The 124734-nt window shown below is 38.3% G+C and overlaps 1 protein-coding gene and 1 long non-coding RNA gene across 4 annotated transcripts; one reads left to right on the forward strand and one right to left on the reverse strand.

Moving 5' to 3' along the window:
- The first annotated feature begins 27971 nt into the window (after positions 1-27971).
- LOC146768663 (uncharacterized) lies at positions 27972-70219 on the forward strand. 2 transcript variants are annotated; one of them, XR_014954225.1, is made up of 3 exons: positions 27972-34211; positions 34575-34808; positions 35032-70219. It is a non-coding gene; the product is annotated as an uncharacterized LOC146768663 (long non-coding RNA). The 2 variants fall into 2 exon arrangements; XR_014954224.1 differs by having other exon boundaries at positions 34575-70219.
- NDFIP2 (Nedd4 family interacting protein 2) lies at positions 62382-107263 on the reverse strand. 2 transcript variants are annotated; one of them, XM_031504915.3, is made up of 9 exons: positions 107128-107263; positions 89062-89218; positions 87492-87619; positions 83773-83832; positions 80673-80760; positions 72239-72363; positions 69139-69205; positions 65760-65865; positions 62382-63911 (listed from the first exon to the last, which is right to left on the reverse strand). In XM_031504915.3, the coding sequence occupies exons 1-8, from the start codon at positions 107161-107163 to the stop codon at positions 65762-65764; spliced, it is 765 nt and encodes a 254-aa protein (XP_031360775.1). In that variant the 5' UTR covers positions 107164-107263; the 3' UTR covers positions 62382-63911; positions 65760-65761. The 2 variants fall into 2 exon arrangements, with proteins under 2 accessions (XP_031360775.1, XP_021385057.1); XM_021529382.3 differs by lacking the exon at positions 83773-83832.
- Between the last annotated feature and the right edge of the window lie 17471 nt (positions 107264-124734).

Here is a 124734-nt window from a genome sequence, read left to right on the forward strand (position 1 = left end):
CAATGGGTTATGACTCATAATCAATTATTTGCAAGATTCGTCTTAAAGGAGGGAAGATCTCATGGATGGAAAGAACAGTTTCTTGTGGTTTTAATATCCTATGGTAAAAACTGTTGAACAGATAATCTCCAGAGAAATTATTTACTCACAAGACAGAGAATGCAATTGCTGATTAATTGTTTTAAGGCATTTACAGTGATTAGTCCTGATTTAGAGAGACTATATATAGTGGGAAAATATTTCAGATTTCATAGATTTCATTCCACACAATTATAAACGTAGTAATAATATAAGCATGCATAGTCATATAAACACAAACATATATAAAAGCTAATTAAGCATTTATGTACACAGTAACAACACTTTCACATAAATGCAATGCTTCCTAGCTCCCATCCTTTGCAAGAAGGCATTAGCTTCCCCAAATGATTTATACCCTGCCAGCACTAAGTTTGAAACCTCATTCAGCAGCTAGTTACCCCATTTGGTAGTGGTGGTATTTTTCTGCACCTTACAACTGGAGAGGCACATTTGCAAAAGCTGTTTTCAGCCTATTGTCCCTGAAAAAGACAGAGCAGGTATCATCTGCAGGGTTGCTGAAAATTGATTCTGTTTCTGAAAGTTTAGTTAGTGACACTGACTTCTATCTGCCGTCTCACCTGTAGTTCTAGTGTCACTCAAGTGGGGACAGGACACACAACTGCTTAGCACCTACATCCCGACTGTACCTTCACATTCAGAACTTTGGACTCTGAGAAATGCAAAAAGAAATACTGAAAATTAAATTACTTTTCAGCCACATCTCCTTCAATATGTGTCAGGCAGATGTGCTGTGTGTGTGTGTTTATGCTTGCACATTGACCTAATTAAATGTATTAAATGTTTACCATTAATATGCTACACCTGAACCTCTTTTAGGCATCAGAAGGAACCTGATGGAAGACACTTGGGCATCTCATGTGACAACAGATACCCACTCTCAGGTAATTAAATCCTGTTCCAGCTCTTCACTTCTCCACTGACAGGAAAAGAAGCTTAGTTCTCCAGCTTACATGCAGAAACTTTTAATTAGGTACCCAAAATTATGTGTCTTAATTTGAGGGTGAGCCCTAGTCAGCCAGTATGGTTTCAGCCCTCACTGGATTTTGATGACTAAATTTGAAACCTGTCTCTGCCAGTGACTGAGTGAGCTTAGAAGGAGAGTCAGTGATTGAAGGAATTGCAGATGCCAAATATGATTAGCAGACATTTTTGCCATTGTGTAAATAGGACATAAAACACATTTTCACATGTAAAATAAAACTTTAAAACTCAAAAATATCTTTGAGTTCTTTCATCTCTCTTTGAATGCCTTTTCTTCCCCCCGCCCCCCCCGCCCAAGGTTCATTTCTCATAAACATATTAAAACACCACAAGAAAACAAATAAGATAACTCACTGATGAAATGACTTGCCCATAAGCACCCTCACTCTGCAGGAAACCTCACCATGACTTTGCCGTGTCTACACATTAATGAAAAAATCTTGTGTTTTGTAAATAAGCTCTGCAAAGTCTGGTGGAAAAGTGCTTTCTTCCTTGTTTCGTCAATAAAGTTACTATGTGACTTTTAAAAAATTCCACTGCACTAGGAAAATTTCTGTTTCCTTTTATGTCCAGATTTAGCAAGTTTTTCAAAGCGCTTCTTATTAAGAAAAGTTGTGGCTGGAAACATGGATAAGTAGCTACAACGATTCCAGAAGCTATAAATATTCAGGTTATGATATTCAAGAAATTATCCTCTCTGAGGTGGGCTTTATTGTCTCCTAGGGCCCACCTGCAGCTAGGTAAGGGCCTCCCAAAGTGAAGTGGATGGCCCTAAATGATCATAGGTGGTTTTTAAAAAATAAACATAAAATTAGCTTCACACCTACTTAGACAGTTTAGAATTTTAATGTGCAAAGTCTGCCAGGGCTTTGCAGCGAAATAAGGCCATGCATTCAAGTTCCCTGAAGCCAATCAGAAAGCCAGGCTGAGTACTCCCCATTTTGCAATTAGGAATCACTGCTCCATTCTAGAGCACATAATTAACAAACAAACTCTTACTTTGATCACATTTTAACATGTAGATGCCACTAACAATACTTGAAATAAGAATAGTCTAGCCTCAAAACACCAAGAGATGAGATCTGTTTCATGCACACAATCTAGCACGTAGCAGGCTTCTCCAAATTTTTCTGAACATATGCCCCACCACCCCTCCTTCTTCCTGCTGAGAGGCTCCCTCTAGGCGTATTTTGATACATTAATAGATTTACTTGTGACTTCTGGACGTCTGGTAGCCCTGGCACAGGTCAAAAGCTTTATACCTGGAGTTGCCAGCCGTATGACAGGTCGGTCAAGTCTCCTCTGAGGTGTCCTGTCTGGCCACCCACTTTCCCCTGACATTTCCATGAAGCAGCAGCCGACAGGCAGCCCGAGTGCTGCTCCCTGAGCTGCACATGCAGCCCATCCAGCAGGTCCTGCATTTATCTTGGATTTATTCCACATCTGCCAGACACCCCTTCCACACATCTCCAATTTGGAAAAGCTCTAGGTATGACTGAGCTCTAGTCAAACCACTCACTGCCTTTAGAGGTGGGATGGAGAGAGGTATGTTTCACTGGTTTAAATCAGCTTTTCTTTATGTCACTCAACACTGGACAGTGCTTTTTCTTACTGAAGCCTTGGTATTCTGAGTGATTTAACTCTACCACCTCTATTTCACCTTTGAAGGAGCATGACAGGGCAGCCTCAGACTGTGCAGTTTTCCTATATTGCCTGTGGATCCTAAATAGGGACCAGCCTTCACTGTGGTTGGCATTTGTTTGCATTTCTATGAAAGGACATTTATGCATCCTAAAAAGGCCTTGCCTGTTAACTTTGCATTGTTTTAGTGGTTTTTTGCCTTTTGCTTACAGTTACTCTTAAGTCCCAAACAACATGAATTTAAGAAAGCAGGATAATTCTGTCACTGTTTTTTAGCAGTGCCTTTTGTATTAATGGGCTTCAGTTCCACAGAGTTCCTGCCCAGTACCACATTTTTAATGTCCTTATAATCAAATTCATAAAAGGACTGCAGTGCCAGAAGTGCGCCTACAGTTAAATCCAGTTAACTTAGCAAAGGACAGGTGTCTTAGGAGGACTCCACCATGGCTAGCATATTCTTCTTAAAGGGAAAAAAATTAATAAATAATATATAATAATTTAGGGAAAAAAATTACAATCTTGGTACTCCTCTATACACTCCCAATAACCATAAGCAAGATAATTCATAAGCACTAATAAAACCTCTGGCTTCCTTTTGAAATAAAACAACAGGTTCTCTGTGACATCAGACTTGTGAGCAATCCTGGGCAGACACAACTCAGGCATCACTCCCACCAGCCCAGCACCTCTACAGCTCTGGCTGCAGTAACATGGCTTTTTGCACTAGCTGGAAGAAATGCCTTTTGCCATATAGACCATACAGACTCTGAAGACAAAGGTGTCCCCAAAACATTTCCTCTCTTTGTTCCTTATCCTGTCCCAGCTACTTGGAGTCTGTGAGACAGAATTTTTTCCAGCTTTTCCTTTACTAAGCTTTTGCTGCTGATAACAATAACACCATTTTTATATAATAGCTTATATCCAGGTCTAGGGTGGCTAATTTAAGCATCCACCTCTAGGGCACCTGATTTGTATCCCCATACCTGAGCAACACAGTCCTGCTAAGTGATGTAACATGCTTCCCTCTTCTCTCAGCGGAGAGGCTCACATGCCTTGGAGAGCTCCAAAAGACAAACCAAGCACCCAAGGCATGTTCAGTCTGTACAGACTGAACAAGGAGTCATTGTAAATGCTGTGTGACTCTCCCGTGCTGAAACCCAGGTCATCTTTGGTTCTTGCAAGAAGAGGACCCATATTCAGAAAAATAGGTATTTTTGCACAGCAATGGAATTGTAAGAACATGTGCAGCATGAAGACTCTACTCATGATAAAACGTTTGTGAAAGCAGCCCCTATTTCATCATAATGATCCTGCTAAAAAGAGAAGGTTTAAAAGAACAGATTAAAGTGCCAGTTGTCCTTTCTAGCTTGCCTACACTAGCAACCACACCATGATAATTTCTGCAGGGGATAGAACAGCATTAGCACTGTAAAGGGAATGTAAAATTGCTTCAGAAGCTATGATTTTAATTACAGTCAGTGGAATGGGGAAGAGGGCAGAGTAGGAAATAAAAATACAAAGAGAGTATAAATAGCATTGCCTCTTAGGACAGTACTATTTATCTTACTCTGGGTATAAAGTTGCTTTATTTTCTTAACTTCCTGCTTTGGAAAGCAGCCACTAAATTAAAAGGAAATGTGGTTTTGTAATGCAAGAAAGATTTTTTTTCTCTAAATTATAAAGCTGGAGAACCCAAAGCAATGACTAATTTAAAAACTGAATTGGAGAAAGATTTAGCTGATTCAAAATTATTTTAAAGAAAAGGGAAAAAAGAAATAAGGAAGGAATTTCTTTCCAAATAAAAAGAATCCAAATTAATAGTGATTTATTTTTTGACTGGTTTTGCCTTTTTCACATTAATCTGCAAAGTTATCAGTGAGGCAAATAACACTGAAACAGATGTCTACTCACAATGTAAAGTGCTACTCATTTTGTGTAAGGATCTCATAATTCCCTATATAGATACCTATGAAATGAAGCAAAAGAAGAAAACAGTTTTTGAAATCAATTCCTTTAATAAACCTGTGATTAATGATTGAGTGTATGATACGTTTGTTTAAACACACAGCTCTGTTGTGGTTGTAGTCACCACAGGATATCCCAGTGCGTCCCTGGCTTCCATGCCAGAAGCAAATTCCCCATGGACCCTGGGGTGTGTTTCCCAGCACCAAGTGGGCATGTTTGGTGCCTCAGGGCACCTCAAATAGATCCAAATGACTTTATTTGAAACTGGACCTCTCCACAGGGTCATCATTCCCCATCCTTATTTTTGAAAGCACTTCTTAACTTTTCTCTTGAAACCCAGTACTTTATTTGTACCTCAGGCCCATTCAGCACACAATATTCTAGTGTTATGATAGCACAAATAACAGCTGTGTCTGCTGATAAATCAAAAGCCATTTGACACTGATTGGTCTGGGCCCTCCTGAGGAAATTTGTCTTGGAGACAGGTAGTTGGAGCAGTCCAAAGCACAGTCAAAGAGGTAGTCATTTAACCATCACAGGTCCTGCACTCAAATGCCCTCCCTAACCTGTCCACTGGAGCGGTGTAAGCACACAGACACACACACATACAACACACACACACAAAGATCCAAAGACTTCAAAACTAGCATGAAGCTTCATGAAGTCCTACTGCAGTACCAGGTTCCATAATAAAATTCTGGTCTGTCATGATGGTGAAGTTCTAAAGCTCCATAGAGCTCCACAGAGCTCTAAAATCTGATTGTCATGAAGGAAGGGATGTTTCCTCTCTAAAAGGCAGAGAAATGTGTTGGTTTTGGGTAGACATGAAGCAGACTTCAGCAAAGAGGAAGAGGGAAATACTCCACTTTGTAGTCAGTGGAGAAGGACAAGTCTGCTGAAGGGATATCCAGCCCTGCCATCCATCCATAATTTAGTATGTATGGAACGCACCCCTCAAGATGCCTGTCTCTCGCCAGAACCTGAACCTGACTTTTGGATGTATAAAACAGGTGCAAGAGTTCCCCCATGTAACTAAACTTGTCTATTGATGAAATTGCATGAATTGTTTAGATCAGATGAGGCTGACAGAAGCAAATATTCCTGTGGATCCAGGCCTGTGTGGAGCTGGACTGGGTGAGGAGTGGCCAGGGCTTACCCATGCTCAATGCAGATGGCTCCAGACAGCTCCAACCAACCAACAAGAGGGCACAGCTGAGCCCTGTGTAATGAAAGTGCTGGCACCTCATGGAAAACATATTTAAGAATGGGGGAAAAAACACAGAACTCCAAAGAGCAAAGAAGGAAATTAAAGGAGTGAGAAACAACAGAGGAGGGAAGGACAAGGTCAGAGGAGGGGACGACACCCCCCAGAGATTTCTCTGCAATTCACTCCCCAAGGAGAACATGGCATGGAAGGTATTTCCCTGCTATATGCTTGAACAGGCTCCTGAAAGGAACTGCAGCCCTTGGCAAAGACCCATGCTGGATCAAGAAAAAAGTCTGAGGAGTAAAGAATGACAGAAAGGAGCTGCCCCCCATCCCCTTGTAAAACTCCCGGGAAAGGAGGTAGAGGAACTGGGAACTGAGGAGTGAAACTGAACCTGAGGAGGGGGTGGGAATGTGTATTAGTTTCAGTCTTTCTCACCATTCTATTCTTTCAAACTGGCAATAAATAAAATTAATTTTCTTCGTGCTGCGTCTGTTTTGTGCATACAAGTAACTGGTGAATGATCTCCTGCCCTTATTTGAGACCATGAGCTTTTCCATCTTATCTTTTCCCCCTGTCCTGTTGAGGATGGGGAGTAAGAGAGAGGCTGGGTCTGTGTCTGGTGGTCAGCCTACCACAGGAAGTGTTCATATCTGTCATAAAACATAACTAATTCAGAGTCTTTCAAATTCCCACTGATCTAGCAGCAGAAAACCAATATAAAAACACCCGTAAGGACATAGATGGAATTCACATGTGCAATGTTGATTATAAAGTGATGGGAATACCGTGCCAGGAGGTGGAGCAATCAGGACTTGCATCAGTCCACACCAAAACACTGGCTTAAACTATTAAAGTAACTAGTTTAACCCCAAAAATTTTCTGTAGTTTTAGGAAGAGAACATTATAACCGGCTTTCCTCAATATGCTGTTGCTCATCCTCATTTTCATTAGGCCCATTCATGATTGCAAGATAAATAGAAGTGCCATAAATAGAACTGTGTTGGCATAAACATAATTTCTGTACTTGGCACTTGACTTAGGTAAACAACCATGCACTTCCAGTGAGCTTTAAGTTTGGAGCCTCCTCATTTCACACTGTCAATGGTGTCTTCTACAGTTAAGCAATTTAAATCTGAGGCAGAACTGAATTAACTGCTGGAGTTGTCTGCTTTCCTCCTCTGATTGCAGAATGAGCTTTGCATAAGATTGCTCCTCTGGTGCTCAGAGTGGGAAGTCAGATCAGGATTTCAGCCTCACTGTGCTCTTGGGGCACACCCAGGGCCTCACAGGCCAAGCAAATCCCCAGCACACCACCACTCTGCATGGCAGCAGAATAAGCTGGCTCTCACACTGTTGACATGGACAGTGGTGAACCACAACACACCAGCTGACAGCAGGATTTAATCTCTGGGACCTGCAGGAGCACTGCCTCTGGAGCAGGCAGGGCTCCTGGAGTGGGCAGTTTTTCCTCCCACTGGAATACCAGGAGCCAAGACTTGTACCTTTCATGGAAGTAAGAGATCAGTCACAAGACAGCAATTCCTTGCTGCCAGGAACAGGAGACATATGTCATCCTCACAGCCTGTCAGTGGCTGTGGCATTGCGTTCTCCAGGGTTTTCCTCCAGTTTGGCCAGTGACTTTAATTTGAAGTTGTGGATATTAACATAGAAGTTATTTAAATAATGGCATCTCTGAATTTGGCTTTCAGATGTTACGGTTTGCTGAAATAGCAGAACGCACAAAGGTTCACGAATGTAATCCCACACAACTTTCTCCTAGGAAAAGAAAAAACCACAAACAGTTTTAAAGAATAATAAGGATGTAATTCAGCTTCTAAGAGTTGGTTATTTATCATGACTGAGACTCCTATGCTTTAGCTGAATCCATGTGGACATGCCCGGGACTGCCAAGAAATTCAGTGTGTCTGGGTAGTCTGTGCAGAGTGTCCTGTCTGTGTACAGTCTGCTGTAGAATTGGGGACATGAACAAGACCCAATATTTATTTGAAAAAAAAAAAAAATTCTTCCACTAAAAAACAACTACCCAATGTTCAAGCAATGCATTTGTGATTTTTACCTTGTTGTGTAATGCAAGTTTGTGAATTAACTTCTTCCGTAGAGTTTGCAGACTGCTTCAATGGCAGTGCTGTTCCAAGTGAAGCATGCAGTGAATAGTTAATCATTAATTCTTCATGGTTCATATTTGCTGTCTGCTTTACTGCATATAGTTTGATATAGTTCCTTGGAATAGATTTAATGCTTTCATTAGGAGTCACATGCTGGATCTTTATCTGAACTATTATCACAGTCCAGACATAGCATTACAGCCTTCCTTTGTAAGCCAAAGTTACAGAGTTCAGAAAGGCTTAAACCTTAATAAATACTATGGATTTTATGGTAATGGAACAGCTGCAGTGGCAGACTGACAGACACACCCCGACTGAGCTTGCCTAGTTGCTGTAAACAGGTGCACCTAAAGGCTAAAGCTCTTATTTTTTTATTTTTTTTTTGTCCATGACACTAATTTCATTGTCAAAGTCTAGCTTGACAATTGTGTGTATGTTAGGATAATGTAAAGGAATCCAGACACATGTGGTGAACAAAATTACTGGCTCTTGCAAAGGGGGCGATTTTTAAAATTGAAATTGCAGTTATCATTGTACAGATAAAACAGCCAGGCACTTGTAACCAAAAATTAAAAAATCTTTTGTTATTATTGGAAATAATAGGCTGTATGATATGGGGAGACTACCCTCAGAATAGCAAAAAACACCGCAAAGTGGAGTGAATTATGGTACACAATGTTCATTCTAGGTACATTCCAGGAAGTTCTAAACCTTTACTTTAAATTTTCAGACATAGCCTGGGATCAGATTCATATGTGCTTTGGAAAACTAGCTTTAACTGTGTTAAAGTGCACAAGTGGGAAGGCAGAAGCATTTGAAAACTTCAGCTCAAGTGCCTTAGATCAGATCACTAAGCCGGTGGCTAACCTGCTCAACCAGACTAGAAACACTTTTCTCCTCCTCACTGCACATTAATCTCCCTTCTTCTTGCAAGATAATCACCACAGTCAGGATCAACAGCAAATAATTGCATTGGCATTCCCATTTGTTTTTACCTTCCATAGAGGATGCAGTAAATTTAATTTATATCGGATGACTCACCTCTCACACAAAAAAGTTTTTTCTTCCTTCCAGCCACTTTTGGAGAGTCTGCTTAACAGGATGTGATGTCCCAAAAAGGGTAAATGAAATCTAAATAGGTTACTGTGGATATAAACACTCTTTGCATCAATAAACACTTTCTATAGGCTAATATCTCAACTGAGAAGCAAATTATGACCCTGGGTAAAGTCCTGTGTTTATACAGCCGTAATGCTTCCCATAACCCATCAAGAATACCCAGAGTGGCTTCCAGTATGTGAACTGTGCCACAGATATGTATCCTCAGCCCATGGCTTTTAAATGGACAAGTTTCCCTTGTTTCAGGTAAAAAAGGACTTTTCCTCATCAGTGTGAAAGATCCCATAAAATACAAGAGAGATGAAGTTAATATAGGTGTAGAGAAATAGTCTGCGGAAATTAATTTAGAAATCAATCCTTTCTGAAAATCTGTAAGCCATCCAGTAAAATTCAATACAGACTACATCTCTGCTTTGGAAATTGATGAATTGATTGAAAGATGGAGGTTTGCTTTAAATTCCAGGTTCCCTTCTTGTGGCTGGAAATTGTGTAGAAACAGAGGTATGTCTTCTTAGGATTCATATTCTCCAGCCAGACACTGATCCTAGTTTCCAACAGCAGTTTTTGTCACCCCTCTTTTACAGTGCATTTCTTGGCATTTCAATTGGCAGCTGTGACCTGAGCCTTTATGGAGATGTCACTATCAGGCTTCCTCTGCTTGATAGCTGGGAAAGTCATCTCTACTTGCCTTCAAGAAATCAAGCTTTCCAGACAATTTTGCCATAATGAGACAAGCTATGGAATTGTTATGTCTCAAAACTGATTTAGAGATATTTCTATGGGAATGTTCCGAATAATTGTCAAGCAGAGGTTTTTTGCATAAAGGTCAGTGGAGGGTGTCCAGTTGGGTTTGAATTTCCTTGAGTTTAAGCCCAAAAAGTTCCACACATTTTTTAGAAATTAGTCTACCAAACAGTGTCAAATTTAATAAAAGTTAGTTTCCACATGTGTTTAGTATAGGATCCAAAATAGGAAGCACAGCATCCGATGAAGTAGATGACAAAGTGCCAGCAGCAGATATCTGGAATATTTGCTCAAAGAGAAAAGATATTTTGCCATTGGGCAATAGCTCACAAAAATCAGCTGTAATTGTCTCCGTTCACTTGGTGCTCTGCAATTCAGATATTTGAATTGTTCTGAGAGCTTTCTCCACACCCCTTGAAATTACTCAAGGAAAGTATATGTGATTAATTTCTTCTGCCAGCTTGTCAATGAATGATGAACAGAGCTTTGCTTTAACACTTCCTCAGTGTACACTGCAGATTTACTAATTCAGTCTAGATTGAAATTTGGGGGTATTTGGGACAAATTTTAAAAACATATATGCTTATTTATCAAACTTTAGATGCTTTTGCCTTCCCCATAACCCCTTTCTCAAGATTACAATTTTTGTGACATCTTCTGAGATTGATAAGGCCCAAGCAACTTTCAATGCTTATCTAATGTCTTATGTGTCTTAAGGTCAGTCCCCTGCTCTCTTCCTTATGGAAATCAACATTTTGATTAACATCAGACAAGAATGCTCCAGAAACACTTGGCCCTCCTGTGACTTTCTTTCATCAATGTTGTAAGAGATTTGTCTGGTACTTTCCATTTCCAGTTATGACAAATTAAACTATGCTAATACATTAGCATGTATACATTGTATGGATTTTTTGTTATCATAATTATTGCTTAGGTATAACAGGGACAAAAATCCTAGACATAGAAGTGACAAGGAAAGTGAGGAGCCCAGTTATGGGTTTTGTAGATGCCAAGAGCTTTGGCTGTTTGTTTGCAGAGAACAAAAGGTCCACACAAATGGAGAAGCCAGAATGCAACTACTTATACTTATCACCACTCTTCTGGTGTTTGTTTTTTAAATTAGAAGGCCTTAATTTGACCACATTCCGTTCCTTGTTTTATGTTACCAATTATTTTATCTTCACTATTCTCTTGTCTCAAGAGAATTTGCAGTTCACTAAGGATCCATTGTTGGTATTCTCTGCTACTTCCAGTATTTTCCCTAATTTTGTTCCACTTTCCCCTGCTTCTTTTATAGTTCTCATCCAGATCTTTTGTATCCAAGCCTGTTAAACCTGTCTACAGCTATGACAGTATAGCATTAAAAAGAATATAACATGTAAATAAATCTGTTTCCCAGAAATTACTGTATTTCTTCTGGCTGCTCTGTGGCATGACAAACCTAGTTCTACTGGTACCACCTAAAGTGAAGGGTTACTGTGTTTGCTTTCCCTGCAGCCAATGTAAACCAGAAGCAAATTAGAACCGTTAGCCATGCTAATGGAATTGGCAATACTTACCCACAGTAGCAATGGGAAAGGCAAGTGCAATCTGTGACAATGCACGTGACCCAGCTCTGCTACAAATCAAGATGTGATTCACCAACTTTGGAGTCATGAAACTGGCAGCAATATAGCCTGGTCAAGGGAAAAACTCCCAAGGAGAGATTATATTACACAGTAAGATTTAGTTCTAATGCTGGCTTTTATAAATTGCTTTTTTATTTTTCCTCAGTTCCTGCAGGAAGACTGCCTGGCTGCAAGATAAAGAAAAGAATAATAAGAAAATTTATCTCAATTACCCAGAACTACCAGAAAAGTTCCCATTGATTTCCAGGCTGGATTTTCATCTCTCTTTGAGAAGTCAAGCAGACTGTTCAGAGATTCAGCTACCAGATCTAAATGATTACCACAGAAACAGGGACCATTTGAAGTAAATGGAACAGCAGTCTGTATCACCTTAGCTATAAAAGGGGCTGAATTTCAAAGAAAGAAACACAAATAATGAAGTATTTTCTTGGGCTGTGTTAGGATGCAGTTGGGACCTTTTCCCTTTCAGCCTCCTGGTTAGCCCTGGAGCTTAGAGACCACTTGTTCCAAGGAGCTTCTGGGGCTGAATGACTGGAAGGTGGATTTTCTTCTGAAACAAAACCAAAAGGCATGGAGGATGCCATCACTCCAGAGTCAGAAAAGGCTTGCTATTGTTGTAATTTAGGGGTTTTTTATGTAATTTTTTGCTTCAAATAGAAGAGTGACTCTAGCTAAATATTATTTTCTTGCTAAGTGCTTGTAGTGCTTTTTTTGGGGGAGGGGGAGGTTGGTGATTTGTCCTCATGCTTGCATTTTTAAATCTATTTTTAAAAGGTTCAGTGGAATAGTTCTTTTTCTAACAGACAAGGAGTAAGAAACAAACCTGGTGAGAGGTTTTCCCCTGACTCTAATTTACACTGAGCTGTTTTGAATTATCTGACTCATGTAACAATGTCTAGGCCTGTGCAAACATTTGTTTTCTAAGGCACAAAATATTGCCATATAGCAGTTAGTTTTGCAGCTTGAAACAAGTATGCATTTTGTCATGATTTTAAATGTTATGAAGCCTTCATGTTTATAAAAAATATTTGGATTATTTTTGGTCTGGGACGAAGACTTAGAGGGGAATCCATTGGATCACCTTTCTTCCCTTTCAGCTCCCTGCTGACCACTGGGAGAGAGCCTGCAGGATATAGGATAGCCTCTGCTGTAAATATAACAAGTAACAAACTGTGATCCCCCCTTCTTCGTTTCTCTCTGAGAAAGATGCAACCTCAGTATACTTGACATGCAGAGATGTACTGCTGGGAGACAGCGTGGCTCCAGCGATGTTCACAGATATGTGTTTTTTGAAGTTTTTTATGAATTTTCAAGGGAGAAATTCCACATTCTGGATGAGGAAGACGAGATAGCTATATTGTTTGAACAAAAATAACTTCTGAGTTTCTTAAAAATGAAAATATCTTTCCAAACAGACATGGATGTTTCATTAAAATATAAACGTAATTTTTAAAGTGTATTAAAAGTGTTAACACAGTGCCTGCTGCCAGAAGAGCCCACTGCAGTGCTGTTGAAGGAAGGAGGACAGCATCGTTATTTATGAGCATCTGCACTCTCTCAGCCTTTCATGAAACCCTAATTTTATCTGGCAGCTCTTAAGAATCTCTGAGAAACTGGGTCCTTTGTTACCACTGCATCCATCTAACTTCTGCACCTAAAAAGACATGGGCACTTCTTTCATAAATAAAGAAGTACAAACATTCTGACATTAATGTCACACTACTGTTTTAGACCCTAAACTTTCAAGCTCCTCTCTGGGCAAGCACCAACAAATACTCCTTTTTTCTCAACTTCCAGTTCTGGCTTTTACAATAGTTTTGGTGAAAACAGAATCATGCCTCAGTCATCTGTTTTCATCGGTGGGGGGGTGGTGGTGGGGGGAAACAGTACAAAACAAAACAAACAAAACCCCTTTATTACTCTTTGACAGGAGTAGCACTAAGCCCAAGGGGGTTATTTTTCTTCCATTAACTTTTGTTAACCTCATCCCTCCCTCTTTTTTTTTCTTCAGATGTACTCCCGAACAGTTCATGCATATGTGTGCATGTGCCTGTGTGTCTGTGTGTGCATGTGTGTGTACGTGCACATTTATCCTTGTAATGAAAAGGAATCTATCTGTTCAGATAATTTGCTGTTGTTTGCAATGTGATACAGCCAGTCCTTTTGACTTCAGTGTGAATAAACAGTCTGAGCCTGTAAAATAGGCCTTTTCTCTCCTGAGAGCTTGTTCCAAGACTGCGGAACTCAGGCTAGCAAAGAACATCTGCAACAGTTAGTGGAAACCCTAAGAATTCTTGTGAATAAATAGATTGGAAGCTAATCTGAAAATTTCTCAGTGAGATATAAATTTTAAAAAATGAAATCCAGTTGAAGTACCCAGATTCCCTGGGAGAATACAAGTCTAGCCAACCCAAGTCTAAGTACATGTGGTAGTGATCACTGTATGCTGTTTCCAGTTTATCAGAAAAAAAAAAAAAAAAAAGCAAAATTATTGTCATTCAAATTTAGCTGTTAATAAAGAAATGTTATAAACCTCCTTTATAATGAAGATGCTTGCTAGAACATTTTAAATTTTTTTTTTATACTTCCTCTTTTTTTTTTTTGTTGATATCAGAGAACTTAAATAAACATTACATTTATCAGTAAAGGACATCAATGAAGAACAATACAGATCAGGTAAATTTAAGGGCTGTAATTCAAGTTTTACATTGGCCCGCTTTTAAAAATATTTAGGGTGGTAACTCTTTGCTGATCGGACTCAGTGAAAAATTGTTTAAAGGCCAAGATCACTTAACTCTTTAGACTTTCACTTTCATGCTCTGTCTTTCCTTAGAGGTGCTTTCTTCATTTCATTTGCATGCTGACTCTCACAGTTAAGTTAGAGGCTGCCTTCTAGTGTGTTGATGTTTACTTCTGGCAGAGTGTTATGAAGCATATTATTTGAGTTATAGAGATTATAAGTCAACATATATGAGTTACCAGCTTTGTGGGAAATACTTCACCCTTATAAAAAAAAAAAAAGGCAATATTGTTTGGCTTGATTTAGTATAGCTTTGGTGTGTTGAATAAATCATTTGCAGCTGGCTTAGCCCTGCACATGCTCTGGGGGTGAGGAACACATGCATGTTATCAATTCATTATTTATGCTGCAGTTCGTTACCACTTATGTGCTGGACAGCAACATCACTGTCTACTCTACATCTGAGGGTATAGCAGTAATGGCAAGAGATATCAAGCTGTTGGGAAGAAAGCAAAAGCTAGACTGTGGTTGGATTAACATCTGATTGCCTAAGCAGTAGAGCTTTGAAAGCATGGGAAAATTTGCCTAGTGAGCATGCTGGATTTTTTTAAAAAACATAAAGCCTGCCAAGATCTCAAATCTAAGGGGAAAAAAAGAGCTTGTGGAGACCTTTAATTAAAGTAAATAGAGAAGTCTCCCCTCCTTCTTCTGACAAAAATATAAATATGCGATCTTGACTCTATGCTCAAATTGGTTCTTTTTCTCTACCCCCCATAAAAAGATAAGGAAGAAATTTTCACAAATGTTTTTTAGTGTTCCAGTCCCTATATACCTTTTTTTTTTTTTTTCACCTGTTATGGTGAAGAGGAGAAAGTCTGTTCAAGAGAATACTGGCCCAGATTCCCAGATTGTTCCAGAAGACAGTGTTTCTCATAAATATGTGCGTGTACCAAGTGTTTATTGTTGTCAATATAGTCTGCTTTGGAGGCAATATGAAGTTTTCCCCCACTCTTTGCTGTATGGATACAGGCTGCTGAAGTGACTGAACTAAGGATGCCCTCTACTGAGAAAAAAAGGATAGGAGTCTAACTAGGAGAGCTACAGAGAACCTTCACCAGGTAGAACAAGTAATAAAAGACTGCTTGTTTTCAGGTGTAGAGAACATTAAAGTTTATTTTTTTTCAACTTGAGAACAGTTCTGGTGAGCATGTGGACAGACTTGGCTACAGAATTACAAATTATAGTGATACCAGCAAGTTAAACTGGGCCAGGGAACGTTCCTGAGCAATTTGTCTTGAACATCAGTGTTGTTCAAATGCTGGAGGGGACTCCACACATCTTTGGATGATATCAATTAGCAGCTTCCTGAATAAATTGTAGGCATGACCTGGCAGTTAGCACAGGCCAATGTCTATCTAGAGTGGGGTGGAGTTGGCTGCCTCACCTTGGGTGGCCAAGGCACTTAAATACTCTAAATACACATTGCTCTATACCAGCTGGAGTCATGTCAGAAAATGAGCCTTGGCAGATCTAAATTATCAGTCCAGATGAAGCCTTAGAAAACAGTGATACAGGGAGCTCTATAAGATCAGCTGCTTCTTGCATATGGGGTAGATTATGCAGGGCAAATGCTCAGTGGTCCTGACAGAGGTTTGTCTGTACAGTTGTCAAAAACCTCTATGGACAGAGATCACACAATCACCACTGGCTGCTCATTTAATTGGTAATCATACTTGGTTTCATTCAAATCTAACCTAAATACAGCCTACAGCCACACAAGGCAGCTATTTTTGTATCCCAATGGACTAAGGAAAGACTGTGTTTCTTTTCTCTTTGTAGTTACCATTCAAAGATTTGGGATGACAATTCAAAGTTTCAATGTTTTATTCTTAAATTTAAAAATACTCAATAATTTTTAAGTTTCTTGTGAGTCATGGTTGGGAGATTTCTGACATCACACACTGATATGAAGTATTTAAGTCAACATATTAATAACTAACAGAGCATAAGAAAACTCAGCCAGTAAACTGAATTTTCATCTTCTGTTTTCAATGTATAGACATACCCAGCTCCTGAGGCTCAATCATCTCATGCAAAAACAGCTGACTGAGGTATGATGAGTATGTTCTGAATATACTGATTTCTTACCACTGACAAAATTAGTCCAGGTTTACTAATTCTTAATGAAAGATTTACAGAGAGTTGCTAAAACAAGAGCTGAAGAAAGAGAGGTGATCTATTATTTTTAGTGCCAAAATGTCCATCAGCAAATCCTGAATTCTTGAAAACCACAACACCTGTGGTACATTCCTGTAATAGCCACCACAGGCCCAAACAGAGACCAACAGCTTCCTGGAAATATGAATAATTTTATTCTTGCTTATATACTTTTGTGATCAATAGTTTTTTTTTTTTGCAATCAGCTAGCACATGGGCTGCAGATATTTATGGGAAAGCAGGAAATGCTGTGTATGATGGACAGGAGGATGTGCTCATCACAATATTTTTGTTCAGAGAATCTCCCGAGGGTGAAACAAGCATTCTGATAGGATGTGGTCTATCTGGTCTTCATCTTATACACAGAGTGAATACAAAGTGTAAAGACACTACTGATCTTTTATGAATACACCCTCAGAGTGACTGGCTTCATTGAGCCCATTCTCAAAGAAGTATCCAAAACACATCCTCCAACATTTTATCCTCTCTTAGCTATAAATAGGAGACAGATATAATTAGTCTTTCTAGGAGGTCTCTTCTTGGAGTCTGAATATCTTCTACAGTAATAAGGAAAACATTTGTAATGGAAAACAAAACATTTATTTCTTCACCAGAAGGAATGCAATACTGGGAAAATTATTTTTTAAATTATGTTGCATATTAACACATGTATTATTTACCAAATTTTCTCCACTCTTTCAAAAGTAAGCCCTCCTTTACTCCCAATTTCTCTGTCAAAAGTGACCTCTCTCTCTAACGTGTGAGAAGGGAACCCAACAGTGCTTTTTCTTTGACACAATCTGGGCACTCTTCTGAATCCCCTCCCTTTTCAAGGGTCTTTGAGGTTTTTTCCATGTCTTTTGATCCCAGAAAGGATGGAGCCAGACAGGCAGATGCTTCCCATCACTTGGTGTCCTAGCCATTGTTATCTGAACTCCTTTGAAGCTGAGAACCTGATGCTCTTATCTGTGCCATTGTCTCACCTTTCCTGTTAACTTCTGCAGCCTTTCCTTTTAGAGTTTGCTTTGTCTTCACAAAGCACTCAGACAGGCACCAGAGAAACCAAAAAAACACAGAGGCCCTGAAAGATTGCACACTTTTCCAGAATTGCCACAGAGGAAATTTCAGGGCGTTGACTTTCTAGAGAGTCTGTACAAAATATCGCAAGAAAATTATTTCTTGGTGACAGTAACTAATTACACGGTGCATGTTGGATGGCATTCCCTGATTTCACCATATGCCTGCAAGCTGCAACACAATGGCATGAGACTGCTGGTCCCCAGAGGCTGAGGCATCCTCCCACTAGGGCCAATGGTGACAAGGAGTCCTTAGGTAAAGCTCAAGTATTTTTAATTCTTTCTGTGGAAGGATATTCTGTAATCTAAAATTTGTATGTCTAAAGCCTGAATTGAAATCAATGCTGTGTTGTGACTTCTACAGTGCAGATTTTTCTGTACTGACATTCTCACCGTGCGATGCACAAATCTTCAGACCTGGTGATGCAGCAAGGATCAAGACTTAAGTATATATTTTGGACAGATGAGTTTTAAGTTACATAATGAAGTGCTGAAATTAAGAGATTAGTGTCCTTAGAATCTCTCTAAAATCAGTGGAGAAAACTAGAGAGGCTCTCCAAAATACTGCCTAGAAAATCTCTCTCTCAAGTAGTATTTTATTGTAATGCTAATACAAAAAAGTACAGGTATGGCATTATTTAAGGCAGTGTTAATATCTATTACTGATGTAGACAAGCCTTTAAGTATAGAAACATTTCTTAGGGATGGAAAGAGAAGCAACAAATGCTTTGACATCTGGAATTGAAAATGAACAGTATATCCCTGAAATGAACAGTATATCCCTGTTAACATTTTTGGTGTGCAAAAGAGGGAGTTATCAATATGAATTGTTCTGAAAAGGAAGACATCCTTAGGAAAATATATTGTCATAAAGGAGAAGAAGAACTGGTTTTAATTGCTGGATTTTTATTTTTTTTTTTTGTCTTAATGGCTTTCAGTTTTCTTTCAATGGCTTCACATAATAACTAAAAAAAAAGGACTTCCTAGTAACTTTTTGTACTACTAGCATTTTCCTAGTGAAAGGTGCAATCTCAGCTTTTTCTGGTTAGGACTGGAACATACACAGAGAAATAACATCTCAGAAAAGAACCATATGAATATTCATATTTTTGTTTAGTAGAATAATAAAAAAGAACAGAGAATTGAAAAGTGAGAAAAATTCCAAAATAAATAATTTATCAAGTTAAGACTTTTTTTTTTCTTTGCAAAATAACCAACCAGGATTTTGAAAGAAGATTTTGCATTAACATAAAATATTTCAATTCCAAATGAAAGGTATTTTGATGGTTTAAATAATTTTAAATCTTTTTTTTTCTATCTTTTTCTTTTGGTTTGTTTAATTTAAGGCTTTTCTTAAATTAAAATATTGCCTCAAAATGAAAAATTAAAATATAAGTGTAGATATACCCAAAAATCCATAGGTAAATTCATCCCACAGATTAACATTACAACAATATATTGTGGGATTGTTTATCTTCTTTACATGTAGTCTGTTTCAAACTCCAACGTCAGCAGTCTTTTGCCATATTTGTGAGACAGAAATGGACTTTCATTCTATGTTTCTAGAAAACCCTGCCTTTAAAAAATCCTATTTTGTGTGTAAGACTCTGAATTACAACCATACATGTGCCTTGACACAAGTCTGTTAATGGAGCTCTTTTGGACGGAGACAGGTGATTGATCAAAAATGAAACATTTTGCAGAAATTGTATGACACTGACAAAGTTGTGAAGAAGCAGACAGGGATTTCAGAACCTGCTGACTGACTGGTCCTCTCTTTTCGCTTGCCTAAGGTACCAAGTGGATTGCTGAGAAGCTGAGCCTGAAGGCTGCCAGCCTTTTGCCAGCACACATGATAGATAAATGAGCAACACTGTGAAACACATTATTGTCAGAGACTGGTGCCTATGCCCGGTGCCACAGACTACAAACGCTGTGATCATTGTGCAACCAGAAATGCTATTCAGCTTTAGCCTCTCTGCAGAAGGCCATGTTCACTTTCCACACGTCACTAAGTTACTTCTGAGCACCTTGTGTTAGCATAGATCCCTAAAACGCGACATGCTAAACGCACTCTGACCAATAAGCCCAGAAAATCCTTGGCACTTTAAAGAAAAGCTAGGATTGCAATGCAGAGCATTACTTTGCAAAACTGTCCAAATGCCGGCAGGACTTCTATTGTTTAGACAAGGATGGCAACAAAAGGATTACCTTAAACGACCTCTCTTAAGCAGAGTATTTGCTTATGTCACAGCAGAATATCAGTAGATCTTGAGAGCTAGGGGAATATCATTAATTTTAAACTGAACAGATACTTAGGCTAATACAAGGTCAGAAACAACAACACAAATGCTGTAAGCAATAGCCAAGCTAAAGAAATTAAAAATAAAAGTCAGACATCCTTCAAAGCTGGCTTTATACCCATAAGGAGAATTTATACAATGGATGTGAGCAATATATTTGGAGATCAATATCATTCATTACACTATGAGAGAAAGCTCTCCCCTGTTCGGTGTTAAACAAAAATCTCAACAGCATATGATCAAACCTGAATTTTTAGATTAGTCATTGCAAAGTTCCTGTTGTGTAAAATCAGAGATGCTCAATTTCATTTCAAGTCAGACCCCAAGTAAAGACCAAAAAAATGGGCCATTGTAGAGAGGAAAGATGGATGCATTCACTTGTATAGACACAGAACAACCCACAAATTAAAAAAAATATAATATGGTCTCCACAGAGTAAATTTTTTGAGACACATCATTGATGCAAAATATTTTTCTATCCTTAGAGACATCCCAGCATGTTTGTCTACATTACATGCTATCTTTTGGAAAAATAAGCCACCATCTGGGTTGTATCTGGTAACAAGTTTTTTGTACTGAAAATAAACTAAATATTGTCATGGTAAGACAACTGCCAAGGTCTAAGTAAATAGACTTTTTTTCCCTGAGGAAAGACAATTGAGGACCATAACCAGGGAATCTGAAGAGTTTTGGAAGGAGACAGCAATATTCTGCTAACAAAATTAACATTTTATAATAAACAAAATAGAAATTCAATCAAATAAGAACACTATATTGGGATGAGAAAATGGACTGCAGTAAGGTCAGGATCACCATGGTCTGCCTGACTGAACAGAGGAGGAACAGATATAAGAGTGTGACCCTTCCATTTCAAAGCTGGGATTTAGATACAACAAAAAGATAATTGAATAGGAACAAAATTTAGTGTAGGAACCTCAATCCTTCTTGTCCACAGGTGACTCCACAGGCTGTGTTACTATAGTTCCCAGGTATCAGGAGAGGCTAAAGTGCAAATCAGTGGTTCGTGCCTGACCTACCAAAAACTAAGCATGCAAAAAGACAATTTCATTTATGGTGTTTTGCTATAAATATGTACATGACTTTACTTTAAAGGTGTAGGCAGCTGAAACTGCCATAGAAGTCCCAAGAATACATAGAGGAATAGTTTTCTTCCATTACGCCTGTATGACTTGGAAACTGAATGTCTTTAAAAACATTGATGACACAATAAAGGTTACAGAACAAAACTGCACTACAATGGAATCACCTAGCAATCAGAGCATACACCTAGCAATCAGATAATGAGTAAAAGAGTAGTTTGAGAGAGCTGGGACTCTAGGCTGGAAAGGAAAAAGCTTGGAGGCAGGGGGAGGTGGATGTTTTCAAATGTGATAAAAGTATATACTGATATATTGATGAAGAAAAGGCAGCCAGACTCTTCTCAGTGGTGCTCAGTGATAGGACATGTTTCAATGGGCAGAGGTTAACACAGCTGAAATTCCATTTGAATGCAATGTCCTGGTTTGTAAGATAAGCTTGTATTCTATTTGCCATCTGTTGGAGGTTGGGCAGGTTTGTTATCTCTCCCAAGAACAATGGTTTGCTCCGAAGAGGTAATGGTTTGTTAATGGGCCATTGACTGACTCACTGCAGGGCTGGTAACGTAACATCATCCCATTGTGAGATGCTCCACCCAGAGGGGGAAGCCAAGCACTCTTTTATTGGATAAAGGGGCACCTTTTGGGAGACAGAGCAGCTCTCTCTTTGCGGGATTTCCCAGAGAAGCAGCTATCTCTCTTTACGGGACTCCCAGAGAAGCAGCTCTCTCTCTCTTTGCGGGATTTCGCGGAGAAGCAGCTCCTTCGGCGAAATTCCCAGAGAAGCGGCTGGAGCGCGGTGAGGCGGCGGCGGCGGAGCTCAGAGGCAACCCCGGCGCAGAGGAAGACCAGCCCAACTGCCACCAGATCTTCAGAGAAAACTATACCCTTCTAAAGATCACCACTGCAGCTGCAATTCATCAGCCACTGCAAGAGGAGTAATCATCCCAACCGGACTGCTACCAACACCCCGAATCCTCACGTTGTGGACTTTTTTTTCACTAGTTTTGTTTGTACCGATTGCATTTGCCTTTTTAAATTGTTATCTAGTTTTCTCCTAGTAAAGAATTGTTACTCCCATTCCCATATCTTTGCCTGAGAGCCTTTTAATTTAAAAATCCTAGTAATTCGGAGGGAGGGGGTTTACCTTCTCCATTGCACAGGAGGCTTTAGCCCTCCTTCACAGACTCCTGTCTTGTCAAACCAAGACAAGCAAGAAGAAAATCTTTTTCACTCTGAAGTTGATCAAACACTGGAACAGGTGGTCTAGAGTGATTCTGGAGTTTCCTTGAAGATATTCCAAACCTGTCTGGACACTTTCCTAGCCAGTTTGTTCTAGGTGACTTTATTTGAGTAGAGAGGTTGGACCAGATCATAAAATCATAGAATATGCTGAACCAATCATGATCATTGAGTTCAACCCCTGGTCCTGTACAGCACCATCCTGAAGAGTTACACCATGTGCCTGAGAGCATTGTCCAAATGCTTCTTGAACTTTATCAGGCTGGTGCTGCAACCACTTCTCTGGGAAGCCTGTTCCAGTGCCCAACAACCCTCTGGGTGAAGAACATTTTAATATCCAACATAAACCTCCCTTGACACAGCTTCAGGTCATTTGCTTGAATTCTGTGACCAGACACCACAGAGAGGAGATCAGTGCCTGCCCCTCCTCTTCCCCTCACAAGTTGTAATTGCAATGAGGTCTCCCCTCAGTCTCCCTTTCTCCAGGCTGAACAGACCAAGTGACCTCAGTTACTCCTCATACAGCTTCCCCTCAAGGCCCTTCACTATCCTCATGGCCATCCTTTGAGCACTCTGTAATAATTTAATGTCATTTTTATATGGCTGCACCCTAAACTGCACACAGCACTCGAGGTGAGTCTGCCCCAGCACAGAGCAAAGGGGACAATCCCCTCACTTGCCTGGCTGGTGATGCTGTGCCTGATGCACCCCAGGACAGCATTGGCCTTCCTGGCTGCCAGGGCACTGCTGGCTCTTATTTAGTTTTCCATCACCACTGACCTTAAGGTCACAGGAGATTCCACCCTAAACCACTTGTGTGACCCTGTCTCAGTTTGAAATGGAGCGAGCAAGCAGTTAAGCTGTGTGCACAGTCAGGAGTTTCACAGGGCCCTCAGTGCTTGAGGTGCTTTCTTTGCCATGGCAGTGTAGATGAAACAGCCGCTCTCCATAGCCCCAGAAGGAAGGACATGGAATGAGCTAGTTGCCCAGAAAAGCAGCTAAAGGCAACAGCTCCAAGTCCAGACATGACATAACTTGAACTAATGCAATTGCAACTGCCTGGCTCATGGCACATCAAGACACATCGAAATGGCAGATGGATGTTTGCCATAAAGTTTCCTGTTCATGCCATGGGACCTGCTGGAACTTGATCTTTATATTTGAATGTTTTATAAAGTTACCTGCAGTAACTTTATCACTCCTTTAGTAAGATTCCCTTGCAAGACCTGGTGATGTGAGAGGTCACCTTCTTTTTAATGATGGCTGCTACTTTCTACCACGAAGCTGGTATGAGGATAAAGCCATTACAGGCAAAGGAGGCATGCTGCAAAAATATTGGGTCACCCCTGCACATTCAGAAGAGTCCATGAGTGATTAAGTCCTTCCTTTTACTCCGTTTATCCACACATTTTCCATCTGGATTTCCCAATAAAGGATGATGGAAATCCTCTATTAACCTGGCTATTTGGTTTGCACTTCCTACCCATGCAGAAAATGTGTGCAAAATCCAAAATCACACATACCACAGACTACCTCTTCTTCCAGAGGGATATGTAGAAAAGGAAGCTAAGTCATTTACAGATTTGTTGAATAATCAATTATAATTACTAGTTATTGTTATTTTTGTATTTCATTAGGAATAACAGCTATGAAGGAGAAGGAATGTAGTAAATATATTTATAACACAGTAGATTAATCATTTCCACTGCTAGTGGAGCAACTTAAAAACCCTTTTCAAGCAGGAGTGACCAATTCACTTTCAAAGAGCTTAAATTGTTCATTATTCTCCATCTAGTGACTCAGAATTTTATTGATCTGTCAGTACACTGCACCATTTAAACATGGGCTATTCTTCAACTAAATGGCCAGTTAAAGCTTTCATACTCACTGATTTTTTTAATTCAGTAAATTAGAATTTCCCAGGCTTCTTCCTGTGACCAGAGAACCACAAGCACTTCTTTTTTCCTTTTCTTTCCTCAGATCACAGTTTTCAGTGCTCTTAGAAGAAAATCAGTACTATCTTGATGAAAACATGAGATTATACCTCATATTTTGCTAGTCAAGGGCTCACAGTGTAAAGCCATTACACTGAACAAGTTGAAAACACTTATAAGAATGGAGATAGACTTTAACTTTATTAGCCCATGCAGTTTGCAAGAAGAAAATTATTCTGATGTTTCAAAGAGACTGGGAGTGGAAAGAATGGGGGAAAGTCAAGACAATCTTTCACACAAGATTTAGTTTGATTTTTCTTTCCAGAATGAAATAATGGAAACTGAGGCTTTTTTCTGAAGGAAGATTTTCTGCAATTAAGTTGGATGAAACAGTCCTTCTAAGAAAAGTAAAAAAAAAAAAACCAAAAGGGAATTAAACCTCTAAAATGTAGAGAATAGTATTTTAGAAAGTTTTATTGAATTGCACAATCTAAACCCATCAGCATCAGATTTAATCAGCATTATTACTATTTATTTTTTCAGCTATCATAACAAAGGACAGAATGCTTGAGATATTTTAGAGAGCAAGCACAACTAGGCAGTTATTAACCAATGTTGTTGTGTCTAAAACTGAGCTGAAAATAAATATGCTTATATATGCTTATAAAGAAAATTCCATGTTGAAGCTGTTAGTGTATAGCGTGTAGACTTTAGTACCAAGTGTAATAACCAATTTATAACAGAAGAAACAATGAGTATGTATATTTTTAGAGCTATAGGAATGTTTTTAATTCAATCTGACTAGACTATATCAGAAATACATTCAGACAGGATGTTTTCCAAGTTATTTATAAGCCCATGTGTTGATGACTTATTTTAGTCAAGTAGGTGAGATGCTATAATTCAGGGAAAAACAAATTAAATATTTAGTGCATCTTGCACCAACTAATCCAAGTGAAAAATGATAAAGGGAACAGTCAGGGATTTCACAATTTGAGGTGAGACAAGAGTTTATGTAAACAGTAAATATCTTGAAAGGGAAATTCTAGATGCTCAATTCTGGTTATTTGTATTAAACAATAAAAATATTTTAATTGCGGATTTGTCTTTCTGATTAAATTAAGGTTTAGGCTGTAGACCAAAATCCAGTGCAGTGCAAGAGTACCCAGTGAGTGCAGTTACCAGAGAATCAGTCTTCTTACTGGTTGAATTTCAAAGAATTTTGCAAAGCAAATGTACCTTCCAGGTAATATTTTCTATTTCTCTGCTCACACTTTAGAGATGCAAGTCTAAGCACTCATATTTAGGGTAGGAGTTCAAAGTACTGTTTTGATGGGCTAGAAATTACTTTTTGAGCTTTTTATGGCATGCTTTCAAGTAGTGTAGGAGGAATGTAAAGAGTTATGATAAAGACCAGTGAAGTTATAGTGCATGCTGTATATTAATGCCCAATTTTATGCAAGAAACATAGTTTTGACAGTGGGCAATAAAGTTTATGAAACCATTAATGTGAATTAATGCTGAAACTTATGTATATAAGACAAACCATTCCTAGCACAGGTTCAGAAATTACCTTCCACAACAGTTCAGTTTCTTGTACAACAGAAGTTTGAGAGAAGCAGCCACTTTGTACTTGGGACATAGCTGCAATCATGAACAGGTCAAACAAAACATAAAATCTGTTTGCAGAAACTTATGGAACTTAACCAAGAATCTTGTAATTTAGTACTGTTTGGTTTAGAAGAGAAAGAGTATTTCCTAACTCAAGAAATATGGACGTTGAAGAGAACATACTTCAATTTTCTTCCTAGCTTGTGGCTACCCAACTTTCTCTGAGAAGTTACTATCAAGTAAATATTGATAGCTTTCCAAGAAACTCCAAATTTACTGCACATTTAACTTCTGAACAAGATAATGGGATGATGGGAACTGGAGGAATGGATAGACCACAGTCTGTGTCAAGTGACAGAGCACAGCGCTTTCACGATATCAAACGGTCTGCCCCAAAATCATGTTTTGGGATGTACTGGGGAAATCAGTAGCAGGTAGCTGACCTATGCCATAGTATTTCTCATGGAGAGGGAAGCTCTAGCATCCTGTAGACCCCAAGGACAGGGTGACATGAGGCAAGGGGTGGCAGAGGAGCTAATGGAATTCTGAAGGACCTTACTTTTTCTCATCCTCACCCCAGACACAACTGCATCAGAAATAGTGTTTATAAATTTCTTAGGGAGAGTCCAATGTAGCAAGTGCATTTCTTTGTTCACAGGAAGAGAAAACTAGGTAAAGAACTTTAGTTTATTCTTTGTGTGTGTGTATGTATATATATATATATATATATATATATATATATATATATATTTGTTGATGTCTAAGGTTTGTAATGCATGAACTGTTAACATATAAAGTCACTGCCAAGGAATATTTTTACTGTCAATTGAATGTGGCAAATCTGTATTCTGCCTTCATCTGTTACTATTTGTCTTTTATTTTCTTCACCTGCTAGAAAATTAGTGATTTGGGTCTTTTATGAAGGTGCCATTTATAATTTTGACCATGTTCATGTGCTTCAGTCCTGTGGGATGATTTTTCTCTAGTTAAGCTTCTGTGTTCATTCACTGAGGTCAAAGAAGTTCCAGTCATATTCACATCCCAGTGTTCATTAACAGTCAAATATTTGGATTTAGGCCTTAAGGCTGGAAGGCGATGTACACCTGCTTTTTGAGACAGAGTTCCAATGTTTACCCAGGAAATGAAAATAAAATGCAAAGTTTTATGGGGGGAAGAGGTAATATGTTTTGTTTGTCTCTACAAGGAGCTCAAACAGGTTAATCTACCTGCTGTTGTTTGGCAAAAATGGGAAGATCAATTCCTACAGTTCTTTTGCCATTATTGCAGTTTCATGAATGTGTTGTCATTGCAGTTTTATGAATGTGTTGTCATTTAAGGAGTTTATTCTTTTTACCTACAGACAAATATATCACACTCTTATGTGTGAATGATTTATTTGGTTTGGGATAAGAATATATGCACAATTATTTTCCAAGGACAGTATTGACTACAATAAATTCTGTGGAAGAAGTGTTGAATTTAGGAGAATTTCAACCTTGATTGACACTTAACTCTTTTTTAAAAATCTATTTATTCAGTTTTCTTGTGAATAAATCCTAGAATATTTTAATCAAAATTTATATTTACATTTTTTATATTTTGCAAATAAATGCAAAATTGTCTACTCCTTCAGGCAAATCTTAGATGGTAGGAGATGATCTAAGTGTTCTCTCTGTGAAGTTTTCTCTACTCAAACACCTATTGCTATAAAACCTAAGAACAAAATTTTCCATTAAAAGGCAATAAAATTGTCTAGACTGTCCTAGATCATACTGGAAGTCCTTGAATTCTCATCTTTGATGTCCAATTGAAAATAGAATAAAGCACAATATTTCCATTTTTTAAAAATGGAAGTGTGAGCTATTTCTGTGCTTTACTGCTTACCAGTTTAGCTATCATTGATTCTTTGTTGTGGCTGATTTGTTGTCATGTTCTATTTGAAGTCACCTGCAGTCCTAAAAAGCTGCCAGACACTGCTGAAAAGCACAAAAAGGCTTTGCACACATTTTGTCCTATTGTTTTGAAAAGCTTTCCCTTTAAGAATATGCTTCAGGTAAGATTTTTTAAGACATGTAATTGAATAATAATTAGAAATTGATAGTGCCACCAATCATTTCTGTCATTTGTCAAATTAATCATCAATAACTTTCCATATTGATTTGTCACATTTCAATGACTGAGCAGTTTTGAGCCAAAAGTCATTCTAAAACTTTTTTTTTTTTTTTTTTTTTTTGGTCCAAGTGCAAGGAACTGAATAAGGAATGTTTTTTCCAGAGGCAGGCCAGACATGGCACTGAGCTGATCTCCCTCCTTCTGGGGCCATGCTTGCAAAGCTGTGTTGTGCACACCCAGGCACAGAGTGCAAGAGTCAGAAGGATGTTTACTTGCACTTACCTGGTGGCTACCTATGAGATATTTCTCAATATCTGTCTGGAAGAAAACACACCTTTTTATGAGGTCTTTGTCACCTCACTCTGGATTTATACTCGGCCTCCATGGAGCCTGAGAAGCAAACGGATGTGAGCAGTCTTGACCAACAGCTGAGTTAAACAAAGAAGATGCCAAAGCAGGAAGACAGAATTCCTCCATGCACACTGTGAGCAGCTGAGGGAAGGGGAAGGGGAAGGGAAGGGAAGGGAAGGGAAGGGAAGGGAAGGGAAGGGAAGGGAAGGGAAGGGAAGGGAAGGGATAACATTTTCATTTCAGGAGCTTTCTTCAGTACAATTTCTGTCTAACTTAGTAAAAAATTGAGAAAAATAAAAAAAAAGAGAAAGAATAGACACCTACAATCCTGATTCCCAAGTCAGTTTTTGTTGTTTATCCACTGATAATCTAATAGAAAGAAGATGCACACTGCAGTTAGCCGAGTCCAGCTGGGTTCCACTAAAAGCTCTAAGGACTCCACAGAATGAAAGATGCTAAAGAGGATTTCTGTTCTGTTGTCAATTTTCTGTCAGTGTGCTAACCACCCAGCATCTCCCTCCTTCTGTCAGCATGTGAGACACTGCGCTAACCAGCAGCACATGGGCATTGTCATTGTGTCAAACGAAAGTAATCAGTGGTTTGATGAAATCCCATTTTTCATTTTCTTCTCCAAGGGGCTTGGGCAGTGTTTAAGTGCCTGTCATCCTCATCTTGGATCCCAAACTGCTTTAGATGACAGACAGACACTAATTTCCTAGCAACAGCAATCTGTGTGTTCAGAGGTGAATGAAAAGAGGAGACAGATGATTTCAAAGATGTAGTAAGGTTTAATGGCTTAGTTAATTTTAGATGCCCACAGGATTAAGCAAAACTGGAAACAGTGACTTTTAGGAACTTAAGTCACAGCATAGGCAGGGTTTTGCAGACTGAATCACATTGAACATTTTTATCATCTGACACCTTAAATGAAGCAATTCAATCACCTACATCAGTAGACTGATTTATTTGTTCTTCCATCTTCTGAGTCTTCTTAACAGAGAGTTTTCAACAGCTTTTGAACTTAGAAATGCATTTGAAAATGCCAAAATAGATTTTCTGCAACTGCATTTACAGATAACAGTTTAACAGTCTGGGCCTTCAACATTCAGAATGTAGACAGTATATAAACAGTATGATTATTTCTTTTCCCATGATAGTGAACCTATGATTATTTCAAAGTCCCCACCCAATTCTGAGTGGAGTACTGTGAAGCATTACCTCTGAACTTGACAATAGCATTCACCTTATTTGACACAGTTTGGTGCTGTTGCAATAGCTGATAACACACAAGAGCAGGAGGGAGGGGATGAGGGGGAGAAAGACATCCCAGGGAATGAGCAGCAAGTGCTTGCACAAACCTTTCTTTCAGTTCAAGTATGTAAAGTGAGATAAATGGTCAAACTGCAGACATACTGTATGTAGCAGGAGCCAAGGGCTGCTCCCCAGACTGGCAGCTCCAGAGACCATCAGCACCGGATCCTCTCAGCAATTACCAGCTTGGAAATGTCCTTCCATTGATTGTGATGGACATAAACCAGCTGATTCTCAATAGTGAGAGAACAGAGGGAGGAAGAGCCAGACAGCAGGACACAAACAGCACCAAACACTGGGACCAGCTGCAGCCTTCAGGTCACACTTCCATGTCAACAAAAAAATGTTATTTAATATTTTCCAAATACTGAAGTAATTCATCACAAGGTATAAGTGGATCTATAATGTCTGAGATTGCTGGTTGAAGATTAACTGCATGTATCACATTTCCAGCGCAGCAACTTAAATGGGAAACAAAATAGCCTGAACCTCATAGGCAAGGCACTTATTCATTCTCTGCAGTAGCAGGATTCCCATGCTGGCCAGCCTCAGCCATGTCATTTAGGAAATCTTCATGCCAGAACATTTGTATGCATGAAGGATGGTGCTAAAGCAGGACAGTGCCAGCCTGTCGGAATTCAGCTGATGTGAGAGTCTGATCAAATGTACACAGCTGCCTTCATCTAATCTAGAGCCTGTATAGGACAAAATTACTGTGAATCACCAACTGAGACAGGAAGAGCTTGATTATTGTTTAAACGTGGAGACAAACTGGCAATGAATGGATCACAACTGGAGGGTGCCTCTAAAAATATCTACTTTCCCTGCAGACAGTTCTCAAATGGACAGCAGGCTTTGCGCCTGTCAGAGGTGGCACTTCCAGAGGGGTAGAGTCACAGCAAGCTGCCTGCACTCACACACTGCACTTGCTTCACACAGCTTCAAGATTTTGTAACAGAACAAAGACCTTTAACATACACAGCACAGAGGGAAGTCCCACATGAACCTTATAAAGAGGTGGAATTGTGCCACATATCCTAAAGTATAGATGAAAATAAGAGTTTGGAAGTGGGTGCTAATTTCTCACTTATTACTTTTTAGCCCACCGAACTCAATCTATATCTGTGTCAATTGTATCTAAAAAACCCTAATAAATAATAATTCAACCCAGAGTCATCCAGCAATAGTAATGGCTCACATTTCTGTTCCCTGGCTTCTGACTATCTGCATGGCAGCTGGACTCCATCACTGCTGACATTGCCTCGAGTCATGAGCAATGCTCAGGTAGTGACTGTGGAGCAAGACAGTTCTGACTTGAGGAACTGCAGTGCTGTCCCCTGTATTGTCCCTTCAGAACAGTCACTTCCTGGGAACACTGATTAAATGCACCACTTGTATGTCACAGTACCAGCTTTTTTGCCAGAGCTCAGGAATGTGCCCTGCTGCAGGTGTCCAAATCTCAGATGGACAAATCGGAATACAGTAAGCAGAAGGAGTAAAAAAAAAAAACAAAAACCTCAACATTTAAGGAAAATCTCTCATCTGACCCCAAAAAACTATTTTCCCCACCACTGTTCCTCCAGCAAAGTCTAAAATAATGATCTTCTACTGAAAATAAAGCTCAGTGCTGACAGTTTGGAAGTCCAGTACAGCTTTTTCCTCTGTACACATCCTGTCAGCTGGAAAAGCACTGCCAGAATCATTTGCTTAAAATGAGGAGGGAGGAGGACATGCCTGTTCTGGTTTTCAATTCTTTTTTTATTATTTTTAAGAGCTCTCTCCTTTTTCCAAGAGCAGTACAAGGCTTGTCAATACACATCTATCTGAAATTGAAACCCTAACAAGCAAGAACTGATGGATATGTAGCCAGCAAAATTCAAGTTCCCTTCTGATAAAATTCCATCTTTCAACAGCTCTTTTAAGAGTTAGCTTTGCACTAGAGTGAAGGAGAGGTGGCAAGGAATATTCCCTGATATGTTGTCAAACAAAACAACTTCACTGGCCATATGGCTTGTTTGAATTAAGGTTCATGTAAATTTGAAATAAGCATGCTCCTTTTTTTCTAAGAAACAGTCAGCATTGTCCTGCACTTTTATACTACCCATCATAGTTAATAACACTCTCTCAGCGTGCCCAGCTGTATTTAGCAGAAACCAGTTCAAACCCAGCACAGACAAATTCTGCCCTAGAAGTCAGATATATTAATTAGTTAATAAGGGAAGGGCTGAAGGAACAAGCTTGACAAGAAACTTCCAAGTGATGTTGTCAGGACAGGGACTCGTCTCAGCATGATCCCAGCAAGAGAAACCACCAGGGAGAGAGAAAATTCTATGCCTAACATATAAGAGTTGGCCATAGCCAAGGCTTTTGGCATAGCAAGAGAGGAGCAGAGTAAAGCAAGACTTTGCCCTGCCTAGAGGAAATGTGAACTTCTGATCATTCAAAAAAAAAAAAAAAAAAAAAAAATAGGAGGATGACTGACAACTGATGAAATCAATTTCTTTTATCAGAGCTGGAGGTCTCACAATTAGCAAAGCTCAGGGCAATTTCAGGACCTTCTTCCCTTCTAGGTTTTGTGGGTTTGTTTAGGCATTACTTTACATTGCTGCATTACTCCTGCACTTTTCAGCCTGAAATGACTTTCTGGCTGTGTCTGAGATCTCTGCCCTGCAAGCTGATCCATGAAGTCAGACCAGATAAGTTTCTGCACAGTCAAGGGGCTGCTCTGGGGATAGGGCTACCCAAGATGAGGGTGTTGAAGATGCCATGGTGCCAAGTGACAGTGGAAGAAGCTGGCTCCTACCCAGAAAAATATGTGCCAGGGAAAGAAAGGGATTAATCCTTGAATTCAAAAAGGCAGAGGAGATTTTTAATTGACAAACAAAATAAAAAAGGGATTGATTTTAACACCCTGACTTGTAAGAATGCAGAACAGCACAGCATAGAATTAGCAGCAGCTCTAAAAGAGGTGAGAAAACCTATCCTGGGGAAACATGTTACAAGATTTGGTACTGTCCTTCCTGTTCAAGCTTTCCTATGAAAAAAGAAAACCAAACAAAAATCGACAAGAAACCAACACAAGTTGATCTTGATTTGTGTGGGTTTTTTTAAAGAAAAAAGGATAAACAGATAATGTGTCATTCTATGTAATCCACATATTTCATCATTTAGAAATATGCAACATTATTTGTGCTGTTTGTGTTGATATTGTGTTCTTACAGTGTCACCTCAGAGGTGAACCATACTGTGCACACGTGTCACAGGAGCCAGTCCCGTGTGTCCCTGCACACACGCAACCCTCCTCCCCATTTCTAGTCAAAATAAACACAACTGGCAAAAGGCTTGAAGAGAACCCACAATTACAGAGATGAAATGTCCTTGTTTGCACTGAGGCAGCACGTTCATGAGCGCCTCGCCCAGACATACCCATGCTCAGCTCCACCAGGAGATTTTACCACTCCTAAACCTACTACTGAAGCTGGGAATCCACGTCTTTACTTCAAAGCTGAATAACCCTCCTTCTTTCCTTTTGAAACATGGACTGGAATGACTGTCCACTTCTAACCAATAACACAGTATTTAAGGCTCAGTTCTGCCTTTTGGGAAGTGGAGGAGGGCAGCAGCAAAAGGAGAGGAAGCTCTGCCTTGCCTCCAACATGTTCAGTTCATGCCACTGTCAAAACTCTGCATGGAGACACAGGTGAGCCCAGCTTACTTGGCAAGTAGTTTGGATGTGCCTGTATGGGGTGATGCAGTGTCCAAACACCTGCTTTTTCTCCTGAATCCACACCACAGCCTTTCTGGTTTCTTGTCCCCACAAGAAAATATGTGAATAAAATACTTCCTTGTTCTATATAAATACATGAAAGACAAAAGATGTTTGGACTCCATAATAAGGGAATCATCCTTCTATTCTGCAAGAATTATTTTAGCAAAAAGCATCTGACTGCTACCAATTTCAAGATTTTTCTTAAGTGCCAAAATGTGTGTACAAATGCATGTGAAGAGAAAACTTGATACACTCCGTTATTTAAAAAGGACAGATCCTTCTCTGTGCTGATTTTTTTAAAAGTCCTTAAAAAACAATAACCTGCCCTTCACCACCACCACCCCCAGACTCTTATCCAGAGGCTCCGCCATGTGCCTAACTAATCAAAGTGTTGTGTTTTGATTGCCATGGAGACTGCAAGCCAGCAGCTGCCTTGACATTTCATCTTCAGCTGCTTTCAAAATGCTTTCTTTTTGCCAAGGAAAACTTTTCACTATTATTAATTTTTTTTTACGACACACTGTTTCCTCCACTTCAAAAGAAACATTTAGGAAAAAATCAGGGGAAACTGCTTCAGTTCTAACAACATATTTTGCTAATTGCTTTTGTTCTCCTCTCAAGCAATTTTAAAGGTTTCTGAGGCTTTTAACTAAAAAGCTTATGCTTTATTTTGCAGATCAACTGATTGTGCACTACTGTGTAGGGTCACCACAGGTGGCCAGGAGCAACCTCCAACCCCCAGGTGCAAGGGCAGCTGCCCAACCCTACCGAGCCTCCTTAAAGGCCAAACCTATCCTCACCCTCCAAGACACCCAAATACAACCATCTCACTTAGCTGTACCCCAGCTGTACTGCTCACTCACCCACCAGTGCTTTCATCTCACACTTCTGGAACTTTAAGGCTGTTGCTACTTCTCCTGTCTTTTGAGGAGGTGAGGAGATAAGACAGTAGCGAATACAAATAAACATGTCAGTTTCTTCCTGCCCTGAAAGAGGGAAGGTTGTGCATTGTGAATTATCTGGGTGGTGGGGAAGCCCCCAGAAAAGGTTTTGGGGAAGCCAAAGAGGGTGTAGTGGTGAAAGACCATAATCCCCCATTTGTGGCATAGCCATAGGGTTTAGCATCTGAAGTGGCTACATTTCATGTACAGACAGGGATAAGAAAGAAAGCACAGTACAGATTTTAAGGACATACAGAAGAGCTCTGCTAACTGATGATTCATTTCACTGCTATTCATTTCACAAACAAGCATTTTTTAATTAACTAAGCTGGTCACCCCCTTTCTTTTCCAAAGGAGGGAAGGTCACAGCTTTACTCTCAGCAGCCTGGGATATATGAGAAAGAACCTTCTCTGCAGCCTTTCAAAGCTCTTGCCCACAGAGAGCCTGCACTCGAGGATGTCTCAGATAGACTGGTGCCAAGAAGGTGTGGCTGGAGACATGCTGGGGCATGGAGATGTGCACAGGACATATTGAAAAGAGATTGGTTCAAAACCCCAGTAGATTGGATCATCTGCAGCTTGGCCAAGGTAAGAGACACATGATATGTGTGTGTATGTACACGTGTGTATGTTGAAAGGATTTTGACAACAGTAACAATAAGGTCAAAACTCTGAGCCATTTGGGCTGAGAAAGAGTAAGGTTTAAAATGAAAGCTTCAAACCAATTTTTAAACAATTTTTCTTTAATTATAAGATATGATGAAAAATTCAAATTAAAAATCTTTATCTGAAAAGCATGTATGCTTAACAGGAGGAAGAAGGAAGCAGTCAGAAGCAGTCAGCTTCCTGTCTTATGTTTTTGAAGTCAAGCTGATGGCTCACAGAACGGATCTCAAATATGTATATATAATCCCCACAGCTCAAAGTCGTCTATTTTAAAAGACAAGTGTTTGCTCACCCATGGAACATTGTACTCAAGCTTCAGACTTTGTGATCCATATGGATTTCATCAACTTGTTTGCCAGGAATTTAAGAAAAACAAACTTTATTCATGTTCCTTAGAGAAATGAATCCACTTCATGGTCTGCTCAAAAAGAAATACAGCTTCAGAAAAAAAAAAAAAAAAAGCCCAGGGCATTCCTGGAACTGTAAGGTCAGAGAGCCAAATAACGGATCCACTTAATATGAGAAATGAGAGACTTGAAGTGGCATCGTTATCAGCACTGGAAATACATGGTTCCAGCTTAGAAAGTGATTTCATGTCACATCTCATAAAGGACCCCCAGACATTATGTGCTTTCACAAGCCCTTCTAGAACTAGGCTCTGCCACTACTCTGAGAGCAGCATTTACTGTCAGCCTAAAGATGGGGTATATAGTCCACCAGAAGCACACGTGCCTGGAGTCTTAACTTGAGGAGCTAAAGTTAGATGAGACCTATTCCATATTACCCTGTAACATGGCTTGGTTTGTTTGTGTGTAAAGAATTTAATTGTATAGCCCTAGGTTTGTTTTTTGATAAAAACTGTTGACCTCTACATAATTTATCAGTATTTTGTTCTCTGTATCAGAAAAAACAGTAGTAGTAGTTTCTGCAAGATGTGTTAATATACATTGCTGCTGCAGAGGTGTTTATCTCCAATAATGCTTGCTTTAAAAGTACAGTCTAATGCAAGAAATATAAATTCTGATTAATTCTTAAAGCAAATAATTATTCAGATTAACCTCTATGCTGCCCAAATTTAGATAGGCAACCTAAAATTAATGCAATGCAAATCTTTAGGGTTGCAACATTATAGTATGGTATGTCACCAGCTTTTAAAGAGAGCTGTATTTCTGCTCCACAAGTGGTTTGTTACATTGAATTAATGTTGCATTAGAACCCTTTCACTAAGTCAAATCACATTACTCACTCATATAGCATTCTTGGCAAGCATCAAAAAACACTTCTAATACTTAGGAACTGCGAGATTGAGCCAGACAGTGATCTGATGTTTAAAACAGGACTAGGCACCTTAAGTCAAAATTGCAGCAGAGCAAAAAAACCCAAAGACTATTTATGTTCTTAAGTTAGAAGGCACCTACTATTGGAAAATGTTTCTTCATACCCCTGCATCCTGAACAGAGTAGAATAATTTAGCCTTTTTTTCACGTTACTGTGAAAAATAACTTGTGAAACCACAATTATTCTTCAAACAATACTCAGAAATACTCCATAGCTGATCTGTTCTTAGAAAATGAACCTGATCAATTTCAAATCGTGCCTGTGGGACCTGCACAGCCTAGTGCTGGCAGGGGGAGAGGGACTGTCCCCTTCTGTCCCCAGCTGTAAGGGCCTCGGCAGCATTTCCTCCATCCCTTTCTCTGAGCAGCGTAAAGGGACATGAACATGAACAAATCCATGGTTACCCCTGTTTAGCATTCAGATGATGACACTTGGCTTGCTTTTCTCATGGCAACAACCTCCCTCAGATGCATTCAGCCTCCTGGCTCTCCACCTTTCAGCAAGTCTTCAGGTGGTTCATGGCCAGACACTAAGAAAAGCCCTGCATATCATGGGTTAATTTTGATGCCGATGATGACTGTAGCTGTTTACTTTTTAAACAAATGCCTGATATACAGTGCAATGGCTGAGTGCACAGCCAAAACCAGACCACAGAAAATCTCTTTGACAGCCAGGATGGCAGAATTTTTAGCATGGGTCTGCATTATGGTTATTTTTTTTTTTTTAATTAAAAATAAAAAGGTTGTGAGATCTCAAGGAGAAAAGCAGATGCTACAGAAAAAACCAAAACCACAATTGGCCGGTTTCTAAGAAGAGACATCTATGAATAGCACAGGCATAAATAACTTTTTCCATTTTATCTGAAGGGTTATTGTGGCTTTTCACCCCAGTTTATTTCAACGGAAGTAAAGATGACTCTGTAATACCAAGCAAATAAACCAGCCTAATATAAAATCTTCAACAGAGATAAGAAAGCACACTAGGTTATTTATTGCTGTATTTTTATATTTTGCTTCTGTTCTCCTTTGATCTGTGCTAACACAGGCATTAAACTGACAGCTTAGGGTCACAATACACACCAGGATATTGAAAGGCGGTCATGTATAAGGGAGTATCAGATGGTGCGTTTAGAGAAAGTTACAAGTTTTGGTCAATCAGTTCTCTGGGGTCTAGCTCCATCCATAAAGATAAAATGTTTACTGGCTTTTAAAAAAATTATTAGGTAGAGAAACTGTGTGCTCCTGTTTTTTTAAGGTGTAAACATCTGCAGTAGATACCGGGGTTGATTCTACTTCCAATTACAGTGGTGTAACAAGAGTTGCTTCACAGACGGCAGAGGAATTTCAGCAGTAAATGAAAAAAGAATAAGGTTCATTGTCCTTTTAATTTTGTTTCATGTAGGCAAGAGGGGAGAAAATTGATTTTAGTCCCAGCCTTTTTTTTCTCATACATGTCACTGATGCATTTTCAACCCTTGGAGAATTAGTGAATGTGGGAATACAGGCTCTAATACAAAACACTTGGCCTGTTTTCAGTTCCTAACACATACTCCAGAGTTCATGTTATGGTTATCAGAAAGAATCTATGAAAAATGAAGCTGCACACAACTGCAGACCATCAGCGTGGCTTAACCCCGTCAGGCGGGGATGAAGCAGGAAGTGCTTTGTGACACTGACTGGCAGAAATACAAACTGATGAAGAAAACACACGGCAGGAAAGAGGGTCTTAGATGGTGAGTTAGAGCCGGGGACATTAACTACAGCTATACTCTGCCAGGGCCAAGATCAGAGGAGATTGACATACTTGTTAAAGATTTCATCAAAAGGATTAGTTCCAGCAGCTTTTTTTAACCTTTCCTGCAGCACAATTTACCCAAAGCTGGCTGAGGGCAACAAGGGCTGCCCTGTGAGATAACATTTTTAATTGTACAAATGCCATTCTTGATGTCATAATCCCGAGGTTAATGCAGTTGCAGGTCCTGAACAGATACAGTGTAGGCTGCCCCGTCGTACAGAGAGGTGGCCATGCAGGCAGTGAAAATGGCCACAGCTCACAGAGGAGTTCAGCTACTCCCCTGAGCATTTTCCTACACTTTCCCTATGTACTTTTACACTGTATTAAATGGTCTCTGCCCATATGTAAAGCAAGCAAAATAAAAATATTGTTCATACAATGTGTTACCAAGAATCAAAAGTCAAGTATAGTCACTGCCTTATGGCACAACTCATAGACAGGGCAAGGTGATCTGTGAATGAATGAAAGAAAGAAAAAGGGGAATAGCCCAGAAAACATCTGGATCCCACCATGCTAAATCTTACACCTTGTTGTACTTTTGAAGTGCTGATTAATAAGAAATAAGTTTCAAAAGGAGAACCTGGACATCTTTAAATTCAAATACACCTGCTAGATTTTAATCAGAGACCACATATTGCACATCTTGGGAAGAATTTTTTATGCATTTCTGGATGAGGTATTCTCTTCCTTTTTTTAAAAAAAAAAACACAAACCCAGACATTTCTTAAAAGAAATGTTCACACCTCACAGTTCAAAGAGAAAAGTTTTCTTCACTTTTAAACAGAGCAAATAGTTTGCCTCATTTGTTAAGCTGCTGCCTATGTCACCAGTTCCCAAGCAGAAAATCATGCCTTGTTGATGTGACACAAGATTGTGAGGGTTGCAGGTCCATTAAATAAAGGAACTGAATCTCAGCAAATTTTATATGGGACAAGCTTTAATATTTCTGCACAACACTTCAAATATCTGCAGCATGGTACGCAGCAGTTCAGAGACATTAATTCACATTGGGGTGGTAATGGGTGAAAAGCAGCAGATGAGGACACTCTCTAATAAAGGGCAATCCATTTTTGTGTGTCAGAATTCGGGTTGTGTGCCACTAGGAGGTGCAGCAAGTTGGATCACTGTCATATAGGCTTTAGAAAAGCTAGGGAAAATCAACAATAGGTCACATTCTTGTTTTATATGTCATCTGTGTGCCTATAAAAGAGTATTTGCCCCAACCTGATGCAGCAACTCAGTATCAGTAACTCAGCATCTTCTACCCTTAGACCTCACTTGCAAGGGTTACTCAATGCCTCACAAGATTGAAGGGTATCTTTCCAGAGATGCACATTTCTCTGCTAATGACCACAATCTTGTATGTCACATACGGCTGAGGAGTTAAAAGATCATTGGAATGATGGTTTGATTATCACAGATATGGTTCAAATTTTAGACTTCCACATTATTAAATCCTATCTTGAACCATTTCAGTTCTACATTCCAGTTCAACCTTATGTGTCTGTAATTCATCAGTGAGGTACTAATTCAGTTTATTCTTGCAAGGCATTGCACAGAATACACCTCTGTATGCAAGCATGACTTCACAGTCATTAGGGTTGAAATTGCCACAAAAATCTCATCCTGAACTGCTCTGCATCCCTACACCTTGCAGTATTTAGTGAGGACAACCTAATGTTTGCAAAAGATATGTAAAAGGAGGATTATTCTTCCTGAATACTGGATAAGATAGAAATAAAGACAAAAGTGATCATATAAGAAAAGGATTACTTAGTGCAGTGGAGCAAATTTACTCAGGAAAATGGATGGAATTGCAAAGGGAAGGCATTATTTCAAATAGGATTTGGGGGAAGGCTAACAGGTGCTGGGGAGCACTCAGGTCAGATGAAGACATCTGCTAGAGATGTCAAGAGCACAAAGGTAACTCTGTGTTTGGGAGTAGAGGGTAGGATAAAAATGACAACTGAACAGGAAATGTGGAAGACTGGGACTGCAGAGGTACATCCCAGCAAAGAAACAGGGTGTCAGATGGCAGAGTAAAACACAAACAGACACACAAAAACTGTGAATGCAGACACTTGTGAGGAGCCTGGGAAAAACATTTAAAAGAAAAAAAAAAAAAAAAAAAAAGAGAAACAGGTGCACTAGAAAGCTGGATGGCTGGCACAGAGGGATGATGATAACCTAAAAGCATTTCTGAAATTTGACAGGGTGGTAATATTAAGGCAGAATATCCTTCCATCAGTCTTTATAAGTCAATGAGATGTCTTTTAAGATGCTTTCAAGCTCCTATATACACTACAGACTTGACTCTAAATGCAAGCTGACCTATTGGCTACATTGCATAGGAGATCTGATAGGATGTTTTCAATGACCCCGTGACTACAATATAGAAATGAACCAGTATAATATAACATATGGGCAGATCAGTTTGCACAGATGAAGAACTTTTTATCAGCAGTTCTGTGAGCTTTTAAGTCATTGAAAGCTGTTCTTTTTCCTTCAACAAATGTGTGACTACATTTAGTCAACTTATAGTAAAAGCGTACTGAAACATATGTATTCATATATTTAAATGAGTGAAAAAAGAGGTAAAAAATAAACTGCCAGAGCTTTTATGCAATATACTTTTGTTTAGCAAAATGACACAGAGCCCTTTCAGTTAATTGCATGTTTGATCATCAATATCCTGTATTTTGCAAGCAAATACTCCCACGTAAGAAATTAAAATAAGGCACTTCTGAGTGTAGAAGCTTTTAGCTACTTTCAGTTTACTTACTTAGGTTATTCCACATGTTGGAGTTCATCCTTCTCACAAGACTTAAAAATAACCCATGTGATGAACTTTAATAAAATGCAATAAACAGAGCCAACAGTATAAACTGAAAGTAAACACATAGGATCAATAGTAGTATCGTATAATACAAAAGGATTTATGAAACAGATCTCATCTAAACACTTGATTAGTTTCAAAACCATCTAAATCTAGCACATGTGCAAATTCACACTGTCTACAAGAAAATTGCTTTTATGATAGGTGAGCACAGCTTTGCTCCTGATTTCTGTGCAAATAAAGGTTCATAAGATAAGGATCCATTTCCACTTATTCTGTGGCAAAAGTCCCATTTGTAGTAGTGGTACAGGACAAGGTGCCCACCCAAACACTCCCAAGGTATCCAAGACATCCTACTCAATAAACAAGCAGGGGTATCTCCATTCTGTAGGTGATTCTTGCTCTTTCCATTGTCCACACAGGCAAAGGAACAGTATTTTCAACCTTAGACACTTGTGATTTCTGGTGCACTTAGGCTCCAAGTTTTGAGTCTGAACCACAGTATGCATCCCTCCATGTGGAATTCGTGGCCAAGAACTCTGTCTTGGATGACTGCTATTAAACCAGCCATTTCTCACAAGTGGCAGTCAAAAGAGGAAAGAAAGGCCTGATATTTCTGACACGTCCAGAGAATACTCTGTTGGCCTTTATGAGAACAACTGCAGCAATGTTTATCCAGCTCTGGGAGTTGTTTCATAAATGTGACCCTGATCAGCAGTAGGCGTTTCTTTGGAACCTCAAAGTCGGTGTTTCGCTTTCCGAAGCAGTGTCTAAACCACACTATCTCATAGGTATTTCCTTAAAGTTAGATAAGCTTTTCCATTCTATACTGACTTCTGTGGATCTGCTTTCTGGCACTTTATCTCCTTGTGGTTTGATTTCACTACTGACAGAGACACAGATTCTTCTAACCTAATGTCAGCAGGCAGAAAGATGAATATGCAATCCGAGCTGGCCCTCTCAGCTCCCTCTACAGTAAGCAGAGAGGAACTGGTGTTTTGAAACAGAGCCAGAGCCCTTACCACATCAGCCCCATCAAATGCCAGGCTAGATCCATTTTTAAAACAAACTTCTAAAAGAAACAAGGTAAAAGAAAATTGTGAAATATGGTACCAATTAGAAATTTTCCCAGTTTCTACTCAATAACATGAAGAGGTTTTTGAATGCTTTACCTAAATCTTTAACACCAAGTGGATGGAAATCAGTTAGTTCCTGTGACTGTAGAATATGTAGAATATCTTCCAACTCAAGGCTATATAAGGCATCCCAGCCCCAAACAATGAATATTAGAAATGGCAAGAACCTCTGCAACTTAGAGCCAAGTACTGACAATGTTTGAAGTCAAGCTAAAAATACAGCCCCTGTCCAGATCCCAAACAAGGCAGGCAACAAATGCAGATGGTTATAGGGGATAGAGTTGCAGGGATGTACAAACAAGCAAGCTCCAGCCACATTATACACCCAACTTCTTCTTTCTCATGCAAATTGCTATTTCCTTTCCTTGTATTTCCTGATTTCTTACCATTTTTTTAGCCATTCTACATTCATCCTGAAAGGAATTTTACCAAGTTCACAAATTCATGTCAAATTGGGCTTGGCTGCCTTTTTCCAGGATTGTGTCATGTAACTCATTAACTCAAATGGCTTTTCATCAGTCCTTGTTGAGTAATGCTGTGCCCGTTCAGGTTTCTGTTATAACCCCTTATTCACACATTCTTAGCACAATGCAAAAAGTTCCCCCATGTCCAGAGTCATCAGATCAGTCACTCCCCAGTTCTTTGTGAGACAGACTCCTGCTTTGACTCTCCTTCTTCTGCAGAAACAGTAGGAAGAAGACTTCAGTGCCCAGAGATCAGTGATGGGAATTGCATTCTGTAACTCTGGAGCAAGTCTATCTTTCTTCAACTGATCTTGTTTCTTTATATAAACTAAACCAAAAGTTTGTTAAACCTCTTATTCACAAAACTCTAGTGGTAGATTTCCACAACCTCTAGTCTTGTCACCGTGTCAGAAGGGCTTTTGGTCAAAATAATTTCCACTCTAGTTTAACAAAATAATTGAAATTATTTATTTTCCCAATGGACCTGAAAAGAAGATTAATTTCCTCCTTTTGGAGGTTAAATTTAAATGCTATAATCATTCTCCTCCCTTCCATTGCTTCTTCTCATGTTATACTGAGAATCAGCAAATAGCTGTAACAAGTAAAAACTGTCACATGCATTAAAGGCAGAAGCACCATTCAACATTTAAGAAGTCCCACATGCGGTTTTGTGCTGTGGAATATTTTGAGAAACTGTTGCCAGTGTCTCTGTATTAACCTGGTTCTTGTCTGGGTACCTTGCCTTTTAGCTGAGAACAACTTTTGTTTGTTCATGTTAGAATATAGCTTGTCTAAATATTAAGCATCTAATATATAGTCAGCTAGCCTTAGCATACTGCTTGAGCTACCCCTGAATGATGGAGGGAAGAATCTCTGGAGAGAGAGAACAATCCTTATTTCAGACCATTCCTCTTGAGTGCGATGAATCCATCACCCCTGACCACAGAGGAACTTTAAAGGACAATTTTAATTTGGTGAGAGAGACTTTAAGCTTAGCAACCAACTAGGATCACAAATCGAGCTTTGACATGTCCATTTCAGAAAAAAAAAAACAAAAAAACAAAAAACAAAAATGGTTTTCAAGTGCAGATTTTTCAGGAGACACAATAAGGAAGCTTTTGCCACTTTTCAATCCATGTCCTATTGCTGTAGGACATCAGCAATACAGCCTGATCCTACCCAAAGTATGTTGGGGCCTCATCCTGTTTAGGCACTGTTTTTGCACAATTTTGCAAGCAATACATGACTTCTGTAGCACCTGTGGGAATTCACATGGTCTGTATGGAAACAAGGAATGTGGCACATTAAGTTACAAGAAAAACTTAGACAAAAATTCAGGCTTAAAAAGACAGAAAACAAAAACCTTTTAAATGTCTCTGGCCTGGTGAAGACCATAAGGTTAGAAAATGTTTGGCTGTACTGGTACATGGCTTGCTTCTTATAGTCTAGGAAAAAAAAAAAAAAAAAAAAAAGAAAGGAAAGCAGCTCAAGAGAATGATGGTGGGGATTGGGGATGATATTTCCTTGCTGATGTTCAGATACACTTCCTGGCACTGCATTGCAATTTAATTTAGTGTGAAACTGTGCCTTAAAGTGTCAAGTCTATCTCTGAATAAAGACGAGGGGATATGGTTTTGTAGCAGCACCGAGAGTTTTTCTTTCTTTCCTTTCTTTCTTTCTTTCTTTCTTTCTTTGTTTCTTTCTTTCTTTCTTTCTTTCTTTCTTTCTTTCTTTCTTTCTTTCTTTCTTTCTCTTTCTTTTTTTTTCTTTTTTTTTCTTTTTTTTTTTTTATCTTTCCTTTTTCTTCTTAGTACTGAATGCAGAGAGGAAAAGGCAGGCAGATGCATGTCATAAATAAACCCAAAGTGAACAAAGAACAGATGTCCCGAGGAACTTGCTGTCTCAGTATTTAGAGCACAAAGAAATGAAGTAAGCACAGCCCTTCATAGAGGAAGTCCTTCACTTCCTCAAGAAGTTTGAACATGCCGAGAAAGCAAAACAAGGCCAGAGTATACAGGCTTCTAATCCCATTAAATTAGTATATGTTCTGCCACAAATCCAAAGGCAAGAGAGCTATCCTTTAACACAGGTACAGTATAGTTAAACCATGGGCCATATACCAGTAAGGTTGTTATCACTTTGGAATTCTATTAAAAAGTGTCAGGAGGTTTTTTGCAAGATTAAAGCAAATATTAGAAGACTATTATCTTGGTTCCTCCTTTTTTCTCCCCGAGCTAATTCAATGCATTATAACGCAGATGAATCTTAAAATTCTTCAGACCTAGGCAGCAACACACAGAAAACCCATAAGTATTTCTGAGTACTGTCTGCTTCGAAACTCTGATTCACAGTTATCCATATACTGCAAAAAACCTGTAAAACTGAAAGAAAAAATACACAGAACTCACCATGCATCACAAAGTAAGGTTGTAGGATCTGCTCTATTCACTCTGCATTAAATGCAGTAGTTTTATTTGCTTTTCAGCAAATCCCCTGAAAACAGCCCTGTGGGTGAATGCAGAATTAGGGGTGTGGAGTGGAGCCAGACACCTCAGTGCCCCTGGGGCTGCTGCTGCCCAGCACACGGGCTGTAGGCCAGCAGCAGCAGGGACACGAGGAGACAACAGCCAGGGAGGCAGGAAGCTGGAGGGAGAAACCAACCCAAGCAGCACAGACCTGGCCACAAATATTTACTGATAAGTGCTGCTGGAGTGATGATGGTCTAGGAACATAGGCAAGGAAGGATCTGGAAGGAGATGTCATATCTTTTATTAGGCCTAACCACTGGAGAAAAAAATAAAGACAAGATTTTGTGACCTAAAGCTAAGCCATTATATCTGGAAGTTGCCTATTTTTTCAGTGTATCAGTGTCTAAATAAAAGACATTGACTCTCCCTGCAGGTCTTGGCTCATAAGTATTTCCAGATCATTGTTTTTTGCTTTTACATTTCTAATCCAGCCTTCCAGAAAGCTGACAGGAAAATAAAAATTAAGAAGCCACAAATCACAAGTTGGAGGGAGAAGTAAATAAATAAATAGACTGAAAAGTTGTTATAAGCCTAAGAACCACATGGTCCTTGCCAGTTGCAGTTTTTGGACTCAGGCATACACCTGTTTTGACAGCTCTCAGCTTTGGCATGTGCTGAAGAAAAGAAAAAGGAGGGAGGTGGTAGCTGCTGGAGTTCCCTGCTTGCCTGTTGTGGTTGTCACAGCAATTGAGAGACTAGAATGCAGACAGAGCTGAATCCCACTTCCAACTATGGTGGAAGATGGCCAGGAAGGACAGTAAGGACATGGGATGTCCAGTGCACAGCAGAGCCATGACCCCTTGCAAGTGTCAGCATTTCTCCCTGCACCATATATAGGGGCTCTGTTCTTCTTTTCCCTAGACTGTCACTCATGCTTGTCACCACATCCCTCTTTTGACCTTTCTGTTATCTTGCCTTCTCTCTGCATCTGCTTGTGTGCTCCTCTGCACCTCCCTGCCCCAATTCACTGCTCAGCCTCCCTGTGTATCACCAGGAGTGGTGAGAGGCTGCAGCCAGCAGAGAGAGACCTGTTGAGTGAGACATATTACACCACAGACACCTACTTCCCATAGGACATCTCTTATCCACACGGCCCCGATTTTCTCACAGACAAAGGGTCTCTCTCCCATCACCATGAGCAGGGGGCAGCCTGCTGCAGTGGGAAGCAGAAGTGGGAGATCACAGGGGCCAATTCATTTCTCTGAGTGCAGGAGCAATGCAAGAGGCAGGAACATGCCTCAGTTTTTCAAAGTGCCCAAGGAGGAACTCCAAGCATTCTGAAAAATCACATCTATAACTATGTGACTTCATCTTATTCAAGTCTCTGTATCATCTTCTCCCTATACACACATTTTCTTATGTGTTGTCACAGCTGAAATGATACTATTTGCCCTAAAAATGCCACAGAGAAAAGCTACAAATATTGTTTATTCTTATTCTGTTTTAATTTCTTCTGGTAGAATGTAGGTCTTTTTCTGCAATTAGATTTCAAAGGGTTAACTTACTATGATATGTAAAAAAATAAAATAAATAAAATAAAAGCTTACAGCTCCTGAGATAGTATCAGCCCATTAAACATAGGTAAGAATATGAGAGGGAAAGAGAAGGGAACAGATATTATATATGTAAGGAAAATTAAAACTCAGGATGCTGGGCGTGGGGGGAATGTGCTTTGAAATACAAAAGTTCCATTGTTAATGTGGGACAAAACCTCCCCAGTATGGGACAGAGATAAAAAGGAGGGAATTTCTAACAGATCAAGGTCAACCAAGATATATGAATAACATAAATGCTATTAATCTCGTACAGCATGAATCAGAGAATTGCAGCAGGGCATAGCTGTGTGGCGGAGTTCATGGCATGAGTGTTTTATGCCACTTTGTATTAGATAATGAGCGTATTCATTACAGACTCCTACACATCATCCAAGCTGGCAGAGAAGGAGCTTTAAGGAGCTTGAGAGAACAAATCAAAGAGCTGGATCTAAAGCTCGGAAAGGTAATAGGGATGTTCAAATAGTGCCCCAAGTTTAGATATTTGCAGGCATTCATACAATCTGACTCTGCAGGAAATAGCGTGAGAAAGAAGCTCTTGCTTGGACAGCTTTCTGCTTATTATTTATCATGCTGCCTCTGTCATAACAGCTGATCTTACCAAATAAAGAAAAAAAAAATAGAGCAATACAGGAAAAAAAAATAGAGCAATACAGCTAAAGTCTTCCTTGCCTTTTTTTTTTTTTTAAATTTATTTATTTCTCATGGCTGCAAATTTAGAGACACAAAGAGAATCAATTTTCATCTTGGAGGGCTTAATCTAAACATCGTTGGGAAACAAGGGACTGAGCCATACTGGAGTCAAAAAAGTACATAACCAGATGTAATTCTGATTTCACATGTTGCATTTCTACACATTTTAGTCCCCAGGAACTCCAGAGACACATGTGTTCCACAGGAGAAGCTCAAAGAATAATTTATCTTGGGAAGGAAGGAAATGAAAATGTATACACGTGTGTATATAATTTTGACAACAATCTGCAACCAGATTGTTTGCAATGATTTGCACTTCCATTTATTCATTCCAAATAAACATTTTAACTCAATGGCATGGGTCTATGTAGCATGTTTGTCCTGATTGTTATGCTTTCAGATTTTTGAAATAAAGCTGAAATACAGTTGAGACCAAATTAAAATTCCAAAACCGACTAATTCTTTCTCCCAGAGGTTAGCAGGGTCTTCTCAGCATGAACCTAGACTTGCATTCAATTCTACATTTTGGTGCCATGTAATCAATGGAAAAGGGCAAGCCCCATAATGGGGCCAGCTCTCCACAATGAGCACATCCAAACTTAAAAAAAGAGATTTTCAAAGAGGGGCGAGTTGTTTGTATGCAGTAGCATCTAGAGGCTGCACTGCATTTGGAGCTCTTCTGTAGCACTCTAAATATGCATACATACATGCTCTGTGTGTGTACATATGCACTACCCATGCATGTATATCACATATATGTGTACTGTACCCATATATTCATACAATACAAACTGCTTCTCTACCTGATCTTTAGGAGACACATTGATTGAGCTTAGAAGGGAAGCTGGAGCAGGGAACTGTGTGAAGAGAAAGTGAAGAAAGGGCTGGAATGGTTCAAGGTAAACCCCACCTCAGGAAACCTCTGAAGACTGCTCAAAGGCAATGCCAGTGTATGATCCAGCTAATTTACAAAATGGGCTTAACCAGGACAAGAATAATAATGGAAGATCAAAGGATAAGCAGCAGATGGGCTTCAAAACTGCCAGCAGAATTATCATTTTTTGTAGGGAAAATCAGGTGAAGGCAAGATTCAGGCAAGATTTAGACCACCAAACTTACCTGTGGCTACCTATATCCAGGTAGCCAAAGGATCCTGAAAGCCTGTACTAGAGAGCAGCACCAAAGCCTGAGGATTCTCCTCAGAGCCTCTCTGGTGAGCCTGGGAGCTTCCAGAATCCCTTGCCTTGAGCACAGTCTTCTCCAGGAAGAGGCACCCATCTGCCACATGGGCTCTGCAAGCTGCTGCTTCACATCCTGCAGAGCTTACCTCTACTACTGAATATAACAGACCTGGGACATTAAAATGCTCTGCATCTTGAAAGAGGTGTTTGGTGCATCCAGGGTCCCCTCTGAGCATACCTCTGGTGCCCTTTGTGCACAATTTTAGTTCTTCTGGTCAGAGCATGGTGCTAATAATGCCATGGTTGTGGGTTCAATCCCTGTATGGGCCATTCACTAGAGTTGGTCTTGGTGATCCTTGTGGGTCACTTCCAACACAGAATATTCTGTGATTCTGTTAATGTCTCGAGAAAGTGATTCAGGCTTTACCTACAAAGCTTCCATAAAGAGCCCATGGTGAAAAGAAGTACCTTGCCACTGGAAGTACCTTGGCATTATCCCTGGGCACCTTAACTGGCTGGACAGGGTGTCAAGAGTGAGTTGGAGGAGGAAGAGGAGTTGGGGGCAGAAAAAACTTCAGACTTATTGTCAGGGCATAGAGCTGAGAAGAAATAACAGACCAGCTTCCACAGTTTTCAAGTCACTGCATGTCTTAAATGAGACCCATCCCCAGTCTCTTTCCATTTCCTAAAAATTCCTAGCTATGCCAAAGAGGTAACCTCAGAGAGCTGTTGCTCATACAGAGCTGGGCTAGTTAGGGGAAACTAAGGTGGCCTCTACTTCTGTAGAAGGAAAAAAACACCATGAGTGGAGGCTCAAGAAATGGTACATTCGCATGAAAAATTGAAGTGTATCACAGCATCTTCTTTCCAGATGTGGAGAAAAAAAATATGAATGCTTCACCTCTGACATCAGCCCCACAAAGCTGGGAAGGCGGCAGGGGACAGTTGGAATGTTCACTCCTGCCCCACCATACAGACACTCAGCCAGGGCACAACAACAAACAAACAAAAAAGTGGTAATATTCATAGCTGCATAGTTACAGAGTTGTGAACGTAACATTTGGGGGTTTTCAGCATAATTACTACATTCCATTTATTTGGATTTGTTAGACCAAAAAACAACTCTCTCGGAGGCTTTTACCTCATAGTTAAATATAGCGGTGAAGCAGTTAACATAATTTTATGCATCACCCTGTTGGCACGGGGTTTTTATCTTTTATTGGCACCATTTTATCCCCAGAGACAATAGGAGATTGTTCTCACTGTGTGTAAAAAGATCTTGTTCTGGCAAGTAGGGTTTTCCCAGTCAACAAGTTTGGAATCCTTGGTAAGGGAGAAACAGGCCGTGTTGGGACTGGCCTGCCAAGCACCTCCTCACTGCAGCAATCACTGTGCCATTCACTGCTCACGGGGCTGCTGGAGCTCAGAGCTCCTGCCTGCAGCCCAAAGTGGTGAAGGATGGAGCACCAAACCCACAAGCCTCTGCTGTACTGCTATTACAAAGATGGGACAAAAGTCTCAATTGATCTTCTCTAGGCATAAACTACATCGTAACTGCTAGAAACTGTGTGGCAAGAAGAAAATACATGTGCTTAGAGGCCTTTTTCTTTGCTAAAACCCACAAAATCTGTATGAAAATAAAGATTCTGATTCCCCGATTTGGATGCTTTTGTGTACCCCTAAAAGACATAAAGCATTTTCTTTTTCAATCGTCTCTTCCTGGTTGTATAATACTGCAATACACAATTACAGCAGTCAGAGGCATTAGGGATAAGAAGGTATTTACATCAGAGATGTACATATAAGATTATGTGAGAATGGTAGTTTTATCTCCATCTTTAAATAAATATTATGCTTCATCCACACCCAAAGTCTTGAAAGAAAGCTGTTTTAGTGTAAACAATTAACTTCCTGGCCAATCATTCACTTTTTTTGATGACTTGCTGCTGAGAAATTCAGGTTCTGTACTGTAGACTACACCTTACAAATTTTGATCAGTCAGATAATCCACCCCAAAATCACTCAGACACTGCAGTTTATTTGCAGTCATACCACAACATTTGGCAGGCCTGGTATTTCAGTTGTTCTTATTTGCAGAGGCTATAAAGTGATTTAGTTGCTACTAGGATTGACAGCAATTAGGAACACAGGCATGAGCGATGGCAGCCTTTGCTGCATATTTCATGAGTGCCCATAGTTCAACCCTTCTGCAAAACATGCCTCAGATCTCAGATTACTGAAAAATAAAGTCTCTAGTAGTTAAAGCTGCAGTCAGCTTTCAAAATGTTTACTGAGCATAAGGCAGTGCAAAAGTGATTCCAAACCCAACCAAAGCCGCGGGCTCTGCGATGATAGGAACCGCCCAGGAGGTCAGAGCTGAACTGAGATCCTGCAGCCATGACTATTTTCCAGATGAACTGAAATTCATCATCTTGTGGCAGACAGAAAATGAAAAGTTATCTCCTTGCCCTGCAGGGATCAACCTGCAGCTGCACTTCTCTCACTGCCTTTTCTCTGCAAGGCCCAGCAAGCTATAGATGTGTCAATAAATTCCTTGGGTTTCTTTCATTTTACTTAAGTCTTGAAAATAAACCACTGAAGGAAATTAAAAGGATTTTTTCCAAAGCAAAATGGGACTTGAAGAGCCATGTCCTTAATGACATTGAAAAAAACCAAACTGTTTTGTGGCACATGAAATGCTCAAGTGGCCGTTCTTCAGCATTATCTGCAAAATTAAGTAGTGCTTTTATTCAACAGCTAGCATGCTGGATTTCAGAGATACTGGTTCAGGATGTGGAATCCTTAGCAGCCATCTCATGGGAGAGGATCCTGCCTGCCCTGACAAAGCAGCCCTGTTCTGCCAAGCTCTGCTCCTGGAGTGGTTCCACTCCTTTGTATAAAGCAATTACTTAAATATACATTGAACAAAGAGAGAGGGAAATTACTTTAAGGCCTATCAGTTAGGGCACTCTACTGGGAGGTAAAGCAAACCAGTAAATAATTCATTAATGATGTTGCTATTTCAGAGACCTAATAAATTTTTATTGGGTAAGAATAAAGTCATCATCAGGGACTGGGAAAATAGCCCCCAGACACCTTGTCACTTGGGGGTGCTGTTTTGGCATGGCATAACTGTCACGTTCCAAATGGATAGGGATTTAAAAAATCCCCTGCAGGTAAAATGAGAATTGCAGCTTCCCCTGGCAGGTGTTTTAGTGACACAATTTTTGGACAAAATGGGAAGTGAAGTTTGTTTCAGAGCCTTAAAAAGGCCCACATCTTAAGAGAATTGCAGCTAAGGTTTTTAAGGAGCTTAGGTCAGATAACATCTTTAATAAATTAAATAAACTGTAGAATTCCTGAACTAATTGTTTTAAATGCATCCTCCCTGCGTTATTTGCCAGCTCTGGACTCTGGGCAGGGTAACTCTGGGTCCCACCAATGTCTGTTACAGCTCCTTTGCTCACTTGCAGCACAGCCCAGGAAGAGGTAGGGCAGACAGATGGTCTGAGAGCAACTTAGACACCACAAAAATTAATAACAGGCTCCTACATTTCCTAAGATATGAGAAAGAAAGATGACCAAGATGCTCAACAGTGCCACATCATACTCCCCAAGTCTTGCTGAGGCAGGAACTGGCAAATCCAGCTTAATGAATCAAGTGTCATCAACAGTAATGACCATGTCTGTCACAGAACTTTATATTTTCAGCTTCAAACCACAGTAAAGAAAAGGAGGATGACTAGCTCCAAAGGTAAGCTAATGCGATACAATGCACATTGTTGGAAGATTTAGACACACCTCCTGTAGAAAGTGGTGACAGGGTGCCCTGAGGAGAGCTCCTTGTCCCACCTCTTTCCTGGCCATGGAGAAGTCTCCCTCTTTCTTCCAGAGCCTGAAAACTTTGCCATCTGTTCTCACTTGAGAAAAATTCCCATTTTATCTTTTCCAGTTGTATTAAATTGTTTTCAAACAGTAAAGGTTTAATATGCAGGCTGTGCAATAGTGAATGATACAGTTAATTTCTCTCACCATCTAATTTTAACAACATATGGAGACTGGCCTAAGCTGCCAAGGACATAAATCTATCCTTGCCTCCTGGTTTGTTCACTGAATCTCATTTTTTTATTACTGCACATTCCTCCACAGGACTTCACTAAAACACCTGGCAGGGACCTTCCAGAGGACAGAATATCACTCTTCTCAAAGAAAAGACTTCTCTTCACCCCACCCCCAGAAACAGCCCACCAGTCTCCTTCCTCCCAAATCCAAATTCCCATTTCCATTGATAAACCACATTCCATTAACAAAACTGACTCATATTTACCATGTTATATACACGTCTACACTGTTTCTTTAATGTTGTTTGACTTGTGGGTCATTTGAGAGCTCCTGATGGCATGGAGCATTAGTATCAGCTGGAGCAAAACCAGTGGCAGGCAGGTATTGTGCCAGCTTCCTCACCATTTTGCCAGCTGACCTCACTCCTGACACACCAGTTGGCTGCTGTTCCCTTCACATGCCAAACTATGCAGTGGTTTTGAGATGCATACAAATAAACTATCCAACATGGTGAATAAAACAATGTTTAAATTCAAGTTCCAGGATGAAGATATTTACACAAACCTTGAACTCCATTGCAACCAAATTTGGGCATTTCAAGGACATTGGATATCACTTTTGTAGCTTTTATTACTTACTGTAGTGAAATTGCAGATGAAATACTGGAGATGCAAACTATAATGACAATTTTTCTACACAACTGCAAATGGGCTTACAGAGCAGCTCACTGGAAAACCATAGAAAAGGGAGTAACACTGCAGACTTGAAATGGGCTTTTTTCTTTCACTTTCCAAGTACAACTTCAAGACAAACATGGATGGTTTTGTCCTTCTCCTTGCATACAGCATTAAATGCTGCATTCTTAGCTATGTAGACATGAAAAATGGACTCTGCTTGCAATCAGCCTATGCATCTGGTCTCTCACACAGCCTGTATATGAACAGTAAAATGGAACCAAATCCAAGATGTGAAACCCACATCTGCCTCAGGTGAAACCAGATGCTAATTGATGCCTGCTTATTCTCCTCTTTATGTATCCTGTCTTTTTACAACATATGTAATGTATATATTTCATCTTCACTGTAGCAGTACAAATACCTTTCAAGTCTGTCAGAGATAGAGGACTAAGCTGTCATCAGTACAGGCTATGAACTCCTTTCTGTTAAAGGAAAAGTTAATTATTTAAAGTCAGCTGGTGACATTTTCTTTAAAAAGTCTTTGCTAAATGCCTCTAGAACAAATTTGACCAGAGTTCCCTTTGGAAGTTAATTCAGCCCTATTTTCATAAAAAATACCTGGCCTAGTAACGTTGAGCAATAATTCTTTTTTTTTTCAGTATTTACTGAAATATCATATGATGAACTGGATTATTCATTATAAACTCCTGCCCTATTGTCTTGCATACTATGAACTCATCTGGATTTCCAAGAATGTGCAAAGTTATATCTTCACGTTTTCAATCACTCTTATTAATTACTTTGCTTTGGATTTCAGGCTTCTCACCCAGTTCTAGCTCTTAATCACATTTTCAGGAATACATTATGCCTAAATAATATCAGCATGCAAAAAGTCTTTTTTTTACAAGGAACTGTCTTTTCTTTTTATGGAGAAATTAATCCAGAGTTTGTGTTTGGAGGAAAAATCCCAAATCTGAGAGCAGCAGGTAGAGGAGGAAGAGGAAGCAGGGCATGTTATGCCCCATCCAGACAGAGGCTGAGATCTCTCCTTGACACACCAGATCCCAGCCCAAAGCTTTTCGGTGCTCGGACGCACCTCGCCTTTCACAAGCAGTGAAAGAAAGGAGGCTGTATGGTGCAAATGCGATTTTATCGCTATGTCAACAACAGTGTGGGCCCCAGCATTCAGCAAGAGATGTTTGCATTGGACCTGAGAAGTTTCTCATCAGCCGGGGCAGACAGCACACACCACCAGTTTCACCACAAGGCCCCTGTTTGTTTTGGTGTCCTTACAGCAAGGTGCAGAAATGCCTTGTCCAGCTGCTGTATTTCTCAGGTGGAGAGTTCAGGTCAAGCTCTCACTGCCTCAGGCCCCACGGAGAGGGGATGGGGAGGAGGAGGTGGCTGTGGGGCAGAGAGCACAAGGAGCTGCCTCCCATCCACACTGTTTGCCAATCTGGAAAGGAGTCTCACAAATAGGTCACTCATTAAAACTTTATATAGCTGAATTCAGGAAGCCTCTGCTCACTAGAACAATGGCAAAAGGAAAAGAAAAAAAACAACAAAACAGGTTTTTATAGAGCCTTCTGGGTGGGCACAACCACCAGGGATGAAGACAAAGCCCAGGTGAAGCATTACCTCCCAGATACCCATCCAGCCCCTCAGAGAGCAGCTTTATGCTTGGGCCAACAGCTCTGCCATCCTTTCTGTACCTCGTTACAGAAAACCAAACGAGGAAAAACACAACTAAAATATTAAACAAGTCACATTTTCTGTGTTTGCTCCTTAACCAAAAACATTTATTGAAATAAAAAAAAAAAATCAGAAAAACCCTTAGTCCCCCAAAGAAAAGGTCTCTTCTAAACTCCCCCACTCTTCAACAGCAAGGGGACCACTAACAAATGCAAAGTGAAGATTGTGCGCTAATGTTGGCAAGATTTGAGGCCTTACAGCTTATGAAACTACCCAAAGAGTGGTCTTCCTGCCTGTGTATTCTGTAACACACTGTCCTTTCATGATTGTTTGGACTCAAGGATATTTTCAGAGCTCTCTGAAATTTCCTTCCTTTGTGTGGAAACTGCCCTGCCAGAAGATGGGACACGGAGTAGAGGTGGCAGCAGGCAGGCCCTCCTATGTCACACAGAATGAAAATTAACATGCTCCTTCCGCTACCTGCCTGGAAGTCACACAGTCACAACATTTTAACTTATATAGTGGTGGTGAGGGTAACTTTGAACTTACAAGTGGTGTTAGACTCTCCTGTTTTCCATTTTGGATCACTTCTCATGTCATGTAACAGATTAAACCATTCAGGCTTAACCTTCCAAATCACAAGAAAATCTTGCTTATTTAGGAGCAACTGACTCATTTTTCCAGAGCTGACAAGTCTCCACTACCTCTTAAACAATATGGAGGTTTTTCTCAGACTTTGCCAGCTTGAGCTTGATGCAATGTAAATTTGTGGTGCCATGAAAATAGGTTTTAAGGTTATGCCCACATTGATCAATGAAGGAGCCATGGATTGAAAGCAAGCATTAGAGCCCCAGTATTCTGCACACAGGAATTGTTAGGTCATTCTGTGGTGCTATTTTGGACTGCTTTAAGTTCTCTCCCCATTGACTGGACTTAGATGCAGCTCAGGCATGAATTTATTCTAGAGGAGGCTCCCAGCAGTCAGGTAGTATGACTCAGACTGCATCAGGTTTGACTCTCTTTCCTCTTCTGTCTCAGTCCTCCAAACACTGTCTCAGAAGTCCTAGGACAATTGAGTATTGTATGTATATATATGCAGCATGGATGCAGCCAGTCTGCTGCAGGCCTCCTGTACCACTCTTCTGCACACTTCTGCAAGCTCTTCTGCACCACTGGCCTAGGTGTCAAGGATTTCTGCAGTTACACTGAGTGTCCCAGGCTGCCTCTGAAAATCAGTTTAATCCATATTAGTCCATGTAAGTTCATAAATCCCATCTAGAAAGTGTTGTGTAGTGGCTGAGCAGCACTCCTGCAGCAGGATTGTTGTTCTTTGTGCCAAGTGTCTAAGTAAAACTCAGAACTGGGGGAGTTCTCGCAGTTACAGAAGAAGGATTCAAGAATCAAATTGAGCTGTAGGCCTTGGAGCACTTGGGTGACCCCCCAAAATCTCAAAATTACTCAAGTAGCAAATAATACCAAAATAACATCCAGAAAGATTGCTCAAAAACTAAGTAAATGAGCTGGGAACATGAAAATTTTTGACCAGCAGCTTGCTGTGTGGCACTTTTAACAAACCTTGCTAGCTCTATCATGGAAACATGCAGCCCCAACAAGCCATACCAAGAAGTATCCTGGCCATGGAAACTGGTTTCTTTGGTCTTTGTTACGAACTCAGCCACTTTAATCACAAAAATTACCAAAATACTGGGGGAAGGAGTCCCATAGCTTAATAGTATGTTCTGTGAAAAAATGTTGACATCTGTATACTTGCTTCATTATATCCTGACAATTCTTGGATCAGAAGGGAGCAAACAGCTGATCCTTATTTGCTTATGAAACAAAGTCTGTAGGAAAACAGGATTTCACAAAGCCCAAACCATTCCATTCAAAACACCACAGAGTGAAGTCTATTGCCAAATACACGGCTGGATCCGGGAGAAACCCAGGGGACTGGCAACTCTGGAAGTTGTGGTATCCTCAGCCACAGGACAGATGTTCCCCAAGGGCAGGAACATTGGAAACCATGGAAAATTGCACAACTGAATTTCACAGAAGAAAAGCAATTTTCCTATAACTAAGGAACTCTTCACCAAGTCCCAGTGACACCAAAAGCTATTGTTTCCTTAGGCACATTTTTGAAAGGTAGATTTTTTGAAAGGTACTGAAAGGCGCGGTTTACAGTCCCAATATTTTAAACGCTGATTCCGTTGATTTCAGTTTGGACATATGGCTTTGGGTGGAAAAAAGCATCATTTGAAATTGCAGTTCTTGATTGGTGACAGAGTAATCCCTGATAAGTAGCTTAGACTAGATGGCAAATGAATGCAAACTTTTAGGCAAATGAAATTAGATTACATGAGTCCTGTGGCAAGTGATCCAGGCACTTAAACCTACAGTTAGTCGGAAACAGGAATCATGGAAGAATATCCAGATGCCATGTATTGAGGGAGAGGCCTCATGAGGGAGATAATTTCAGGAACAATTAACAGTATTCACAGCATCCAGTGCCCTGAGTGCTACAATGCTTAAAAAAGCTGGCAGGAAATAGCAGGAGATCCACAATCCTTTTTTTGGTGTTGGAAATGTGAGCAATTCATTAGAGTTTGGACATTCTTTCCCTCCAAATGCCTTCTGCCCTTTGTCACTTGACAGCAGAGCAGTTTTCAGGGCTGCTCAGTAACCCAGAGACCTGGGTTACATTTCTCCTCATGGCAGGGTTCCCTTGTCAAGAGAGAGCTCAGAGCTCTGGGGTGCTGTGGAAGGACACACTGAGCACACCCCTCATCAATACTTGGTCAGTGATGACAACACGGGGATAGTCAAACACTGGGACAAGTCATCCACGGCATGTGGAAAATCATTGTGCTTTGAGGTTTTTAAGATCCATCTGAAAAAGTCTTAAGCAATGTAGTCTGAATTCAGCACCAGCCCTGCTTTGAACAGGACCTCACATCAGATTCCCTCCTGTGGTCCCCTGTCACCTGAATGACTGACTGTGCAGTGAGTGTGGAAATTACTGGTCCAAAGGAGTGCAGGTAAAAAGCTGCCCAACCCTGTAAATTAGCTATAGCACTCAGAAGTTGGGATTCTTGGGAAAGGTGACTTTTGTTCATTCTAAATGTAAAAATAACCCTGAAATAAGAAATTCAGGACAACCCATTGTACAACCAAGCAATACATCTAAACCTGTCTTCATAAAGGAACTTAAATGTAATAGAGATCAGTCTGATACTCATTTCTCAGTATCATTAAAAAAATAACTGGTTAATATGTATAATCAAGATGTGCTGAAGAGAGTCATGCTCATGCCCAACTTGGCCCCAAAGGCAAGTGAAGTCAGCCTCATGAAATATGTTCTACTTTCATTACAGCCAGCCATATCAAACCCAAACTGGTGCCACATCTAAATTTCTGCACCATAATTTCCAGTAGTCCTGATCAACTAGTCCTAGTATCAACTAGTCCCAGTTTAGGAAATTAAAGATAGCTCTGGATGCAGCCAGATCAGTTGCAAAGGTCTTATTAGCTTAGGATCAGGGAGATTGGGTTGCTATGCTAATTTTTCAAACTCAAACCTAAATCCAAGCTCTTAGCATGGTTGCTGTGACTAAATGGATCCATACACAGACTTGAGTGCCAAACAAGACCAGGGCAGGAGTCAGTCTGTGGGATATACCATGAAGATAGATAAGCTGCCACTGGATAGCTGAGAGCTAATAGTATGGTATTTATCATTTGAAGTGCAAAACAACTCTGTACTAATCAGGAGTACAAATAATACTGGACTGAATTCTATGCATTTCACAAGCCCCAAATCTGGATTAAATCACACATGTGATTTGTAATGTGAGCTGTTTAATCACTCTTGTAACACAGATGCTCTATAATTGGAAGCTCTGAAAAAGATGAGGAGTGGGACTGAGCTAAAACTTGCACAAGCATTAACGCAGGCATCAAAAAAAGAACGAGTACAAAATCCAAGGAAGTAAGTATGCAAAAATCACCATTACAATTAACAGTTTAGGGCTGAGATGCAGAAGTAATAAACAGTCTACTGAAACTTCTAAAGTGAAACAGAAGCAAACTTTACTAGACTTTTTATTTTAAAAAAAAACCCCACACAATCTCTTTTCTCTTGATAACTTAAATGTATACTGCCCACACATAAAATATAGTAGGTCATTTTATAAGCAGGGACCACAGACCAAGATCAAATTCTATATATAGTACTTATATAGCCCAAATACCATGAGTAAGTCCTTAGAAAAACCACAGGGAAATAACAAACACCAAAAATGCTGTGATAGCATTTACAAAGTTAGTTGTAAGAAACCTTTAAAGGTTATCTAGTCCAACCACTCTGCAATAAGAAGGAACATCCTCCAACCTGGGCTTGAACATTTCCATATATGATGCATTTATCACCTCCCTGGGCAACCCTTCAATTGGTTCACCATCCTCATAAAAAAAAAAAAAAAAAATCTTTCTTAGATCTAGTCTAAATCTAATATCTTTCAATTTAAAACCATTACCCCTTGTCCTATCACAACAGACATTGCTAAAATAGTTATATCCCATCTTTTCTGTAGGCCCCCTTTATGCCCTGGAAGGCTGCCATAAGAGGTCCCTGGAGCCTTCTTTTCTCCAGGCTGAACAATCCCAATTCTCTCACCCTTTCCTCATAGGAAAGCTGCTCCATCCCTCTGATTATTTTGGTGTCTCTTCTCTGGACTCACTCCAACAGGTCCATGTCCTCCCTGTGCTGGGACCCCAGAGCGGATGCAGCCCTGCAGGTGGGGTCTCACCAGAGCAGAGGGGCAGAATCCCCTCCCTGTCCCTGCTGCCTGCACTGTTTTGGATGCAGCCCAGGACACGTTTGGTTTTCTGGGCTGGGAGTGCCATGGCTGGGTCATGCCCAGCCTCTCAGCCACCAGCACCTCCAAGCCCTTCTCAGCAGGGCTGCTCTCCATCTGTTTATTCCCAGCCTGTGCTGACACCATGGCACCCCCAACCCAGGTACATGACCTTTTACAGTTATTTGACCTTTTGAAAGCAAAAAGCAAATAAAGAATAATGTATCTTGCCATACTACCAAGTTATTAATTTTTATATTATAGAATTAACAAAGCTGCAGGATCTTCTTGCATTATACGCCTTTAAGAGAATTGAGGATGGCAAGAATCATGCTAATGTCTTGCATCACATATACTTGTCAGATTTAACATCTACAGCCTGTCCTAGGAATTGTACTGGCTTCATGACACCCCATTGAAGGGGTGATCATGGAGGTAAAAAGAAAATCCCAACAATACTTTACCCCAGAAGTTCCTTAGAACTAACAGCAAGTGTGCAAAATTTCAAGGTAATGATTACCATAGAACAGATAGCTGACAGACTTATTTACTTATCTGGGGGAATGGAGAGAACAACACACAATGGCTTTTGCTTTATTTCTTGGCTATACCTCCTTGATCAATTTGATTCTTAAATTCTTGATAATTCATTGCTCTTGAAACTTTCAGATTCACACCTCAAAGATGCATAACCCTCTAAGAACAAAGTCACTGAGCCTCTGACAACTCTTACATTCACCATTTAAATGTGTTGTACCGTCATTCATATTAAATGTGAAAATCAAAGTTAGAAGTAAAATAACACTGCAACATAATTTAAACGGTAAGCAAAACTTTTCACCCACTGAAAAATTAGTAAGAAGTGCTGTTGCTCTGGTCTATGCTCCCCCTACAACTGTTGCTGCTAGTGAAAAGATAACATTTCTAGTATGCAGCAGTTTCTCTTTAAAAAGTGCAATTTTAAGACTAAAATGCTAATTCCTAAGCAGCCTGTCACAAAATTTATTGACTCTTTGCACCAGGTAGCTGTAGAGAAGTCCTGCCAAGATCAGGAACAAGTGTTAATGAATGCATCGCATCCACCTCTGAGATTTTAAAGAGCATTCAGGGAGGGAACACATCTTTTTCTACCCTAAACTTGTGTAGGTACCACACTAAGCAAAAGGGTAAGGAAGGTGCCAGCATTATGAGATTTGTGTGACAAAATACAAAGTTGTAAATACTGATTTCTTCATTAATGTAAACTTCAGTGTTGAAAAGCTTGAGTCTATGACATTATAAAGAAAAAAGATAAGGATCTCTGGATGGTGGAAAATAATAACATACACTGGAGAAACAATAGCCTGGACTCTGCTGTTTCTGGGTAGCTGTGCACATGTTAATCATGTTTTAGCATGATTAGAAATACTTTTTTGCCTTAGTGAGAGACGTTTACTTCCATATCAGAGGTTGTTCATCTTCTCTTCAAAAGTCCAGGAAGCTATCTATAGTCATTTCATGAGATGAATGTTTTTTGCTCGAGCGAACAATGTAAGCAACCACAAAGGAAGGACTAATGCAGAGTATTTTGGGAAAACATTCTCAAAAGAAGAGAGATTAAAAGCTTTCTGATGTTATGATAACACGCAAAGTCACTTTTCCTCACCTGCTGTCATCATTCAAAGGTAGGCAAGCAGATACAGAAAGAACAGGGTGTTGAAAGGTGTTGCAGGATGAGGACTGTTGCCATACCTTAGGTGAGACAGCCAAGGGAGCTTGGAGGCAATCTCTGCTCTGTAAGGGGACCGAAAGCGTGAGTGTCTGATCATTTCTGAAATGTGCTAATAGAGTCCCACAGACTGCCTGAATCACATTCAAGATGTCAATATTCCTGTGATAGAAGTAGATAACAAAACTAGAAAAATTTCAGTGCCACTACTCAAATAAAACAGAACTTTCTCTCCCCACCTCCTCTCCTCAGATGTTTTAGTCCCAAGCTTCAAAGCTTTATTTGCATTCATGCAAAATCTGTTTACAGTCAACTTCCCTGCAATACTGGAGCTTCTCCCCCCACACCCCTAAGACACAAAGCAAAGCTGGCCAGGTGTCTCTAAACCACGGAGCCAGCTGCTCCAAACCAAGCTCACAGGAAATAGCAAGGAAAATATGCAGCATTTGACACATCTGGAATAGATTGCAGAGTCTTTGAAAATACTGTGCCAGTTCCCTTCCTCCTGCTGATGAGATTTCAGGCTTCTAAACTGATGCACAACTATAGAGGATTAGATAATGTGTACATTTTTAACCCTGCTATTCTTTCTGACCAAATGAGAATTTTTCCAAGGTAGTACACAAAGTATGTGTATGAAGCGTCCAATAAAATGCATGGACCAAACAGAAGTAATTCTACCAGAAGTTGCTACTTAATATGGGAAAATTGAATATAAAATAAAGTTGAAAAATAGTGTTAGTAGATTTTGGTAAACATAGGAAATGAAGCAATATTGTCTGCTTGGCATGGTTGCATTAACTCCTTATAAGAAATGTCCGCACAGTTTGTTACCATAGAACATGAGATGAAAAGGAGCAGAGAGGATCAGCTAGTACCTATTTTGCTATATAATTTGTCTGTAATTCCAAGCTGACACAAATACTGCAGTATGCATTTTTCAACATGAAGTACAAAAAAAAACCCAAAAAGGCATTAAGTCTTAATTAGCAAAACAAAGCAATGCTTTATTATTTGCTTCTTTTTCATCTGAACAATGAATGCAAAAGAACACAGAAGTTTAGAAGGAAATCCCAATAGGATATTGAACATAATACTTAACTTCCTTCTTTCCATAAAAAGCTGAGAAGTAGAGGTGCCCCTAAAGTTTTAGTCACTATCAGTTATCGCTGAAAGATTAGGAAAATTAAAATGTTTACATATGTATATTTTAAACATTAATTATAGATACAAAACTCAATACAGCACTAGCTTAACACAACATAAACCTCACTGGTTTTAATGTTAGTAATAAAAAAGAAGAATTCTAATTAAAAAGAAAAATGGAGGAAACTATTTGTACTTTTTTCCTCAAAGGTGCAACCAACAGCCAATGTATTTTTGCAACTGAGATTCCAGTTGTACAAAGGACTGAGAGATGTCTTCTCCTATTTAAAGAAGAAGCATAAATTTCACAAACTTTAAAAGAAACTACACATGCATGAACGGTAGACAGTACCCCTTAAAGAGATGATAAGAACATTATAGCATACCTTTAATGAATAAAGGGAGAGGTAAAACACATTTTCTACTTTCAGAGCTTTAAAATATTTTTTCCCTTCATAGATTACTTCCCAAATTACCTTGCATTTAAACTTGTTTGTTCTTATGAAATAGCAATGTATTTATTCTAAACAAGCATTATAAAGTAGTTGTATGATTTTTTTTGAGAAGCACTCAATGTGGATGTTGTATTTATAGTGACCTCAATAATGCAAACCTCCAAAATTACATCTACTATTAACTAAACCTTTAATAGCCAATTAACAAAAAATATGTATATAGTTCTAAGATTAAACAAAATTTAGAGAATATGCTGTTACAAAATATATTTTGACATATTTCCTAAGAAGCAATTAAAACAGTCATTTATGCAGAGTTATTTACAGGGGACTCAAAGTGTATCAGTTTTAGCACAAACCAGTATATTGGGTTGAATTCAATAAAATATTGGCAAATATAAGTTTGTGACAAGGGATTTTGGGGTTTAGTAAACTGAAAAATATTCTATACAATCATTAGATGAATCTAAATTATATAAAAAACCTGAACTGGTTAATCTGAATAATTTAATGCATTTCATTGTACTCAGAAGTTTAGATCACCAAGTCAGTGGTACATACAAGCTGTGAAACAAGTTACCACTCAAATCTTTCAGATACAACAAGCACAGGTTAACTGAGTCTGACTGTACCTAATCTATACTTACAGATAGTTTGTTCTTATTTCAATACTATCTTTTAAACAAGCACATATACAAATGTGCTAAAACAAAAGGCAGTAATTATAAATATTTACTAGAATGACCAGAACTGGTACTTGATCATAAGCCATCCTGTCATTCATTTTTGAAGCCATATTTTCATTAATTTGTCTTCTGGTTTTAGTAGTCTTCTATCTTATTAACTTGGAAGGTTAGAGATCTGGAAGTTTCACACCAGCATAGGAAAGGAATGTCTGTTCGATGCAGTCTGGAGATAAAGAAAAATTGTACTTCAGTTCATCGCTGTGATGCACCAGAAGCAGCATTGCTAAGTGACCAGCAAACTTACCCTGCAAGCAAAACAGCAGCCTCCCTACCCCCATGTCAGGATTGGAGAAAATCCACAAAAAGTTACTGTTATTTTGTTATTATTTCAAAAGAACATCTGAGAGTATTTCCAACTGTAGGGATGTTATTTGTTATTTATTAAAACTAATAATTAGTGTGGAGGAGACACTTTAGAGGAGCTTACGTATCTATGCAAGAACAAGGACATTTAAATGTAATAGCAATTAATTTGAACTTGTTTTAGTACTTAAGATGCTTCAAAAGCATAATATTTATGTGTTTATCAATCTAAGCATCCCACAGACCTTATGAGCCCACAACCCACACATCTCAGTGATGTTTACAAGTAAAGAAAAAATTCAAAGCCACTGAACTCTGATAGGACAACTCATTAACTTCAGTAAGTCCTGGGTTAAACAGTGTTTTGTCCCAATGCAGAATTCTAACTGCAGAAGAGCATGGAACCCCAGACTGCATTATCCTACACTTTCACTATTCTCATCAAACTACAGTTCTCAAATACCATTTAGTCCTAACAGCTGTTTTTCAAATAGTACTTTTAAACTTTACTGTAATGAAAGCAAACAGATATTTTCAGTTATATCTAAATTTCAGTATTCTGAAGAGGTTACCACAACACTAAGAAAAGAAGCCATATCTAACTGTTGTAAGAAGGCAATGCTGCCATGTAGTTGCTAATTTATATTTGTTGCTAAAAGGCATTATACAGCTCAGTTAATTAACTTATTGCATAATTCGGGGGGAGAAAAAGCATATTTAAAATAAATATTATGCCACAGTTACATTAATAGATCTTTTTCATCAAGTGTATATTGTATAGCACACATTCATCATTAGCTGTTTTAAAATGTTTAGTCCTGTCTAATAAAAAAGAACCAGTTTTTTTTTTTTTCAAGTCTGTTTTTAGGCTTCAAAAGTGTGTTGCAGGTTAATTCAAACTGATCCTGTGATCAATCCTGGGGAAAATTTATAAAAGACTTTTTTTTTTACAGCAAACATAGCTTTTCAGGTATGTCAAAACAGTCTTTAAGCATTTTTAGTAAAGTGCAGAGCAATGAAAATGCTGCAATACTTATTTCTAGGCTTAAATTTATCTTGTCATGCAATTTAAATAAAAAAAGTTGAATGCAAATAAAGACCCCTGGTTTAAGTTACACAGTGAAGTCCAATAAATCCACCTAACGGATAAATAGTATTAGAAAAAAATAGTGGCTATGTGCCAGACTGATTAGTCAGCTACCTGAAGGATACATAAAGCACATTGTTGCATACACAATGATCATACTTGTACATGACTGTCTTAAGCCAGTCATGTAAAGAGAGACAATACTCAACTATTGTTTGCATGTTCAGACCCATGTCAATCAGATTTAATATGCAGGCAGATTAGTGCTTCCTAACTTGCTGACAGCAGGTTGACTACAAAAGCCAGTTTTTCCAGCACAAAGGACAGTATCCTGACAGCAGCAGATACTGTTCCTTAGAAAAAACACGTTCCTCCTAATTCTTGTTGCTGAACATTAGTTCCAGGGAAGACTGGAGGCAATGAGGTTGCATTATTTCCTTTCAAGTGAGAAACTTCACATGTCTCCAAGCCCATGAAGAATATATATATACAATATTCATGACAGATGTTCAAAAACCATGCAACTTCTACTTTGTGACAGAAGTTTAATTATCTATTTTTAATATTTCTTTCTTCTTCATTTTCCTGGGAAAGATAACCTCATCACTAAGAATGGCTTACCTTCAGTACAAGAAAAAAAATCTTGTTCTGTGAGCAGCTGCCATGCTTTCAGACATATTTCTGACTTTAAGATAATTAACAAAGCCTCGAAAGAACAGAAGGAGTCCTGAAAATGTAGAAAATGCACAAAATTAAGATATTAACAAATACACACTACCCCACATTATTCTTATTAACATAATTTTTAAAACCTAGCTTACAAAGTAAATTGAAGTCTTTAGTTGTTGAATTTGTGAATGACAAGTCAGCTTTCATCTTGTGATACAAGGATTCAATTTTATGAAAGGTTTTCACAAAGTTTAGTGATTTTCAGTTCGAGTGTCATCTGCTAAAAAGACTGCTTGAAAATATTTACAAAGATGAAAGAAATACAGAAGCATAAAAGAATCTGATTTGCAAATTCTTTTCAAATAGAACTCTCAAAATAAATTACTAGTATGCTAGAAGAGTACCTGGTTCACAAAATGTACCTTTAGCAATATGCCCAATAAATGCACTGTGAGTCAAAAGAGAGAGAAAAAAAGTCTTTGCTCTAGCAAGAAGCCAGTAATGAATTACAGTAGGTTAGTTGGGATTTAACCATGTATAAAAAAAGCACCAGTCAAGAGGAGGAAGAAAAATTGCCAAAGAAAATTACTCAACATATGTCAATATTACAGTTTTTGTCAACTCCAAATTTCAAAATCTTTTAAATTATCTACATTTCACTGCATTTGAAAGAATATTTCAGCTAAGAGGAAAAAGATGCACACAAGAGTCACAGTGAAGTTACATTTGCAATAATGGGACCTTGAAGATACATGCTTATATGAATATACACATGTGCATTAAAACTCCAAAGGTTCAAATTAAAATCTAAACTGAGGTTTTACAAGTTCAGTAAAGGATTTAATTATTTTCTTTCCTACATGATGCACTTTTCCTTCCAGGATGCTATCCTGGATGAGCCCATGATTTTCTCCAATGATCAACTCCTCTCTAAATTATTTTTATTACTTTATCTTTCCTTTTCCAAACCAAAACTTCCTTAGGACATGAATGCAAAAAAAAAAAAAAAAATACAAAAGAACTGTGCTAACCAGTGGAACTTCAACTGGACACATTTCTGTGACTAAGGTGAATTCTGCGTAGAAAAGAAAACAGTAAGATCTTGACTGCAAGTCTGCCACAAAACCTGCAACCCAAAAGCTACCAGAGGTTCCCCCCTTTCAACTGAAAAGAAGCTGAAACAGCAAAATGAGGGCAGGCAGCTCTTTAGGTATTTGATAGAATACTTTCTGCATTATACATGTTGGAAAATCAATCCAAGCTCAACCCATATTTTACATTTCTCTGTTAAGGAAAGAAAGAAAAAAACAACCCACTTTCCATTGTGTTCCTCAATAAGAAACACTGGCTAACATTTAAATTTAAAATTTAGAATTGTCTCCCTCCAATTTTTTCACTGATACATGACAGCTCTTTGGAAGTAGACCACTTGGCTTTTTCGTGACGCACAAGCAGATTTTTCCAGATGTTGAAAGAAGCAGAAACAGATCGATGAACACCAGAAGAGAGGAGATGGCAGTAGGTGGGCTGAAGGATGTCAAAGGGCTATGCAAAAAAAGACTCCAACTCATTCACTTCTGGAGAGATGCTGGACATATTACTTTGTGTGCTCTAACAAAAGGTTATCCAAAACAACAAAACACAGATCTGGCTGGCAGTGTTCCCATGACGTGATAATACTCCTCCATGTCCTGCTAAGTAGCTCTTTTAGGTAGACTCCTTCTACGGTGTTCTAGCAATACCATAAAGCCACTTCATCAGTTTAAAAATATTGTTGGCATACTTCATGCAAAACATACATAAGTCAAGGGAATGCTGACTGCCAGATGCACACTGTATGCCTCAGAGTGCTTTTTATTCCAAGGCATATCATAAACTTGTGATTTAAAGAAAAGATTAAAAATCCTCAAACACTTCAGACCAAAAATAAAGCTTTCCCAAATTAAAGTGAGCTACTTCCTTAATATGTGCAAAGGACTAGTAAAAAGAAAAATCATGGCTTTTTCCATAGACATGCAGGGGCCAGGGGAGTGCTCGGGGAAGAGCACTATTTTCATCCTAATGAAAAAAGGTGTCAAACCTCAATTTCAGGCACCATAGGGCTTGGTTTTAATTAAAGACTTATCTGGAGATGTTTGTGCCTGCAAGAGTAATTTCACTTCGATGTCTGCTTGTGCCTGCAGAGTCATTTTACCTAGTTCAATACAATAACCTAAAACAATACGAAAACATTCAAGGGACCAATGCTGTGAGCTGTTAAGCATTTGCAGGTTTTATGTATTTCAAGCAACCAAGTGCACAATAGCAGAGCAAGGTGGACATTAGATAGTCTGATGAATGCCCTTGAACACTACTAAAAGTTCAGATAAAGAAATTTTTGTTAATGCTGTTTAAGACTTTTAGCATTACTTTCAAGACAAATAGTGAATCACAGTGAAGATCTCAGAGTTGGTCTTTTTTCTTAACTTACTCAACACCTCATTCTAATATTTGCTGTTAGCCACTTGAATCAATTGACACAAAGGGAAGAGTGCCACCTACTGAACCAGCAACATTTTACTAGGCTTCTAGAGCTGGAAACAGAAATTTAAATGCATACCAGCACTCACTTCTGTAAAAGAAAATCACTCCAGATTCAATATTCAAATTACAAAATCCACAGTTAGAGAAAAGTTATAGTGGTTGGGCTTTGGCATACCTTTATTAAAAACAAAGAGAAGAGCAGAATTTTATGTGCATAGGACTTTAAATAAGGGCAGACAGAGCTCTTAAGAGAAAGCTGACATCATGGGACCACTGTGATCAGCAAGCATGAAGCCATTCTCTCATCCTACTGAGTAACTGCTGATGCAGTTTGCATTTCAAAGGACTCAAAAAGGACATTTTGTGACCTGTGCACAAGACAGTAGACTCCACCTTCCTGGGTTCAGTCACATTTCTTAAAATTTAATACTTGATATATTAGGTTTATACATGTAAATACTACTTATCACATAATGCCAAAGTTTCATTACACAGTTCTGCACCATTAGATCAGTAGAAGTAGCTTAAAAAGCACAAGTTGCAAGTCTCACCTTTACACATAATCCCTTATGCAGAACAAAAATTTTTGAGCTGAAGAGTATTTGAATAGTCCACAGTTTACACAGTAACACCACTATGGCAACCAATAACCTCATTAATACTACATAAATAAAAACAACATACAAAACTATCAACAGCAAAGGAAAAGCACATAGCTAAACATGTTACAAAACTCTCATTTACAATTATATGGTTCATCTTTGAGTACTTCCACATCAAAACATAAATTAATTCAACTGCCACTTACCAAGTACGAGAAATATCCACCAAAGCCAGTACTGTCCATTGAAATATCCAGTAAAATAATCTGAAAACTAAAATTCACACACGAGGCTTAGCTGCAGTAAGATAGATGACTAAGACATATTTAATGCACTAAGCAAATAGAGAAAGCATAGAGAAAAAGCAAGTTATAATAAAAATAACATATCCTACTAAAATGCAAAAGTAGTGTATGCACAGCAGTCTAATACACAAATAAAACACTTCTATTGTCAGTTGGTTTGCAGCAAAGTAATTAAAAATCTCTAAAAAATATGTGTGTGTACCCATGTAAAATATATATATGAAAACACCCTTGTATTACTTTCCAGTAATCTGATATTATTTATTATAATGAATCACCACTTGTTGATTTTCCCCTTTTCTCCCCAGTGCCTGCCATCCCAAACACATTACAGCAGCCTGCTGCTTTAGATATTAACACGAAAAGCCACATTAGTTTAATCTTATCAGACAGGGATGTTCTGCTGACCCTACAAAAGAAGAGCTTTTGACCTTCTGTATACCCCCTACTGTTAATCGCTGCCATGAATACCAGCCCCATAAAGACCTCCAACTCATTAAAGTCTTTTCATTTTCAAACCAGCATTCAGTTCCTAGCAGTGAGCTGAACGCAACTAAATGAACCTTGAAGTGCCATTTCAACTGTTCCTGCGAGGACCATGGCAGACAGTTTTGTCCTCCCTGTGTTGTGGGAGGCAGCTGGAGGGCAGGGTGTGATCGTACTGGAGACAGGTATCTGTGCCTTTACCAGACTCCAGACTTCATGCTTCACTGATAAAAAGACTAATCAAATGTCTCCAAAATCTCCACAAAAAGTAGGGAGATGGGGAGATGGCTGAAGAGTTGCCAGAAGGAGTAAAACAATCTACTCAGCAGCTCTGCACACTTTCCATACACTTTCCACACTTTCCACCCTGGGATCATTCATTATGTTTACTGCATCCTGACTTTTGTGCTTAGTGCTTCCTATTTGCCCTTTCTAGGACATTTCAGTGTATCAACCAAGAAGTAATAGAGGGGAAATAAAAAACCCTGAAAAAGAACGCCCCCAAAAACAACAAAACAAAGAAACCCAACAAAAAAAGCCCCAAACAACAAAAAAAAAGATACTGGGCCACATATGCAACCAGACAAAAATCTATGACACAAAGAACTGTAGATAAAGCTGGCTTTTTTTTCTTCAATTAATCCACAGTTTGCTCCAGAATAAAGCCAGATTATGTGAACTCCTTGAGAGTTTAATCTTATATGAGTATATAAGAGTATACTTATGTAAGAGTATGAATATTAATCTCTATCATCAAAGAAAAAATAGCAAGAAACAGAACTGCTAAGTTGAACTAAAGAATTGGTATTTTCATTATCCATATATAAAGACTCATTTCCTAGGATTTTGACAACACAGTGACATTGATCCCATATTACTTTTTAGTCAGTATTTTCAATTCTGTAAACATTATACATGCGTGCATATAAATATGTATATACATAAATGTATCAATATACTTTTCCATTAATTCACATTAATTGGAAAGAAGATTTACCAAATACCAATAATCAAATACTTGCCCATGCGCATTACTCTCCTCTCCTACTCTCCTTGGGCAGAAGCAGTCATGATTGCAGAACTTCCTCAGTAGTAAAATTGTGCTTTTGTTGTCCCTACCCTTCTCCTTTACCCTGCCCCAGTAAAAATTGATACAGATCAAGCATACATTAATTCAGGCTGTTTAGACACCAAAACGTTTTTGCACTACTGACCCTGAGTGAAAAAGGGTGACACAAGCCTTTGGAAGAGCTTGAAAGAAAGGAACAGAACAATTTGGTGCACACAGGCCTGCTTGTGTGTCACCATTAAAATGACAGTCAACGCACACCTCACAAGCTTTCTGCTCTTATCTCTGGGAAAGGGAGACAATAGAGGAACATGATCATCTTCATTATGAAAAATTCCACCCCTGAGGTCTTGGAATTGGCCAGCTCTAATATTTTTGAATTAGTATTGGGTTGCATATAGTAACTTAATTATACTCTAGAACACAGTAATTCTACAAGGAAGCTTAGCATATATTAATTTTTATATTTGTTTGGAGCATATTTTCCAGCAGAGAGGAATAATAAAACTGACATAATAAGCAATTTCTGCCCTCTGTTCAGTATGCCTTAAGAGAAGCTGAAAATATCCCAAATGAACGCATAGATGAAAAATGTATGTCTTCTCTCTCCATTAAGATAAATTCCATCTCTGCCCCTGAATTCCAACAAATACACCAGAATCACATCTGGTCCAGCAGCATTTCCCTGCTCTGAATGAACAAAAAGGAAATTTTAAAAAAAGCTCTAAGAAGGATACCGTACATGGTCCAGGAAGGACCATGCAATCTTTCAACAATCTTTTTTTACTATCATGCTAAGACTAAATCAAGTTACTAACAGACGCAGAGGAAAAAAAAACATTTAAAAAAGGTCATTGATGGCAGAATATGAAAGATATCTAAGTTATCCAGGATTTTTTTCTTCATTAAAAGGGACAGGATTTTAAATGCTGTGTTTCACAAATAAGCAGAATTCAAGTTCAGAAAGCAGCATTTTATTTCATCTAGCATCCACTTAGCTAAGTAACTTGCTTTCGGCTAATGCGCCTTTTGGAAAAGTATCTAGTTTTGCAATGAAAACATTAAGAATCAAGTATTTAAGATGGTAAAAATGTGACTAACTCCATATTTAAGTTGGACTTGATCCCATATGTATCTTACAAGGAACAAAGAATTAAATACAAGGAAGATTCCCTTCCCAACAGGCTAAGATATTTATAAATCTTTTATACATGACACTATAATACCAGTGATATTTTAGGTACTTGTTCCACTTCTTCTACAGACTTTTAAATTCTTGTACAAGGAATGAGTCATTCAGCATTTATTTTAGTGGAAATGTGAACATCAAATGCTGTATCAGGTAAAAAAATAAAAATACTGGTTTTCAATTCCCTTATTATATCCTTGAATAACTTGTTATGGGTTTGTTCTAAAGAATCTGTACAGTTGAATCAAGAAACATACCCGTACAATGAGAATCCATTTGATCAGGGAGAGACCAAATCCACAGATTGCACCATACCTTCCAGCTATGGTATTTGTTATACAGAAGGATAAACAAAATCCAATCCAGTTGAAAATAAATGCCACTATAAAATAAAAGAAACAGTAGCTGCTGTTAATCTGTATAGCTAAGCAAACAGACTTAACAGTAATTTCACTTTTAAACTGCTACAGACACGCTTACACAGTCAGTTAATTCTCTTCCGGTAATTCAGGCTTTCAGAGGTTGACTTTGAACCCAGACATTCCCCATGGTAGAGTCACTTAGTGACAAAGCAAATGGTAAACAGGCTGGAACCTACTACTTTACACAAGAGAAAATTCCAACATAAAAGAAAGTATTATACTGCAATAGACACCTAACCAGATTATACTGGACAAAGAAAAGTAAATTCACTAAAAGGACTATAACATACAAGATTTGGATTAAAACAAAGACCAAAAACCCTTTCTACACTTTTATAACCAAAAATATAGTTATATGCACACATACGTGCATGTATCGTGGCTGCATATTAAGCTTTATCCAGTTTGGATCAAACAGAATAAAAACATCCATTCTTGCTCCAAAAACTTATTATAGATACAAAGGTAAGTTGAGAAGATGATGTTTCATGGGTCTCTTTTAGATCTATATTCATACCTTCTCTTTTAGATCTCTATTCATAAGACATAGGAAGCCTTGGAAGTTTTACACAGAAGTTAAAAAAAATATCAATGAACAAACAGGACATTGAGCATAACTTGCACTATTGTTTTAATTAACACTTTTACACAGCCCCCAGTTTAACAAATTAAAGTCTCATATCTGCATATGTACTCAGCAATCAGCATTGTCTGTATTAACGTCAGGTTGCATGCATTACATCAGAGTGTGAGAATTCACAATTAGGGGAATGGCCCAGCTTGGGAATCAGTGAGGGCATCCAAAAAGAAAACCACCAAACAGAAGAGCTGCAGGAACTGGTAGAAGAAGGTAACTCAGGAATTCTGGAGAGAACATGACAGCGGAAAATTGAAAACATTAGGGAACTCCACAGTAAACACAAGAATTACAGAGGAGGGAAAGAAGAATGGAAGAGGGGCAGAGGGGAACAAAACCCCTGCCCAGAAGTCCTTAATGTTTTAAATCCCAAACTTAGCTATATAAAATTCAGACATTAAATTCTCAGAGGAAAAATGAGTCTGTCTCTTCAGTTAAAGTTTGAACACACAACTAGGAACAGAAAATTGCTCAATATTTTTCTTTAATTAAAGCATTTTGAAATATAAAACCCCACTATTTTTATACTTTAAAACTTTCTTACAATTCTTACAATAATCTACATGAAGATGCAATGATATGCTCACAAATACAAAATTAGGTCTGTAAAACTGCAGTAGGATTCCACAAACTTTAAACACACTGAAGTTCCAAAAGTTTTGGAAGGCTTCACGTCAAAATAGTCATTTAGTACAAAGTGGAAAAACATCTTGCATAGGTCAAAGACATGGGTAATAGATGGTGACAACAAGAATTCTTACCTTTATACTAATTACTAATCTAAAAGGACCCCAAAAAACAAAATTTAAAAAAATCCCCACAACTTTGAACAGATGCTGCTCGGCATCTGCAGAGGAGAAAAACAAAACCAATCCAACCCCCACTAAAAAAAAAACCTGCAGAACAACATTGTGACCCAGAACATTAACCTATCCTTCCAAGACACATTTGCATTTTAGAGAGCCTAGATAAACTGTTTTGATTTCCCTATTTTAAACAAGCTCTCCAAATCCACCATCCTTTAATAGTAACAGATTTCAAAAGCTCCTTATTCACTACATTCTCTGATCCTGCCTCAGCATAAGAGCTCACTACTCTTTCTCCCCACTACTCAAGCTACTAAGAGTGACTTTGATTATAGTTAGGCATATCTAAAGACAGGTATCTTACAAAGATTCTAATGGCCTATGAGGACTAGGGAAATTCTCAGAATATGTACAATTTTAACAGATTTTTTTTTAATTATCTCATTTGTAAATGCATTATAAAAATTAGAGATTTCCTAATCAAATATAAGAGGGGAAAAATTAGTTTTTATAATTAAAGTGGACCACTGACAATTTTACCCAACTTTCAACTTGAACTAAAGGAATATTCAAAATAGAATGCATAAGTCACTGAGTAAGTATTTGATGGATATTTAATATCAAGGTATTTGCTCAACTCTTGAAAGTAAAGGCATCAGCATTGTTCCAGTCTTGTTCATAGTAAGGATTTTTTCTCCCTAATAAGTCTGCTGTTCTATCAAATTACATAAGCAGCAAATACATGCAGGAAAGACATAAACCTTATAAAAGTTGCAAACTATGCAAGTCCACACATTCCAATAAAACTGAAGTACATACAGAAGAAAAATCTCATTATTTAAATTTTTATCTGTAACCATTTGATAGAAAACTTGAACAGTGAGGACCTAATAAAAAATCTGTGTCTTCAGCAGCACAAGGAACATGTTACTTCCATCACTCTAAAACACAGGCAATTAGGGAGATTCTCCCAACACTGCCTTGATGTTGCATCATTGTAACAAACTTAAGAAGGGCAAGAATAATGTCTACATGTTTTCCATCTTTCCCATTACTACACTCTTACATCCCACGTTCTGCTACTACTTTGAAAATCATTCTTTGTCTCAGTCTGGTTGCAAAATACAGTATTTGCTTTCAGAAATGCATCTTCTGAGCAGACAGTAATTCCTTCCAATTGCTTTCCTCTACATGAAGATCAGCCTCATTTGCCCATCTGTATATCTTTTTCCATCATGTGCATCCATGTGTATCTTCTGCCAGCCACACAAGCTCTGAGCTTTATAGCTGGCAAGAGTTACTGCAGTTAATTCCTGTCTCAACTTATTATTGCGATGAAAGTTCTTCATAATTTTCATCCCTATGTTGTCATAGATAAGCCACAATACAAGCTCCCCAATCAAGCTGAGGGAGAAAATAGGCCAGTGAAGGGAGTGACCAGTAAAAAGAATTATGCACTAATTTCTCTAGAATTACAAACTTCCTTCTCTGTCTACTAGAGACAATTAAGTTGTTGTACAAATTCCTTGCTGTAACAAATGCTATACTCCACTATTTTTCTGCATCCACTTACTCTGTGAAATGTAAATGACACTGCTCAGCTGTTCAAGAGATGACCTCACTCATACGTCATACAACATCAGCTTCCTGACATTGCTGCACAGACAATGTACTTGCCATGACACTAATAACATGCTATCAAAGTCATCCCTAAAACTGAGGGGGAAAATTTTGGTGAGTTGCCACAACCACATCATGACCCTAAAAAAGAATTCTTATCTTCTCCTTGCTCATTTTCTTCACACAGCTAGATTGTGTGCATCCTGTAGATCTCCACTGCCAATCAAACCACTGAGCAAGAATTGTTTTCTATCCCAAAAGTGATTAAATGCCTACTTGAGCCCAACTTTCAATTACTGTCAACTTTCTGTCAACACATTTCAGACATTTAGCCTAAACTCATGCTGACTGCACTGGCATCATGATTTCAGTATCTACTTTTAACACTCTAGCACCATGCAGAGAAGTGGGATTGATAAAAGTATGGTTTTTGAATTTTATAATTCCTGAGGTGATTACAAGAGGAAAAAGTCCATATAAATGTAATTGACATAGGAAGAATATAAGCTTTAGCATTATCTCATCAAGACAACAACTACGTGGGTCACAACGACCCACATAAGAAATGGGCCTTTGGGCAGAGGAGGGCTGGACTAAAGGTCTTTTTTAATAAAGAGTGTTTGTGATCCAATGCAGTCCCTACATTTTTGCTGTATTTCTCCTTAAGGTTTTCAGTAAAACAGCCCTAACCAAAACACAGAGTACAAGACTTTTGAGTTGTACATTTTGATATACATCAGATTAAACAATAAAGACAAGCACATTACATTGTGATTTTTCCTCAGCTGCTCCAGTACTTCATCTGCTAATCTTTTTAACTTAGCTTTTCACAACTACACATTAATCACTTAAGTTTTTAAGTATCATGAAAAGAAGCCAGTAAAACTGATCTGAAGCTCTGTGTTCCAAATTTTAGCCATGACTCAAGTCTGTAAAAACATTATAATGGCAACTACATATACAAAAAGCAACTTATGCTCAGTTATACCCTTTACTCCACAATTTGTTTGTTCATTTACTTACTATTTTAATATATAGCAAGCACCAATGAGCTTAATGCTTTATATCTGGCTTAGACTTACTAAGCATACTGCAATAATAAATAATCCTCTCCAGGTCTTCATGCCACTAGAATTGTACTCCTGCATAAAATTTGTTCCATTCTTTAATGGGATTTATATCGTTGCTCCATCCTAAGGGTTCACTTACAGACTGATGATGATCACCAGAAATGCTGGCTGCCAGTTCCCAGAGAAAATAGATAATTTTTTTTCTTAGTAATTAATGTTCAGAAACATTCTTTGGCAATTTAATCCTACTTCTTCATCACTCTTATTGCTATGCTTTTCTTACTACCCAACTAGAAGCTTCCTCATTCCAATTGTTTTGTATATCTAATGCATACAGAAAAACTATGTAAGTCAAATTGTTTCTACAGTAAGAAAAAAGTTAGGTGACTGTGTATAAAGGTCAGTCAGCCGGCCCTAATAACCAGAGAGAAATAAGAACTCAAAACAGTTTATCTACCAACATGTAAAAATTTAAATGAAGTAACTTCCCCTCTGCTTCTCTTACATGACCAAGGGAAACCTGGATAATATTTGTGATATAGACATACAGAAGTCAGGTTTCCTAAAGTTACACAGAGGAAGCCTCCCATGGGAATTTCAACCATGCTTACCATTCCTCAGGAAGCATACACAAGGAGACTGTGCTCACCCTGAGCTTGTGCTCCAACTCTGCCTTCCAACTTGGGTCCCCTTGAAACCCCAAAGTAGATATCCAAACTTGTGTGCAGTTTATTGACTGTTTGAGACACTTAACAGTTTTGAAAACTGTGTGAACCTTAATTCACAAAACTTTGTTATGGTTATTTTCTGTTCCAGTTTAATGTCTAGGACACTATGTACATTTATATTTCCCTGTAAAAACAGATTTTATTGTTGCAAGTTGTATACAGTGCTTAAATAGAATAGATGCTTAAAAAGGTTTGTCTCAGATTTTTGTATGAGAATTTAAGCTTTGGTTGTACTACTGAACACTTTTCTCTATTTTTATCTCCTTATTAACCTATCAGTGAAGTTCAAATTCATTTTCCTATATTGTAGGGACAACCCAAAACTCCCTTACATGGTTTCAAAGAATTCAGATAAGCTCCACAATTCCTCTTGGGGTCCACTGGAAAAAAGGCTGGTTCTAAAGCATTCCTTAAATATAAAGGAAAACCATATAAACCTTTTAATAACATCCAAAAGGACCTCCTTCAGATAATTTACCAGTATGAGTTTACCAGACATAATTCAAAAGACTTCCACTACAGGCAGATTAAGCATGAAAACCAAACCCATTGTTCATGACAGTTACTTGGTCTATCACAATTACAGCTGTGTTCAAATTGGAAAGATACAGTTCTTTTTGGTTGCGCATGCAAAAAAAAAATACTCTGAGAAATTCACTAACTTCCTCTGGCATTCTAGAAAATTTCTATCATGCTGTATAAGGCACAGCTGACTTAAACATAAAATAACAGAAACAGAAAATAACACATGAAGTGGTCTGGTAGCAATTTTTTTTTCCATGTTGCATTCATAGCAAAATGAATATATTAATTTCCCTCAAAATAAGAAGCTTGCAGACACCATTCCTGACCATTGGAGAGCAGATTCTTAGCTCACCAACATAACCACAGACTAAGGGCAACACCAATTTCCTGAAACATGGTTTCACCATATATTAGAAATAAAATGGGCTGGTGTTCCAATTTTTTTCACCAAGTTTCTGGATCAAGCTAAAAAATCCACCTCTTCCTGCAAAGAATTTCACTTCTTTAGTGTGTATTGTCTTATTCTGTTTAGTCCTGCTAAACAGAACTAAACATTATAGCTTAGATGGGAAACATATCTATATTTGGCAATGCACCTCTTAAAACAATCAGAACACCCCCAAAAATACAGATCTGGCCACTAGATGGCCTGGAGACAGCGATTTCATGCAACGTGGGCAGCTACCACTAGATGGTGGCTACATATCGCTAACTGACTGCAATGTGCAGGTAAGCTCAGTAAAAAGTTTATTTAGCTACACTTCACGAGAATAAAATAAAATTAAAGAATGCTAACTTACTCTTATACTTAAAACACAGCTCTCTGCCCCCGCTTCCATCCCCAAGATTTTCCAGTGCTGTACTTGACAGTCAGGGAGGAGGTAGGAGAGCACACTTGTAACAAGACATTTATTCACTCTCCTTTCACTAGAGAACAGCTCCTGATACAGCTCTCTTACATTTTTTTAACTATGTGAGAGAATTTGAGGCTGTGATCTGCCACCTCTACTTGCAGCATTTAAAAATATCCCACTCTGAAAAAAACCCCAAAAAATAGGCTTAATATAAATTTCATTTTAATTGCTGCTCTCCTATACCTATATACATCAACTTTCTGGAGACTTTTACAGGAATACACAATCCACATATAAAATATACCCTCATTATTTTAAGCTCATTTATAATTTACTTTGCCATTTTCCTAAGAAAAACTACTAAAAACTAATATCTCGGGTCTACTACTACCTATAACTGTTTTTGTGAACTCCTCATACTATGAGCACAAACAGCAAGTTTACCAATTTACCTATGTAACCATATATCCCTGTGTAACCAGTATCCATAATAACCAACACATTCCAATTAAATACACATTTGCATAAACACCTTACAATGTGTACACACATTTTATGCATTTCCTTCATAGGTAAGCAAAGTTTGCAATAAAATAGTCTCAGAACAATAATTAAAAATTATTATCTACAGAGTATTTTTGTCCAATGTGTAAGAGTACTGTTTTGTGCACTCAGACTCAGCTAAATATCTATTTGAAGAGAAGGTTGGCAATTTATCTAAGTACATACTTGCATCCTTGAAGGTGGATACCAGGTTCTGGGCATGCAATTTTGGACATCTGTGACTTAAAGGACTTAAGACATATTAAAGCCAACAATCCCCTTGGCCTCCTAGTGCAGTGCTAATGAAGGCCTGAAGCAAAATTTAAAAGGAAGAACAAGTTCACACAATAAAGGATCTAAACAGGTTAAATACAAAAAGTTATAAAAGATAGAAAAGGGAGAGGAAAATAAAGCAAAAAAGAAAAATTAAACCACACTTCCTTTTGCCCTCAAGAATATACTCTTTTTATGCTCCAACCACAGAAAGAGATCAGACTACAGATTTCACCTTCCTACTCTATAAACATCTTCACAGATTTGTTTTGTGAGGCAGACACATATATTTTTATCCCAAGATGCTAACACCGCATCACACACCAACATGAAAAAACCTTCTGTGAAAGGTGTACCCTGCATCTGCAACAGTTAAAGAGATTGCAAAAAAGATTACAGAAGAACTACTATGAAGCCTAGGTTAAAAGACATAATGGAGACTTCAGTAGATAATCAACCAGCTTTAATAATGATGAATTTTCAGCAGAACAGATATATCCTCAACACCAAACTTCCATCCAGGTTGCCAAACATTTATTTCAGAAAGAGAAAAAACGCTCAGAAATTCAAAAGAAATAAGTAATTGGTAAAACTAACACAGTTTCCTCATAGAAACAGCTTCTAGTTGCTAAATCTAACTTTGCTTAACGGAGTGCACAAGTTACAAGACATGCACAGTGTACACACAGTACATGGCAAAGAGCTACAGGAGGGCTGGTTGAAATCAGAGGTTACCTGAAGACAATGCACTTTTATATAAACAGTGGTTAGTTCAACCTGAAAATAAGTATGGTTGGATTTGCTCCAAAAATCAATCCATGGCTGTTTAATTCACTAAAATAACACCAGCAAATTCATACAGCCCACCACCTCTCTCAAATTTTTTCTAGTTAAAAATCAATTGCCAGATTTCTGTGAGCTGGCTTTTAATTCAAGTTGGTGGTCCAAATAGAAGATGATAGAATTTCCAGTGCTAGACTTTCAAGTATTTACTGTGATTTTGCTTTGTCCCCTTATCTGTAACAGATGCCACCAAAAAAAGGCAACATATTTGCGGAATCTGGAACAGGAAGTGTTTATATCTGAGCACAGGCAGAAAAATCTGTTCATTACAGTACATTAATGCAATTTATCACAGCTCTCTTTTATATTCCATAGGAAAAAGGTACAATTAAGATATACCTCAGTAGGTCTGGGATACAAGATAACTTACTGAAAAATGCCAACATGAAGATGCCATCATTGCCCACTCTAAGCTGATCTGCATCACTGAAATCATCCCGTGGTGGAAACTCTTCTTCCTGGATTTACAGGTTAGTGATAATTTAGTGAAAAGTTTAGAATAACTATCTATAGGATAAAGTATTAATCATGTTTCTAAAGCTAGAAGAAAATTGACATTTCTGCAACATGTCCACATAAAGGAAGTTTTTTAAAAAATAATTTATAACTATAAAACAAGTCTTATTTGTTGCTTATATTGACATAGCCCACATTTTCTGTAGAAGATATGCACACACTGTCTATTCATCTTAAATGAAGGTAGAATTATTTCAGATTAGTACTTTGACAATCAAAACCAACATAAATTTTATTAAAATGTAACTATATTGATATGTAGCCAAACTTTAAGTATTTTTTTGAAAATACATCACACAGTATGCTCTATATTTTCCTGCTGGAAAGGTCTTCTAATAATTTCCGTAATATAAAATAAGGTTAGTATCTTAAAATCAAGTGCTGATGCAATGGCACTGCACTAGCCAATTTTATAACCCACAGCAAAACATGCAAGGCAAAGAACACCTCCAGGGTCACTAGAGGGCGCGAGCACATTAAATGTGTCTAAAAGGCTTCTACACTCAAAAGGCACAGCACTTGAAGTCAAACAAAAGCAAACAGAGACATCAGTCAAAACGATCCAAAGATTTCTCCTATTGAATTAAAACGTTGGACTTTAAAATACTGAAAGTGAGAGCTGCTTTGTTTCTCAGCCCTCGATTTTCAACAGAACTTGTCAGGTATTATATATGCAGTTCTAGGCACAGGTGGAACATTGCTCCAGCTCTAGACTGGCAAACACAAAAGTTTTCACAAAGACAGCACTTCTTAAAGAGCCTGATTTAAACTAACACCAATTAAACACCATTTTTATACTTAGATGAGTAACATCAAAACAATGCAGGATGATACAAGTTAAATAATGTTGTCAGTAGCAGCAGTAGAATGGTCTAAACAGAAGCACAGGTAACATTCTTTTCCTAATTTTTCCTCCTATTACCATAATGTATTGGAACTGGCATAACAAATTTCTTATAAAAACAAATTAATCAAGAGAGATCAAGCAAAATTTACCTGGCTGTTCCACCCACAAGCACTTACTACAGAAATAATGTTTATGACTAAAAGGGCATTAAAAAACCACAGTGATCTAAAGTTCTGTCACAGGTTTTCCTTTGTCAATAGAGCAAAATAAATTATCAGGGTATGGCAATTAGGTTAAAAACATGCTCGAACAACTGCTGTACCAACTCAGAGCAGTCAGGTTCACCCTTAGTAATCTGGCCGTGAAATTCCAGCTGTGCTCTGTATTTCAGATTAATTAACCAAGACACTGTATCAGATAACTTACTTTAAAAACACTGCTATTCACACAGATGATTCCAATGAAAGCACAAAAAGCCAGTTAAACAACAATTCTAAGGGGATATATATAATTCAACTCAGGTACTCCTAAATTATCATCTTAAGTGATTAAGAAAGCATCAGTTTGTTTAGCTGAACTTTGCTACAGATACAAGACTGATGGAGAGGAAGGGAACAGGAAAGAAGGGCTGAAAAAGCATTAAAAAAAAGAGCTGTATTTGAATGTGTTTATCTCTGAAATGTATGCCATAAAACTTCCTTTTTCAAGTTAGACAAAAAAAAGGCATTTTCACAAGGTCTACAAAACCCCATACATAACAATTTTGGACTTTTTAAAAAATGTCTGCTAAATACTGTACTTCATACTGGCATTTCCAAAATAATTACTGAATTATGCTCCATGTAAAAGTTGCCTCAGAAAAGAGAAAATTTTGCTCAATGACAGTAAGAAATTTAGCAGAGGCCTCTCTCTGAGCCTTACACATGTGAGAAACACTGGTCAATAAATACAGCTCAGGAACAAGACAACAGATATTTGCAAGAAGCATGGTTGTATTAAGCATGAACAAATATTAATTTATCACACTCCATGTCAAAAAGGAAGATGAAACTGAGTTCTCTCTACTGTCTCAAAAAACCAGCATGAGTTTTTAAGATGAGTGTTTAAGAAATTAAATACTTAGAATACTAACAAATTAAATCGGCCCATATCCACATCATTTAGGATTTTGAGGTTTTATGAGCAGTCCTGCAGTCAGAAAACACTAACTGATCACTGCTCAAGCCCCACTAATACTAGCTGTCTTTCACTGCTCTCACTTGATGTGTTTGGTGTCAATTGCCATAGTCTTTCTTCAAACTATAATTGTTTGCCACCATGCATTGAGGAATGAAAATGGGCAATGAAGAACAACTGTTCTCTATGGTGATGCCTATAGTTAAACAGATTTTTACGAAATACTTCTGCTATATAATAACATTTTTATCAATGAGGTAATATATTTATATTTTTCTTTTTTATAAGAAGAATGTAAACACAACACACACAAACCTGTAAAATATGCAACACTGTTTCAGTATGTCATAGATTTTTGACAAATTTAGCCAAGTTAAGATGGACAGCATTTCTTGCTTTCTAAATAAGTTGACGTCTGTAGGAACAGAAAACTTACTGCTCCTATGACCAGCGAAATGTCTAAACAGCAAATTATATTATCAACATAAATGGCATGTCACAGAGTTATTTCTCTAAACAAAAGAGCATCAAATGATGCACAGCATCTATTGAAGTTGAATCTATTAAATCCCCATAAACTACAGTGCTCTCTGTAGTACTCTCCAAGAGGAGGACTGTTTTTTCTCCTCAATGTTTTTTAGCTTTTTTTCAAACTGAAATCTAGCATGGCATAAAGGGAGACAACAACCTTAATCAAGTAAAGAACCACTGAACTGATTTAACTCTTCCCAATGCAATGTTTACAGAGAAAAAACTTCTGAGGAAATGGTCAAATTACTTAATAAACCCCATAAATTATACCTTCAGTATACAAACCAATAGGGAGAAATTAATAATGGGGGGGGTAAAAGGCACAATTAACTCCAGAAGCATTTTTTTGCCAGCAGGAAAATTCATAGCAAAGTCTAAACTAGAGAGAACTATACCATACCTCTGGACGACTGAGGAATATTTCATCAAACAGACTCCTAGAATCCCTAAACTGGGCGTGCTAAGCATGTAAAAACAGAAAAACATAAGACAAATGCAACTGAAAAGCATTAAGTAAAAGCCATTCATTGCAACATACAAACAAAGTCATTAAACTGTTAGCAGCATTTTTGTCCATTTAAGTTGCCTTTTCAAAACTGACCTTGAGAATTTGAAAAAAAAAAGCCAGGATAACTAATGCCATCACTACTGATGACACAGGGCTAGTACAATTTTCTTTGATAAATGAGGTATCTCAGAGCATTTGAAAAGAGTACATGTTGTTACACAATCTATTCCTGCAAAATAAGCTAGACAAATTATAAAATTATTAAAAGTTTCAGTAAATGTTATGTTTGGATTTTTTATATTACCTGTTAATACAGGGCCTATGATAAAGTATTTCATATTATCACATTAAGGATCTTTTGAAGAGGCCTACATGTCTCAGGGGAAAAATATGAAAGCTGTATAATAAGTGTGCTGCCCTTCCATGGCATTTTCCTCTCTTTTGCTGAGTAGATTTGAACCTTCACTGCACACTTTGGAGCACACCATGAAAAATATCAGCTTCACACATAGCTCAAGGCAATATAAGGACATTTAGCTTTTTCCAGCTGTTCACATTATTGCAGTGAAGAGGCAATACAGCCTCATTTACAAGGAAGAAACCAGAAGCTTAGAACACAGCAGAGTTCACATTTTTAAGAGCACTAATTTCATAAGGCTGAAAATAAAAACTGAAAAACCTACATGTTACATGATTTGTCTATGTTTTGCAAAGTGCGTAACATGCAGGTCAGATAATGTCTGCAGCTGTCACTTATGAAAGTGAGAAAACAATTGAACTTTGCACTACTGTTACATAATTAAGCTACTTATCTGTTCTTCCATGAGTATTCAGAGCTAAATCCTTCCCCTAAAGATGGCAAACCACCACTCAAACTGTAACAAGAGTCTTCTTTCTTATTACAGCCATCTGCCACATTAAGACATCTTTGTTACACAGTCTTAGTCTATCTCAGTGTAAGTCCAGAGGTATTAAATAAGGTAGGGATTTTGTGGAAGTATCATGTGGTGAGATAATTAAAACTGCACTGGCACATCATTTTAATATTATCCACAAAGCTGAAACTCAGCTTCATTATTTCTTACTTTTTCCAACTTTGCAACCTTAATGCTGTTTCTCTAGAACAGCTTGTGTGTGTGCATGCATTTGCTTAAAAAAAGAAAAAAAAAAAAACAGAAGCAAACTGAGCAGAATTACTGATAAATTTGAGCTCTTCATCAGTCAGCAAGAATGTAACTTTCAGATACACTTCTGATACTAACTTAGTACTGCCATAAGTCTAGATAGAATCTTTCAGTCCATCTCTGCTTTGGGGGAATGGTAGTGTGTTCCTACTGATTTTTCATAAGTGAAATTCTTGTGGTGTCAGCACGTAGTTCTTGAATTTCAATCTCTCCTGTATGTTCTAGCAAAGCAGACTGTGAAAAAGTTTATTTCTCACTTGATCACTGCATTAAACTCTCTTGCCTCTAGATTTATTTTCCCTCCCTGGTCTTCTTTTATCACACACTAGCTTCTGTTCCTTTCCCAGCACTACATTTTGTCCCCACTTGGGTTTTTTCCTCCACCAATCTCAGTTAACCCTTTTCCCTGCTGTCTCATCTAATCTTTCTTCTCTGTCCATACCATTGCCTTACATTCATCCTTGCCTTTTCTTATTTCGACTTAGACTCTGATCCTTGCTAGAGTTACCTCCCTGCTAAATCAAAACCAGACTTCTCTTCCCACAACATGTAAAGCTCATTCATTGTCCTTCTTCCCCCCACCCACCACTGAAGAGAGCTGAATCTAGTGGCTTTTCCCTTCCCTTCTAACCAAAGGCTAAGAATAATAAAACTGCTTCAGGGCACACCAGAAATTGCTATTTCTCAGGACCAATGTTTTCACCAAAAGCAGTCAAGAGCAGCAATAAGGTGTATCTACTTTTAGCTCTGTAATTCTACTCTGATACAGAACATTTCAGAATGTTCTCTGGGAACAGCACATCTGAAGTCCCATTCCCTCCAGAGCTATAAGCAGCCTAAACCTTTTCATGCAAGACCATCTCCATGCATTTACAAAATCTGAAGCTGTATTTATCAACTGAGGAAATTCATTTTTCAAAAACCTGTGGTTTGACCAAAACCAGGCAGACTGCTTGAGGAAGGGCAAAAGATGTTTCTGTTACAGTGACCTAAACTTGTAAGAAAGAGTAAAATAAAAGTTTGAAATTACAAGAAAAAAAATACTTGCTCTGTTTTGGAGTTTTGTTTTGCTTAGCTTTATTCTGGAAATTGGCTGAACCTCAGGCTGAGTTGTCAAGGAGGATTACTTGTATGTCTGAAATTTGTGATTCATAGGGTTCTACATGTAAGAACAAGAATCTTGCGAGAGATGCATGTCCTGTCTGCAGTGTCACAGGTCCTCTACAAGTTAGGGTTTGTGTTTTTCATGCTCCAAATTCGTAATTTCAGAATAAGGGTTTCATTCAGACTGGTATTTCAGCAAAAGTTTTACTTAAGTGATAAGCAGGAAGGACAGACTACAAAGAATCCATGCTCCTGTTAGAGCAGACAAAATGTGACATTGGAGATCATCCCCTCACTGCTAAAATTTGGCAAGTCAAATGTCAGTGGTTTCCTACCAAATTCAGTCAAACAGCTTTGTGTGACATCATCACTGGTGATGTTACACAAACTTACTTTAACATTAGCTGTGCATACCTTAAAGTGAGTGTTGTGCACTGCAAGCACTGTGCAGCAGTCAACAAAGAACCTACCTCCTGCTGGGTGAGTAAAGGCTTTTTCCCACAAGCACACTGCAGACAGTAAGATTTTAAATGTATATCATATGTAATCACATTTGATCTCAAAGAGGAAATTTTAGTGAAAGCACTGGAAGCCTTTTTTGGATATAGTATATTATTGTCAATACTACCAAGCAGCAGAATTTCCACATTCCAGAACTTCAGAGAAAAGAAGAAACTTGCTTAAAAAACTAGCATTTACCACTAACTGCAGATACCAATCTTCTGAAATGAAGACTGTTTTCTTCATAAGATTAATTCTTACAAAACTAGAAATACTGAATATATGCCTACTAATTGTTTACCACAACTCACACAGGGGCTTTTTTAAGTACTTGGAGCATTTCTTTGAACTTCAGTATTTAAGTTTCCATAGATCAAACAACAGGAATTTTTCCTTTTAAAAGCTATCTACACGATTTGGGGTCATAACTCTTCCAGACTGTTGGAATTCTCCCTCCCTCTCTACAGGTAATTCTTTTGTTTTTACCATCCAAAACAGTACACAGTGATAACTCTACAAAGTAATGTTAGTAGAGGATACCTATTTAAGAGTTGACAAAATGCAGGATAAACTATTAAAACAAGGCAATATTTGGCTTTTAAAGCTGTTTAGACAGCTATGTCTTTCAAAATACTGAATACAAAGTGCTTCTTATAGTATTTACAAATAACTTACATCAGCTATATAAACCTAAACATTCAAAATATTTAAATCATCAGCCCACCATTATTATAGTAATGGGTCATAATATGGGCCCAATAGTTATAAGTAAGTAGCCTGACAGGTTTTGCAAAACAAATACAGTAGAACTGTATCACTTACTCGCTGGGCAACTTCAGCTGCAGCAGCTGCCATGGCCGCAGCTTTGGCCTTCTCTGCTTCATCGTATGTAGGAAGAGAGGTAGCTACACTGTATGGAGGCGGTACAGGATAAAACTCATTGTGTGTGTCTGTTCAAAATAAAGAAGTTATTTATTTTTAAACCAGAAAGATATTACAAATATTAACTTGCACATGCACATAATTATTTGCCTTTAAAGTATATTTTTTTACAGAGGCTAAAACTGAGGATATTTGCATTTTAAGTTCTTAAAAATACTTTTAAAATAAAAGCTTTTAACAGCTTGATAGTACTTTGAGCTGCTACCCAAGGCAGAAACTTTGACACAGATGCTGGCAAGAAGTCAACAAATTCATGAAGAAAGGAATCATATTTGGTCAGTTATATCCTCAAGCATTCCAACCAAATGCTTTTTACCCAATCATACAAGAGATATACACACAAAAATCTTAAAAAAAAAATGTTTTCAAATATCAGTATCAATCTGTTACTTCACTACAGTAACAGCCATGCTGTATTCTTATTAGTGTGGCCTTGTTGCCAACTCCAGTTGCTCTCTGAAAATCAGTTTTTCAAGATTTCAATTTCAACACGTTGTTTTAAAAATTGTTCCTTCCATCAAAATGGACCACAGATTTCACTCTTCTGTGTGTTAACAGCAAGACATCACCATATGAAATAGAATTATTAACAATATTAATTAAAAGTACTTAAAATATGCCATGAGTTTCCTCCTACAGCCAACATAGCTCATAAAAAGGCTGCTTACATGATAAAGATTTGTCAGCACAGGTCACATGGTCAACAGATTTGTCAGCACACCAACACAAGGATGTTATATATAGGGATAATTCCACACAGCTACATATTATACTTGCAAACACTGTCTCAAAGAACAGGGACAGGAAACTGTTCTTTTAACAAACATTTTAAAAAATTAGGTTGGCAGCTACTCCTAAAATATTTATTTGACACATGGGAGACACAAATCCATGCAGCTTTACTTAAACAGGAACTTTGATGTTAGCTGCTGTTAAGTCTCCCATAACCCCAAGAAAAGTCAATCTCCTAAGAAAGGGAGCGGTGAATAAATGGATAAAGAGACCCATTACTCATTTTTCATGAGAAGTTTTATCAAGAGTCTTTAAAGCGAAATTAATCTTTTCATGGCAATATTTTCACCAAACCATATCACACACTAAAGAAGTCTGAAGAGTTTTTTATAGAGGCAATGAAACTTGCTAATAGGTTGATAATGGAGCACTACTCAAAGATGCAGATTAAATGTGGAAATGAACTATAAGCAGACTTAAATAAAACCTATTAAACTAATTAATGAACATCCATTTAGTCTAGCTATTTGGAACAATCAGCATAATTTACAAGTGTGCTTCTTCTTCTGAACAAACCAAAGGGCTGCACATCAAAGGCCAGTTTCTTACTGCAATTGTGTGCACAGAAAAAAAATTACACGAGAGAATCAGACCACTTTGAACCAAGAGCTGATTCATACACGCTCATCCCTGACAAGCTGCTATGTGAGAAAAATACCTGAGGTTGCAGCTGCTTCCACAGCTATGCTACAGTAAGGAGGAGGGGAAGTATCTGCCTCAGGTAAGGCTGCTGGCTGCGGAGGCTGCGGAGTCTCTGCAGATGTCGAAGGCTGCTCAGTTGATGAAGACTCTGGGGGGTCATCCTCATTGTGAAGCTTAGGAGAAAAACACACACATTTCAGAGGCATTCAGGGAATACTTCCCATGACAACCTAATATTTGCAGAGACATGTTCAAAGAGGGACAAGATTACTCTCATCAACAAAACAAATCATTTACAAAATAGCATGCAACCACTTCAAGTAGTCCACCTAAATTCTTTTAAGCAATCAACAAAAGATTATCTTAACTGCCCTGCCTTTTTTTTTCCCCCCAGGAAAGGTTTTCTTCTCAGTGATTTTCAGGGAGTCATAAAAATCTGGAGTTTTCCATGTTTTTTATATGGCAAAACATTATTATATGAATATTTAACTACCATTCTATTTTTATTCTTACGTACAGTCATAAAATGTATTAACTTATTTTAAAACACATCATGTGAGAAATACTGTTGTTTATTGCATTTATCTAGAAGAAAAAGCATTAAGACATTTCTGCTTCTGTAACTGGTACTTTCATTCTCTTGCATCTAGTCAAAGAGTTTCTCCATGCAAATTCTAAGACTTCTCAAAATATTCTACTTTTCTTTACATTCTAGAAACAATACTTCCTTACAAACCTTTAAGGTGCTGATTTGTTTGGGGTTTTTTTATCTTGATTAAGATGCAGTTTTAAAAAAAGACATGTCCAGTAAAGGACATATACAGAAAAAATAATTTGGAAAAGGAAGAATGCTGATTAAAACTGTGGAATTCAGATCCAGCAGCTAATATATTTTCCTAGAGAATACATTTTTGATTATTTTAGCTAACTTGCTAGTTTTTAGAATGTATTAGAAAGAAAGAGTACCGGAATTAGAAAAGTGCTAGTTCCCTGTAGTGTGAACTACAAGATAAGATTCCTCGAAGGCAAAAACTGAAGTACCACATGTAAAACCCATACCAAAAAATAAGATTAAGTTAAACATATCTAAAAGAAGAATTCTGTAACTTCAAACACCCTACAGCAAAATATTATTTCAGTAACAAATATTAAGAATATACTACAATTATTTTCTATTAGGCAAAATACAATCATGTCACTGGAAAAAGTACCTTCCAAGAAGAACACTAAATTTCTTATTAAGCACTGTTACACTGACATCAAAACTGTTTTAATATGCAGATTATATCAAAGTTCACAGAATGGTTGATGTTGAAAGGGACTGCTGAGCCCATCTAGTTCGACCTCTCCACTCAAGAAGCATCTACAGCTGGATGTACAAGACCACATCCAAACACCTTTTGAATACCTTCAAGGATAGAGACTACACGGGCTATGCAGGAAACCTGTTTCAGTGCTCAGTCGCCTTCACATTACTAAAGGAAAAAAGTTTCCCCATGCTCAGAGGTCACCTTCAATGGAAATGATAAGTATTTTTGAGGGTTTCTGGGTCCTGAGCAATCAGGTCATTTAATACCTCATCAGTGATCCAAGAACTAGCAGCAATATGATAAATATTTTCAGCCATTTCAAGTAGTTAAAGCCAAAGAAAACAAAAGCACTTAAAAATAACCTAACATATTCTGGGCTACAGAAAGCAAGTGAGAATACAAAGCAGTCAACTCTAAAAAGGTTGATTAGAAAAGCAAGCTGACAGCTATAAACATTATGGTTCTATATTAAGTACAGTCATTCACAAGAAAAATCTAGTACTGCAACAGATGTAGCCAAAATAAGCTTATTCTTAACTAATTTGATTAACTAAGTTATAAAGAACAAAACACTATTGGTATAGTTCTTCCACTGATGGCTGGTACACTCACCCTCATTTGGGATGTGTGTGTAGTTCTGACTACCCCACCAAAACAACCTTGTCTTTAGGCAGAGGAAAAAGTAAAGGAAACTTAAATGGATCTCTGTTACTTCCATTCTTCCTCTCCTGCCCTGCTCCTCTTCAATCACTGCAACTTTTTTTCCCTACAACAGTAACTGCTGTTGCTATTCTGAAGATAGAGATCCACAAGCACATAATTGGTCAAAGAGCTTAAACACCCCCCCCCCCAAAAAAAAAAGCTTTGCCATTCCCCAGAAATTCAATTTTACAACTTCTACATGCTTTCTTGAAAGCTTTTTTACCTCAAATTATTTAATAAGCTAACAGTGGAGTAATTTAGTAGATGATGGAGTTAACATGAAGATCAGACAAGAAAAATGAGACTTCTTGCCTTCAAAGACAAAGTTAATGAGTCATTCAATGGTTATAGCAACTGCAATTAGGAAATGGAAAAACTCCATCCTAAGGGTTCCATACAATAGAAACACGTTATACCCTTTAGTGTCACTCAAAGTATCTTTATTTTGTAATACTTGGATTTAAGAAACAAGTATTTCTGTTTATCCTCTCTTCTATTATGGAGGCCTCTCAAATTCTGAAAAGCATCAAGGTAATCCTAATGCAGCAACTTAAAGATAAATCTGCACCCTTTTATTTTAAAAAAGGCAACAAAAAAAAAAACCACAATAACTGAATTAAGTAGCTTGACTGTTTACAGCTAGAATAATAAACACAAGTTGTTCCATGAACACAAACTAGCTTTTATTAGTTCTTGTTCAAGTGTCCTGTATCCTGCTCTCTCCTCAGGGCAGTAAGTTCAGCTCCTTTCAGAGGATTACTTCACTGGGTTAAAACAAAACAAAATCCCCCAGCTGCAGCAGAACTTGCCCCAGTAAACTGGAAATTTTGCCCACACCAGGGTTAGACAGTGATTCTATTATTTTGTCCTGTAGCAACTCTGCCTTGTCTTCACAGAGCACTGACTCTCCTCTCTGGAGTCACCAGCTTGCTTGAAACCAGTAGGAATCTGAATACATTTCAGCCTCCCCCTTCACATTTAATTTTGGTTTCTACTGGCGGTAAATTTAGAAGTTATATTTGGAGACAGGGGAAGAAGAGGCCTGACACTCTTCATAGGCTTCATTGGCATAGAAACCAAGCTAAAAACACCCAGAAAGGAACAGAGAATGCCTGTTTCAAGGTATTACTTATGCTATGTACTTAAATGCCACCTGAAGCAGCAGTTAACATTGAAAGTATATAAATAATATCCAAGATTTTCTTTTTCCAATAGTAAGAATGATTCACCTAATGTTTAATTAAAGGACTAAGGAGAACTCACAGGTCATCATCTCAGCCCCTCTCAAGCCTCCAATGAACCATAATTTGGTAGTAGGCAATATAGCTGCTTTTGTGAACATAATGGTCAAAACAATTACTAAGACCTATTAAACCACAGACAACTTTAAATTAGTAGCCCTCTCCCTCACATTTTAAAAGTGGGTGACACTGAAATTTTTTTCCTTCCTGTTTAAGTCTGTACTTGGAATATCTGGCTAACTATATGAAGCTTCACTATAAAAAGAAAAAGTGTGTACTTTGCTATTAGACACATTACTCTCAAACTGTTAATGCTAGTATTTCAATCCCTGCTTCTGCAGCCCTCAAACTGGAGTACATTACAGTCTCATATTCTCAAAAAGTATCTACAATAGGACATGTAAAATTCAAAATCAACTAAGGAGCAATGGCTCTTCTGCCAACAATGACTCAGTCTCATGGTAACCACAAAAGGGTGAACAGCACAGAAAAACATAATAGTTTCCTTCATATGATTTTTACCTTCTACTATCTTCAGTTCCCTTCCCAGAAAAGATCTACAAAACAGTGATTCACTATTACATTTCAGAAGAAGTTAAAATCAATGCCAGATCTTTCAGCACCAAAATATTGTATAAAATACAGTTATGTTTATTTTCTACTTTTACATAAATAATTTCTTTTAAAAATAAATTATTCTTATACAATGTACACAATTGGTCCTTCTACAACTGATTTCCTTAAGTCTGTTATTTTGTATAATTATTTCCAAAGTCACCAGATGCAATACCTGAAGTCAGCTGACAGCTTACAAAAAAACGTAACCCACAAGAAAGCCCATAGAACAGAGGCTTTTACTGAGGGGATGTATGCAGATACTTTAAATGTTTAGGCTAATCAAAATAAAAACTAAAAGTGGAAGATCTCATTATCTATTTAACACTTTTTATCTGTCTGAAACAACAAACTTTATCTGACCTACAGATGTTTGCTTTCCTGGCTAAACAGAGTTTGCTTTATTTCTGATGAAATGACTGATTGTACAAGAGTGGCAATATAAGCAAGTTATTCAATTATGCCATTAAAAAAAAACAGAGGAAAGGGATACAAGAAGATACATGTTATCAACTGCACTAAAAATGCAAAAGATTAGAATGATTATCTCTGATAAAGTGAATTGAAGTATAACATGCTAATTCTAGTCATAGTGTACAAACACCACTCAATTTCTGTAACCTGAATTTACATTTCAAAAGCTGCTCTTTACTCCTTTCATAGAATACTATTATGGAAACCAGTATATTATAAAATTATTGAAACAATTTCAACAGCATATTGCACATATTTTAAAAATGTGCAATTTTATTTAAACATTTAAACTTTTTTTATAAACATGTTTTTTTGACTCTGCTTACATAATTTCTTTAGCATAGCACAGAATTATACAGGAGATACTGCTATACAAGTTAAAACCAAAAAATCTCATACAATTAGCCAGCTTTAGTTTTCCCGTTTATTTTAATACCTTTATTACCAGCTCATTTTGTCAAAATGTGACTTTTAGGTAAATTTTAGCAGTGATGGTTCTGTCTGGGGCACCACAGAGCTACACAAAATTCTCATTAGCAATCAAAAATTAAAAAGCACTTTTAACATATCCTTCTTTCTACCTTTCAAATGAAATTACATTTTTGAAGAAGCTTTGACTCATCCAGTTTTAACCTTACATTGATGAGTTCATGGGTTCTTCCAAACTGCATTAAAACTAATAAAACACAAAAATTTCATGATGTTGGACCTAAACCTTTGCTTCAAGTAAAACTGCGGAGACAGCCAAGCAGATAATGCAAGTTCCACCTTTGTATGCAAAACAGTACATTGAAGCACTTCCTTCACAAAAAGCAACACTCTTGGCACTTGGTAGAACACTTCTTCACTTGGTAGAAGTTACTTTGGTGTTCTATTACCATTTATTCACATTATGACAAAAGGTCCACCAAAAATATCCATTTATTGCAGCTTCTAGCATTGGAAGGAAAGGCATGACATATTTAAGATTGTCGGTGCCGTGCGCAAAAAGAACTCTGATATTTCTGCATTAGATTCATGACATTTTCTATACTGGTACACACACATTTATTCCACAGAAATCGTAACACTGTAAATGTGATAGGTGCAACAAACAATTGGTTAAATTAAAAACTATCCTCTTCAAAAAGCTACCAGCTTTTCATATCTGTGTTTCACCTGATGCCTTCATTTGCTGAAAAATTCAAGTCCTTTAACACTTGCCTACTGGTAGTGATTTTTAAGTCTGCAATAAACTACTCTATAAATGAGGCATGAAAGAAGAGACCTCTTGCTACATAAAAATAACTTTAACAAATACAAGCTGCAAATGCTCTAATGCTTGTTTTGTAACCACATATGGCATTTTTCAGCTTTACTTGTCTAAAAATAAGATTTATTTATCTGTAAATAGCAAAATCTTAATCTTGGTATTTTCAAGGCAAAAAAAGATCTTGAGATAAAATTTGAATCTGAACCTGTTGAAAAACACTTCAGGATGTTTGTTTTCTGAATGCCACCTAATTGTAACAACAGCTCATATTATCAGCTATTATTTTTTTATTTTTAGAAAAACACATAAAACCTGTATCATTAAACCATAATCACCATTAATAGAATCATAGAATGGTCTGTGTTGGAAGGGAGCTTAAAGATAACATAGTTCCGATCCCCCCACCATGGACAAGGACACTTTCCACTCGATCAGGCTGCTCCTCAGATGTGGGGGTCTCACAGCTCCTCTGCACAACATGCTCCAGTGCCTCACACCCTTCACAGGAAACAAATTATTCCTATATCTAACAAAAGTCTACCTCCTCCAGTTTGACACCATTCACCCTTGTCCAGTCACTGTATCTTCTTGTAAGACCCTCTCTGGCTTTCTTGCACAGCCCCTTCAGGCGCTGGAAGGCTGCCATAAGGGCTCCCTGGAGCCTTCTCTTCTCCAGGCTGAACAATTCAAGCTCTCAGAGCTTCCCCTCACAGGAGAGGTGCTCCATCCCTCTGATCATTTTGGTGTCCCTCCTCTGGACTCACTCCAATAGGCCCATTCCTTCCTGTGCTTGGGACCTCAGAGTTAGATGCAGCACAGAGTAGAGGGTTCAGAATCCCTCCCTGTCCCTGCTGCCCACATTGCTTTGGATGCAGCCCAGGACATGTTTGGTTTCTGGGCCATGAATGCTCCTGGCTGAGTCATGTCCACCTCTCACCCACCAGCACCTCCAAGTCCTTCACAGCAGGGCTGCTCTCCATCAGTTCATCCCCAGCCTATGTTTGTGCTTGGGATTGCTCCAACCTAGGCACAGAACCTTAAACACTGGGCCTTGTTGAAATTCATGATTTTTGCATCCACCCACCTCTCAAGCCTGTCAAGGTCCTTCTGGGTGGCATCCCTTCCCTCCAGCATATCAACCACACTACACAGCTTGGTGTCATCAGCAAACTTGCTGAAGGCAAGAGCTAAGATCAATTAGCTCTGATTTAGGTCACTAGTAGCCACTGAAAACTCAAAACTAAAACAAATAATATGTAATTACACTTAGGTCATAAATTTAAGAGCAGAAGATCTAAATAAACCTTTCTGCAAAATAATTCTTTTCATTTTCTTGTTTATTTGGAAAACATATCCACAAAAGCTTTTCAAAATAAATATTGCACAGTTTTCCAGAATACAAGGATTCTTGAGAAAATGTGAAACAAACTACATGGTATTTTAACTTACTACCTTTCTCCACGGTATCAGGGTTTTTTAAATCCACAAATAAGGTAGTTTACAACATGCTTTTTCCTTCAAATATGTGTTTTAACACCAATTTCCCACAAACCCAGGCAGACCAGCTAGCAGGAAGGTAGCTATTTCCAGTTCTCTACCAAACGTATGCTCTGCTGCAATATGGTCATGGCCACAGCCACAGCTCTCCAAAGAAACACCAATCCTCCCAAGATTGGTGAGCCTTCAGATTAATAAACACCGAACTACTTAGCAATTAACTTTATAAGGCATTTCAGTAAGACACAGAAGTGAAGAAATTTTCAGCTACTTTTTGCTTTTATGTATTCAAAACTAAGTGATCAAATCTGATTAGAATTCCTGACTGAACAGAACAGATGCACATCATTTTCTTTTCCTCACCATCCCATCACTTGGCAAGCATCAACTACCCAACACCCAGATCTAGCAGTACCCCCTTCATGACAACAAAGTGGGCTGGTTTGTTGTTTGGTTTTGGGGTTTTTTATCATAAGGCATCTCTGCAGAAAGTTTTCAACAGTAGTTAATATGTCAGAAGGTCAAAGGTGTAAAATCTGCACTAGAAGCAGAAGTCCATTGCTGCCATTCCACAGCTGTGTAGAAATACCAAGTGTGTCGCTTTAACAGGGATTAGATACCATGGAAACCCAGAACCTCTGGAGGCAAACTTTGAAAAGAATCCGGAGATTTCTACTGAATGTTGTTGAAAAGTAAGTTGCCAAAAGAATGGCTTTTTTACCACAGTGAATTTCCTTGTGCAAAAATAATCTGTAGCAAGTGCTTCACATGTATTTAAGTAATACTTAAATTATCTTAGTTCTCTTTTAACTAGGGATCTTTTCCTAACTAGGGATCGCTAGTTTGTTTTTTTTTTTTAAAGAATCCTATAAATCTGATAAAAAACCCCCACAAACCAAGTAAAATAATGGTGATCAGGGGCTTTATGAAGGAAATGAAAAAACTTTACCATGTATGTGTAGACAGATGTACATAGATGTGTCTCTCTGTCCATCCCAACAACTACCTCACATATAACATTTTACATGCTCTTTCATTTTACAGGTATTATTATTCAGATTTAACCAATTTAGTTAACACGTTTAGTAGCACAACATATACATCTGCATTCATTCCCTATGGCTTCTATTGAGATTACTCCCATTCCAATCCTTCCCATCAATAGTAAAAGAAGAGGTATTAGTGCATATGAGAACATATCTGGTGTGAATGCATGAGCTCTTCTGGAAAAATGAATGTTCTAAGACTAGTGATATTAGAATTAGGGTCTTATTCTTCAAAGTATATCCATTTCTCTCCCCTTTTCTTGAAGGTTTCTTGTCTACTAATGAATTATGCCACAATAATTTTGAATACTGTAATTTTGGTATGATCCAAACAGATACATGCTTCATATTAATTGTAAAAGTATAAACTGGGCATTGTCTCCTAGGGTTCTTCCTATTACATAGGTATAGGAATTAACAGATAAATTTGCCAACAAAACAATGCTATGTCTAAATATTAATAACATCAACTGCTGGGACCAACATTTTCAAATCTTTACACATAATATAAAAAATTTCTAGGAAAAAGAAGTTGTTAAAAGCTTACTCTAAAGCTTGTACACAGTGGGTATTGCAACTCTGACTTACTCCAGAATGTAGAAGCTACTAAAAACATTACCACCTATCACATAGCCTTCTGTTTGTCAAATAGTAACTTGAGAATAGCTTGACGAACTGGTTTAATCTATAAACAAAGTATAAAATGAGGTTTTCCTCCTTGAACCCTTTCTACATAGAAGAAACTCAGTAACAAAACAGAAGAATGTTACTGAGACCAGAGGTCAGTCTAAGGGTGTGTTCTGTCTCCAACACAATCAGCACACTAAGCTTAATCACCTCTTTGACATCCATGTTCCTCAGATTCCCCAAGAAGCATAGCAGCTCCATGACAGCTGGTAAAGTGTGCATCTCTGCCTATTCCACTTGCATCTGTTACAGATTTGATGCATGTGAGTTTGTTTTCTTGAATATGCTGGTATAACTGCCTGTATAATCTTGTGTATCAACAAACTGCATATGTTTGCTTCCCTTATGTACTTTCTTTTCTAAACCAAACCCTAGTGAGCACTCTACAACTTTAATATTGCACAATTTGGTGAATAACAGCTCCACAACTACTTGGTGACTCTGCAGGTTCCAGTCATTTCCAATTCCCACCTCCTATTTCAGAGCACTTTCAAGAAGTCCACTTCCCCTTCCTTTCTGTAGCTCCCCTTGTGATCAACCAAAACTGTGGACAGTACCCAACACACAGGCAGGTCTTGTGTCTTATACAGTGGTACTTCCTGTTAATTCTCCCCGATTCCCTAACGATGGACAGTGTTGCATTACGATTTGCTGGCATCTGCCACCTTAGTGGCAACAGTTTCAGCAAACCACCATGTCACAGGCCATGTCTTTACTCAGCAGCAGCTTCACGGAATCAGTACAGAAAGTAGATCTGGGTCACATAGAACATACACAACATGTAAACTGTAAAAGCAGAGGGAACAGGAAAGCCTATAAAATCAGGAAACATCACCAAGAGCAGACTCCGTATTCAACAATTAGTTCCATTTCCATTTTAGCTTACATTCATTTGGGCTGCAAAATTTAATGTTAATTGAAAATGCTGAATTTTACTCTAAATGCTATACATATTTCAGTTAAAGTACAACATAAGAGCTCAAGAACAAAAACTTCCTGAAGACTATGCAGGAGGATGCTAACATGATAAATTTATTTTAAAAGGGAGTAACAAACATGAAGACTTTATTCCTGAAAATGTATTGTGGAAACAGAACTGCAGAAACAGCACAGTTTCACCTCAAGGTCCTGATTTGAAAGAAGTAGGAAAAAAAGGACTCAAGTGCATGTTTCCTGTACCATGCATAAGTGTCATTAAAAATTCTTCAGAAAAACTATGAAAAACTTAAAAAGTCTCAAGATTATCGACCAGGAATTTTATTGCATGTGTACTTAAATCAAGTCAGGCTAGCAAAAGTTTCCTACCCAACATTGTAACTCAGTAGACCAAAATGAAATCATTAATTAAATAAAATATAAATCAGATGATACTATGAATCAGTAAGAGCAAACTCTATTCTTATTAGCAGGTCAGTCATGCTTGACTTTTTCAGTATAACCCATTTTTCTTAGTAATTGGAAATAGAGTAGTTGAGCTTTTCAACTTACAGAGATAATACAGACAAATTTCAACAGCTTAAGAAAACCACACATATACAACATCAGCTGAACACACTATGAGTTGCAAGAGCAGGCTCTACTGAAAAAGACTTTCATTTTCATTTGCAATTCACACAACATTTACAAACATTCAGGGTCATTCCTTTAAAAAAAAAGCATGCTTAGGTCTCGACAGGTAGCTGGGAATTTTTTCAACACTACTGTTAAAGAGTGCTGACTGAGCATTTTAAAGCAATCCTACAAAATAAGTGGCACAAAGGAAAATTCTCCGGACCTCTCAATTGCCAGTGAGACAAAGCACACACCTGAAAGCAGGAACTTTCCAGAAGGTTCATTGATTATGAGGCAGCTAAACAAAAAACACACAAGAAAGGAACACAAGCCACACCACCCAATATCAGCTGTGGCCCAGCACTGCAGGGATTTAGTGGTCAACTCCTTTATTTGAATTATGCAGTAATTCTAGAATTTGGAACAGATTTTACGAGCAAACAGCTTGTGCAAGTCACTTTTCCTAAGCATTTATTTCATATATTTGATGCAAGTCAATTTTATGACCACAACTCTGGAGATTCAGTTAAGAGCCTTAATGCTTAAGTACATTCCTTGAAAAATACCTAAAGGATTGTTTCTGTTAAATTTCAAGATACAATGGTTTCTGAAGTACCATGATCAGAATGAACAACTGGACGCAGTACCATCCAAGACCCCTGTCCCAAGGGTTTCATTTTTTACCAAAGGCATCACTTATTCCTCAAAGATGGCAAATGTTAATTACATCAACCATTACCAAAGGAATGTTTAACCACAAGCTTGCACAACTTTAAAAGAACCCTAAACATCTTTCCTGCAGGCAGCAAAGAACTGCTATTGTAAGTACCCTCTTTTCAATAACCTCTCCAACATATTTTTTTCAGATTAATCAGGGAAAAGCAAAAGCATGTTCCACACCTGAAGCTACATATACATCTTTACCAAGGACATGATTCTGACCCCCCTTACAAGAACAAGCAGTGAACATTTATAGGATTACCTCAACAGGTAAATATTGCTCAAAGCTAAAATGAACAAACCATGTTTGTAAATAAGTCACCCTGCAATAGTAGGCAGACCAACTTTTTCTTCATTTTTTACATGAAATGCACATTTTACAAGTAAGAAGAGTCTGCCAAGCACCTAGTAACCAAATAAAAAGGTGGGTTTACAAAGAAAAATATAGCAATATAAAATTTATTACAGATATTATATTGTCTACACCACTCAAAGTTCAGAGGACTTTTTTTTAAAATGTTCTGTGTATTGCAAACACAGCTGGAGGCACAACCATGGATGAGGCTGGGGGACATGACCCAGTATCTAATGTTTTGGCTATGAAGTAGTTGAGGAGTAAGTTAGACTATCTCAGTTTTAGGCTAATCTTAGCCTATGATAATGGAAACAATACTTAAGTGGAATAAAGAGTCAAAAGTTAAAATGGAAATTTATTTTTCACTTTCACTGTAAATCACACATGGTCTGAGTGCAGGCTGTGCTTGACAAGACTTAAGCACAAACCAGAAAAAGTTAGTCATTCTCATTAAAAAACACAGCTGGTGAAGGGGGTGCCCAATTTACTAAAATCAGCTACTTGTGACAGTACTTGCCCAGGAAGTGGGAGACCTAAGCCTGAGGCAGCTCAAACCCACAGTATTGGCTCCACAGTAGTTCAGTTTCAGGAGGAAAAGTCGGCAGGGCCTCTCCAACTTTATAAATTGCCAATATTTTTCATTCTTTTTTTACTCAATCTCTTTGGACTGCTTTTCTTCATTTGAAAATGGCTTCTCTGATTTGAGTGTACTGGTATATGTTCATTCCCCTCTCCAAAACAGCGAGAAATCAAGAGGGAGATTTGAGGCTATGAAACTTCAGAAAATACTGAAATCTATGACTAAGTTGAACACTGAGGTCTCACAAAGTTAGGTGTGACAACATTACCAGTTGCCACATCTTCCTTATTTTGTCAACACCATTACAGGGAAGAAAGTTTCAAAATATGCCCGTAATTAGCTATTTGTCAAAAGTAACTAATTTTCCCCTCATTTAGAAGACTACTACCAACAGTTTGTATTAACACAGTGCTTGATTTCTGAGGTTATGCTGGTGTGGTCCCTACTACATTTTTCAGATATAAACAAGCTGAGAAAAGGCTTAGAGCTTCTTCTTTTTAAAGTACCACAGAAAACATCTGGTTTGGCCATAACACAGCTACTCCTGCTCAGAACCCTGCTATTTGAAGTCATTTGATTCATGTTACTGAACTTTCCTAATACAATTAGAAGACTTACTAGATATGACATGCATGTCACAGGCTGAAGCTGCCTCTACATTCATGACTTTATGTCACTGCACAGATCAGGTACCTCTTTCTTCAGGCTTCATGCATCTTTCAAGAACCTAAAAATCCCCCAGTTTCACAAGATAGGCTCAGCCACACCGAGATCTCACTGCCACTAGAAAGGCCAGTCCTGTTCCCAACTTCTCCTCCTGTACTACCTTTGAAGAGATCCAACCTTAGATTCTGGACTACCAAGACCTTTTGTGAAAAACCTGAGTGGAGCAATCCTGGCACCTTTTGCTGGTTTTACTCTTTTTTGTTTGGTTGTTTTTTTGTTTTGGTTTGGTTTTTTTTTTGTTTTGTTTTGTTTTTTTTTTTTTTTTTTGCTCAGTATGGTAAAACTTATGAAATTAAGCCAATTTGTGTGCAAAGTTGCTTAGGTCATTCTGTGCCCATGCCAAAAAGAAAGGAAACTGCCCACATAAAAACCCAGAAAAAGTTACTGTAACCACTGATATCCTGATCTACCAGTGAGCCAGGGTTTCGTCCTATGAATCAGCTGCAGAGCTGCGTGTTATGTTTGTGGCCCTCCAAGAGATTCAAAAATCAGACAGTAATGGCAATACACAGTTAAACAACCCTGCTTTAAATTTATACAAAAAGTATTGTATCTGTCCAGTACTTCAGCACCTTAGAAGCAACATACAGAGAGATTTGAAGTTTTTCTGTTGTTAATATAAAATGAGAAAGTACTTAGACATTTAAATAAAAAGTGGAAAAAAGTGTAAAATACAGTCCTTTAAGTTAATTAACTGCAGCCCTATTTTATCTGCAAATGTCTCAACAGTTATAATTTTACTTGTTTGTAGCAGGATTCTTCATTAAAAAATAGCAAAAAAAAGTTTACAAAAATATTAAAGCTATTTCTTCAAGAGAGAAACCATTTAATAGAGAAATTTTTAAGAGATGAGTGCTACAAAAATAATTTAAAAATTTTAAATTGCTAATATTACAGTCCAAAAAACAACTAAGATGCAGGGACAGATCACTGTCTGAAGGCAACATTTACCTCATTTCAGGGGAGCCTCATTTGCTTTTCTAAGTCTAAACTAGGTATTTCAAGTGCAAAAAGTCAGTGCAATGAAAAATTGTATCTTCCTATGATTGAGGTCCTATCACTAAAAATACCTGTGCAACTGTCACAAGAAAACAACTGTAACACTTATCTTAATCTATCTTTCCTTAGTATTTTTCAGTATAATAAACTTAGTGCTCCAGATGTAGAATTCTATCTTCCAGTTACAACGTTACCCCATATCTCTGGAAAGCAACAGAATTTTCCTAAACTAGATTGAGCTGTTCAGTAACACCAATTACATAAGATTTTTCTTAAGACAAAAAATACTGTAGAAAATACAGTAGATATATAGATATAAGCTAGCAGTCTTACATCAAAACTATAGAATTACCTACATTTGGGAGTTTATTTGCCAATCACTATTAGGCTCAGTCCCCGGAAAAGAAAGAAGGAAGAGATTTTTCTTTGTTCACATTTCCTGCGTAGGTTGACTTTCATGAGCGTTACAAAGACTACTTGACTTTGCTCAAGGTTTTTAACCAAGTAACATTGAGAGAGTAAAGAGTCAGCAACAATGGAGATAACAGATACAGAAAATATAGCCTTATCTGAGTTTGTGTTTTGCTATAGTGTTTACAGAATAAATTTTCATCTCTTAGCCCCATTTCTAAAGGCCCACACAGCTGACACTCATACAACTAAAATATCTTTAAAAAAAAAAACAATTTCTTTATCCCTGTATAGTGCCATACAACAGCAGGCAGCCACCAGTCTTACCTCAACCATTACTTACAAACCCTACCAAAAGCAAGTGCTACAGTTGCATGGCAAGTTCAGTAACAGCTGAACCGACATCCCTGTGGAGAGTTGCCTTTGGCCGCACCCAAACGGGAAGGTTTGTTACCTTCCCACTTTACCATTTACCTGTTTAGCTCTGACCAAACCCTAAGTCAAAGACTCAAGACTACCTGACCCCAAACTTTAATCATGAAAGACCGGTTATTACAATTCGTGAGCAGTACAGCTTGTAAATCCTGAAGCCTTCAATACAATTTCTGTGCCCAAACCACTCACACACACATGAAGTCTTCCCTCATGACTCAGTTATCTGGAAAGCCACATTTCTAAGTAAAAAAGGCAACTTCAGCTTTAGTGCTTAGCTGGTCTCTCAGATTTACATGCTGCAGAAAACAGCTGCATTTCATCCTCTTTGTTTCTGTACAGATTCACAAAGCATCATTCCAGTCACTTTTTCTGCAAACAGGCTGGACTAGAAGCAGACAAAATAGCAACGCTATTAAGGTCAGATGACAAAGAACTAGAAGGTAAAAACAAACGAAAGAACGATTACTGAAGAAGTTTTATTATCATTTTCCTAAACGTGATGCTTTATCCAACAAAGGGAAGAATAGGGAAGAAACAGAAAAAATACAACAATAAGTAAATTATACAGCTGAACTGACTTATACCTGCAAGGAATGTCAAATGTAAAATCTAAGATACATTCACCAACAGGAATGTAGTCATTCAAGTGACTAAGGAAAAGAAAAAAGGAAGTAAAGCAAGACAACAAAGGTTGGCTACTTTACTTCTAATGTCATACTCCTGCAGGGAAGCATGACAAATTCTTATCCATCAATTATTTGTCTTTTTGCCCTACGAAGAGAGACAAAACAGGAGGGCCAGAAAGCAATACAAATCACACATGCCCGCGGCAGAGAGTTACGTAATGCTGACGTACTGCCTGCTCTTTGCGCACAACTTACTTTGCTGCAATTCCAAGTACCAGCTTCTAACAGCTGCCCGATTTGTACACTTTTAAACTGCTTTGTAAATAAAATGTAGACACAAAAAGAACAAGATACAGAATGAAGCTTTAGAGCTATTTCCAACAGAGATAAAAATAAGTAAAGCAGAGGGCTAGCTTTATGATGAGACATTTTCTGTTTCATAAGAAGTCATAGAACTGGCTTTTTGTGCTAAAACTCAAAACTAAATTGCCTGCCCAACTAAAGTCTTTTAATTTAACTTACTTGAAGACAGCACAAATAAAAAGAGAAAGATAGCTCCTTCAACTTCACTGAAGTTCTACTGCCAGGAAACACAAGTCAGTAATTCTTTTGATAATAATATACACATAAAAATCTCTCTATTTAGAAGAGAGTTTGCCCTGAATGGAGTCAAAGAGATTAGCTAGAAGTAGAGGCAGAATGGGTACAAGCTGGGCCAAAAAGTATTATTAAACATGGGAGAAAAAAAAAGAAAACAAAACAAAAAAAAATACATCAAACACAACAGAACTGGCCAGATTTCATAAAACTAAATTCATAAAACAGTAATAAAATATGGTATTAACCATATTAAGTCATTTTTTCCCCCTACATTTTGTCTTTAAAAACTAGGACAAAACCATAAAATCTGTGGTAATCTACTGCTCAGTACCTATCACAGCCATTATGTAAGCAAATACATCACAACACTTAAGATCACATGCTTGAATAATCAGCTGCTAATTAAGTATATCTGCAATTGCCTTGTTCCTTCCTTTCTCTGACCCAAAACAGTAAGTAAACAACATGACAAAAATCTCAGTCTTCAGCAGTCAGATATAACAAAAAACTAAAACAATATGCTCCTTCCCATGGGGCAGTAATCAGTAAGGCTGTATTTTAAACTCTGGAGCACAGCAGACTGATTTATAACAAATGACTACACAATTTAATGTACACAGCAAACTGAGGAGGCCAACTCATACAGACAAACATTAAGCTAAGCCCTTTTGGAAGGCCACACCAAATAGTGCTTACTCAAAGCTGGGCATCAGCACCATCACTGGAAGTTCCTAATAAACATAGGATAAAAATATTACAGAGACAAATTATTTCTTCATGTGGTTTTTTTTACTCCTTTGAGTAACTAAATTAAAGTTTCCCTTCTACCTGTCTGACCTCTAATAACATATGCTTTCAAAGCCTTTTAAAACATGCCCAAGTTACCTCAGGCCTTGAGGAAGATAGTGTTTGTAGGCTCTCAAGAAAATGCTCTGCCAGCATTTTTCTTCTCTGTTGCAGAGAAGAAGGAATGACTTCAGGACTTCTACTGAGTTCAAGTTATGGAAGCATGGTGCCACAAAAAAAGCAGCTGGTGACCATCTACCAACCTAAAGGAATACGTCACAGGGTGTGTCACAGGATTGTCACCTCTATGACAATCCCTGTATCTAAGTGCCCAAAACTATACAGAAATTTACAGTGCTGTAAGATTATCAAAATAAATATTCCAAATATAATAAAATTGTTTCCTGTTATTTTTCTTAAATCATAACCTAGGAACAATCTGAATATAAATAGCACTATTTATATATGCACAGATGTGTGATTACTTCTGTGGACATTCTTTTCACTGCTCAAGCTGTAAAACACAAATATTAAGATAAATAATTCAGGATTTAGCTAGAAGATTACAGTAGAAATTTGAATCATAGAGAGTAATAAGATTTCAGACTTCCTTATCTTTACATTCAGAGCAAGGCTATAAAGTACAACGGGTTTAAGGAAAAAATTTAAACTTTTGAGGAGACTGACTGCACCTAAGTAATTTTTACATCCAGTAATGATGAAAGCTTACATATTTTGAGTAAAACTGACCTTAAGGTAATGACTGCAAGACTTATATAATTGACATTAAACTGCGAGAAACAAACAGCACAATCAATTCGGGCAGAATGAAAACCTTCGATTTCCAAATTATTACTTCCGTGGTAAGGTTCGGGAACAAAAGAAAAATTGGTCTCAGTGACTCACAAAGCTGCAGACCGTTCCTGAGAATAGCCTGTTCCTGCATGTGCATACACACAGACACACACACTGAAGGTCAGTTTCCTCCCTGCATTTCACACTTCCCTCCCTCGCTCTAATCTTCACACAGGCCTTGCACTCTGTCCCTGCGCCAGACAGCTCCGGGCTTTCAGAAACCACAAGGATCCAGAGGTTGGCTCGCAGCACGCACCTAGCAGAGACAAGGACCCCTGCCCCTTCCTCCGCCGGCGGCCCCGCTCTCCCGGGAGCCGCACCCGCTCCGGCAGGGGGAGCGCCCGGGAAAGCCCGCCGAGCCCGGGCCGCGGGAGAGGAGGTGGGCGAAGGCGGCTCCCGAGCAGGCCGGGCAGCGCCCCCTCCGCGGCAAGGCCCGGCTGTCAGAGCCCCTCCGTGGGACGGGCCCGGTGCCGGTCCTGGTCCCTGCCAGACCCCCGCGCGTCGGAGCCGAGAAGCGGGGGGAGGGAAGGGCGCCCCGGTCGCACCGTGCCCGCCGCGCCGGCCCCAGGGGCGGGGGCAGGCGAGCGGGGCCTCGCCGGGGACGCGGCGCTCACCACTTGGTAGCGGCTGACGGGCTGGTGGTGATCCATCCTGGCCACCCGCCGACACGCACGGGCGCGGCCGCAGCTCCTCCGACCCGGCGCCGCGTCGCCCGCTCCGTCCTTCCCTTCTTCCTTCCTTTCTTCCCCCGCCCGCTCGCCCGGCGCCGCCGCCGCCCGGCCCCGCCCCGCCCCGCCCCGCCCCGCCGCGGCCGCCCCCCGCCCGCCCCCGCGGCGGCGGAGCGCCCGGGCCCCGCCCCGCCCGCGGCCGCGCTCGCTCCGCCCGGGCCCCGCCCCGCCCGCGGCCGCGCTCGCTCCGCCCGGGCCCCGCCCCGCCCGCGGCCGCGCTCGCTCCGCCCGGGCCCCGCCCCGCCCGCGGCCGCGCTCGCTCCGCCCGGGGAGCTCCTGCCGCGGTTGCCCAGAGCCGGGCTTCTCCGACATTCCCCGCTGTTCGCTCGGCAGCAGCGTTCTCTAAGGCTGTTATGGCCCAAGCCCAGGCCTTGCCTGGGTATTTATCGCTATTGATCACCTCGGGGCAAGAAGTACAATATAGCACAGAAGACATACTGCGGACCCAGAGAGCGATTTTGAATAGGCATCTACGTAAAGTTATTAAGAATCCTGAGTCCGTTTGTTTACTGTTCCTGTGAAGGCAGAACACCGTTCTGTGGCAAGGAAATGTGATTTTCCTCTTCTCTCTTCCTAAAACTAAATATAAAGATGCTTATGACCTCCTGGAGTAAAATCAGTCAAAAACGCCTGCACCCATAAAAGTCGATGGGATGAAGCTGACTCATTTGTAGGTTCCCAAACTGCCAGATGTAGCTGTGGCACGCAACAACTTCACATAGCCGTAGATCCATCTCTTGGCTGCAGTGGGTAGGAGTGTCAGCGTGTGCTGCTCTATAGCTGATCTGCAAGGCAAATGCTCTCACAAAACCGGCTAGCCGCTATCGCTAATGGCCGGCACGCAGAACTTTATCCTGCAGCTCAGGTCATCACCTTTGCGTAGCTGCTTGCTGACCTGAGCAGCAGGGTGAGTGTTTTTGTGCGGGCAGTCATCCCTGGCGAGCTGGGTGAGGACCTGCGGGAGCGGGGGGAAGAGCCAGTACGGGAGCGTGGCAGGGCAGAGGAGCGGAGCGAGCTCCATTATTGGAGTTGTGCTCCTAGCTGGGGGTGGGAGTGAAGATAGGCAGGATTATAGGGGAGGAGGAGGTGGAAGCGTGAGACGTTGTGTGTGTGCCTGCAACCGTGCCTGCAGCCCATACCTGGCTAATGCAGCAGTTACTAAAGCTATCCAAATGAAAAGAAAAATATGTTTGGAAAGTTCAGGCCTTTTCTGTTTGTTGCATTTGTTTTGTTTCTTGCACAACTGTGTTGCACATCAAAAGCACCAGCAGTTAGGAAACAAAGCTGGTTAGAAATGGATGTGTTTCTATAGGTTAGAAATGGAATAATATTATCTTCCTAACAGGATTTTTCTCCTTTTTCTTCATTATACATAATAAATGTTTAATTATTCTGTTCTTAAAGGAACAGTTATTAGTAAAGATTATCTTGATTTTAAGAAAGTTTGTACAGTGTTGCAGTGTGTTTCCGTTACCAAAACCTCTTAATTATATTTCCAGATCTCACGAAACATAGAAATTGAACCAATTTTGTAATCAGTTTAACATTTTCTGTATCGTTAGCAACAATTTTCTCCAAAGTAAACTTTTTCTGAAGCGTTGCATGTGACATCTCAGCTCAGGAAGTTGTCATCTGATCTCCATGGCTTTTTAAGTGTTGTGTCTCAGCTCTGCGATGCACTGTCCTAGAAACCCCAACTAGTTAAAAGCTGCCAAATGGAATTTGACACTGCAAATGTCGGAATACAATTGAGTAAGCATTTATTAAGATGTAACCTTCAGTTTTGAACTCATGCAATTCATGTCTTTTAGAAGACATGAAGGGAAGAAAGGACAATAGGCAAGGACCAAAGAGTATTTAATAGGAAAATTGGCAAATATTCCATAGTGCTTGGGAAATGAGTCAGTGGAGGCAGGAGCAGATTCAATAGAGTTAATACACTTGTGTGTGGAGAGGGAGTTTCATATGTAGGGACAAATTTTGGATGGATGGTCTAGCTTATATACAGAGACTAAACTTTTTTTTACTTCAAGAATATAAGTGTAGTTATTGGACTTATAACAAAACAGGTCATGTGACTCATTTAGGCTTTAAATATGCCTTCTTTTGATTCTTATTCTTTCTAGATCATCAAAATATAAAAAAAGCATGCATTTCTTTCAGATCTGTGTATTTTCAAAATAGTGTTATCTGTATATTTTAATTTAACTGTCGGATTCCAGAGGTTTTGACCATGGCATAATATTAATCTATAATGCAAAGCAATTAGCAAGCACTAAGGTTCCTTAAAATCACAGAACCACAGAATGGTAGAGGTTGGAAGGGACCTCTGGAGGCTATCTGCTCAAGCAGGAATACCTGGAGCAGGCTGCCCAGGACCGGGGGTGTTTTGAATATCACTGAGAATGGAGTCTCCACAAGTCCATGGGGCAACTTAAGTCAGTGCTTAGTCACTCTCACAGTAAAAAAAAAAAAAAAAAAAAAAAATCCTGAAGTTCACAGGGAGCCTCCAGTGTTTCTGTGTGGGCCCATTGTCCTGGTTTTGTTACAGAGCACTGCTGAGGAGAGCCTGGCTCCATCTGCTAAGCACTTCCCTTCAGGTATTTATATGCATTGATGGGGTCCCCTCTGAGGCATTTCTGCTCCAGGCTGAAGGGCTCCAGGTCTCAAAGACTTGCTTCACAGGAAAGATGCACCAGTCCCTTCATCACCCTGGTGGCTCTTTGCTGGACTCTCTCCCATAAGCCCATATTTCTTCTGTGATCTCTTGTGCAGAATATATACTGAATCCAGGAAATGTGTCTCTCAGAAGTGCTAGGATTTTATTACTTAGATGAAAAATCATGTGGACTGTCCTGTAGACTAAAACCCTTGAATACTAGTCTTAAGATTTACTTTTTTATTTTGACCTTCTTAAACCTTAACAGGCCTGCAATAACAGTATTGGGTTAGGACTATATTTTGTATCCTTAAGAATATTTGTTTTCTGTCAAAGAATTGTATTTAAAGAAACAGAAATAGTACTCTAAATAGCATGTAATCAAAATAGTTTCAAATTTACATTTAAAAGGAAGTATTGCTTCAGACTTTTTTTTTTTTTTTTTTTAGGAAAAAAGAAATCTAATTGCTGTTAGTCAGCAAGCTTACAACAGTTTAAACTTTGTTCCACCATGAAAATGAGCCAAGAAAAGATTCTGCTTGGTAACAAGCTTTTGCTTTTGCAAGCCCAGTTCTGTGAAAAGTTGTCTTGAAAGATGGCATCTGAATTCTGACAAGTCTGAACTTAATTGCACAAAGGCAAGGACTGTTAGCTATTTTAATCTGGTTTTCATTCATTATTCAACCACTGGCCACCAAATAAGAAAGCACAGTATTTATCTTTACATTTCTTCACCTGTATAAACCTATTCAAATTTTTAAGGTTTCTTGTGGAACTTACAGAGTAGGTAGATTTCAAAAGTATGTTAATTTTATCTTAATAAAGACATATAAACCAAATACTTATATTGGTTAAAATAAAAATATTTATATTACATTTATAGTATATAATTTTGTATTATTTTAAGTAAATATAGCAGTTACTATAGTATTTTACTTACTGTACCATACAAACAATTTAAAAAATTAAAAATAAAAGCCGTACATACCTATCCAAAACCTGGAAAACAAAGTAAACTTTTTTAAACTCTGTTTTACACCTTTAGCATGTGGTTTTAAATCTCTAATACAGGTCATGTCAGTGAGAAATAAATACTTTGTTCCCAAATGTAAATCTAATTAAATTTATGTACTTAATTTACTCATGGACCAGTCCTGTGGTCTGTGAATTTATTGATTGTACTTATTTTCCTCTGTATTTTCAAACTCCTTTTATAAGCTATTTGGTTTTAATTCTATATTCCTGCACAAATTTGTGATCTCTCTATGGGCTTAGATAGCTACTTTAAGCAGGAAGTTAGCTTAAACAAACCACTGGGACTGAATTTCTTAGAAAGAAACAGCAGGACTTTGGCTTGTTTTTCTTCGTTTTTTCTTCTTTTTTTTTAGGCAACATAGGCAATGCCAAAGCCATCATTAGCAGTAACAATGGGCTACTTTTAAGATTTTTTAAGATTTTGTGGCCCAAAGTAGATTTTCAATTGCATTGTCATCATCTGTGTTCAGTGTGTATATACATTTGTACAGTCCTGCAAACCTAGCCTTTGGATATGTCTAGATATCATGCAGATGTGTCTGAACCAGGTTTAGAAGTCATTACTGCAACACAGAGGTCAGGCTGGGAAATAGCTCAAATATTTGCCTTGGTCTAGGACAGATTTTGCAGCCTGCATGGATCTCTTTACTGCTGGAGCTATTTCCTGCTAGTCACAGAGACAGTTCTGAAGTAGTTCAGATATATTCTGACAAACTCCTCACAGCTGGGCATTGCACATCTGTACTTTGTCTAAGCCGGTAGCATGGTTAGATCCCTACCTCTCTTGTCTCCCTTAGAGCCTGTATTAATTACCTTTGCTGACTACAAGCACAGTTAAAGCAGGACACCACAGAAGTGAAGGAACACCATCTTTTAAGAAGGCCTCAGACAACTTCAGGGAGACAATGCTCACACTGGCAGCAGTACAGCTTCTTCAGTACAGCTCAATGGATTTGCAAGGGGAAAGAAAAAGCATAATGAGCTGCCTCTGCAAGATGATTGCTTAGCCAGTTCTATGCAGTAAGCTATTAGTCTAGAGAAAATGGTACAGAGTCCATAAATAAAGGCTGAAGCAGTGTGTGCTTGTCTCTCAGAATAGATTCTTCTTAAAAAATGTATTTCCATATAATGTGACACATTGAGAATGAAGAATGAGTGTAAAAACTGCTGGTGTTTCACACCAGTGACAGAGGAGGGTCTAACGATGAGAAAAAAAGGACCTGCAAAGTCACACCTTTTTGGAGAGGCCCATGTATGTGAGAGAAGTCAGTTTAAAGCAGGAGAATCACAGGAATAGACACGAGTGTGTGCCAGATTGAAGTTGTTCTCTTTAAAGCTAGATTTGCTCTTTAAAAATGTGAATTGATAGCTATTTTTTTTAAATCCCTTGTAATAAAATATAATAATTTAAATATTTGTGTGTGATGAACACTGATGGTGGACACTACCTAAACACACCACAAATGTCAAAAGCAGAGAAGTAACTAGAATTTTCTAAAATTCCTATGGGCTAGCTTTTCAGTATGTTTCCAGCTACAGACCTGATGTTAAAAACCTGATGTGATATTATGTAAATACACAGTGTTTAACAAAGAAAAAAAATCCCTCTATGGCTTTGAAGTTTTCATTTAACAAGTGAGGTTGTATGGGATGTGCAGAAGTCAGTCAGAGTCAATAAAACCAATGACAGTAAATTTGAAATACAGAATAAAGAATGTAAATATATACCAAACTGTGAAGGAATGTGGGAAATATGCAAGAAAATACCTCCAGCTGGAAACAAATGAACAACAAAGCAATCCCAAACCCTTGAAATCTGTTGGGGAAAAATTGAGGAAATGGTAGAAAATCCAGAAGTCTGTAGGCTTAGTGCATCAGAAGTAATAGAGATGCATGCTACAAGAAGAAATCCAATGCTGTTATGAAGTCTTATTTGGACAAGATATTTCTATTCTGATCTTGGCAATACTTGATTAAGTAGAAAACAATTTTAGCATATATTCCTTAGGAAAAAGATTATACAAATATTTGGTAATCTAGTTATCTGAAAGCTACTTTGATATTGAATTGGCTCTATGCAAAACAAAATCTAATCAGTTAAGGCCTTGATGTTATCTGAAAATCATTTTCTTATACAACTAGGAAAGGAAAGACTAAGCAGTAGATACACAAGTAACTCCATGCTCTTGTAGAGCCAACATTGCTGTAAGTATTAAGTGCAAAGCACAGTCTCTGTGCTAAAGGAACAGAAGGAAGCTGGATATATATTCACAATAAATTATGCTAGATCAATAAGTCTGAAGTGTTGCCATTTCTCCTAATACTTACAACACAACTGTTCGAAAAAGCTATAAGATGAAAATTATCTCTTCAGTTATCAAAATGATGTTGATCATTCAAATCAGATGTGCTGTGACACTGCCCTGCACAGTACTGCTAGTGGGTTTTTCTAAATAACTTTCAGTCTGTTCATCACTGGATATGTTCTCCATATATACAACTCTTGAGCAGGCTTTTTACCTAAATTGATTTTCTTCTACATAAAATATAGCTCCACATAAATTATGAACCTCTTTTATTATGAACTCTCCCCTTTTATTCTGTTTGTAATGCAACTGCATTAAAAACCACACAGTGGTTTCACAGCTGTCGAGTTGTTAAACTGGCTCCTTGTAATGCCAGCTTGCTCTCCTTTGAATATAAGGCAGAATACAAACAAAAATAGAGCAGAATATAACAGAAATGTTGTTAACCACCAGATCATCAACCAGACCTAGCCAGCTAGTGCTAATTCAGCCTAAATTCTGGCTAAGGCCCCATGCCATGAGTTTCCTATTGAGTAAGCATTCTGTTTCTTAGTTCAAATTATTCTTCACATGATTTACAGAGGATTTGTGATGTACATAGATTTTGCCTATTAGGTAGCATGTGAATATGACCACTTGCCTCAACAGATAATTTCTTAAACATGGAGAAAAATGTTATTTTTTACTGCACCAGCATGCTAACAGTCAAACAACATTGTATCCCCATTGTCAGAATACACTCTGCTATTTCAGATACAGTTGCCTAAATTTTATTCAGTCACTGCTCAAGAATTAGTAATACGAAAATACATAAAAGTTGCTCAGGTCTTTTGCATACTCTTGTTTTGAGAAGTATGTAGCTCTTTGGAAAAAATGCCTCCTTCGGTGAATCTGAGTGGAAGTATCCATCAACATCTGATTTGACCCAAGGCTGAAGTGATAGAAAGGAAAAATAAATGTTGAGAAATAATCAGAGATTTCCACTGAAGCTAGCTTTTGTTCCATTGTGTGGTATGTGTAGGTAGCTTCAGGCATGATATTTCAGCATCCCTGTCAGTTTGGAGACAAAGAAAGCAGCACTATGCTTGAAAGTCTTAAATGCTACTGGCAATATGCAGAAGGGCTCTAAACCAAGCAGCTCAGTAAGGGTTTGATCCTGCACATGCTAATTGAAAGGAGAAACACCTTTCTTGAAATATTTGTCAGCTGTGTTGCCCTGATTTATCCTACTACAGAGCAGTTAGCTCACCTAAATTTAGATGTTTCTGTCACAGATGTCTGCATTGGATCCAGATATCTGGGTATTTTTTACAGTGAGGGGAGGAAAAAAGGCACTTTTATGATGCTATTCATCTCATTCAAAGATACAGTCTCCTGGTCTTGTCACTGGGCATCACTGAAAAATGTCTGGCCACCTTTTCTTCATTCTTTTCTTCATTCCCGCACCATTCTTCATTCATTTATACAAATGGATGGGATTCCCCTCAGCCTCTCTTCTCTGTGCCCAGCTCTTTCAGCCTGCTCAAGGAGCCAGCAATCAAAGGTGCTTTTCTGGACTTGCTGGTTGTAAACAAGGAATAACTAGTCAGGGATATGAAGTTGGAGCAGTCTTGAATGCAGTGGCATATGACCACTGCAGTAACAGGATCCAGAAGGATACAGGAGGAAGAATACCCAGAGAGGAGGAAGAAGGGCAAAAGTCAGGACCAGAAGCCTGCCTTTTGGGAGCTTAGACTCCAACTTCTTCAGAGAACTTCTTGGAATAATCCCATAGGATATGACCCTTTACCCTAGATAGAAGAAGGTTCCAGGAGAGCTGGTTTAAATTCCAGTATCACCTCCTTCAAACTTAAGAAAGCTCCATCCCAAGAAGTAAGAGATCAAAGAAAGGCAGAGAAATCCTGCATGGATGAGCAAGAAGCTCCTAAACTAATTCAGATATAAAAAAGAAGTGCATGAGATGAGGGAAATTACAGGTGACCCACAGGGTGTGCAGAATGTATCTTTAATAAGGGTATGTTTTTTTAAAAAAATAGCAGAAAGTACTTTATTTCAGTGTTGGAGCTTTTTCTTTCTTTTCTTTTCTTTTCTTTTCTTTTCTTTTCTTTTCTTTTCTTTTCTTTTCTTTTCTTTTCTTTTCTTTTCTTTTCTTTTCTTTTCTTTTCTTTTCTTTTCTTTTCTTTTCCTTTCCTTTCCTTTCCTTTCCTTTCCTTTCCTTTCCTTTCCTTTCCTTTCCTTTCCTTTCCTTTCCTTTCCTTTCCTTTCCTTTCCTTTCCTTTCCTTTCCTTTCCTTTCCTTTCCTTTCCTTTCCTTTCCTTTCCTTTCCTTTCCTTTCCTTTCCTTTCCTTTCCTTTCCTTTCCTTTCCTTTCCTTTCCTTTCCTTTCCTTTCCTTTCCTTTCCTTTCCTTTCCTTTCCATTTTACTGTATTTGGAGATCTCATTTGATCAGCCCTTTCTACCTGGAAAGCTGAGGGAAAGGACATTTAGAGGCTAATTTTTCTCACCACAAAATAAGGGAGGAAAGAAGAAAGAAGGAAAGGATATTCAAGAGTTTGAATAGGAGAAAAGTCTCCTGTGCTTCTGGAAATGTGTTCACATGCCAGCCATATTCTTTTGGAGGTGAGAACCCTGTGGCCATCCACCACCATGCTAGTCTGCAATGTGGCCAAAGCACAAATTAAAAAATAAAATAAAATAAAATAAAAACAACCTGACCACAAACCAGGTACATAGAAAAAAGAATGAGTGACTGGAGATCAGGACCATGGCATGTTCCAGCCATAAATCTATAAGTACACTGAATAATAATAAAGTGAGCTTATTCCCATGTAATTTGGAAAGCTCTTCAGTGAGGTCTTCCAGAAATGCTGGGTCATGTGCTGACAATACTGCTACTAAGAGGGTGGGAACTTAAAATGTAAATCTCTGTAAAATCTGCAGGCAATATTGAGTCTCGGAAAGAAGATAGACACCAGAGAAGGAGAAACAGGTGAAAAATAGTTTGCAAAAACCTTTGGTAACTTGGAAACCAACAAATGGGAGAAACCATATTGCCTAAGATGCTGGCTGATACTTTGAGAGAGTTTGACTAGAACTAAGAAATAGTCCTTTGCTCCCAATACTTAGAGATCTAAGACTCCTTTCCTACGTTCAGTTTCTCTTGACCATATCCCAACTCCATTTGAGGGACATACTCAGGCATGCATTATACTAAATTCCCTAGCCTTTGATATTTAACATACCATGTTTCAATTGAAACAAAGCCAGGACTTGTGAGCTGAATGGGACCAATTGTGTTTTCCAGAATTTTTTTCTGGTATTTCCGACAGGAATTATGTCAGAATCCCAGTAAAAGAGAATTTGCATGTAGCAGCTGTAGTTAGAACTCAGGAAGTGGAAGTAGACTTCAACTCAGGTGTCAACATATGTAACACAGAATGTTGTTCAACTCAGCACACAAATGTCCACTTGGCAGGATGTGCTGGTCTCAACTGCTTTCACTCTGACAGATCTCCCAGTCATGCAGAAAGTGTGGCATTTGTTTGGCTCATTGGGAAATCAGACTTATGAGTGATAGAAAACTTGGTTCCAAATGTGGAATATACCAGTTGTTCTGATGTATTTGCATATCAAAACAGTTTTGCCAAGCATGTGCCTTTCAGGGTGACTTTTAGAAACATTAGTTTATCTGAGCACTATCAGAACTAGGTAAAGTAAATGTTAATAATTCACTCTCCTTGAAGATCAAGAAATGCATCACCAGGGTTCAAAATTTTTCAGAACATTGTAGGCAGGACTGGGTGCCCCAAATGAAGGCATTTGCTCCGAGTGAGCTGAGTTATCTGTCCAGATTCTTTAGCCTTACAGCCCAGCACATACAGTACCAATATGAGTAGCAGGCTGCAGACTCTGTGTGTTTTAAGTTGACAGCACAATTATTAAGACATATCAAGATCCATCTGGACTTGCCTTGACCTGCCTGAAGGTTGAGGTTAGTTTTTTTAGCTGTAACAGCTGTTGTCTGATAACCAGATGACAGTTACGTGATTTGTTTCAGATTTTGCTTAGCTTTGTACAGCTGAACGGTATAAGGCTTATTATGATATATATTTTTATAAATATACATGTAAATACAGCATGTATATTTTCTTCCTCTAGTGATCCATGATGATGCTACAATAAAAATACATGGTAGAGATGTACAGGCATCGGATGATAACTGAAGCCTTAACAATGGAGACACAGGTTGATAACAGAGGCCTCTGGCTGTAAGCAACTGGAGAGCAGACAGTTACTGGCTGCCAAAGGAATAATACCTTGACAGATGGGTAAAACAATTTAGGGGTGACAAAAAGAGGTAAAACCAAGTATCTGATATATGTTAAAACATGCTGTACATAGTAGATTTTGCTGTAAAATATGGAACTGTGAACCAATGAATAAAGAGCAAGCAAATCGTGTTAGGAAGTACATAATAATGACAGAAGACCCAAGAGGGAGGAGGAGAAAACCATCAATACCTTTAAACATCATATTTTCGGTAGAGAGTAAGAAACCCTCCACATCACACCTCTTTCATGGATGTCTTGCCATGACACACCCAGACTCCCCAGACAGAAGCTATCAACTTTAGGACAGCATCTCTGTGACACCAGATTGACACTGGAAGGGTGAGCAAAATACCACAGAAAAGGACAATTACTATGAAGTTTAAGTATTTTGATTTTCACCCTATGATTATAGGGACGAGCCATAATGTTTGGATTGTTGGAATTAAAATTGATAGTTATCATTATGTTCAGACTAATAAAAATTCTTTGATTAGAGTATCGAGACATGAATTACACTAGCAGTAAAGTTGTGCATAAAATGTAAGTGACCCACATAAATTGCGTAAATTGTATTGCACCAAATTTGTGATCTAAGCTGTAATTTAAATGCAACAAATCACCACTAAGTTTGTGGAGGACCTAGCCTGTGGGCCTAGATTCTTAAAATCTGATGTAGCTACCAACTCTACTGATTTGATTTCCACAGACTGTAATTGGAATTGAGGTGTCAAGCTCAAAAATATAGCCATCTAGCTATATGTTGTGTGCCTTCAAAAATATACTGCATGTGTGTTTTGACATTCTCATTGTACAACTGAAGAGATGCCAGGTGCTAGCAGTCAGTTCATGGAGGCTAAATACAACAATCAGAGTCACAGAATCATGTAGCTTATATGTAACATGCAAATGTCAGCTAGGCCAATTCTGCACAAAGTTGGCCCAGTAAGGACAGGATGCTCAGGCCTTGCCCAGTCAAGTTTTGGATATCTCCCAGGATAGAGAATGTTTCAACTGTAAATCATTCTGTTCTCTCGGTTGGCTATAAGAGCTTCTCTGCTAACTTTAGACAAGGATTAATGAAACATTGAGAAGCCCAATGTAAAATCACAGTCAAATGTGTAATTGTGGATTGGTGTCATGGAGACGATGCTGGTCTAAATGTTTGTGGTGGTTTTTTTTTGTCTGACTCAGTCTACTTATAATGCTTTTATACAACCTCAGTTTTCTTCCTTGTTCAGCAGTTTTAGAGATATAGTCATAACTCTGAGCAAGCACTCACATAGAGGAAAGTTCCTCTCATATAAACTCATATTTTTTTTTAGCAAGAGAAGCTGACGGACACAAAAAAAAATTGGAATTATACCAAGTCATGAATATTTTTAGTACCAGATGTCTGAATGAACTAGAAGACCTTTAATTCCATCTGAACCAGATGTCCATAAAACCAGAGCTAAGAGAGGGAAAAATACAGCTTTTCAGGCTTTTTTTTTTTTTTCCCTGAAAAGAAAAGAACTACTTAAATAGGATTTTTTTTTTTTTTTTAATGCAAGTTTATGGATTTGTCACATAATTAACCTCTTCTAGTTCTGAGAAGACTGTTTATCACCAGGGTGCAAAGTTTGGATTTAACAAATGACAAAGCAGTATGGATCTTTGCTGTAACTTGTTACTCTTCTGTTTCTAAACATTATACCTGACATATGTTACTGAAAAGTATAGTGATTCATATGTCAGAGAAAATAATAAATTGCAGTGATGCAATTCAGGAAACCAGTGCCAGTATCCTCTATTTTTCAAGATAAAGAGGCTATTTTGCCCAAATCTGGCTGGCAAATTAATATATCAAATAGATCAAGTTGCTAATTCATTTCACTAGTAGTACTGGTGCCACTAAAAACACACAATTATATTTAGTGCTTCTATTTGTAAACTTCATTAGAATGGGCTTATGTGATCATCAACTCACAGCCTGGCTATAAGAGCTCATAAATCTGAAAAATTTTGATTAAATAATTCTATCAGGAAAAAAGATACTGTCTGTACAGAAACAAATGACTAAGGCAAAAATGGCATTGAGTCAGTCCATGGATGGCCCAGCAGTTAGTGACTGGCTTACTTCCCAACAGCATGAGTAGGGAAAAAACAAAACCACTGTGTGGTGATCAGGCTTCTTTCATTCTTTGTATCGTCAGTACAGAAATCAGTCAATACTTAGGACACAATCACAATCCCCATGGACATTGCTAACTAGAATATGTCTTAAATATGTGCACTATGTACACCACAGCTGGAATATTCATAGACAAGTGCTCCAACTTGGTTCTTCAGAAAAATAAATAACTGTATGTTGACTTTGTATTGAATGTCATGTAGAGTTCAAGATTTGGCGTACCTGCCTCCAAACTGTGACGTATTAATGTCCATGATAACTAGGAAAAGCTGCAGATCTTAAACAACTCACTGTTTTCACAAAATGAAGCGTGCAAGAATGAGTGTAATGATTGCTTGTGACTTTTGAATAGTTTCTTTATGATTCACTATCTCTTGTAGATGCTAAAATCTGCTGCAATTTCCTCTTCTTTTTATTTCAAAGTTCAAGCTGCAACCTAATTTTTTTTTTCATAGTAACACAGTCAATGGTACAAACTAACTGATTTCCCATTATGAGAGCAAAATAGAAGCAGCATCTAATGTGCAGCCCCTCAGCTTCAGTTATGCCCTCAAGAGGGTGGCAATGGATACAAAAAGACATAAATTTAAGTTATTTGGTGTTTTAGGAAAACATATAGAGTTAGTTTACTAAGGTCACAGGAGGATCTTAAATGTCTGTCATGATTTAAAGACAAATAAACACGTACTTGACAGCAATGAGAGTTTAAGGTTATTTCTGAATTGCAGGTAAATGCAGTGAAATTGCTGTTGCTGTAAACCTTGCTATAGAAAATTCATAAATGCATGGGAATTAACTCTTCCTGAAGGACTACTTCCTTCCTGTAAATTTCTATGTAACAAAAGCAGATTTCCTGCAAAAAACACTCATTCACCTGAACGAGAGCAAAACTAGTTATTTATAAAGGAAAAATGATAAAAACAAGGAGAGTAACCTTGTTACAGCAGCTAACTGTAAGGGAAACTATGTTTTCCCTGGCTACCTCAGAGAGCTACTACATTGTCTGGCATTCCCCTGAAGCAGTGACCTTGTCTGTACAGAGGCTGAGTGAAAGGTCTTGCATTGCACTTTATCAGAGGGAGGCACAAATGCTGACAATGTTGTGCCAAAGTACACACTGGTATTTGATTTTTTTTTTTAAATGCCATTGTGTCCAAAGCTAAGGAACAAATACAATTTTATATTTTCCTGTATATTAGTACAATAACATGTTGTCAGTTCAGCAAAGTATGAATAATTGACTCAGTGAGTCATTATAATTTATTTTAAAATAAGTCTAGAATAAAATAATACTACCTTTTGCACTACAGTTAGTACCAAAATAGTAGAACTTCCTATGTTTAAAATAAGCAAGGCTAAACTAAACATCTTTGAACTGTGAGGGCCAGATACTTTGCATGTCCTTAACTACTTTCATATGCTCAAAACAAGGAAGTAGCTTTAAAAGCATGATTCATAAATCCAAATGAAATAAACTCAGGTGTTATCAAACTGCTGTATTGCTCCAATTTTTTTTTAATATTATTTTCTGGAATAGATTTGCTTTCCCATGGAATAGAACTCAGACTACTGGATTTTAAAAAAGCATAGCTGTGAAATAACTTGTGGCAGTGATTAGATTTGCCCCAGTTCCTGGGAAAGTAAGGCTGGATGGCTGCAATTATTTCCTTTCATTGTCTCCCTTTGCTTAGTTGTGCTACACAAGTTACCAAATCAACTGGAAATGCTAGATTAAAAACAGACAAACAAACAAACAAACAAACAAACAAGCTTCTCCCACTCCCACCCTTTTCCCATCATTTGAGGCTCTATGTGAGGCTCATCTGAAATTCCCTGGGATAATCATGACATCTTTATAGTGCTGGCTAAACCTAGGAGATACCTCAGCTTTTAAAGGTGTCTGAAGACATCTACCTCAGAAACCAGAGGGTCTTTGAAATAGCAACTGAAAGTTAAAGCAACTGAGCCAACCTTTCGAGTTTTTTCTGTCTGATTATTTTCCTTCTACCCCCTCTGCTCAGTGAAACCACATAGCAGCCTCCTTAGAAATGAAGATATTCACAGTAGCAGTTCATTTTTTTAATTGATAACATTATATTTCTAAAATAATATTTTTAAAGTTCTCAAAGTTTAAAACCAGACAGATTGGTTTAAATTTTCACAGAAAAAAATCATTAGTAAGTGAAAGAGAAACATGCTGACAATAAAGGTACAGTAGATGAGTAAAGTATTATATAGATTTGCAGCTATATCCATTAACAATATGCTATCATTATAAGAAAAATGCCCAGAAAAATAATAGGGATTTAAAATTATGCAGCTATTAGATAAAGGAGGAAAAGCATGCAGTGAGAAAGAATATCCTGAAAAAATAACCAGTTATCATGTCTTGTTCCCAGATCTAGCAGTTATCTATTAAATTAAAGTATTTCTCCCAAAGGTCTTGCTAATTTCTATTCTTCAATGGACTGTCACGAAAATCTTAACACTATTTCCACACATATTTTAGAAATGAAACAAACAGTAAACTCTAGAGAAGGCAGAGCAAGAGATCAAGAATACTGAGAACAGCCAGGACCCAAGCTGCCAGTCTCTTTTCTAGCCATCATCTGACTCTGTTGGAAAAGAGGGGTTTTCCTGGATTTTTTTTTTTTTTTTGGGCTAATAAAGTATCATAGAAACATAGAATAGTTTTGGTTGAAGAGACCTTAAAGATAACATAGTTCCAACCCACTTGGCCTGGGCAGGGACACCTTCCACTGACCAAATTGCTCAGAGCTCCATCCAACCTGGCCTGGAACACTTCCATAGATAGGGCGCCCACAGCTTCTCTGCACAACATGTTCCAGTGTTTCTTCATCCTCACTGTAAACCATTTATTCCAAATATCTAACTTAAACCTCCCTTCTTTCATTCTGAAGCCATTCTCCCTTGTCCTGCTACAGCATGTCCTTGTAAGAAGACTCTCTTCAGCCTTCTTTCAGGCCCCCTTTAGGCACTGTAAGGCTGCCATAAGGTATGTGCAGAGGCTTCTTTTCTCCAGGCTGAACAATCCCAATTGTCTCAGCCTTTCCTCATGGAAGACATGATCATGCTGAAAGCCCTCTTCTGGATTCACTCCAACAAGTCTGTGTCCTTCCTGTGCTGGGACCCCAGAGCTGGATGCAGGGCTCCAGGTGGGATCTCACCAGAGCAGAGCAGAGGGGCAGAATCCCCTTCCCTGGCCCTGCTGCCCACACTGCTTTGGATGCAGCCCAGGACACGTTTGGCTTTCTGGGCTGGGAGTGCCCATGGCTGGGTCATGCCCAGCCTCTCACCCACCAGCACCTCCAAGTCCTTCTCAGCAGGGCTGCTCTCCATCTGTTTATTCCCAGCCTGTGCTGATGCCAGAGGTTGCCCTGATGCAGGTGCACTTGGTATATAATCCTACATTTGTTCCTATAATATTCCTTCCTGGAATCTGACTGGGTTGCAATTAAATATTGATGAGAAGTAAAAGCTATGAATAGTAATTACAGTGGCCTAATAGCCTCTAGCTCCCAAGCATTTAATATTTGAGGTATATCTGTAGCTTGCATTACTCATAGTGATGTTTTTTCTATATCAGATATGTAGAATTCATAGATATGCTTTACATATTCAAAATGATGAGTTCATAACATGCTTTGAAATATTATGAGGTTAGCCGGTGGCAACTTAACTTCTGTCCGTCAGACTACTAGTAAGGGAGATTGACTACCTCAATCTGGCTCCCAAAATCTGGCAGATGCTTAGAGAAGAGAATAAGAACAAGACAAGCACATAGTGACACAATACAGAATAATCGCCCAGCCTGTAGCTTGCAAAGTGCATGCAGTGTCTTTGTATCTAACAGTCCCCACAGAATTTCCTTCAATACATTTGCTCATTGCTTTTTGAACTCTCGTGACATTTTAATATTCCAGTGACACTTGGTCAAAACTTTTACATTGTGAAAAGAGTTTTCCTTTTCTGTTTGTTTTTTTTTTTTTTCCTCTGACCCTCACCACCTTTATTTGATACTCCTATTTAAAAAAAAAAAAAAAAAAAAAGAAATCAGCAGCTGATTTCTATCCATACACTTCACCCTACTTACAGAGACTGCTTCCTTCTCCTTTTCAGACCTCCAAACCAGTGAAGATCTGGTAGTAGAATCACTGGCTATATAGCTCTGAAGGAGATTAAATGGGGCAAAGGAAAATATGGAAGATACTATTACTGAAGTGGAGAAGATCTGATGGAAAATGAAAATGGATATCTTTTTATTTCAAAGAATACAGTTACAGAAAAATTGAGAGGGTGTTTGTGTAACCTTCTTAATTATCTCATAAGCAAACAGCTTTTTCTGGAAACTAATATGGCAGATTTTTTTTTTTTAATTAACAAGAGGAAATCAGACTGCTTGAAAAGCAAGATGACATGCTGGTAATAATTAATTATAAAATAATAATAATTAATTATAAAATGCAAATGTTAACAAAAAGACTTAATGAGCTAGTTTTACTAGTCAGAAGATATCTCAGTGGAACAGACAAACTGTTAGACATATCCACTCTGGAGAAAGTATGATTAGATTAATTTGAAAGCCTATCTTAGCATCTCTATCATTACTGCCATCTTCACTAAACAATCCCAAAATCAAAGAAAATGAGAAGGCAACATCAATAGGAGATCTAAAATAAAGCTACTCCTAGGGGATCAAATGTTTTATATTTGTCGGAAGAAGACAAATATAAGAAGAACTCAAGAAGAACATGAAAAATACTGTTAAATATATTGATTTTATAAAATTGGTGGTAGGGGGGAAGGCCTATTGTGACATTCTGTAAAATAGACTTGGATTTTGATGAAAAATTAGGAATCTCAAAGAACTTGAATGATAAAATTAGGTGCTGGAAGCTGAAAAATATACTATATAGATAAAGAAGGAAATCAGTGTATCAGTTTAGGAGTACTCCAGGATATACAGTAGTT

Source organism: Lonchura striata, chromosome 1, assembly GCF_050655825.1.
Source record: "Lonchura striata isolate lonStrDom1 chromosome 1, ASM5065582v1, whole genome shotgun sequence".
Classification (NCBI taxonomy): domain Eukaryota; kingdom Metazoa; phylum Chordata; class Aves; order Passeriformes; family Estrildidae; genus Lonchura; species Lonchura striata.

Bases quoted from the DNA above. Each gene is read 5' to 3' on its own strand.
- NDFIP2 (XM_031504915.3), bottom strand. From the start codon at position 107,163: ATGGATCACCACCAGCCCGTCAGCCGCTACCAAGTG. The intron at 89,219-107,127 runs GTGAGCGCCGCG...TTTTCTCCTAAG, and splicing joins CCGTCAGCCGCTACCAAGTG to CTTCACAATGAGGATGACCC. The intron at 72,364-80,672 runs GTAAGTTATCTT...TTTATTTTATAG, and splicing joins CTTCATGTTGGCATTTTTCA to TGGCATTTATTTTCAACTGG.